The sequence below is a fragment of the Chamaea fasciata genome, unplaced genomic scaffold, assembly GCF_029207755.1.
Source record: "Chamaea fasciata isolate MVZ Bird 193981 ecotype frontalis unplaced genomic scaffold, bChaFas1.0.hap1 SCAF_1, whole genome shotgun sequence".
NCBI classification, from domain to species: Eukaryota; Metazoa; Chordata; class Aves; order Passeriformes; family Sylviidae; genus Chamaea; species Chamaea fasciata.
Window position 1 is genome coordinate 26,916,700 of NW_027094086.1, and position 123,773 is coordinate 27,040,472.

At 36.5% G+C, this 123,773-nt stretch overlaps 1 protein-coding gene across 1 annotated transcript; it reads left to right on the forward strand.

Moving 5' to 3' along the window:
• The first annotated feature begins 61,304 nt into the window (after positions 1-61,304).
• CNGB3 (cyclic nucleotide gated channel subunit beta 3) lies at positions 61,305-121,470 on the forward strand. The gene is made up of 18 exons (XM_066204802.1): positions 61,305-61,422; positions 64,572-64,647; positions 73,975-74,086; positions 88,739-88,893; positions 90,336-90,539; positions 91,095-91,303; positions 93,143-93,193; positions 95,152-95,238; positions 96,897-96,961; positions 100,131-100,253; positions 107,380-107,521; positions 109,433-109,592; positions 109,951-110,048; positions 111,065-111,148; positions 112,706-112,824; positions 117,285-117,431; positions 119,932-120,112; positions 121,237-121,470. Exons 1-18 carry the CDS (start codon positions 61,315-61,317, stop codon positions 121,468-121,470), a joined length of 2,355 nt encoding a protein of 784 aa, XP_066060899.1. The 5' UTR covers positions 61,305-61,314.
• The last annotated feature ends 2,303 nt before the right edge of the window (positions 121,471-123,773 follow it).

The window sequence follows — 123,773 nt, forward strand, 5'->3', positions numbered from 1 at the left end:
TATGCAAGAATCCCTCTGATACACGTAAGACAAATTCTTCCAAAGGAAAAAATGAGAATTTTTTCACAGGCTTGAATCCCAGTCTCTGTCAGCATTAACAAGAGTAAGGTAGAGAAAGAGACAGAGAAAGCATGTCACTAACCCTCTATAATTAAAATTATAAAATAAATAAAATAATAAAATAAAGTACATTTGAGAAAGCTAATACTGTGAGGATGAAAGTTGCAGTGCTTAATTTAACATATGCTAACACAGCTATTTCACACCTTGACATTTTGTAAGAGAATCACACTCAGCAAGATCTGTAGCTCTCCTTGGAAGGCTGTGAATCTGTAAATCAAGGTATAATTTGATCAATGGCCTAAAAATGTAGGGGTTTTCTTTCAACCCAAACTGTAGCTGTAAAATACCAACAGTCTTCTTTTCACTTGTGTTTTATAGAGTGCTGTTTCTGTGAGAAAACATGAAAGGACATAAATTAAAAGAAAAAAAAAAAAGTGAACAGAGCTTGAAATAATTCATCGTTACATTAAGATACCAAAGGCAATACTTCTATTAAATGTACTTTTTAATAAAAAAGATAAGGAATCAAGGTTATTTTTTAAGACAGAATAATCAATATCTATAAACAGTGATTCACCAGAGCAGTTTTTTTTTATACAGCAGTCTTGAGAGTAATTGAAATAAAAATTAAAAGGATATCTTCACATGAAGTTTTATACCATATTTTCTAAACAAAAGTGAAAATTTTGGCAAAAAATATTCTAGAGGTATCTTAGAGAAGGCAATTAGATACTTGCCTGAGGTTCAGTGACTCAAAAGCTTACTACATTTTTGATTAGCAACTAACAAATATTTATTAAAAGTAAATCTTAATTTTAAGTGTTTTCAGAATATTTTCAGAATTCATCTTCGACACATCTTTACAGCAGGCACATTTGCATACTAAGTGCTGAGGAAAACATAATCCTGAGGCTTCTTTTCTTCACTGATATTTTATTACCAATTTAAATGTCCTTTTTATGCCAAACTCACTACTGAATTTCAGAAATGCACTCCCAAGTATCAATGGGGGTTTTTTTTCTGTATATGAAGAGTACAAGAAGATTCACTTTTATCCCTTGGTTTAAAAATTAATAAAATTGTTTTTCTTTGAAAAATCTCAATTTAATTCAAGGGAAAAATACTAATCATTCTTATGTACAAGACAGTAGTGCACTGTGTAGGAAAGAAGGGGAAAAAATCAAACCAGAGGTAGAAGTTTGCACCACTTAGCAGACCACGTGCAAAGTAATGCTTGTCAAGGGTTACCACACAGGTGCGAAATACGATGTGACTAGAGTGATATGTGTGTACTTTCTCACCTGCTATATTCTTTCTGTACAGGTCACATGTTTGCAAACAAAATTCAATAAAAGCAGCCACACTTTAATCTTTCCCTGGAACACAGAAATTCCGCTTCATGCTGAGAAGTGGTCATGTATAGCCAAAAGTTTTTGAAAGTTTGGACAAAAGAACTTCTCAGCAATGAACAGATGTTTCTGCTCATGCAGAAAATGAATTTACCACTAGCTACTAATCTTTGTCTCCTCCAGCTGCTCCATTGTACTCAGTAGTAAAGCTTGACCTGATAATATCTTATGCTCTTCCTTTGCAACATCCCTCAAGAACATCAAGAAAAGACAGAAGAAGAACATTCCACTAAAAAGAAAAAAGAACAAAAACCAAAAGATCTAAAGGATTTTTATTGCCTTTAGAGATGTGCTTCAGTAATTCTTGGCAAGACTTTATTTTCTTGGTAGAACACTTTAGGATAAAGTTGAGTAAACTTTTGCTTAGCTCCTTGCACGTACTTTTTTAAAAACAGTTTGTTTCTCCAGAGGAAATAAAACTACTATCTTAAGACTAGAGTTCCCATAAGAACATTAAATTGCTGTCAAAAATCTTAAAAAAATAACCTTTACAGGGCACCGAAAAGCTCAGGACAAACAATATTCATCTTTCATTCAAGTGTGTACAGAAACTATCAGTCTCATCTGTGGACATCTATAAACCATGAAAAAATTGTGGTGTCCTGGTGTACACACACACAGAACACTGTCAGCTGTCAGCAGTACAATTCCACAGTTGTCCTATGCCATGCACTCTCAGCAGGTGTGCAGTGAAATAGCCTTGAGAAAGTAATGAAAAAAAAATTTGAAAACCAGTGATGGGTTGTGAAGGAATTGCTAGATGGCAGTTCTAAGCCTAAAAGGGAGGGAAGATTCTGCAATTATAGTTGGTTCTGAAAGAAATATTTGAGTTTCCCAGAAATATGTCTTTTTCCTCATTTCTCCAGTCAGTCTAATAAAAGACAGAGATATTTCCTCTGTTATGTTTCACAAATATCTTTTTTGTAATTCTCTCTCAGAAGAGATAGCAATTTACAGTAGAATAAACAGACAAGCACAACCTCTATACATTATTAAGATAATAAGTAAATTTATTTAACTACTAAAACAAACAAATAAATTATGTTCATAATAAAAGATTTCAAAACACAGTATCAGACTCTGTGAAAATCAATAAAGACTTCCCAATTAATTATTAAGATCAGTCTGGTATAATTATAGGACATTCACTCTTTCTTTACTTGTTAAGATGGTCTTTCAAACATATTAGATATAGAAATAGTCCACAAAATAATATATTTTATTAAAAGAGAAAAGAGAAATGAAAATCTATACCTTCCACTTCACAAAAAAGAGACCGAAAACAAAACCATAAAAAACAAACTAATAAAGAAACAAACAAAAATTTTCATAAACTTTCAACCAATTTCAAAAACATCTTAATATACCCATAGCTGAATTATTTCATCTAGATCCCATCTTGAATAAACTTATATTCGAATTAATTAAAAAAAAGTCCTAACATGTTCCAAATTAAAAGGTTATTTTCATAAATAAATTATACAGACACAGTTTAAAATTCATACTGTTTCCAATTTGATTTTGGATATGTGTGGTACTATATATTTTCTCAGTTTGTGTTTGAAAATCAGAGCCTGTGTGGTCAACAAGTGACACTTTTTTTTTTTTTTCACTTTATAAAATGAAAACTCATTCATTTTAAGTATCAATCTACTCTCCAATACAGTTACATTCTTAGGAATTCACACGAAAGTAGTCTTAAGGTACCAGGCACAGTTGTGGTTTTTGGTTTTCTTTGCTTTATAAATATTTGAAAACTACATTCTGCAATAAATATCATAAACACAACAAAAATTTATACCTTTTTTTTTATCTGAGAAGCATATTAATAAGGAAAATTCAAAATTTTGTAGTCAAGATCAGGCAATTGCCCTCATAAAAATCATCAATTTGATTTTTTCTCCTGGCAAACCATCAAATAGCCTTTTTTCTTCCAGAAAAAGTAGAAGCAGATAGGCAAGCTCTGCATGAAAGATGTGAATGTGAATTAGTTTATGAGCTAACTCAGTCTAGACTGCAGATTTCATAAATATACTCTACAATTCTCCTCAATCTGTCTGATTTTTATACAGACAGACCTATCACATCCTGTACAATTAACAGTAAATATCTGTAGTTGCTCTGGATGCCTAAATGAGGGACTCCTCAAATACAGTGAAAAGAACAAGTGTGGTGAACCAAAATAATGATATCTGTGTCATAAGAGGCATGCATTGAGGAGTAAAAAGAATTTTGTGCTTGCAGTTTCTGTTGGCAGGGTTTTTTTGATTGGTTTCTTAGTTGGTTTGGTGTGAGGCTTTTGTGGTTTTTAAATTTTTTTCCTTTTTTTTCTTTTTATTTAAGGAAAAGAAGACAACTAATCACCGTGCAAATGGTAAAAAAAAAAAAAACTGGCGAAGATGTACATCTGCTGTGTAGCTGTTTGTCGCTTCTCATCCCCCAGTTCCCCCCACTAATTATCTGAAAGACCATGGGACTACTTTATGAAAAGTAAGTTGTTTGGAGAGCTGTTGGCATGCCTCTAAACATGCCATTAATTAATGTATGGGGTGTTTTTATTTCCTCAGATGAACCAAAAAAAGTTATTTAGCATTCTAGAGATTTTTGCTAGCATCAGGCTAAATTGCAGAGCTACTTTCATACCATGTTTTGTGCCATGTACTCTGTGGTAATTGTAACCCTGGGTCACATTAGGCAGACTACATTCTGCATCTTCTAAACTGAAAAACAATGGATAAAAAGAAAGTCTCATAGATGGCTATATTGCAAATTTTCCAACAGTGTAAGTCCCACAAATTTTGGGCAGATCTGTCATGTTCACATTAAAATTAAAAAAAAAAAAAAATGTATTAAGCAGGAATGTCCCTGCAGCAGAGAGAATATTTGCTTTTCTGCTGAATGACATACTTGTATATTGCATATATATCTAAACATTCACAGCAGTTATGAGGCCATTTCCTAGTACAACTCACTTTCCCCATTCCCAGTCTTTTGTTACCTAGATTCCCTGCTGCCAGGAGGACTGACAGATTTTAGCAGAAAGAGAAAATCGCACATATTATATCTTCAGTATGAGGGTTCAAGGCAAACTCTAAACGACATGGTAGCAAGAATAACTGAAGCATGATCCAGAGGAAAGGTATGCATGTCATGCTGGAGTTGTGGTGTGGGTGACAGAGCTTCCTTGGAATCTGACATAGTGCATGGAAAGGATTTGTATTTTTATGGCATCCTGGTTGCAGTAAGGATATGGTTAGTTTTTTGCAGTAGCCAAGTGTGGATACAGGTAGGACCTGGAGGTAGTTCTGTGCCACGTCACACCATTTCCAGGAGCAGAAGGAAAGGATAATGTCTGCGGAGAAGGGGCTCCTTCCAGTTGAGTAAGGGTGGCGGAGGGAGAGGCTGGGTAACGCCAGTTCTGAGCAGTCACATTTGAACCCTTTGCCTCTCTTGTTCACTTTGTTATTGATATTGTAGCTGTTACTGTTCATTTTTTTATCTCATTGATGTTTCCAGTAAACTTTTCTTATATCAATCAGTGATTTTTGCATCTCCAATTCTCCTGTCCAGACCACCAGAGGGAAGGGAGAAGGAGACCAAGGGTCTCCACATGGTTCCATTGGTAATGCTAATTTGGGGAATAATATTCCTAAACCACAATATATGGACACCTAAAAAAGAAAATAAAGTCAGGAATAAAGTTACATTACTTAGTACAAGACATCCTTCAAAGCAAACTGCTCACACTTTTTTCTAAGTGTCCTAACAAATGACCAGAGAGAAGATTGATACTAGCAATCAGTTTCGCCTACATGTGCCTGGGCAGCTGTTCTAACATGTTTATAACCTATTTACACATAGGAAAATTCTCTAAGCTATGATAATCAAAATTAGTCTCATTTGCAAAGAATTTCCAGAGTGTGAACAGGATGAATGCATATGTGTATCTAATTCCCTTGTTGCTGCTGTTTTAATCTGCATTTTGCTATTTATGGGAGTCCAGGAGGAAGTTCATTTAATTCCTGAGACTCAGAAACTGACAATCCCTATTTGGTCTGGTGTTCTGACAGTATGTCAGATGGATGTTTGGATGTCTCATCTTCTATTAATTAAGAATCTTTATTCTTCCTGCTGATCATGACCTGCTTATAATGGAGCAATATGATTATGATACCTGTAGTATCCTAATCAGTCACAGCAATGTGCAACTTATTTCACACTTTTTGCATAATGCAATCTTTCTGCTTAATACACCTTAAATCCTATTTTTAATTAGAAAATCAAAATCTTCAACTTAAAATTCTTGGATTCCTTCATAATTTTAGGAAAAAAAAGTTATTTGCTTGATATTTGTCCCATCCAGAAATCAGAAAAGCAACTCATTACATGTGCAAATAATCGAGTTTTGCCATAAAAAATTAAATCACTGCATTAATGAACGGTATGCCTGAGATTCTTCATGTTTGCAAATCTTGACAATTTACGACTTCTGTTTTTCTTTCAAGGACAGAATTCTGTGTACTTGTGTTGTTTTATAAGATCATATAATGTTAAAGCATTTCATACAAAACTAATCTATGTGTGCGCAGGACTTAACTTTTTTAATACAGTCAGTTATATTTTTGTTAACACTAGATTCATTAGTAGCACAGATTTTATCATCCTGAGAGTTTATTTCTCAATAAAATATTGTCAAGTAATTGAATCTGTAAAAATATTTATTGATGTGACACACCCTGACTTGCACATTCTATTTTTATCATGGTTGCCATTCTAAGCAGTGTTAAACCTAGTGCAATGTGTATTGGAAGATATGATCTTCTCCTAAATAGCATTGAAGGCTTTTATGAGTGTTAGAGAAGTGAAGAAATATATTAGCCAGCTAGAATACATGTTAGTTTTGAAAAGCTGTCCTAGTTCTTTAGTGCTTCTCGTATAAATACTCCCAGCCTCAAAGTGAAAATTTTTGCACAGTAACACAGGTGGATTAAGAAACTGAAAGCAGAATTAATCCAAATACTTGTTCCACAATCAAGCAAATCTCCTGGAAGCTCAGGTGTGGGTTGATGTCCAGCCCTGAAATGGCACCTGCAAAGTATGTCCTGGTTTGGTGGCTTTGCATATCTGATTTCCCTGTGGCTTAGTTCGGAACAGACTACGCTGTAACCACACAGTCTCAACATGCTACTCTTGGTAAAGAAAAAGATCAAAAATTCCCATCTTTCTTGATCTCATCCCTGTTTCTGCCCATATGTTGCTTTCTGTGCATTTTTTCAGAAGGTTAACTTTTAGCTTAGATCAGTCTAGTGAATCAGTTTTTTACTGAAGACAGAAAAAACCTCCCAGCACAGCCAAGGAGATTGTCAAATCTTACAGAGAAGTGAGGAGAAGAAGAAGAGAAACCATTTCATAAATTACTTCATGGACGACCTTTGCTGTAAAATCCTGAAGTACTGTCCAGGTAGAGAACACAAGAGAAGCAAAACAGCAACTAAGGTAGAGCTATCCAGGTCATCAATCAACAGTATTGATAGTTCTGCTAAGGTATATTGCATGTGGCTGCAAAAAATAAGGAAAAACATTCTGGCATCCCAGGAGCTGAGTGAACAGACCAGGGACATAATAGCTTTCATTTACTTATGGCTGAAAGCTTTTCAAGGCTACAGCCAAACAACAAAATACAGGTTAAAAAAAAAAACCTGAAGCCAAAAGTTTTTATAGAACACAGCAGGAGTACCAGAGGTATTTAAATCCTTTGCAATTTAGGTAATACTATTACTCTTCACAGCCAGATAGCATAAAACTCTTCTCTTCATACCATTAGAACAGCTTTTCATGCACTGCTGAGCCCAAAGTGTGAGAGAGTGCAGCGAAAGGCTTTAAAAAAAAAGTTGGTTTTTTCTAAGCCCAAAAAGAGCTGCTTGTCTCCTTCCATCCAGTGCTGCTCACAGAGAATGGTACAGACCCCACTGGGATGTTCTCAATTCCAAAATGATAATGTGAAAAAGCTAATACCCCAAACTGCTACCACTTTTTATTTTGTATTTTTAGATAATGATAATTTCGCCTTGGTACACATTAAATCTTAATGGGAAGATAGAGTTGTCTACAAATTAATCAGCAATGACAGATGCCACAGTCTAATTATAGCACTGAAATGTGCAAAGAGCTGTAATGAAAACTGATTACTATCCACATAATTTCTACAATTTTAATTATAATAAATACTTCAAATTACTAATTATGTAAGTAAGTCACACTTGCCTACTCCATTTCTCATTATAAAATTTCTACAGCAATGGAGTTGCTATGCTATACATTTTGGTTCCATTAGTTTACTTATTCCATTCTGACCTATTTCAAATATCTTTTTCTGAATCAGAAAATTTAATTTGCGTGTTATTTCTGTATGAAGATGCTTGAAGAAGTAACACACAATATTTCATTAGCATTTAAGCCACAAATAATACAGAAAAAATGTATCTTTGACATAACACTGACTGGACAAGAGGAAATGGCTTCAAGTTGCAGATTTAAATAAGGTAGTAGGACAAATTTCTTCATCGAAGGATGGTCAGTCAATGACATAGGCTGTCCCGAAAAGTGGTCATGGTCTCTGGAAATGTTCAAAAAATGTAAAGACGTGGCACTTGGGGGCATGGTGCAGTCATGAACACAGTGGTGTTAAAATTTGGGCTTGATGATTTTAAAGGCCTTACTTAACCACATTCTATGATTCTATCTTCTCAGTTTACAGGTAGGAACAGTAATTATACTTAAGATAAACACCCTTCAAAACCTTCCCTTTTTTGAGAAGCCTAAGAATATCTAGCAAGTAGTGTTATATGTCTACCATGAAGGGCTGATTTCAGGCTATGTATGAGAAAATACAGGGAATTGCAGAACTGAGGAATTCTTCATGAAAAGAGGTGAGAAGGATCTTCTATGCTATCTTCAGTTAAAACAGGTAAGGATGATGATGGATAAAGGAAATGGGGCTAATAAGGCCTGGAAGAGCTCTGAAATGAGTGAAATGTGTACCAAACAGAAAAAAAAAAAATAAAATCCTCCAAAAGAACAGAATTTCCCTCCAAAAGAGGAATATTATTTCCTCCAAAGATAGAGTTGTAAGAACCATACTCACATGGGCACCGAAGTTCAAATTTGAGTCCAGAACTCCCATTGCCACCTTAAAGTACGGCACTTGAATAAACAAACCAATTTCTAGTGAAGACAGTGGTACATAAAAACTCTCTTCTGCATCTTAGGGTCTTAGTGTGCTCTCTTAAGAGTTAGAGTTTTATGGTAATTGTGGAGAAAACACTGGATAGAATCCCAAGAGGGCACTGAGTCCCTTATTAGATACCAAACCAGTTTTCACAATACAAATTTAAATATAAGAAGAACTCCTAATACACAAAGGGCAAGGCATGCAAGCAATACCTGTGCAAGCACAAACACACACACACAGACACACACACACATATAGAGCTCATTTTTGTAAAATTATATTTTCCCTCCATGCTTTTGGACATATCATATAGGAATATGAATCTCTTTCTGCAGCCCTCCTCCAAGTGCAGGTGCACCCTCACTCTGCATATACACACCCTCACATGCAAGAAATTTGTGTGCACATGCTAATTCAAGCCTAAATAAAAATAGCATTATAGTGGTATTGCCTCTAGCTTTCAGAGGCTGGCCCACAAATCTTTATTGCTTGAAAAAACATGCACTTCACCAAGACAGGCTTTGCACATAGTTGAATATGTGTCTCCTCTTAAAACAACCCTGCATATCCTCCAGTGTTCGAGTCACTTTTTCAAAATCCATTCACACTGAACAATCTTCTGCATATGCTAACACCTGTTCTGGGCCTGAAAGACAGAAGAGTGTTCTGATGAGACAGGGAGAAGGGTGGGGAGAGATGCAAAATATTTAAAGCAAAAGTTCTGAAAACATAAAAATCTAAATTGGCCCAGATGCTTAACTGCTTTGAGCATCCCCGGGCATCCAGCTTGTGCCTAATGAAGCAGCATTAGTTTAGCCTTTGGATGTAAGCAACACATTCAGTCGCCCCTGACGCATCACTGAAAATAATTGGACCACACTAAAGGATATCAGATGAGTGCCAGAGATATATGTCATTCAACATAAAAATGCCATCATTATTTCAACTAGGAGAAGAAATGCCCAAAATAAAACCTTTATAAAAGGCTAGAAAAATAAAGCGCATTTTCATTTTGAATATAAATGAATTTAAAAATAAAACTGTTTCTTTTCTTTTTTGATTTGCAGTGCCCCCTGTTTTTATCCATAATTTACTGTCATTCATTACTTAATTTACTTTAATTCTGGTAAATTAGTCTCATTTTCTAAGCCTTCTTAGCAAGTCAGATAAACAGACGAAAAACTATCAGTATTAGAAATATTCTTCACTGTTCGGGGATTTTCCTGTGTTTTCCAAACAAGAATGGATGGAATAATTGTCCTTTTTGTATGAGATGATGCTTGACCCAGAAAGGAGCAGTAGGCATTTGACAGCATTAAAAATGAAGTGTTGAGGTTTAAATCTCATCTCTCCTGTTGCTGGTGAACTGGATGCAAGTTTTGTCACAGACAGAAAGTCTTAATCTCATTATTTCAAAGTAACTATGGAACTTCAGCTCATAAAAATTCTGCTTCCTCAACACTCTTCACTGCTGTCAGGTCTACTCTGCCTGCTGCTCCATCTGCTCCATCTAAGGACAGCAAGGAGCCCACAACAGCCTTGAAACAAGCAGGTGCAGCACCTTAGCAGTAGTACTAGCTGTTGGTTATTCTAGGTGTAAACTTTCCAGATATAATCCTCCCAGCCAGTGAGATGCCTGTGCAAGCATTTTACTTCATTGGGGTGCATGGATGGAGCATGAGAGACGAAAGACATAACTTGAAACAAGGAGGTTCGGGCTAGAGATAAGCAGTGTCTTTTTCCCCCTGACACTGCTTGGAGTAGGAGGTTGGATAGACTAGAGAATTCTTGAGGTCCCTCCCAACCTGAATTGTGGTTCTACATATGCCAAAGAAATAGAAATATGGTTATTATTAGGACTTGCTTTGTGCATTTGAATTAATCGATACAGCTGTAGCTACTACTTCTCCATCTGAAACTAGTGACCACATCCCATTTTGCTAAATGTTTTGATAAAAGCTGATATTCTGGCACACATGGATTTTTAAAAAAATTTATAGAAATTTTTAGACTTTATAAAAACGAACATGCACCACACAGAGCAAAACACACGTAAACCTTGCGCAAACCTGAATTGCTACTATTTCTTCAATAGCCATAAAAGTATTTCAGGCTATTTGAAGGAATACTGCATCAGGGAAATCAGACCTTGAAATATCTTTGGTTTTAAAGGAAACTAATTAAATTAGAGTCAAATATCATTTTAGGTACTGTATATTGTTTCAGTCTCAACCCAAGACATTGTTAAGGTGGGGTTTTTGTGGTTTGGTTGGGTTTGGCTTGGCTTGGTTTTTATCCTAATGTAACAGTTCCTCTGTCTTTCCCACTTCTGTCTCAATGATTTAAACAACTATTGAGAAAAAATTAGCTATGGAGAGCCAGTGAATGTGCCACAAATGTATAATGAATTTGGAATAGATAAAAGATAATTGTATTCTTGCTCTCTTAAATATTATTTAAAAAAAAAAATCCATGCTGTTATTGTTTTGAAAAAACAAGGAACAGTAGAGGAAGGAATGTGATTTTAAAGTTAACAAATCACCCAAATTGTTTGACAGCATCACTACTTGTGTGCGGTTACAAATAATTTGATAAGAGACAGATAATTTCCTCAAAATGAACTGTTGACTCAGATTCCTAGAAGTATTTCTTTTGGAGCAGGTGTGAATCTTCAATCCTATCTAACATCTAGAAGACAGTTTGGCTAGGATACTAAATGCTTACTTTGAGCACATAGATTTTCAGCTTGTGTTAGAAAAGAATCATTCCAGTGTTTTATGGCGCAGTCCTCAACGCTGGACTGGGCTGTAAGAGGCCACAGCGTCAGTATTGGGGCCTTTATCTCATACCCATTGCTCAATGAGACAGCAGGGAGGGGAATGAGCAGGAAGAAGATCCAGACTCTGACCATAGCCTGAGATGTTAGAACGTGCAGAAAAAGCATACAACAGGTCATAGGATTTCAGTCCAGGGAAGTGCAGGGTGATGAAGTGTTGAAATGTAAATACATGTCTTTTGCTCGCCTAGAAGGCACTGGCTGTTTTGTTGCATAGTGACACAGTTCCAAAGAATAACATATACTCCAGGGTATTCTTCAAGTAAGGGCAGATACGGGTAGAAAATATAGCAAGTAGAAGCAAGTTTCAGACTGGGTCTGTCACATATAAATCAGATTTTAATGTCCTGGTGATTCATGATGACACTGCTGAATCACCAGAACTAAACCCTAGACAGTGTCATCAGAAGGTTGTGAGATGGGGTAGAACACTGCCTCCAAAGTAGACAAAAGCCTCAAAATAAAGATTTAGAGATTAAAGACTAAGAGTGGTATTGGGATGAAATACTTTTAAAAGGATGCATTATTAAGCTGAAAAAGAAATCCAAGCAGGCATTTTGCCGCAATACAAGATTTAAAATCTCCACGTGATGAACAGTTCATGAGTAAAAATAAACAAGTTGTGACATCCATTGCCTGTTTAAATCATCAAAAGGATCAAAGACCCCTTTGTCTTTTGCTTCATGTTCCTGGAATTGGTTTCAGACTTTGTCAGTTCAAATGAAGATGATGAATTTATTGCTTCCAATCCACATTAGTGATCAAAACATTTCTATTCTTGACAAAGACTTCTCAAGAAACAAGATTAAACCACTTATGTATTCTAGCAGAGGAAGACAGTCTAAGAGATGGCCAAGGTCTCAGCTGAGCATTCTGAGGACGGAGATGAATGAAAGCACATGCTTCCAATTACAAATGCAGAAACAAGCAAATGAAATCCTTGAAGTTTTATTAACTGGTGTTATTCTAAAGCATTTTCTTTTGACAGATTGAACATATCATGGTTACAAACTGGTAGCTAATGGGAATCAGTGTCTTGACATGCAGTTTCTGCTTTGGAACTGCAATAGGCAGGGCCCCCTGAGGTTCACCCTAAAACAACCGGAGTGGAGGGGAGGGATTGTTATTCAGAGCAACCTATTCCCAGTTTTACCATCTGCTATCTCATGTTTAATATTTACATAAAGCTTAGAGAAAAAAAGTAATTATGCATCCAGTAAGAAAACCATGCATAAACATTTCTCATAACATTATTTTACCAGTTTCTTCTCAGAAGTCAGTAACAGAAGAAGCCTGAAGCCAGGAATATGCTAATTGAAGTGCACAGATATTAATCAAGAGACTTAAGAAGAAGAAAGGAAAGGATTTGGTTTCCTGCACTGGAAGTTGATATCTTGGTGCTAATTCACAGGAAATTACAGGAAATAAACAAGAAAGAGAAATGCAGATAATACCATCTGGGACTGAAGAGGAAAAGACTTGCCCTAACCTTAACACAAATGACTTCAATAAATGCCTTCCAAAACAGAAGTCAGGCAACTGCTGTTTTGAGAGGTCCCAAAAATATACCAATCCATAAATTATTTTTTGGCCTGCTAGTAGGTTTGAAGGCTGGTGTACAGAAACTACTCGGGAGGGTCTTATTGTTAGATTCATTTAAAGAATTTATTTATAAACATTTTAATGAATTTCATTAATTTTTCTACGTTTAAATCTTTCCTTTCAAATCCTGTTACATGTAACATGACTGAATGAACAAGGCATTCCTTCATATTGAATAGACAGTTTTGGAAAACATCCTCTATCACCTTTTTTACCCACATACCAAGCTGTAACCAGATTTCCTATCTCCCAACTGCACAGTCAAGCTCTCTCCAACCACTTCAAGGCGTGAAGGAAAACTATTGTTTGTAACAAAGCATGACAGCGAAGATGGAGACTTCCTAGATTTCATTTTGCAAAAGTTTGAGGTCGAAAGTGGTACCTCTGGGAAAAACTGAGTTAAGAAGTATCTCTTTACTACCCCATAAAAGCACCTAATATATAAATACTCAAAAAATAAGAGTTTAACAATAAAAAGGCTGCAGATCTGCTGACCCTTGCTACAGACAGCTGTGGGAGTGGGGCAGGAACCATATTACAACTGACACTGAGCAGCACCAAGATTTCCAGTTTTGCCAGCAAAACTTCCTCAATTGCCTAAACTTCCAAGTGCAACTCAGCTAATAATATGCTTCTCTGGTCTTGTAATCTTTACACATCATTAATCCCTACTCACACAAGAGCCTTAGCTCTGATCTCTCGTTTCTGAACAACGAGTAGTTCTGGAAAAGTAAACAAATAGAGCAGAGAAGCTGAGATCATAGTTGGGCCAATTAATGTGAAGTTTTCATAATCTCCATCAAAGTGCCAATCACATGTTGCAAATGTCTTGAGCCTCATTCTCCTATTTGTATATTTCTCTTCCCTCTCTCCCATCTTAGTCTTTATTAGAACAATCCACAAAACTTCCCCAAAAAATTCTTAACCATAATGCATTTCTTAATTGGACTTCATCCTATAAAATTATAGGATATTAGTAATACAGTGTTAAATTGTTTGTGATAAAGCCAGATATTTTACTCAAATTGTAGCAGGATGGATTTAGGGTCTGAACATTTCACTTGAAAGGGCTTACAGAGTCTCATTGTTACCATGGAACACCTTCTCCCAGTCCACAGCCCAGAATCCTTCACTGGTCATCTCCTAGGATATCAGGAGCATAGAAGCTTTTACTTTTAAAGACTGAAGAAAATAGTTCTACTTTTTGGGCACAGGCTTAATAACAGTGTTTTTACACATAGACTTAGAAAAGTGTACCTTTTTTCATAGTATTTTCCAGGTAAAGGGTATAAATGACTAAACAAACATTGAAGAATGTACTTGAATTTTGCTAACACAACTAAAAAAAATCTTTTTTTTCAGCAGGAAGATGGAACTTTCATTTAGTCTTTTTATTTTAGCAATCCCTTATTTTCTTTGTTTTGTTATGGAATAAGAGGCACATATTTCTCATCCCATAACCTAAACTCACAAGAGATCTGAGTTTGAAAATCCTGACCAGGAAGAGCTGAAGATCAAACTTCTTTGTCCTGACTGCATGCTTTACTGTCTGATCTCCTATACATGAGGGGTGGCCTCCTTAGTGACATACCTCAAGATCTTGTCCAAATGATGCATTTCCACACACTGAAAACACATAATAGACCTTGGTCATGAAAGACACGTATCTAAGTCTTAGGAATGTAACCTCTGGACCTTAACCAGAGATTAAATGAAACTGAGGTTTATTGAAAAATAAGGTATTTGTGTGCATTTTCAGTCTTTATTAAATCTCAGTGCACATTGGAAGTTTCAGAATCTTAGTAAAAAAAATCAAAAAGAATTTTTCAGTCTTAACATTTTGAACTCAGATCTAAGCCACAGGAATTTCAGTTTATGGGAAGAATGGGACGTTGGTTGAGGAAAGGCATAATTAAAATCTAATTAGCTCCACAAAAGAGGCTGCTATGGCTGAAAAAAAGACACTCTTTGATGTCAGGGACAATAAAATACAGATTAGTTTGGAAATTTTAGGTATTTTCTTTGAATTACAAGATATCCTACATATGAAAGATAAACATTAATTTGTAGTAAACAGTTTCAGCAGAGAGTGAATAATAGTGCAATTACGGACCTGCAGAAATCTAAATTCTCTGTATCTATTGCCCTAGAAGGTATGCACTATAAAATTGTACCAGTTATGCTTAATAGAAGCCCAAAGCTATTGCTATCAGAGGGCAACTTAGTCTTTTCTAAAGCAGCCTACTATAAGTGAAATTAGTAGAAGAGTGGAAAAAAAAATAGGCTTGCTTTGTGGGGGAGGGGGTTATGGTCTGTGTGTGTCTTTTGGGGCTTTGGAGAGGAGTGTTGCATGAAGTCAGGATAATTAAATTGATCCAATAAAAAGTGAAGTTTTTGGACAGATTGTGATTCATTAGGAATGTCTTCATTCTGTATTTGGTTGTAAGTCTGACATTCACACTCATCAGAGTAGCCTCAAGCCAGAAATGTTCACTTTTTCATTTTCTATAGTATCTCGTGATCAGGAAGGCAGAGCTCCTGCATGGGTAAAGATGATAATGCTGGTGATATTATCCTGTGAAGCAGAAATATATAGGAGGTATATGCTTCTTAAAAAGAAGCTATAAATCTCATAAATTAATGCAGGAGGAATAGAGGAGAAATCTGGAGAAAATAGAATTAGGTACTGTCTTTTCAGCTCATGCAGCTTAAGGCTTCCAGCACCTTTTTCACTGTGTCAGCCACAAAAAAGTATTATCCTGGACATTTACTAACGTTTAAGAAGACTAAACTGAAGAATGACCACGAATTCCTTATCACTGAATCCCAAAACACTTTGGTATAATTTAAAAGCACCTTCTAAAATATATGAATATATATCAAAAATTTACCAATAGCTCTGTGACTCGTGTTGCATTTTGACACAATAAGTATTCTATGGACACTTTTAATAATAGTTATTAAAATTTTGAAAGCAAATGCACTTAAGTAAGCATGCTACTATGCTAATTATCTTAGTAAAGTACCTCAGTCAAAGATAGCCTACAGTTTCAAGGTAAGGTCACAAAGAAGACTATATTCAGAAGTCCATAAATAAATTTAGCCGATAATCAAGGTAAATGCTGAGTTTCATCCTACAAGACAAGGGATCCTGCATACTCCTTTGCCTTTTTAGTGTACACTTTTCCATCTACTCTGCCTCAGGGACAACCTTTTTACCTTTGGATTACTCAAGCAAATGTAAATGTTTGGAAAAAAAACCCAACCAAACAAGCAAAAACATAGCACCAGAAACCCAAAAAACCTGCTGCAAATCCAAATTTTCTTGTGGTGTAACATTTGTTCCACTGATTAATTATAAGTTTCATCTTTTGAAAAAAAAGTCAATTAAGCCACTATAGACTATGGAAGATTTAGAGACTAAAAAATTTGAAACATAGCTATGATATATTCTTAGAAAACACCTTCTCCATCTAGTTGACTTTAGCAATCAAGTCAGTAACACCAGTTTTATTTAAAAAAAAAAAAAAAACAAAAACCTTTAATGAATGCATTTTCTCTGCAAGTTTTGGGCATGTCTTTTAATATGTTTTCAGAATTTCCCAGTCTGATCTGGACTTCTGACTGGTAAATTAAGGGAAATAACAACAACAAATTCATTACTTCTCAGGGTGACATATGTTCTGAAAATAGAAGCTGCCTTTTATATTTTATCAAAGCAAAGTCTATACCAAAACAATTAAAGTTCTCCCAGGTTTAGTTCATATTGGATTCAAACCTCACAAGGGTATACGTTAGCACTAGAATGACATATGGAGTACTATCAGCAACTGGAAATGTTCAGAGAGAGAAAAACTGTGGAAAAGTGTCTCTTGGATAATAGAAAAGAGAGATGATATTCTCATTATAAGCAGAAACAAGCTGAACAGCTGCCCACCCCAGAGAACTAACTTTGACAGATAGAGAAAACCAGGACATGGTTTAAAGAACACGTATTTTGTAAGCCCAAAAAGTGATATGTCAGCAAAAGATAAATAGAAGAATTATTTATTTATTTATTTATTTGCTTCATCAGAAGCAAAATCACAACAAAAGAAAACCCTCAATACTGCAAAAAACACACAAGTTATGACTTTATGTATTTATCTCTTGTTTCTTTCAAGTGTTTGGTTTCAAGGTTTTCTTACAAGCCTTTTATTACCTCCTGAGAAGAATATATTTAAAATATGAAAATTGAGGGAGCTTAAAAAGTAGTTTTTTATTTGGCAAGACAAAAATTAAACCTCGGATGCAATTCTTTGTATGTCAGATGAAGATTTGTCCCATAACACAAAAGTTATTACAGATTTGCCTTCTTACTTTGCTTTCACCTTAATTAAATGGTCTAAATAACAATAATTTATCCTTCTTCTACTGGACAGACTTTTCATGAAAAACAGGTATCAGAATGGTTCCTTTAAGGAGCTTCCAAGAGAAGCTGTTGTTTTTACAATAATGAACTCTGAAAGTGTGCAAGCAAAAATCTAAGTTAGGGAAGATGTGATCCTATCCCTGTATATCCTACAGGGGTGGCTGGAAGACCATGGTGGATAAGAAAATTGAGACTTTTTTAAAAAATGGTTTACAAAACACATTATGCTAAACAACATGACATTTCCTGAGACACCTAAAAATGCTGGAAACTTGTCCCACTTTTTCTGCACTTGAAACGTTCTTTTGGAATATGTCATCTGTCAGAACCCGGAGATGCAACTAACTGAGAGATGGCAGACGCATTTGAAATTACATTCATGCTAACTAAGTTTGGAATATATAACATTTTTATACAGGCTAATTGTATTCACCCTCTAAAATCAGTTGAGAGAAATAGGTACCTACAAGCATGATTCACTGGACTCATCTAAGATGATGATCCCCAGGGTCAGCCTTTACATAGTGGTTTCTCATTGGTGCCCTTGCTTAGTGTCTTATAGCTTAAAGCTACTTCTCACCTGTGCCTTTCATGATACAAAAATGAGATCTTAGAGGCAATATTGGGATAGAAGCTGTTTTATACCTGTCCTGGGGTGACTTTATGATGCTTGTATCCCTAATTATCTGTTCTGTTTATGCTGGATATTAAGTTGTACACCTTTAAGACTGGTTCTGAGAGTGAAGGGGGGAAAGAAGAGGTGCACAGTTTGTTTTCAGAAACTGCCCTCACTCCTCCACGTTCTTCTCCTGGACTGTGTTGTCTATGGACAGACAGTGAGAGACAGCTCTCCTTTGATTTTTGGTTAGTTTTTACCTAGCGAAGGCAGAGAAGTTCCCTGGACTGGTTTTGTTTTTTTTTTTTCTTTTTCTTGGAACTGTTTAAACCTGTTCAGGACTGAAAAACCCAGAAAACACCCAGAGCACACACCTGCAGCTCACCAGCACCCAGGATGACATTTTCCAGTGCCAGAGGCACTGATAAGAGACTGAGCAAGCCAAGCTACACCCCGGGCAAGGACTTTTCTCAATTTTGCAATCTCTCTTCAGAATGGCGATAGGTTTTGTTGTTTAATATTATTCATTGTTTTCTCCCTTGTGGGCACTTTGCTTGTTGAATAAACAGGTTTTTCCACTTTTTCTCTAAGGAAATTTTTTCCTGAACCAGTTGGGGGAGGGGCCACTTGGGTTTGCTTTCTAGAGGGACCCCACTCAAAGGTTTCCTCCCAAATTTGCCCTAAACCAAGACAATACCCCCTTCCTGAAGATGGGGGACTAACCTAGAAGAGGAAATTGAGATTCACATGGTTAGATACAACTAGTAAGAGCCTGATATACTCTATAGGTCTAAAATCTATCTTAGACTCCAGTTCATACTTGCTTTTTGCTCTTTAACTGAAAAATACAAACTTAGCATGTAATGTCTTGTGATCTGTGTATTTCAGTCAGATACTTCAAAGTATAACCTTGTCTCTTTATGAGAAGAAAAAGTGTTATGTAGCAACAGATTTTTTTTATAGATCTTTTAGATTATCTGCAGGAATTAACAGAGAAGTTCACTGCAAAACATAATTATGCACATTTTGAACATCCTGATCAAACAAAACTGTCAAACTCCTATGCCGCTGTGAGGAAACAATTGCTTGTCCACTCTCCTGTGTATAAACACTGAATTTTTTTCATTAAAAGCAAAGAAACATAACTGGAATGAAGATGTGTCATGAGTTTTAGGCTAGAAATTAAGAAAAGGTTCCTCACCCAGAGGGTTGTTGGGCAGTAGAACAGGCTCCTTAGGGAAGTGGTCACAGCACCAGCCTGACAGAGTTGAACTGTTTGGGAAACACTCTCAGACATATGGTGAGATTCTTGAGGATGATGCTGTGCAGGGCCAGGAGCTGGACTTTGATGATCCCTCTGGGTCCCTTCCAACTCCAGATATTCTATGATTCTATGATGTTTAATCCATATCTGCCTTCACTTTAATTGTCTATGGACACAAAATGATTACTGCTTAAATACATTAAAATTTTGCTCATAATTATTTTTAAAGAGTAATTTCTTAGGATTTTATATTCCAGGTTTTTAATGCCAGTAGATAGAGAATTTTTATAGATGTGCTTAACTAGAAATAAACATGAATTTATAATTAAGGATCATTTTCCTGAATTTATTCTTCAAAGATAGCTGTGGGGTATAACACACTGGAATAGTTTTCAGTGAAGGGGTGAAGCTGTCTAAGCATCATTTTAAGAGCAAAATTGAAATGTTTCATGGAAAAGGACTTTAAATGTTTTATGCTCCCTTAGAAGCTTTTCCAACATTATAAAAACAATGCATGGATATTTTTCTATCAGAAAAATTACGAAGGCATAAAGTATCATTCAAAAGATTTCTGAGAGTACTACATTTAAAGTCTAATAGTTTAGCCTAAATAGGGAAGTATTTAAAAAACTAGGAAAAAAAAACTGAGTTACATTTCAGTCTTACTACTTTGTAATAGAATGAACAGTCAAATGCCATCATGTAGATGAAAGATACATCAAAAAAAATTTTTTTTCGTGAAAAAGTTCTTTAATGAATATCATGTTTTTATGCATATGGTAATTCTGTAATTTAAGCATAGTGACAAATACTTGGGGCACAAAAATTTATTTCACATTTAAAAGTTTTAGTTATTTCAAATTATAAATTATTAATCGTGAATATTTTACCACTTTGTTAAGCTGGTAAATTTGGAAAGAATATTTTTTTCTTTATAGAACTTTCTATCACATACTCAGCACCACCTTAAATAACTATATGTTAGATTCCATTATTTTTTAAGGCATGGCCAGACCTTGCCTCCGTGTGTCCAAACTGATAATGAAACTACTCTCCCATGCTTTTATGTTATTGTGATTTTTAAGTCAGAGTATTGAGTAATAATTTGGGAAAAATAATCAAAACATGTAGGGGCAAAAAAGGAAGAGAATTAAAATTGTGTAGAGGATGTAGTGAATGGACATAAGAAATAATGTATCCTTGCTTGCACTGCATTCTATGAAATGTTATTGTCCAGCCATGGCACTCTCAGAAAATCTTAGAAATATTCACAGGAGCTGATGCTATGTGAGTTATATTCCCATAAACCAGGGCCAGACTTCCATTAAAAGGTGGCTTTATTCATTATTTCTAACCTGATGAAGAGCTGTAGATGTGACAATTTTAAACACATACACACACTTCTTTTTGCTTTTCTCAGCTTTATAATATCTCAGTTATCAAATGCAAGGAGTCTTGACAACAAAAAATATCTCTATAAGAGGCTTATATCAAGCAGGGAAGCAGCATTAATTTTGAAATTTAAGGATACAGGATTTTGCTATATTCTTTACATTCAGATCCTATATCCAACGGGAAGTTCATTTCTATATTTCCAGGACAGATTTTTAAAAATAGTTTTGAAGCATAAGTAATTTCAGAAACACAATAAAAATGAAACAAATGTACTCTGAGTACCAAAGATCACTATTTGTCTATCTCTAACCTTGTGCATAGACAAATTTCCTTGAATATTGGAGCGACACAAAGAGAATTCAAACATCCATCAAAGGGCATTTGGGGTTAGATTGTCTGCTTTTACTAAATAATATACCCCTTTGCTTTATATGAGAACCTCCCATTAAATTTCAGTTGTTACCAGTCAAAAAAAAGAAAAAATAATGTGGGGCTTGTGCAATTACCTTGATTCAACAGATTTCTATATTTGGACATTTTTATGGTCTCAGAGAATTCCTGTTCACTTACTGGTTTCCATCAGAAGGAAAGAAATAACAATGAGGGCACTGTTGTGGGGGTTTTTTCTTCTTTTATGTGCAGCAAATACATTTCCACAAATAAATATCTCGAAAGCACCATTCACAATTGGTTTTCGGTATGAAATAGCACAACACACAAAACATGTTGGAACATTAGTCTGGTTTCATGCAGTTCTTTTCAAATGGTGAGATAAGAGGTCATTTCAAAACCAAAGACTGAATGATGGAAGCATATTGACTTGAAGGAAAGATCTGCCTTTTTTGTTATTCCATGTGTCATTACAAGCTTTAGACATTAGAAAAAGATTTATATAAATGATGCACTCTGAAAGAACTGCCTTTACTCTAAGAAAAATATCAGAAGTCAGAAGATAGCTAGGCAAAAAGCGTTCTCATTTAAAATCTGTCAAAAATAAAGATCTCTCATGGTGAGGTACTCTGTGACAAGGTCTTAAATATGCGGTTAGATCCAAACCCCAACTTTTGTATACAAGTAAGTAATACTGAATTGCTTTTATAGCCCCTTATTTACACCAGTATTGAATAATATCTACTAAAGAGCAAACTTTATCACTGTCTGTGGCTGAAGAAACAAGGGTTGCTGGGTTGTACAGAGACTTAACCAAGACAGTAACCAGGGCAATTCACCTTTAAAGGGTTAACCTGGCAAAGGCAGCAGAATATTGTAATAAAAGTCAATAGGATTACATCAGCAGTTAGGACTAGAGAGTTAGATTCTCTACTATGCTATATCCAGCAGATTTTTACATCTGCAGAATGTCTTCATGGGGAATTTTAAACAAGACCTGAGTGGTGGCATTTTATTTTGTGCTGTAACGCACAAGAAGCATATAACTTGTAGAAACGGTATTCCCTTTTTTACAGCCTTCCTGGATGATAAATCTGGTCTCCTGATTGAGCGTTATGCATCACAGAGTCCAGTTACCTGTTAACACAGGCACCTATCACTCTCTCGCTCATGTGTGTTGCACCATCTGCAAAGTAGCTCATCTTTTTGCTCCAGTGCTGTGATCAGAGACAATTCCAGAATGTCACTGCCATGGCAAATCCAAGCTTTTTCATGGCTTTTTCATGAAGTAAGATAGCACAAAAAAGCAAAGACCTTCATGATTACTATTATGCTTAACAAATATTTATTATAAATAAAAATCTTTTTAAAATAATCACACAGAAGTCCAGGTTTTATTCATTACGTAGCCTTCAAAACATTTGAGGTTCATTAATGGCTGTTATGAGTCCTTCTGCACTTTCATGTTGTATCTTATCAAGTGGATACCAGAGCCTAGAATCCTCCTCTTCTATTCTGCTCTAGAACAGAAGTACTTTCCCTGTGTCTTGGAGAAAGGCAATAATTTCAGTCATAGACTTGAGAACACATGCTGAATCAGCAGCAAAGATAAGGTGAGCTCTGCAGCGTTCCCAGCCAATCCTGTTTGACCGTAAGCTCTGGAAATCCCCACCAGAGTGCAAATTCCTCATAAACACTAACCTATGGGGATTACTAGGGTGCTGGAGAACATCTTGTTCTTCCAAGATCACCAGAATTCTCTCACAAAATGTAAGTGTATCCTTAATAATAAAACCTGTCCTACCTCAAATTTCTTATTCATCCTCAGATTTCTCATTTTCTGCTGAACTCAGAAACGGCATGAAAATTATTTGTATAGCTGCCCAGTTAGAACACTTGCCTGAGACCTTAGAATTATCCTTACACAAAGAGCAATCTCTCAAAGTATAACCCTATATTTTAAAACTGAACAAATTCTATAAGTACAGGATATTCAATCTTCTTCACTTGTGAAGACAGAAATCTTAATGGTTTTCCATGCTGATTTCTTTTTTGAGAAAGATGAAGTTTTATATATTAAATGAAAGTGATGATGAGATTCATGACAATTTAACTCATACACTTAGGCTGGTAGGCATTTAAAGTCACCTGACCTGTTTTAGGAGTTCAAATGGCCTATAAATATACTACTTTCTTTATTTTGATTTCCATCAGAAGGAGCAGATATAGTGATCTAAGACTTAGACATTCAGGTTTTAAATGTCTAGGCTCTAAGATGTGACTCGTGGTCAAGACGCTCTCGCTCAGAGGAAGAGCCTGCAATGATAGAATTCAGCTTATCCTTATCCATTTACCTTCTTCCCAGGTGCCCCTCAAAGGATAACAGTAACAGTGCCTCAAATGTTACACATTTGAAGCCAACTATCAGAAGGCACATCAGTGTATTGAAGGCTTGTGAAAACAAACACCAAATCCAGTATTAAACCAGATTTACTTCTTTCTTCAGTTGATTCTGTGCATTCTCCGGTTCGTCTGCAGACTTCTCAATTCTGCTGTCCCCAAGAATTTTCACGGGTCTGAGGATTTTAGTCCAGATGTTTCTCACAAGTTTCACCAGTATTCAAGTGATAAAAATCCATGTTAATCCTGGGCCTGAAATTCAAGTATCCACAGAATTCTGTGCTAAGTTTCGCAGCAATCCCACATGGTCATCACTGTCAGACTCTATTGTCTTCAATATTGTGATTCCATCCAGCATGGGTACTGTCATTCAGTTATTTCAAGACAGAATAAGTCATAAACCAGGATCATGGCACTAAAAAGTGGAGTCAAAGGAGACCACAGATCTTAAGTAAGACCTCCCTTTTTCCCGTTCTGGACAAGAATGTGTTATATCCTTGTATTTTCCTGACATCAATTACTGAATGTATACCAGCAGAGAAACAGAAAACAAGGAAGGAGAAATCTAATCCCTCTGTAATCAGACAACAACATTTTACTGTCTTTTTACCAAATTTCTAAGACAATCCAGATCTCAGCATCCAAATCCAAGAAATTCCATAGATGTTGAGAAGGATCAAGCAACATGCATAGCCATGTAATAGTCCCAGTGCACTTAGAATTAATTATAAACCCAGCAGGAACTCATAAAGCATTGCACAGAACAGCAACAACAATTATTCTTAACTGTAGGCCCAGCTGGCTCCCAATCTTAAACCAGCACGAGTTTTGCTAATAACCATGGCAATACGAGAAAAATAAATACCTTTGCTTAACACAATCATTATTTACTTGCATCCACCCCACTGATGTAATTTAACTTGGACTCTATTTTATCTGCTCTCCTCATGTCTCCCAACCAGGGTATCCAGGACATATGACACTAAAGTATATGCTGAACAACTGCATTGTTCCCACACTGCAGAAAATCCAGCAGCTAGAGCTGGGAGCACTGAATTGAAAACAAACATGGGAAAATCTGTATAGGTATGTCTTATTTAGTTAGTTTTCTTCATAGATTGAATACAAACTTGTGTATAATGTAAGGAATGTCAGTGATCACAGCATTGGGGACTATGATTTGTGTCAGGAAAGATGATCTTATAGCAGGTGTCTTTAATTTTTGTAAAATGAATAAAATATACAGTTCACCACTCATAACAGTAAAGTTTTCAAGGAATGGGAGAAAAAAAGAATACCAAAATCTGAGTGCAACTGAGTCAGAATATGAAATTTTCATGTCTGCAGGCTGTTATTTCAAGAGAAGGTGTAGACTGGCAATTGCTAGAAATCAAATGGAAAGTAAGCTGTGACATTCTGTCAAATTTCACCTGGAAGTGCAAAATACTGATAAAAATAAACCCAGTTCAACCCTTATGTTTCCACAATGCATGAAAAAATAGAAGAGAGGTTATTTTCTCAGTGAAATAAAAATGAATCTCTTTAATAGATTCAAACTGAAAAACATGTTTTGCAATTCTAACTAGAGTATTAATCACACTTCCTATATTCAGGAATGCAGTATAACATTTTCAAAGGAGTCCAAGATTTTTCACTGGCCAGACTTTAAGTTCTCTTTAAAAGCTTGGGTTTAGATCTAATGAAATGTGCAGAACGGCAGTTCCCAGCCATCACTGGTCCTTAAGAAACAATTCTGTAAATGCAGCATTTTTGTAGCAGCCCTGCATTGTTTCCATCCAACTGTGTTCAATTTTAAGCTTTCAGTTGTCTCTGAATGAGAGCAATATCACAGGATCATGCACAGCATTTCCCCTCAATGTACAAACTGGCTTCAAAACAACTACAACAGAAACAAATGAAGTGAGATATGTCAGCTTTACTAAAGGTATCTTAGAATATTAGAGCTTTAGTTTTTAGTGTGTGTATTCATCGTACAAACCCAGTCATCCAAGGTGAAGATGGGTTCTAATTCTTGCATGGAACCCCACCAATTTCTGTGAAGCTTTTTTCAAGCATCTAGTCATATGACTAACACAGACTTAAAATTCTTTGCACCTCATTCTTTCTGAAACAAAAACAGATAAGGAAGTACCATTTTTCTCTATTTTTTGTCTTTTATTGGCTTTAATATAACAACATTACACTTAAGATTCATTGTACTGTCTTCTGTTTGTTTACATGCAAAAAATATATGTAATATAATGGAATTCTTTAAGATAAACAACATGCTTCTCTTCATATAACACTTCTTTAACTCACTCTCGATCATCCTTTGTGCTTTTTTCTTTAAAGTTTTGCAATGACATATTTAAATTTATTCCTATAATTATTTGGCAGAATGCCATTGTAGTGACTTCTGCAATCTGTGCAAGATCAGGAAAACAGGACTTTTTGTGACCCAGAAGAGTGAAGATCTCTTGCTTTTTTAAAAGTAAGAAAGATTTTTTTTGAGGAAAACTATGATTAGACTTTGTTTCCCACTCAGACAAAGGGGGAGAGGGGCAAAGAGAAAAGAGATTTTTGAAGCTTTCATCAGATGGCATACACTTTCCAGACATTTCTGGTGAGATGCTGGTACACAAATCAATTCTTCTCAGATAAGCTGTGACTCTCCTCTCGCTACCTGAGATTTATGCTGCAGTCTTTCTGTTGTAAGTATAATGTTTTACTGGACAGAATATGGGCACATGTCATTGCATGTATCTCATATTTTATTATATGCTTAAAGTAGGAGAAGAGGAATTGAGATGAGGGAGTGAACTAGTTTACTTACTGGACCAACTTTAAATCAGTATAAATTCCTGGTGTAGGCAACACCTTACCTGGCTTCAGCAACCACACTGTAGTGTGTAAGAGCTTTTCACACAGAAGTAAGATCCAGGCTGCTCTAAACCCTTCCAAGCTCTGAGAAGGCATTGGGAAAACTGGGACTGAGAAAACACAACAATGAGCAACACCTGAGCTTTGTGAGCATCCTGCAATTCCTGAGTGCAGAACACCAGCTAGTGGAAGGAGACTACCCAGCTAAAATGCCTAGAAGGACTTTGGCTTTGTGTGTAAACGCATAAAATCTATTTTCATATATTTAAAAAATAATAAAATAAATACATTAAAGTGGCTTATATCCAAAACCAGAGAGATCTGCTTTTCCTTTACAACACAAGATCAGTGCTGCAGCTGACCTCTATTCCTAAAGGATGATTAGATCAAATGTCAAATTTAAGTGACCTAAATATCCATGGATGATGCAGACAGTCAATACTGCACCACTGAACAAGGAATATATCCTGATCATGCTAAATTGATGTGAAATTAGGCTGGCAAACATTCACTGCTGTTCCATTTCTTTCAGATAGTCCATTAAATTGCTTGTAAATAGCAAACCACCTACCATCAAAGGGGAAATTGAGAATTAAAAAATACATTAAAACGCTCTAAAATAAGGAAATGATAGAATTAAGATTGCCCATAAAACCTTGATAGGCTTCCCTGTGTATGGTGATAAGACCCCTTGGTCCTCAGGATATTTGTCTCATTCATTCCTTAAAGGAGACTACTAATTAATTGAAAAAGTATATATACCATGCCTTGTTTTGCCACAACTACATTTTTTTTCTAGTAATTTTTAATTCAGTAACTGTAAAGACTTAAAAATCACAGTTGCCTGTCTCATACACTGTTAAAACCACAGAAGAACTTTGCAGAATGGAGTAGCAGGGTGGCACTGGTTCCAGACAAGGGTTCCCTCTATGGCAAACTGGATGAAACAGCAGCTGCTTGTACTCAAATCACTGGTATCACCCCAGGTTATGGGACTAATGGCATCTGTGACCACCAAAGCCCCCACCCCACACACACTCACTCCTGCTCCCAAATATGCCTCCATGGATTCCTGGAACCTGGACTATAAATCAAGCCACTTGACAAGAACATGAGATAAGATAAAGGTGGTACTATTGACCAAATATGTTGTAGTTTAACCCTAGCCAGCAGCCAAGTCCCAGGCAGCAATTTTTGGGGAACTGTTGCCTGTGGGGTGGACTCACATTGGCGAACATCATGGAGAACCCACCCCATGGAAGGGACCCCCCACTGGAGTAGGGCAAAGACTCTTTTCCTGAGCAGCAGCAGAAAAACACGTGATGAACTGACCATAGCACCCATTCCCTGTGTTCCTGCACTGATGTTAGGGAGCAGGTAGAGTTGAGAAGGAAGAAGAAGTGAGGGAGACGTGGGGGTTTTAAGGTCTACTATTGACAAATAAAATGAGACTTTTCTAAGGTCTCATTTTATTTGTTATTATCCTGTTCTGGTTTTGTCAGTTAAAATCTCAGTTAATATCTCTAATTCTAGCCTGTCTTACCTGTGTGGGTATTTGGCGAGTGATCTCTCCCAGTCCTTATCTAAACTCATTTTCTCTCCAGCTGTGGAGGGCAGTGAGAGAGCAGCTTTGTTGGATGCCAGGCACCTAGCTAGGGTGAACTCACTACATGACTTTGGCATATGGTCCCTTTTGCACCCAAATTCAGGTAGAGGCACCTCTCAATAATTGGATCATAACACTAATCTTAAAACTGTTCTCCAAAGGGGATGATTAAATTCTATTCATCCCATGGTACCTTTTCTAACAGGTGTCTGAGAAGTGATACTTTTTTCCCTTAAACTTTCCCTGTCTTACAATGACCGACGATAATCACCATTTTACAAATAGAGAAGGCAATGAGATGTCCCAGCCAAACCTCACACTTGGTCTGAGGTCCTAAATACTTGATTCCTCTCCTAGGGGTTTCACTGAGCATGTCCCCAAACAATGCACAAGTCTCAGAGGGTGACAAGCATCTGCAAACTACAATTCAAGGCCTATGGTCAGGCCCCAGGAGACAAAATGCAAGACATTTAGGGATGAAAATAAGACTGGCATTAGTGGCTTGCCTACTAGCAAAAGGAGCTCTGTGAACCAGGCAGAATCAGCAGTCACTTCTTCAAGGTGAGTGTATATCATTTGGAAGAAGGTTTGGCTCGCAATGCCACCTTATTCCATACTTTGCTTATAACCGAGATGGGGAAACCACAAACTGCAGTTTGTGTCCTTCACAGACCCTACAAAGCCGGATCATGATTACACTGGTGTCCTAGGGTGACGTTGTGAGGTTTGTATCCCCAATTGTCTGTTGGGTCTCTGTTGGATATTGCCCTGTGTGCCTTTGGTGTTGGGTCTGGGAGCAGGGGGAAGGAAGAGGCAGGCGGTTTGTTTTCAGAAACTTTCCTCCACTGGCTGACCTTGAGAGTCGGATTCAGCAACACACGGCGAGTGATGGAGAGATTTTTTTCTTCTTCTTCTTCAGTAGTTAGTTAGCTAGTTAGGAAGTAGCTAGCAGAGGAGGAGAAGCTTCACTTTTTTTTCCTCTCCTCCTGGTTTTCTCCTCTTTTTTTTTGTCTTCCCTTGGAACTGTTAAAATCTCTCTGGACTGAAGACTCGGGGGAGCGCTGTGGGGGCTCACACCTGGAACTCACCAAGATCCATCCTACGCAGCGTTTCCCAGCGCCAGAGGGACTGAGACAGAGAAATCACCTCCAGGAAGGACTTCTTTTCTAATCCTGTCATCTCTCCAGAGCAGCACGAAGTTCTTGTCATCTGGTATTGTCGAATTTATTGTGCTGGGGAGTGCTTTATCTGTTTAATAAACAGGGTTCTTTCCACTTCTCTTGGAGGATGTTTTTTTTTCCTTCCCTGAACCGGTTGGGGGAGGGGAGGGAGGGCCCCCTTAGGAGATTTTCCTCCCAAAATCTGCCTTAAACCACTACAACACAACACTACATACTGAATAATTAAAAAGCAATCTTAATCCTAACCTATTCTGATTTACAACAGTATAGCATTATAATTTCCAAATATAAGAGCTAAAGTGTGAATAAAAAAAATAAAAAAAAAAATAATAATAAAAAGAACAGACAAATCTCTATATGTTATCACTGTATGACACCATGCATAGACTCATAGCCTTTTAGCAGTGTTTTGGAGAGGCATTAGAACTTTCACAAAGTTCTGCATTAAAATATTGCTTTTTTCCAATCAGCCTAGTATATCATTCAGGATCTATCACTGCATCCCAACTGCTTTTCTAAAATATATGTAGAGATGCTGCATACAAGTTTTTAATTGATATAGAATTGCCTAGTTGAGGAAATGTGAGCATTTTTATTTGCTCTAAGCAGGCTTGGATTTAAGACTTTAAGGGTTCATAGTCTAAAGAAACACATCTCCCAAACGTTTCTGGTCATTTCTGAGATCTATTTTAAGACTAGTCGCAGAGAGAATCACTTGAAACTGTCTCACCACAACCTCAAGTTACTCTCCTGAAATATCCCTCAAGTATTTTTTCCAAAGCTGGCCTGTAAGCCTCTGACCATAAGAATGCCTTTGAAGCTCCATAGCAGGATCTGTGGTGTCTCTTGCTGGTGTTACTCAGAAATCCAGTAATTTGAGGAGCAGATCTTGAAAACAACTCAGTAAAACTCCAGAGAACTGCTTTATTTTCTTCCAGCGCAGCTTTATCAAATTTGTTTATTGCTCATGGATTTTGCAGGTTCTGTCGTGGTTTTAGGATTAGACGAAAGACCTTGGGACACTTAATGATTTCAGGTGGTCCACAGAGATGCAGAAACACTTTCACACACAGTAGAGCAGTTGTCATTATAAACATTTCCCAGATCCCCTGCACAATACTGGATGACATATAAGTTCCACCCACACAGCTTCTGCCTAAATATGCCAACACACCATAGAGATGGTTAAACTTCTTTTCAGAATCTTCTTCATCAACCTTTCAAGATAAGATCTCCTGAAAGCAGCGGTAGAATGTTATATAGACATGCAGAAGAGCAGATACCTTGTCCAAGAGTCAAATCAATATGAGTCACTGAGTCAAGAGTAACTTCACACCAACAAATGGAATTCATTTGCTTTATGTGTTGGTACATGATGTTGAGCTGGTCCCATGCAGGATCATGTATATTGCAGAGTTTATAGATGTCTGTCCTGTTCATCATGGCATCCCTTTACAAAAAACATGTCCCACATCAGGCTGACAATTATTTGAAGATGTGGCAATAGAAAATGAATTGATAAAATGTTATTGCTGATTCTTTTTGAGGAATCAAATCTGCCTCAAATCATGTTAATGTAAATTACTGTGGCAAATGTGACGTCTCTGTCTGAGAGCATATTATTGTAATTTACTACAGTGAATATCACATCTCCATCTGCTAAAGCAATCTGTTTAAATTTACTAAGATTATTATCTTCAAGAGGAAAGGGTTTTTAATCTTTCAGGTTGATGTTTTTAAGTTTCTTCTGTTGGAAATATTATCTAACATGTGATGCTGGCCGACTGCATTTGATTAAATTAAAAATGGAGTACGTAAATTCTTAACTCTTACCAGATCATTGTAAAACAGGTGCTGGTATAGAGTTAAGGCCAGAATTTCAATGGCCAAAAAAAATTAATTTCAAACAGGATTTCTTCATGAGTGGTAGATAGACACCAGTGCAATGAGAGTAATATGATAAATTTTACATTTGTCTGAATTGCATCAACTTTTGACAAGTCTTTTCTTGATATCAGAGACCAGAAAAACTCCAGAGGAAAATGTTCTACCTCAATAGGCTGCACAACAAACAGACAAAAAAACAACAAACAAACAAACCAACAAACAAACAAATATTAGTGAAACAACATAATAGATATGAGGATGTGACTATTTCATTATTAGAGTTATGCAGTGTTTAAAACATAAGAATAAATCTTGTGGGCACTACCACTGTGGAAATCAGGAAAAAAAAGTCTGAAATATGTCAAGGAATCATATATCTTTCCAAAGAGCTACCCAATCTGTGCTCATTATGCCTAATCTATAATAATATGGAAAGAAATTTTTTTTTACTGCTAACTGAATAGATTACAAAGCTGAAACTAGGAGGACATAATGTAACTATACAAAATATTACATGATTCTATTTCACAAAGTCCTAAAATGGCTAAAAAAAATAAAAATAAAAAAAGAGAATGCTTACTTAAATGCTGAATTTTTTGTTGAAAACAGATTTCACTTCAGATTTTTTTTTTAATTTTAGCAACTAACAAGTATCACAGAAAACATCCAACAGTATGGATTAGAATAACATTTTTAGGAGAAAAATATATAGGGTGCAATAGCTGATCAACAGCTTTGATTAAAGTCCATTGCACTGATCAAAATAGCCAAGTATCCCACTTTTAGTTGCTTTTCCACTGTTTGGGTCTGTGTTTGGACAGAATGGATAGGGAGCACAGACTTGAGGACTGAAGTCAGAGACCACAAAGCTGTACAATTCTGGGGATGGAGGATAAAAATGCTAGGATCAGTAAGAAAAGAAACTAAGAGGTACCTACTGTGGGAATGGAGGGTTTGCTTAATATCCCTCTCCTCCTTCCCCTCAGAAGATGGCTTCCTTTCTGGTGGTGACAAAGCACTTCACAAAGTCAACTTTCAAAGTGAGACATCCAAAATACTTACACTCCCTGTTCCAGCCTCTTTCTAACTGAATCTGGCTGCTGGGCAGCTTCTTCACTTTGGGGTATTGACACCTGCTGGCCGACACAAAAATAGCAAACTGTTTTCTCAGGAACACAGTCCCAGTGCTGGATGCATATGGTTTCATGTTCTCTCTCTGCCATATGTTAGAAACTTTCTGATTCAAACCAGTTGCAAGTAAAACTCATAATTTTAAAACTATCTTTTCAAAATATCTGGCTTGGATTTTGTTTTACTACAAATGCCAAGACACCCTGAACAATGGAAACATTACCAAGTCTCTCTAAATTCTCCAGTGTGATATAAACAACAAAATTGTTCCTTAGTTTCTGATTTTCACAGATTCCAATAAATCCAAGGAACTACATACTCCATATTTTTCTGGAAGATAATCTGAAATTAAAGAAAAGGTCCATATACTGATTTTTATATTTCTGCTCTTCCTATGTTTATGAAAACCTTCAGCTCTTCAACCGTTTTATATTTATTTAGTTTTAGAGTCTGAATGAAGGACAGAATCCTTTAAAACACTTAAATAAGTTAAATGTTTTCAGTGAAAGACTGGGAAGATTCATGCGAGGAAAACCACCAAGGGTCAGTAATTGCACAGGAATTACGTTTGGCTAAATTTAAAAAGTTTAGAATCTGAGATATCATCCGAGGAAAAATCAATGTTATTTCTGCTATCACTCTTCATACAAGTTTTCCTGGGCATCCTCTTCTGGTTATTCTCAATGGGAAGATACTGGTTTAAATTACCTTTTGTTATGGTCCCATATGAACATTCTTAACTACTGGAAAATGTCTATTAATGAATACATGACAAATGCCATGACCAGCGTCCTACACCTTGCAAGTTTGGGCTTAAGGACAAATTAATTTGTATTCCTCTATAATCCCACTGAAATATGAAGCTCACAAGAATTTTCTCCTTAACTCTATGTCAAATAATCTCCCAGTAAGTGTTATTCCAAATTCTAAAAACAAAGATTTACGCTAGATATCCTACTATTGATAGTCACTTGCTTCTGTTTTACAGACTGAATGTTAAATATTCAAATATTACATCAAGAGAGTAAATTCTGTTCTCATCTTTAATGTATGTTAAATCCCTATACAAACATCTTCATTTAAGATATTGAAGAGCAAATTGTTTTAATTAAATGCAGAAAATCCTTAGAGCATTGACATTGCCTTCATGATTTTCATAAATTTTCTTCAAAATTTCTAAATGTTCCATGTTAAAAAAAAAAAACCCACCAGAAAGAAGGAAGTGTTACATATGTTTCTCTCAATTTTTATTTTGGATAAACTGTTGTATTCAGAGAGTATGGAAATTAATTAGTCATGTTGCTGAGGAAGACTGTGAGATGATTTTCATCATATTTTCACTGCATGCAAGAAGGAACTACTCATTTTCAACATTTCAGCTCACTTTATCTCACCCAAACATTCTGAGCTACTGCAAACTGAAATGTCATGATGCATGACTGAAGGGACATTCCAGTGCAGTACATTTTTAATGCCAGCTTTTTTAAATTTCAATTTATACAGAATTTTCTTCACCTTCTCTAGCATTAGCAGACCAGTTTTGTACTCTCTTTCATGAGAAAGAGGAGGAGGAAATAGAACCATTGCTAGACATTGAGAGGCAGGAATTGAAATATTAATCTGAGTGAGGTAAAAGAGGAAATGAAAATCAAAGAAAATTTCTTTGTAACCTTCCTAAGTGAGAACAAAACCTTTAAATAATCCAAAAACGTAAATTCAGACTATGAACAAATAGAAGTGACATGTTTCTTATTGCTGAAAACTCATAGTCTAAAACAGGACAGAAGAAGTAAAAATTAATAGTATCTATGGAGTATTAATGAGGTGAGGGACAGAAGAATCTTAAGAAGGAAGAGTAGAGTAGTCAGGAGTGGTACCCCGGCCATCAGCAATCTGAACAATCAAAACCACTGTGTATTTTGGCAGACTTTTGTAGATGGATCCTTTTAATCATCCACAGGGATTGAATAAGTTTCTTCATTATCATCAAGAAGATCTGCCCATAAAAATGCTCTTTAAAATAAATGAATAACTAGAACCCAGAAACTAACAGATTCCTTGCAATACAAAACACTGGTGAGCAGCTTAGCAAAGATACAAACAAGAAACTTTGAAAAATAAGCACAAACATGGCATGTGATAAAAATTACCGCAAACCACTGTGACTGGAAAGATAAGCTGTAACTGATATGAATGATTCTGATGTTCATGATGCTCTTATCACTTGTCTTACTTTAATTTGTAATTCCTTTACTCCATGGTTCAGAATATAGCACTGTTTCACCCTCATCAATGCTGTCAGGTTCCAGGTCTTGCTGAAACCGACCAAAATTGTCAGAAGGGAGCTAAGTGGAAGTAAACGCATAACCATGGCATCTGGGGAGTTAGCTGAATATTCAGTCTGGTGCTAGAAACCCTCTGAACAGCCAAATGCTCTTGAGTAACTTTCCCTGCTTCTTAGCTGAACTGTTCTTGCAATAAATGGAAAGGAATGTCATTTGGTTGTGTGTCATAGCTGGAACAAGCCCAGACGTTTAAATATTCATTGCTTAGAAGAAAGGAGTTCTGGTAACACTGTTGATTTGCTAATATTTTTATCATCCCTGTTACCCTACTGAGACAAAGAAGCAAGGAGTGAGAAGACATGAATTTAATAAACTCATCTTATTCAAACATGACATATCACTTGAAAGATGGTAGTTTTCCACCTCAGTTTGCAGCATGTATTTCCACAACACTCTTTCACGATTGGAGAATAGTATTCCTTACATTATTCTTCATATTCCTAAGGATGAAAGAAAGCAGCTGCATTGTTTGTAACTAAAAAATCCTCAACATATTAAGTATTGAGTGAAAATTCACTGGTATGGAAGCAACTACATGAAAAATAGAAACTATCAACATTATACCTTAGAAAAATCCTGAATACATCAAGTTTTGCTAATGTTTATGGTCCACACCTTTGATTTCCTATCTCCTGACACATATGCTCCCTCTTTCACATGCAGGCTTACTTGTTGTTCAAAAGCAAGGTGTCCCAGCCCTATAGAAATGCTAAGTTTCAGCTGTCCCCATTAAATACATGGATGTAAGAGAAAAAAAGTGCTGTCAACATGATATACTAGCCCAAAACTTTCCTCTAGAGAGCTGGACCCCTGAGCTTTACAAGATATCAGAGACTTGTCACCAGACAAGTAAGGCTAGGGGTACTCCCACTGGCCCCCAAAAAATGATGTGGTTACCAAACTCTGTTCGCAGGAGTACATGGGGACTTTGTTCCATAACTGCTTGGTTTAAAATGCATAAAAGATCCTTAGGAGCAAGGAATTTGGACTGGTTACAGCCCTTTCCCCATTAGGCATCCTAACATTAATGCAAAAGCATGCTCCCTCACGCATGTCTTCTTCTACTGCTCCTTGAATCTTGTGTTCCAAACTGCATAATGGTTCAGACTTTCCAAAAGATGGGAAAACTACCATTTCTGCCTACCCTCTCTACTGGAGCTCTTTCATAACACGGTAGATGTGCCTAGAACACACAGTACCAAGGAGTGCACAGACCTTTAAATGACTGTTTTGCTGGGTTCCAATGAATCTCTTACATGCCAAGAATAATATCAATTTAGCCTGCATTAAAGGAACCAGGGTGATAGAGACAGTCCTGCCCAAATGCATTTCCTCAGAAATAAAACTCAAGTAAGGCAGAATTTCAGCAAAGTCCTACTGTGTCACATAAGGTGTTGGCCAATTTAAGCACCTGGTTCCTGGCATGTGCTTGTGAGTCTCATTTCAGGTCCTGTGAAGGCATTTGCATCACAGCACTTAAATATGTTTTTGTATCCAGAACTTCTGAAACATTAACCAATATCTACTTATCTGTATCATCAAGCTGATTTTAAAATGTTAATTTTAACTGTTCTGTCCCATAATAGCCTCTGAAATATCTTGTTTCAGCAATTCACAATTTTACAACTTGGTTTTAATTACCCTTGGATTATGATTTTCATATCTCCTCTAATGTTAATAATTTGAAGAGACACAAGACTGCCAGAGGGGAGAAAAGAAAACAATGTATTTACAAATGCAGTGATAGGACAGCTATTACAAAGGGTTGATCCTGTGTTTAATTTGTATTTTGTGTTTAATTGCTTATGTGTCTTCATGCAGGCTTTGCTTTTTACCTTTCTGAATTTTCAGGAGGATTTTGTTAATGTACACACTGACCTTTGGTAAATAATGTAGGGAGAAAGGAGGAAACATTTGTTCAGTTCAATATAAGTTTCAATCACTTCAAAGGTTTCATGCAACCCACAAAATGCATATCTTAAAATGAAGGTTGCTGCTCTATATTGGTGATGTGAGGTGAAACACAACAGCCATTTATAAACCTAATTTGCAGTATGTGGGTTTATAAGCACTATTTCTTTTCCCTGATAAAGTATACCACTTTGTGAAAGAGAAGATTTTCCTATTCATTTGGAGTTTCTGCTTTTTGAAGCATTTTCCATGTAGTAAGGGAGTGAAGAGGAATCCGGAGTTTACTTCTAAGGTTTTGGTGGATTAAGACAACTAACCTATCTTGCAAAACAGTACGAAGAGATTCCTGATGGCCTTTGCCATGGGGTTCTTGGCTTTGAGAGTGTCACAGGAGGCAAAGCTCAGTATTCACAATATGGCTGCATGTACATCTAGATATAAGTCACTGAAAAAGTACACAAAATCTGTGTGTGAAGATTTGGGATAATTTTATTTTTTTCTATTATAAGGAAGTATTACTTAGAGTGAAACCTTATCTTTATTGTGTTCTGACACCACAAAAAAACCTTATATCTCTAGTATGATATTATAATGTTTTTGAAATCTGGTTAAATTAAGTGGTTTAACCGGTATATTTGGTCTTTCTTTGCAAATGAAGTAGGTCAGAATTATGATTATGTAAGTTTCTTGGATAAGTATTTCATACTTTTACACAGCTGGATCTAAATTCGTTCCTCCCTCTGAACTCCCTGGATAAACAACCTTTGGCTTCCTAGCAACCTCATTTGTCTTCAGTCATTCAGACAAATTACTGCACCTCAGTTTTTAAACAATTTGATTTGAAATTATAAAAAATACTTGTGTTGCAGATGTACAATTTCTGTTACTGCAAAATTCTTGCACTATGCAGTAGAAACAGGCAGGAAAAGATACTTTATGTACCCTTCTCTGCTAATTTCTCTCCTGCTCCTTACCTTCAGTAAAAGGAATTTGCAAGCATACCCAGGGAAAAAAAAAAAAAAAAAAAAAAAAAAAAAAAAAAAAAAAAAAAAAAAGAAAAAAGAAAAAGAAAAAGAAAAAACCTTCCCTTTCCCTTTGTTCATAACAGAAACTTTAGGAGGGATACAAATATGTGAAAGTGAAATGAGCTCAGCAGAGGCCAGACAGATGGACAGTGGGCTGAAGTTCATGGCATGCAGAGTGAAGCTGAGAGCCAGGTTTATTCAGTTTTCAGGAGAAGGCAAATGATGACCTAGCTGGAGATGCTGCCTAGCAAGGCAGTAGGACAATAGAGTCAGACAGTCGTTGGTGGTGCACAGCAAAAAGGTGATGAGTGCTAGACACAGGTATCAGGGAAAAATCACAATGTAGGTGATCAGCGACAAGAACAGCTTACCCGTCTCATTAATGTTCCTCCTTGAACGTATTCAAAACTTGACTAGACAAGGTCATGAGAAAATGCCTAAGACCATCCCAGATTTGAGTGGAGATTGGATGAGATAATCTAAAGAAGCTTCTTAGGTTATTCTGTAATTCCAGCTTTTGAACATGCTACTCTATCTGAAACAGCTGTTTTAACTATATGGATGAGCTGGACGGTGCCTACTGTACAGAGCAGGTTCCTCACCCTGAACATTAGTGTCAGTTTGGGGTTCTGCAAGTGACTTCAGCAGAAGCAGACCCTTGTTTCTGTTTCAAATATTTGCATTTATTCATTGACACAGGTTTACAACTTCTGATGATCATAAAGAAATGCTTGAAGTTGTTTACTAACTGTTCTACTTGATTTAAGGCATATGCAAGAGCAAAGTAAACCAAATTCAAGTGATTTGAAACTGCTGTTAATTTCTCTCCATTATGAAATAGTTTGTTTCATCTCAAAACTCATTTAATAGCTTTGCTTTTCTGTCCTGCATTTGCCTCCATCCCTACACTTCATTTTTACCATGGTTTTTCTCTATCACTTCAAAATGAAAAATAGAGCATGCAGTATAAATCAGAATAAGTTTTGCCATGGTACTATCAAATAAAAAACTAGTACAGAATTTCAAAGTTACTATGGCTGTTAATATCGTACTGAGGTCAAAACTTCAAGGGAACTCCTATAGAAACTTCAAGAAATAGTCAAACACAGAAGTCTGTGTACTTCTAACTCTGGGTTTGTAACATTTGTTATTGCAATACTTGGGTTATGTGTTGCCATTATTTTATGCAGACATGCCTCCAACCTCACTCAGACTTAAAATGACCTTTGGCAAGACGCACAGAATTTGGAATCTCAAGGTTTTATGTCATTCTTTTACATCTTTTAGCAGTCCTTCACTCCAATGAGCCATAAAATGAGCAAATAATTTAGATTGTAATGACACAGAAAGACCAGAATTTCTCCCAACAGATATACACCAGGCAGAGAAGGAGAAGAACAAAAATATGTGCAAAACCAGCACAGAAGGATTCCCCAGGCACATTGTCTGATGGTCAGAAACAGTGTCAGTTTAGATGAAGTCAGTTGTTGTTACAGCACCTGTAAGTCAATGAAAATATGATCGATTCCTTTAGGAAGAGGAAAAAGTGGCATGGTTACACTGTTGGCATTGCACTCCCATGTAAGGAGCATTCCAATTTGTTTCAATAGGTTTCCAAAGTGATGTGGACATAAAGGTCACCCATCCCTCTCCAGGGTAAGCTGCCACCCTGAGAGACTGAAGAAAATCTGAACTCTCCCTGTTTCTCAGTGTAAAATATGAACATATTAAGTCTGATAGAATTTATAAAATCAAGCAGTATTCCATGCATGTATTTGGACAGCATAATTCAAAGTCAGCTTTTGTTTCAGCCTAGTAGTATTTTCTATCTGAAGATGTTAGTAAAAAAGGCATTTCTGAATGTGTTAATGACATTTTTAAGTGGCAGCTAATTTGTTTCTTGTTCACTGAATAATATTTGTTTGAAATTTGCATTTCACAATTTCATATTAGTTCCCTAAAAATGATACTTTAAGAGTATCCTTGTAAACATTTTCTCACTACTGCTAAACGTTATAATTTCTTGTCATTTATATGCAAACATCACAGTGTAACCATGAGTAGATTTCTGGCTCTTAGGCAATTACTGTGCTGCTACCAAGGACAAGGATGAAGTGGAAACCAGAAGAATAGAGCTTTTTGACACAGGGTGAACAAGTGTGCCTTATGAGTGCACATCCAGAGGAACATTCAAGACAGAAGATTGCAGTTGTTTAGGCTTCCATGATTCCTGCAGCAAAACCTGCTAAATTTTACTGCTTTCAGTAACTTGCCTAGCCTGATTCCACCTCAGATATTCTGAAAATTTCTACATTACTGTGGACAGACACCAGCTAACTAGGTTTTCTGCAGCTACACCACATGCTACTGGGGCAGGAACTAGACAATTCAATTGTAAGGATGAAAGGTTTACTACTGTTTGTACTCACCCAAACCTATTCCTGCACTGCACAGAGCTTAGGCAGTAAAGAGAATCTGACAAAAAATAGAACATCAAATACTTTTTTAGTGATAACTGAAGTTTTAATGGTGACAAATCAGAAATATACAGATTTATTCAGATGAGGACGCAGAGCAATTACCCTATTCACATAACACAAGGAATATTAAGGAACCCATTTGAAACCCTGAATGCTAAGGTACACAGGTTAAATGCAAGACTACTACTCTTCTCACATTAAAAAAGGTGATAACCATCTTTCAAAGAGAGTTACTGGAGAGACCAAGGGAAAGCTTTCTCCAGTCTTAGCAGGACTGTGGTTTTTTTTCCTGATCTTACATTCTCTTTCTTTCACTAAAATAAGTGAGAAAACTTTTTATGTCTATTTGCCATCCTTTGAATCTCAGTGTGCAGGGCTGACCATCTCACCTTTAAATGCTCCAAACACTAGAAACTCAAACCACTAATAACTGCCTTTTGTAAGTGTCATTTTCAGAATGTGACCAAGGTATTAATTCTATTGACTGCACTCTTTGAAGTGCATAGAGAGATATCCTGCAGAGACTAAAGCAACTATATATACTTCCCATGGGTAAAACTGCTGTCATCTTTCTCGTATTGCCACTAACTGGCCTGATTACCCTCACAATGGAGCCAATTTTGCACTGGCACTATTCCATTATCTTAAAAAAGGTTGCCTTCATTTAAATTTATTCTGAGGAGTGTCAGGTTCCAAACATGATTTAATCCACAGAAAATCATAAGAAAGTTGAAGTGAGTCTTTTAAAATCTCAAGCTATTTGATTCCATCTCTTTTAAAAGAAAAAAAAAAGTCTTCTAGCACCCAAGAAGGAAAGTCAAGAGATTTACCCATCATAATCATTTGAGTTACATAAGCTGTTTTCTCTGTCCTATATTCCAGTGTTACTAAGTTCTTCCAGTTGTCTGCTTTTTTTACTCTACTTCAAGGGAAATTAAGTTAGCTCTGAACAAAATTTACATTTTTCAGGCTTGAGGTTTCAAACACAAACCATTTTGAACATTAAACAGAAATTCTCTAGAGTTATAACTGTATTACAGAAATTCATCAAGGTAGAACTAAAAAAAAACAATTAGCGAGGATCGCTCAAAATAAATTAATGAAACATGAATTATTGTACTGGAATGTACCTTATATTTGATGTATTTATTAGTCTTTCAGGCCTTCCTTTTCTCTTTCCAAAATGTAGATGTGTTTTTGTAAGTAGAATGGTTCTGAGCATTGACGACACAACATTTGCTTCAAAGCCCAAATTCCTACAAAAAGAAATTAGACACACAATGAAAGTCCTAAAGATAGTTCTAAATAGAAAAGTATGTTTTTTTCTTTCTTTTTCTTTTTTTTTTTTTTTTTTTTTTTTTTGTGGGTGGGGGGACGTGCTGTGGTTGGTAAAGAAGAGTATGGCCATGACTTTCATCCTGAGTTACTTTCTCAGGAGAAGCAGCAAACCTCAGTAACCACTGTGTGTAAAAAAGCACCTCTCCAAGGAATAAAAAAATCCTGCTTTCAAAAAAATTTTGCTTTCATCCTCTAAATTCTAAGCCTGTCCTGACTCCTGCTCTACCACTTTGAGAAAGCACAATCCACCATGCAATTGGTTGACTCAGAGCTATGAACATAATAATAACTATTCATAGATTTCTTCGGTGGCTGATTTCCATTTGATCAGCTCACACTCAACATCTACCTGCAGCATCAGCAGGAACACGAATTCAGACCTCTCTCTAATATCCTGAGAGGTTTATACCTTCAAGTTTTTGTCAAATTTGTCGACACAGGCCAACATTAAAAAATTGCTGTGGTGAACTAAAGACAGGCAACACGTCCATGTAAGCCTGATATTATTAAAAAGTTAGGCTAAAAGCATTATCACTTTGCTATTGCAATCACTGCTGTTCTGTTACAGTTTGTCTCATTTGTATTGGGTAGCTGCAAAATTACAGAAATTCTGAACAAGTATATCCTGTAAATCCCAACAAAACACTGTTATCATCTCCTTGAAGTACTTACCTCTTCTGATTCTGGGAAAACTTTTTGTGATGTTCTAACAGTTTAATGAAATGGTCCACGTAACTTAAGCCTTAAATTGAAGCAGAACAATGGAAATGCCATGTTTGCAGTATTATTTATTTGACCTGAGATTGCCTTGGGGTTTTATTGTAAGTTTGGAGGCTGCAGAGCTCTGAAAGAGGCTTTTAGCAATTAGCTAATTTACTGTCTTTGGACATATCCTGAATGGTAGAGATACACAATTCATTTTTATTTCTTAGCTCAGACTTGGACTCTTTTATGCTTACATTGGCAAACACAAAATCATTTACAAGCAGAATAAATAACAGCTTTCCAAGAAAGTAGTGACGCTCAGAAATGGAAGGACTACAACAGTTAGCTAGAAAAGTTTGCATGTAGGACTATTTTTACTTAATTTCACAGTGAGCAATACTTTCAGAAAAAAACCCCCAAAACTGTTGTTGTTCAGTGTTACAAAACAGAATTGCACACATCAAGAATTTTTGCACCTGTGGAGAAAGGAGCACCAAGAAAAAGCTACTCTTACATGAAATACTATCCGCCTTATACATGAGCATGTCGAATGGTCACCTGGCACACATTTCCTACAGAAATAGCTTCCATCATCTCTTAATCAAGTCAAGTTCTATGGTTGAAGCTACTTTTCTTAAAATTCCATATCATGAATCAAGGAGATTTGAAAGAAAATACAAAATTGATCCTGACATAACCTCTTTGCTATTCAGGTCTCGCTCATACTCTTTTTTTTTTTTTTTTTAATTAAAAAACTCATCCTTTGATTAAATAATATTTCCTGTCAGGTTCTGCCTGTGCTTTTTCAGGAAAAGTCCAGTTTTACTGAAGCAACACATTCTCATGTAAAAAGCCTTTCGTGTGGAAAATTCCACACTAACTCTAATCCAGTTCTCTTCCTTGAGGTCCCAACAAGATTTATTCCTGCTATGCTTTCACTATAATTTCAAACTGGCTATACTGCTGTCCTAGAAGTTCTGAGTCCCTTAAGTGGCTGCCCTAGAGATATTTTGCCCATCTAAAAGGCAGCTAAAGCTGAAGCTTTTGCCCTCCCTGTATTAAAATGCTTACTCTTGAAACTGATGTGAGAGGCAGCCAAATGGCAGAAGTTTTAAGGCACTCAGAATTCTCAGATGTTCTTTGTGCCCCTTCCTGCCCCGCAGCACACGTACAACTGAGTCTCCCAGCAGCTCCCCCTGCTCTCCCCTGCCCTGAGACTACAGAGCAGCACCAGTGGGGCTGATCAGACAAGGCACACCTTCTTGCCATCTGTCCTCAGTTCTGCTGCTTCTTCCAACCTAGCTCAGCCATCCTATGGGGTTGGGAGAAGTCACAGCGATGAGTTCCTCCTCACCACTACTTGCAAAGCAGGCATTCTTACAGCAGAAGCTGTTGCAAGGCAATTCTTTTAAAAGGCACAGGGGTTTTTTTCTTCAGAGCCTTTTTTCCCTCCTACACTGCTTCATTCCAGCTTAATTCTGGTTTTGTGCCATTGCAGGTTCCAACAGATTTGTACTGCCCATATAAACTAGGAAGTCTATTAGCCCCTAGAGGAGCACCGAAAATGGAAGATGTCTAGGCTTGTCTCTTTAAATTTGTGGCATAGTTATAAGGAAAAGTTCTACAAAATATTTGTTCAAATTAATATCTTTTCATTGCTTCTTATTGAAAAAAAAAATCAAAAAATTCTACTGTGAAACTGAATTGAAACATACCACCATCCAAGTTCAATCAAAAAGAAAGAAATTCAGCACTCAATGAGGAGCATTCTAACAATTTGCTTTGTTGGGAGATATAAATCACTGAAAATATAGTATTCAATATATATGGCATATGCAATACAATGCCATGTGAAAGTCTATTTATCTGACAGTGGCCTTAACGATAAATAAAATGGACTTGACAAGGACAGACTTCATGATGCTGCACTTCATTCTCCTGTCTCAGAACAATGGATAAGAATTCATCCATTCCTAAATGGGTCCTTCTACTAAGAGCTCCTATTAACCTCTTGTGAACCTTTTTTAAAATGAAGAGTATTGAAAATGTTCTAAACCAGCAAATGGTGAAAACGTGAAATAAATGTTGCAGAAACACAAATCCATTGGCATTTTTTCTTTGAAATGTTTCACTTTGCATGGATTTGAAGGCAAGGACTTTGTTCCCTTTACAATAGATAAAATTTGAGTGAGTGGTTGTGTGGTTGAAAATTGAATTTAGTACTTTTGAAATATGCTTTGTTCAAGACCCTAATACATTTGAGCCTACTTCTGTTCATAGCTCAGAAACTGCTCCACTATCTTGCTTTGAAAAATGCAGCAATTTTTTCCCTCTGCTTATTTTCAGTTTCTCTAGAAAACTGTGTACCTTGTTTAATGATTTTCTTCTCAGAATATCTTTCAAGTAATTTAAATCTTTTTCTCTTGAATAAAAAAATAGTAAATGAAGAAATGCTATAAAAATTCTTATCCCAAGGGATTGCAAGACTTATGTTCCTATCCAAATACAAATTCTCATCACAGACACAGTACAATCCTTGATTCACAAATCCTATGGGATTATTGGAAAGCATTAAAAATATATACACAGGTACTTACTGTGTATATATAATATATATTTCTAGTCAGTGAAAACACTGAGAGAAAAATTATATAGTCCAGAGAAAGGACACAACTCCTGAGTTTATGACTTCATAGAATGAAACATAATTCACAGAGAAATAAAGTGTTTTATTTGTTTAATTTGTTTTTATTCCCAGGAAGACATTTACTGAACAATTAAACAAACTCCAAGACAGTGTGAGAGCCCACTCACCATGGGTCTAAACCACAGCAGAAGTGGAGGGATGGCCTTTAAATTTAAGATGTATTCCAGGATTAAGATGCCACTGTAAGCAAGTGAAAAGATGGAGAACTTTATTCCTCTTTTACTCACCAGCAGACTTCATAGTATCTGGATCCATCATAGCTCTGACATCAAGTCACATTTTACCTATTTGTCCCAATGTGCAGCCATGTAAAATAATCATGTTCTCTGTAGAATTTTCTACAGAAAATTCTCCCTTCACAATACATAAAAGTCTCATTATTTTTACCTTCAAAATTCTGTGGAAATTGCTCTCTTGTCTTGGATATTTTTATACTGAACATCCAAATAGCCTCTTGGCTATTCCAGTCTCTGCAGTCTCATTTTCAATAGCTTATTTAATTGCTACTTCTTTTCTGCCTGTTCAACTCAGGCATGGAACATAACATATTCTCTTCAACTAAGTCTCTGCTAAATTCAAGTGAGAACACTTCATTAAATTGTCCACATATGTGCATATTTCTTGAATTTATAAAAATACCCTGTCTCTTTGACTACTTTTTATACCATTAACTCCTTTTAGCAGACACCCTGTTTAATTTTTCTATTCAGAAGCTGAATAAATATTTATACATCCTGTAAAATCACAATATGCTTTATATATGTTGGATCATAAACTGAGCTCTGCATTTTCAGGCATTTTTGAGTTTCCAGGACATATTTGGCACATTGGTGTTAGGAAGTGTTGGTCTGTTAAGAGTTATGGTGACTTTTGAGTAGCTGGTCAAATGAGAAGATAAGTGACATAACATTCACAGCCTGAATATTATAGGGATGTTTTTAGTTCATGTCACAGACGATCATATTTTGGGAGTCTAAGGCAGGCAGCCAACTGAGAGCCACATAACTAATCTAAGATGGAATGGCACTGTCAGTTACTCTTCCCACACTAAGCTGTCCTGACTCTGCACCTGAGGAAGAAATAAGGATGTTTGTCTGTTCCTAACAGGAGAAAGGAGATAGAATGCCCCAGAAATAACCTCAACCCTTCCACATGTCCACAATGCAAGACCAGCAAACTCAATCGTCTAATGTGCTCTCAGTCCTAACCCACAGCCTTGTCATGATAATATGGAATAGATCCACCTCCTTGAAGCACTCAAATTCAATTTCAGAAACTTTTCTGATAGATCATAATCCAACATTTCCCCCCCATTTGTATTGCACATATCCAGTAGCTGTGCCTGGTATCCAGAGAATAATTATTTAGAGAATAATTATTTAGATTAATCTAACATCCAAAGTTAGCAGCCATTTTTGGGTTTTTGTTCTGTCTACATTAGGAAAGGATGACCCAGAGAACTACAGGCTGGTCAGTCTCACCTCCATGCCCAGCAAGTTTATGGACCAGACTGCCCTTGAAACTGTGCAAGGGCAGATGGGAATAAGGAGGTGACTGGTAACAGCACTTCTAAGGGTAAATTGTTACTGACAAATTTAGGGCCATTCTATGATGGTGTTGTAGATTTGGTTGATAAGAGAAAAGCAATGGATGTCATCCACCTGGACTTGTGTAAAGAATTTGACACTGTCCCACAGTGTCCAATTTCCTTTTCTCTAAACTGGAAAAACATTAATTTACATTTGATGGATTGACCAACTGGTGGATAAGGAACTGACTGGATGGTCGCTTCCAAAGAGTTGTGACCAACAGCTCAGTGCCCAAGCAGAGATCAGTGATGAATGGTTGTGTGAGTTTACAAGCAGGGAGCTACAACAACCATAAAACCACAGCTGAAACGTAAAGAGTACATTTATTTCCTTAGCTCACTAACCAGAGGATCCTTAAGCAACACCCAGGCAGAGACACACAAGAGAGAATGCAAGCCCCAGCAGGCTTAGTCCATCCTAGCAAAAGGCAGGGCTTCTCTTTGCACCAGTTTATCAGGGGCCCATGCACATTTAATTTACCAACATGCTGTGACTCTCCCTGTGTTTTTTTATGATCTCTGAGCTTTGGTCATCTTTCTCCCAGAATAGGGAGCTCTTGCATGTATATGAGAGTACCTCCAAGTCTCCCAGAACACCTACATTATCTCTACACAGAAATTCTACTTCTCAAAACAGACAGAGGAGAAACAGCGATAGGCATAAAATATAGGCTTTGCCATACCCTTATTCTCCATGCCTTGGCATTCCCAGCTGCAAGGTCACTTAAGCAAATCTAGCATCCTCCTTGCCATTCTTCCACTTTTAACCCTTTCCTCCCAAAAGTGGCATTCCTCAAGGCCTGGTGTTGGGACCTACAACATCTTTGTTGGGAACACGGTCAGTGGGATTGAGTTCACCTTCAGCAAGTTTGCCAAAAACACCAAGGTGAGAGATGAGGTCAATACCCCGGAAGGAAGGGATGCATCCAGAGGACTTTGACAGGCTTGAGACATGGGTCTGTAAGAATCCAATGAAGTTCAACAAGGCCAAATGCAAGTTCTTGCTCCTGGGTTGGGACAATCCAATCACAAATGCAGGCTGAGTGAGGAATGGATTGAGATCAGACCTCAGCAAAAGGACTGGGAGATCCTGGTTGAATAGAAGCTTGGCATGCCTTGGCATCATATGCTTGAGCCCAAAAAGCCGACTGTACCTTGCACTCAAAGAAACATGACCAGCAGGCTGCGGCAAGTCCAGATAAAGGCCATGAAAATGGTCAGAGGGATGGAAACCTGGAACAAGTTGACCAGAGACGCTGTGGATGTCCCTTTCCTGGAAGTGTTTAAGAACAAGTTGGAGGGGCCTTTGAGAGCTCTGGCCTAGTAGAAGATGTCCCTGTCCATGACAAGGGATTGGAATTGTATGATCCTTACATTTCCTTCACACCCAGGCCATTTTGTGATTCTTTGATTAACAGTTCATCTTTTCCCAAATAAAAGTACAGGAAAAACACAGACACATGACCCCAACCACCCCTCCAAGTTATTCTTGGAACTTCGCAAAGATAGCAAAATATTGAAGAGCAACTGTGGTCTTCCATTTTACAGAAAAGAAAAAAACATAAAAAGATGGTGCAGGAGAATTCTACACTGCAAATTATGCTAAGAGCAGGACCTGGTGACTTAGTCCAGAGCACGGTAAAGCTGTGCATCTTCCAAGATGAGAAGGAAGTAGAGAAGGACACTCTCATCCCTGAGTGCAACTGCAGTGTCATACCTTCTGTGCTATGACATTATGGAGTTAACATGCATCACTGAACAAAAATTGTCCATCTGTTAGAGAAGAAATCTCTATATTTAAATTCTTGTGGCTTTGCTACAAGACCTCTTAGAGACCATGTCAGACACTCATCTGCATTGTCCTACTCGAGAATTCATTTGTCCTGATGCCTTTCATAATGTTGTGAGAAGAAAGGCGTAAACGAGCCTAATCTCCCTTCAGGAGGCCTACTGCTCCCCCTTCAGATAACTGGGATGAATCTCAGCCTCTGCACTGCTTTAAGGCAAAGGTAACACATGAAAATAAGCATGCTACATTTAGATGACCATTTAGAGGTTTTGAATACAGTGTTAATTGTCAAATAAAATTATTTTCCATTTTCTCATTTTTAAATTCATTGGACAAGTGTGTGACAAAGAGTAAATCAACATAAATAGAGCAAATAAAATATAAACTAGGATTCGGAAACAATTAATAAAAAGAGTTGCCAAGAAAGTGACAGATTATTTGGACCCTGATATTTAACAAAGGCAGAAGCGTAGAAGTTGGCTGAGGTTATCGTATTTTTTTATTAAGGAAGAACAGTTTCTTGTCAGATTCTGTAGGCAGTAAGCATCTCAAAGCCATTTTTAGCTTTTCCTGCAATTAGGCTGCTGAATTAAATGGGAATGCATTAACTCCCCTGTGTAGCTCATCTTGAGGACATATTTATCTGATGTTTTTGTGTTACATAGCAGTACAGCAAAACCTGCTTGGTCTTATTAAAAAAAACTTTAAGAAACATCTATATTGAAATGTTTGCATATTCTGTATGAAATACTCATTTCACTTAGAAATGGCAAAATATAATTTTCAATCTATGTTGAAAGAAACTGTAAAGACATTGCATTGTCTTAACAAAAAGTCTGCCTCTCCCGTGAGTCCAGGATCATACTTGCACACTTACAAAGTATTTGGGGTTTTTTTACCTCTTTTTGTCTATCAAAATACAGACAGCTGAGAGTAGATGAAAAAAGTACCTTCTTGTCCAGTGGACAGTGGTACAATTACCAGACAATTTTCCCATCATTTGTGCTTGAGGGCACCACTAAAGCAGAAGCAGTGCTGAAACCAGAGATTGGTTATTTGTAAAAAATAGCAGGACAAATCAGTAACTTAACTACAGGCTACACAGCTTTTCAGAAAATCCTTGAGATGGGAGAGTGTAAACCTAAACTTTTACTAATGCCTAACATGAAGTTTGATTAATTTCCAGAAGACTGCAATACATACCCACAAACTTTAATAAGGAAGCGATACCTTGGTGACACAAGAGGTCCCTTTTCATACAACATTATCTACTAGAATAAATTAACATCTGAAGGGTTTTAAGTAGTGGTATTCAGCAGGAGAGTAGAGGCTGCAGCAGGAAGCTCTAAATCTATAGCATTTGGTTGTAAATTCACCAGACCTAGCCCCTAAGTGTTCAGGATTACAATCACAAAAAGTATTTCTGTGTGCCTTATACTGTAACAGACATTCAGTATTTATTGACTTAAAAGGGAGGTAAGCCATGAAACCTCTTTGCAGATCTAACACTTAGCTCTTACTAAAGAATAGAGCACTCCAAATTACTGCCACGGAAAGGATTGCACTCAGTCTTTTCCTGGGGCTGCAGCACTATCTTCAAAACTGCTCAATGTCTGTATTGTTAAATAGCAGGACTTTTTAACTCATAGTCTACAAATCAGCTTTGCTCAATTATCAGAAAAAAACATATCTGTCCACAAGATCATTGTCATCCCTTGCATGGTCTAAATAAATTCCTTATCCAAGAAACCTAGCTCAAGAGCTGTGACTGTGATTTGCTTTGTGCATTAGTGGTGTGAGAAGCTCCACTTGCTATTAGAATGTGCTGCTGCTCTTGCTAATAGAGCACCAGTAGATATGCCAAAGAAGCACAACCAGCTTGTACATCAGCTTGTGCAGGCTGCCTTCCCTCCGACAGATTTGACAGACCAAAAGTAAAAAGATTATAGAAGATTAACAGAAAATAAATTTGAGTGAGGAAGTTGGTGAAGGAGACCTGCTGTAGCCTCTGGTGTGTTTTTTAAGCAGGACACAGCATTGTAGCTCTGACAGGAGGAGCAGTTCCAGTGGTCTCAGAACAAAGTGATCCTGGATCTCAGGATTCTCGGGCAGAGGCATAGTAGGAATCAACAGAAAATACCCAAGGAAGAATATAATGTTTAGTGATTTTAAGCAAGCTGAAGAGGGAAATCAGAAGATTCAGGGGACATTTTGCAAAATGGCATAAATAAAAAAAATTCAGGTCATTATGCAAGCAAAAATTAATAACTATATTATTGATAGCAAAACATGCATTCTCTGGGTTGACACTAAGTCGGGGGTGAAGAGGGGGTAAGCTTTGGTAATCTAGTGAAGAAACATTTCTCACAATACAAAGGGGTTGAGGATGCAAAAGACATGAGTAACTGAAGGTATGAGTAGATGCCATCCTCCATGTTCTTCTTATTCATGCACATAGAAGGAAGTAGAAGAATGGGATTACCCTGGAGCTCACAGTTTCTAGTCCCCCTCTATCAGTCAGGTGCCCTTAAAAATGCAAGGTCTTTGCTGAAGACCAAATAGTGATGTATAAACAAACAAGAAAGTTATAACTAAGAACTTTTCCAGGATTTCATCTGAAGAAAAACCAACTACTGGCCTGCTGCTTTATAACTGGAGAAACTATAATTTTTAAGAGAAATATAAATCTTCTCTCTCCCTGATAAAATTTACTGTTCTTCATAAACTGCTTAATCATGAACTTACTAGTGCTTTTGATTAATGGCTGGAGAGAGAAAAAAAAGTCATATTTTATTTGAATAAGAAATGGCAGTTTTGTAGCAGTGAGAGTCATAACGAAGCTAAATCTATAACAGAAAGGAAATGGCTTCTTTCCAGCTTGTACAGCACTGATTGAGCTTTTAAATACTAAATAAATCTATTTTCCTGAACTGCAAGAACTTTCATTTTTCCAAGAACAAGCTTAAACCTGATATCAAATATATTAGCAATGTCTAATGCAGGAGGGGGAAAAAAGAAGTTCTCTATTTTAACCATGCCTTAAAATTTTTCAGGTGGTTTTTAAAAGCTTTTTTCTTTCTGAAAAAGAAGTACTAGTGTTTTAGAAAAGCAAATATTTTGCTACATTTTACCACCAAACATGTTATATCACCTTTAGAATCTCTTTATCTAGGTTTCTATCCAGCACATACTACTGCAGCCCAAGAACATTCATGTATAACTCCTAACACTTAACACACAGTTTTTTCAGACTTATGGACAAAGCAAACTTTAAACAGAAGACTAATTACATCACTCTTTTTCTCATTTACAACTCCAGTGAAGGAATTCACCTTTTTTAAAGTTATCCATATGCACATATCCCAGGAAACCAGAATCAAAAAGCATGACAGATGATAGCAAGTAGAAAAATCACTAGCACAATTAACTTTCACAACTATTGCATGCCTACAAAAGAGCCATTCCAGTGGTACGTAGGGACACAGGAGACAAACTGATGTTTCACATGGCTGCAAGCTTATTTCAGCACATTGAGTTAAAGAGAGTTAAACTACTCTTCTCCTTAAATTAACTAACAGCTGTGTAGAGGTAACCTCAAAACTAATGAAAGACTCTTTTGTGGAGAGGTGGGAATATTGAGGTTAAGGAGATAATGAACTAAAATGAGGAGAAATCCGGTAAGTTTTAAAGTATTGTTGTGGTTAGCAGATGGTTAGCAGCAATAGATGTAAATTTTATCTTTGGGATGGAAATGTCACAATTTGATGAATTATTTTTCATTAAGAGAGAATGTGCAAGTAACAACTTATCAATTTAAATTTTGCAAACAATGAACACCTTTTCATTCTCATTGCCCCCAAAAAATATTAGTAAAATGGGAATAATAATTCTTCTTAGTATTACCTAAACATAAGTAAACCCCTTCCTGCAAACATAAAGTGAATAGAATAAGTCAACCAAGCCAATTAAGGACTTTTTCTTTTGCCATGCAATACCCTTCTTTTCAAATATGTCTCACAGTATAATGGGAGTGTCTCTAGCAATACTAGCCTCTACTGCTTCCCTTGGAGCTGATCACATTTTACCAGAAGTCTAATCAATGTCATAGTTGCGAAAGAGAGGTCCAGGAAATGGAGCTTGGCTTGCTTATAGAGTCACTTCTGCCTCTCATTACTGAATCAAATGAGTTGCTAAATCAATTCCATCATTAACACCAGACCCTCTTGAACTGCAGGCAAGTCAGGTTGTGACTACTCTAAAGTCAAGGCTTATTCAAAGAATTTTCCATTTGATTTTCACTCCTACAAGTTTTATGTATTTTATCCAGTAAGTGGAAATGAAATTATTTATATAAAATTTCTCAAATAGCCAAATGATGGAAGTGCAGGGCGAACACTTGCTCTGGCTCTCCTTCTGATTTTTGAGTGATAATAGGTACAGCTAAACTGATTCAACAGCAGATGTTGAGGATAGTTCTTTTCATCTTCAGTAAAGGTCAGACTTGTAATGCAGAAGAGTGGGAACTGTGAATATGAATCCCTTTTTGTCAGAGGTCAGAACCAAAGACGGGTCCTGGATTTAAGCTTATGACAGAATTCACTAGATAATTGCATTAAAATATTCTCACTGTTCATTTTTAAAAGAAGATGAAGAAAGAAAGCAGAAGCCAGTATAACACTTGGGACAGTTTAATTGTGTTAGACATTATTTTTCTGAGCCAAAGCTACTTACACAAAGAGTTAATATTTCCTAATGTGAATGGTTTCATCACATCTCATCAGAGGGAACTGGAGTGTTAATTACCATTAATAATGAATTAAAAATAATAAGAACTCCTATTCCTTCCACCAGAGGTTTCCCCATCCAAACAACTTATTTGTGAATCATGAAAACTCTAGAAGTTGCAAAAAAAGAGCGAGAATTTTAAAAAATTACATTGGTCTTTATCTCTGCATGACAGGAAAAGACTCCTCAGACAGTATTTACTTTTAAGGAGAGGAAAGTACACAAAGGAAAAATGCAAATGTTTGATGGACTGACGGAAACTGGGATAAGTCCCAGTTCAATGCTTTATCAATTTTATCAAGCTACCTCTATGTTTAAGGTCCTGGTTTTTTTCTCTGCTAAGGCACTGTTTAGCAGTACTCAGTTTGAAGCTTGTTGCCATGTTGTTGACTAGATGAGGTAGTTTGTGTTGGTGGCATGCTTTAAATATTTATGTTAGCAGAAACATAAGGCTTAGCACCACTGCAGTGGGAATAGGATGCTCTGAGGATTCCTAGAAAATATTATGTGTTTAAAGGAATACATTACACACTTCTGAGAGTTTTTCTTCTTTTGATAGCACAATGAATTTCAGCTTTCCAGAAGACATGCAATTCATAAACAAATTTTATAAGTAAAAAATATTTCCATTTCTCTGATAGAAGTGTTAACATAAACAAGTGTTAACATTGCTGGCATAAAGGACCCTGAATGGACAACCCTCTCTTCCTCTCCTCCCCACAGTGATCACTTGCTTGCAAGAGAGTGCAGTGGCCACAGATATTTTTCCTCCTCACTTATTTCTGCACTTCGCCACAGGTACCTGTCTTGTACCTCTGGATCCTTTTTCATCTAAATTAAGCCATGTCATCATCTCCACAGTCCCTCTTCAAGAAAGTATGTCAAGCTCTTATAACTAAAGTAATTGAGAAGTAGTCTCAAGCAAAAAAAATATAGGGGGATTTAATCACTTTAGTCATCATATTTGTTTCTGTTTCTTAAAATTATCATTTCTATTAGAAAGGGAATCTTCAAAAGCCCACAAATATTGAACATGAAATTTCAAGTCTATCCTGATCACCTTCAGATATTTTTTAGTGTAAGAAACTATTTCCTTCTCTCTTCCTCCCCACCCCCACTTTACTCTTATAAGAGAATATAATTGCAGAATGTTGTGATTATAGTGGACAGAAACCTGGCTCCAAGAATGAGATATATTGCAAATATTCTGAGCAAAAGACACTTATTTCATTGGTTTAATTTGTTTTTTTGTGTTTGGTTGGTTGGCTGTGGATATTTTGATTTTGTGATGTGATTTTTTTAAAGAAAAAATTACCCTTTTTTTGTATGGGGGTTCCTTTTCACCTCATATTAGGTGGTCTTGAACTCCAAAATGAAGGATTTAGACTTTAATCTTATCAAAATTTGAGATCCAGTTGTGGTTCAAGAATGTCTCTTCTTCTCATGTACAATGAAGTTTCCTTTTCCTGATGCGCTCACACATGTGAAAGACAAATTCACCCAATGTTTTCTTACAGTTTTATTTAAGGGAATGAAATTCTTTCCTACCACTCTACCATCCTTGTCATCCATGGTACTCCACATAAGAGTAGCAACGATCAGTGGTTAAATAAGTAAATGATAACCCGCTAGTCTGGTGTGAAATCACATAAATATAGTTACTGGAGAATAACCCTTGCATTTTTCTTTTGATATAAAGTTAAATGTAAACCAGTGGTTCTGAAACCAACATCACAATATCAAATTGTTTAACAACAAGAAGCATTCTAGATTAATGCAGTTTTATAAGGCTTGAAAACAAAGCAGCAGAACCACATTTTTTGGGAGTCTTGACATTTTACTGAAATTTTCAACAGTGTGTGCTTGCACGGTTCAGAGATCTTACAGCTCCTACTAGCATTTGAAGGAAAACAATTTTACGAAAGTGACTTAGTTTTCTAACTCTTGATGTAAATACCCTTCAGGCAGAAAAAAAACCTACTTGAACTGTGTTTTTCAGTAAAAGTTTTCATATTTGGTGCAAAGGTAGTCCATGCAGCTCCACACTGAAATGCAGGCTCCATTCCAGGAGCCAGACCTTTCAAAGAAAGAGGTTGTCTCCCCCCCCTATTTTCCTGCTGGGGCTTCCTACTGAAGACATTCAGAAAGGAACTCTTGTCAACTTTCCTTCTGTAAACAGGTGCAGTATGTATTCACCAAAAAAATTTAACCAGACAGAGTGATCTTTGAGCTCACCTCACATCGTCGTTGTTAGAAAGACAAGGATTTCTTGTACAACACTGTTTAATTCCATACCTGTAACATCATGGCATGGTTTCAGCAGAGGCCAGTCTTCATTTTTGCCTTTGGGAAAACCATACCAGGCACTGGCCTCAGGAAGCATTTTTGTTTGTTCAGAGGTAAATACCCTTTTGTGGGCAAAACACTCACTCTTTTGTACACTCTTTTATTCATATTGTGATTTGCAATTTTTTAGCAAATTGTGATTCTATCTTCTACTCACTCAAAATGTTACATCCATTGGAAGGGAGAAAAGGGAGGCAGCTTGAGTGGATCTAGTGTTCCCACTGCGTTTTAAACCAGCACAAGCATATTTTGAGAAACTCCAGCACTTTGAAGTTCATATTTTGAGCTACTTCAGTCTCCTTTGAAGTGCCCTACACAGAGAGGGTTTCCCCTGTGAAACATACAGCAGGACACATTCAGACAATTTCCCACCTAAATGTTGTGACAGATAATTTATTTCCTTTTATAACAATTCTTGTTCACAGAGATGAAAAATAAGAAAAGAAAGGGAATTATGACCTCAGCAGTATAAGGTTACTAAATGGCATGAGAGTACTGTTGGTTAGGTTTTGTTTGCTTCTGACACAAGAGTGACCTCTTACACATTCCCGACAAATACTGCTTACTCATGAAGGTACTTGAAGGGACCTTTACTTGCTGGTTTGAGATTATGTGGTCTCCCGAGAGGGGCTACAGGACACCTAATTCTTTCAGTGATGTAGCCTTGGCTGAGAATCCTCCAAGCAGGTTTTGTGGCTACCTTCTTGGAGGGTTTGTTCCTGTATGGCTCTAGGTCCAGAGACTAATTTTGAATACTCATTTAAGTGAAAGACACTTTTGAGCACTGCCTTAGCAGATAAAGCTTTCTCATGTGATGAGTCACATTTTAGGCAGTGACAATGATGTTACTAAAGAAATTCTTCCCATAAAGACTTGTAAGAAGTGCAGGCATAAATATCTATTGGTGATTTTTTTTTTCTTTTTTTTCTTTTTTTTTTTTTTTTCTCCTGTGGTGAAAAAAAGATTCCAAAAGTACAGGAAAAGAAATAAGAAGAAAAGCCAGACACACCAAGGGAAGCATACCTTCTGCTAGATGGCAAGAACCTTTCCTCAGCATTTATTATGCCTGCAGATGAATGCCATGCCTAAACATAAGGAGGTTTGCATCTTTCTTCTGCCTTAAAACCCACTCCTTTTAGTCACATGTCACTTTCATCAAAAGAGGTCACTAGCAAAAAGTGGCATCACCCATTATAATTTTGGCAGGCTGACAGTCCATTTTGTCACCTCCTACTGATGCCTTGAGAAGCTACCTAGAAAAGAGGCTAGACTGAGTTAAAGGAATAAAGTAGGTATTTGTGAAAAAGGCCGTCAAAGGATACACCCTGGGCAGTACAAGAGCCTGGCTGTGGCTCTACCCAAGATGGACAACAGATCACACGTTTTCACATTTTAATAAGTTTTGATCCATTTACATATTGGAGTTAATGGTTCAATTACAACTTCAGGTTATGAAGTTCCATCCTCCCAGACTGCTCTCCTCAATTCCCTGTTGTTTATACTTTTTTGGGCCTGAAGCTGCAACGGTGTCTTTTGTTTCTCGGACTGGAAAAGGATTGTTTTGTCTAACTAAGCTGTGATGAGAACTTGCTAACTCTTTATATGAAGTTCAGAGTTATATACTAATGCAGTGCAAAATCTGGATAATATGAAATCTGAAACTTAAGGCATCACTATAACCCACATATCACATTACAGCATGATTCTATGATCATATTCAAAGCTAGCCAGGATCTGGATCATACAGGCTCTAGAAAATGAGTCTAAGATATGGCTCCCAACTTAACTAAGCAATTTTATAGGGAGGAATGTGAAAAGGAATAGGAAATAACATTCTGTCTTTTTCCAGCATATCTCCAAAGAAGTGTTCCAATCTCTTTTTTGTTGTAGGCTAAATAAATCCTATGATTGGATTTTACAGATAAAACTGAATTTGAAAGGAATGTCTACATTCCTTGAAGGCAAAACCAATCAAGATTACTGTATATTTTCAGATTCCTCCAGACCATAAGACCTATTACTGCCTCAAACTAAAGATGCAGAGGATTTGTGCTTGCAGATAAACTGCAACATATGAAAAGCCGTATGAATCAGTGCAAAATTAGATATAGTAAAACGGTGAAGGAATCATCCTGTAAGTAATCTTTGTTATTTCTAGAGATACATCACTGAATGCTAAAGTTGTAAGGCATACATCTGGCCATGCCTGTGATAATATGCCTCAGGAGACATATTTCCATTGAAAGCATAAATTAATTTTCTTTATTAAGGTAGAGGTTGTTAGAAGATATTATCACCTCTGTTTAAAAAAGAAGACAATAAGTAGATAGGAACAGTCTGAGCTCCAAAAACAATTTTTGTCTGAGGAAATGAAGTGGTTTGAAAACAAAACAAGTAAGAGGCTCCAAGTCAGAAATACAATTTAATAGGAAGAAAGGGAAAAAAAAGGTAAAATAAAATAAATTAAATAATACAAAAGACCACTGACAGAGTCAGAATACAACTTGAACAGGGTGATGGAAGCAGTCCAGCTGAGGCAGTCTTCCTGAAGCAGTGATTCCGTAGAAAGGTTTGGTAGCTCTTGTCCTCTGGGAATCCAGTGGGTAAGGCTACTTGTACTGTCCCAAATCTCAGATTATATCCAGGTGGGAATGCTTGGTTTCTCCCTCTGGGTGGACCATCTCACAATGGGATGATGAGTCGTGCAATGGGTCTTTGATGGCCCATTGAACAGTGATAGCTCCCAGAGGGGGTTATCTATGAGTCATGCAGCAAGGCATTTGATGGGTCATTTGCAGAAGATAGTCCTGAGGGAGGGGGCCCGGGAAGAGCACTGCTCCAACAATTGGATTCAACAGTTCATGAAGATGGTTATAGAATACTTGGTGCACATCCCACACTACAACCCAGGACAGGAAAAAAGAAACAAAGTCTTTTAACAGAAAACCTCAGCATCGAGGAAGACAGATAAATTACCGTTATGATTTTTATTAATCCACAAAAATAGTGAAAACTGTCAAATTTTACACTCTGAAAAAGCAAAAGTTATAAAAAAGTGCTAGATTCAGATTTGTCTGACTACTATTAGAGCTCTAAAGATAGATATGCTACTCTTAGCTGTCAAGATCCTTGAATCACAAAGATAAAATGAAGAAAGATACCTGTGAAAAACAGCTGCACACTACATTTTGCGTCATGGGAATACCTAAATAACGGTGAAACCTTGGCATTGATCTTTTAAAAATATTACACATACAAAATAAAAATTCCAAGTGTTATCTATTGATCTGTACATTCAAACAAATGGAGCAAATGACACTGCTTTTGGAGAAATGAAAATCAATCCATAGAATTCACTCTTAGCCTATTAACTACACTAGCTGAGTTAAATCGTCTCTCATGCTTCTTTCAAACATTTTATTACAAGTTCCAGGCCAAAAAAAAGACCAACAAATACCAAACCACCTCAAAAAATAGTCCTGGAAAATGGAATCTCTTCTTATTAACAACAGTCCTAATTATTCAGAAAAAGAAGTCATGCTTCTCTTGTATTTCTTATGATCTAAGTACTGTACTCATTAAGGTTAAAATTAAAATCCTTTGAATAAAAATCTTATCAAAAGTTTGAAAAGCCAATGCATATGTCGCATTATTTACTGTAAGACAAATATTTCCTTGAAGAACAAAAAAGGAATAGGAGGTAAACCAATAATACATGTAGGATTTACACCCCCTGTAGCTAGAGAATATATGAGACAGGCTTGAAATCTTTGTACCCTCTGGGGCTTACCATAAATACAGCACCTAGAAAGCCCTGGCCAAAGCCAACATAGCTAAGAAGCTAACTGCACACAGTCTATCTTCTTTTCTGCTGCACTCTTAATCTTCTTACTTAACAGTGCTTCACGGTATTTGATTCCCTGAAGTACTTTTAGCATGTTCAAAGTGTGGTAAAAATACCTAAATAGCCATTGCACATAGAAGAAAATGGATATGTTGAAGCAGATTAGTCATTTTACTAGGGTCAGACATGAATTTGTACCCCTATTGGTATCAAAATAATAGTTTTATTGTAATCTCCTTATTATTTACAAAATCAGATCATATGAAGGGTTTTTGAACATTCATTTAATTAGTCACAGACTATGAAAATATGAAAATATAACATTCATTAACTGTGGATGTCCACAGTATGGACATATTCCCAATGACACTATCCTTTAAATATCTGCTACATTCCTTTTGCATATCCCTTATTTATAAATTATATACCAGCATAAACATTACATTTAAAAAAAGCATTTAAACATGTTGCTTTACTTTTTGAAAAGATGACTGGGCTACATATTTTCATTGCATCATGATTTTTTATGCAGAACTTTACCATTTTTAATAAACAAGGTACAAAACTGCCTGTTCTAAAAGGTTTTAGTAATTAAGATTTTTTTTCTATGAGAAAACAGTTGCTCTCAAAAAGGCTCAGTATTCAAATACGGTTTGTATGTGGCTATTGTTTAAAGTTTCCTGAACTCGTCAATTTAATCCACTAAAATTTCACACAGCAAAAGAAAAACTAACTTGTTTTCTAAGATTCTGCTGTTATGAGGTGTAAAAATTCACATCCAGATGAAAAGAAGCTACCTAATGTCCAGACCTGCATAAATAAGTGAAAATACTTTAGACATTAATTTAGAATTTGTTCATTCAAACACTAATTTAAAAGAAATGTGAAAGATTAGCAAGAATTGCAGTGATTTTAAAGTACATCAGTTTATAGGGGCTAAAAAAAAAGGGGGAGGTTCTAAGCTCTTGCTGTATCTAACAGCTATGAAATAATCATGCTCGGGGGGAAGGTTCCCAGTTACAAAACTGGAGTCTGGCCAACTATTATAATGTTTGCTTCATAAGTGTCATTGGTGGGAAAAAACTTCCAAACTAAGGAATGTTGTTGGTTCATTCTTACAGTTGCTACTATGGTAGAATAAGGATTAAAACCCATCCTTGCCAGATGATAAACCCCAAGGATGGACAGCCTTGATTATCAGCATAAATCAATCGTAAGCTGTTGGCTGAAATTCAAAGTTCAAAGTGAAGGCATAGACTATCAATACATAAAGTGAAATTAGGAATAAAAAGAGACAATATGTAAAGATCCTTGCTAACAAGGATCGAATCTACATGGCATGTCTAATCTACATGGCGTTAGAGAAACTTGAAACTGAATTTACCTATAAACTAAACCATACCTGATTTATGTAAGATGACCCAAAGTCTATAGAATGTCAATATCATGTCCCACTTATAAACTATATTTTTAGGATATTCACTTACCTAAAACTTATTCTTATCAAAATTCTAGCTAAGACAGCAAAAAATTGTATTGCTTGTAAATGCAGTGGAAAATGAAAGACAATTTTTTCCATGTTTTAAAACAAGAATGAGACAAGGTATAAAGTTGCTAAAACCCCAAAAGAGGACCTTTTATTGTCATTCTCTCAAAAATAAGTTCAGGACTGCAAAGGATTAAACTTTTTGAGACATCAGGTATTGTATTGTTGGTTATTTATTAGTTAAATATTTTCATTTTTCTGGTTAAGCTACTGATAAGCTATTTTTAAACCTTATCTCTAAACATAAATTAAATGTTTAATATCCAATATATAAAAGATTAGACACTGGTTTATTCTCAAAAGTAAAAGATCACTCCTTTGACATTTTGCATGAAAAGTGGAACTCTATATGTTGTAACTGTCAAGACTAAAAGTAACTTACAAATAACTTATTCTACAAGATAAAAAGAAAAGGTGCTAGTGATGACAAAAAAAAAAATGTCACTGAAATAGACTGTGCAAGAAATTTCTTTAAGGCACTAATCAGACCTAAACCTGATTAACTGTTTAATTGGCTTGATTACTGATGGCAAGAAAACATGCGTGACAAACCTGTTCGTGGTGAAAGAGTTGCAGAAGCTTCAGGACAGCTGAAGAAGCAAGATGTTTAGAAAACTAAGATCAGTATTTTCTAGACCAAAATTAGCACCTGAGACAACAGATTGCAAGAATGAAGGTGCCCCTCCACCACCAAATGCATCAACAGGCCAGGTATGGTTTTTCTTGTCTATTATATACTCATTAGTACTATCTTGTTGTTTAGAAGGTACTTATGTAAGCAAATGCCAAAGGTTAGAATTTCAAATAGACTTACTGAATATGGTATCAATCTTTATTTAGAAAAATTAAATAAATGTCTCTATTCTCCTCCACCCTACAATCCTTTCTTTGTGAAGAAAATATAATTTTCTCCTTTTGAAAGTTGCTTTCCGAACAGGCCTAACCTGAAATAGTACAGGTTTATGAGAGGTCCTGATCAACATTGCAAATGCAGAATTAGAGCTACAGTACTGGTGCTTTTCATATGATGATATTTTTTTATGCATCTTGTTTCCTTCTGGCAGGAAATGTCAGTGTGTCCTTTCTGAATATTAGAATGTCATGTAGGTATATATCAGCCTGCTTCCTGATAACCACTGGAAAGACAAAGTAATTTAGTAGCTTTTGAAAGAAGTCTTTTTTTTCAGCTTAGTTTTGATAACATAAATCCTCTTGAAAAGATAACGTAAATCATAATGTTCTACAGTCTATATTTTTATATAGGATCTCTTCACTATAAAGTTAATTCATTCTCTTCTATTTAATAAATGAAATATTTTAAATTGAAGCAAAAGGATAAGTACTCTTTCCCTCCTTGCCTTTGAATTTTTATCTTTTGCCAGTATTTTCCCGAAAAACATTTTTGTTTCTTTCAGCTTGACTTAATCAAAACTTTACAAGACAAAATGGCAACGATTTATGGTTTCACCAAATCATTAGGGAAGTGAAATAGGTTCTTTATTATCAGCCTTAGCTATTATTCATTCATACTTATTGAAATAATCAAAAGTCCTCCATTATAAAGTTAATTTTGAGTAAGTGGGCATATCCATACTGTCATCCACAAAAAATAGCAAAAATGACTATGTTCAATAATTTTTATATACTGCAGATCTACAGGCATCATTCCTGTTTCTTCAACAGTTCAGTATTCTTGTATCAATAAAATACTGTTTTAAAAGAAGAAAACTCCTGAATATTGACAGGTTAGTTCAGTACAGACTGATATCTGACTTGGCAAAGTGCCCTAGCAAAACAGATATATTTAGATTTCACTGGAGACAAGGATTACTCTTTTGGTAAGAATAATTTTGTACATCAGAGCAACATTCAGATTGTATCACCATCAGCCTACACTCTTCAAAACACTGCTAAAATGGAGACACGTGATTGGATTAGGGATTAAGACATTTCTTGCCTGCAAGGAGATACCATCTAAAGAGTAAAGAGGAAAGAGAAGAAAGTACATAATATCTGGTAACTGAAAACTATACTAATTAATGCACTAATCTATGTATTTATGCTATTAGGAGGGAGCCTGAAACAAAGGAAACAACCTTTTAAACGAAATATCATGCAAGAACCTTGAGTATGCATGGACTTTGATTGGAATTTCAATATACATATATAAATATATATGTATAAAATTTATAATTTATTTCTATATCCACATGTATATTAGAACTTCAGTGCGTGGTTCTCCAAATAAAAACAGACAGGAAAACACAAATATTTTCATAGGAAAAAACAAACCCCAATTTATTCTTAGAAACACAAATAAAAAAACCACTAACCTAGGAAAGGAAGAAAGAAAAAAGTGCATGAAGACCTGAAAGCTCCTAATGTCAAATAATTTTCTCCGTATGCTGATACAACCCAATATCCTTCTCTATTAATAAATAAGCATACTGCACACCAGGAAAGCTCATTCTATATGGGATAGCAAATGCTTATGGGCTTGATTAACACAATGCTATTATGTGGTATTGTGAACGCCGAGGACTCACCATGCACATATCCTTCCTCCTAAGGCCACCCTGTTAAAATTGAGATGAATCAAGGTACACGTACACAAGGATTTGGTTTATGGATCTAAGTCAGCAATTGTGGGAAAAAGTTAACTTTTGCAGTGAAAGTTGATACCATCTCTGTATTTTGTAGAAATGGTAATCTGTCCTTGTGGTAATGACAGTTCAAAATATACCAGGTGTTAGCCCAACAGAAGGTTTAGGCAGAATCATGATGTCTTGGTTTAGAAAGACAGGTGTCTGCCAGGGAAAGCTGGAGCTTCCCTAGGAATGGAGAATGTAATCCCTCTCCCTCTAAATTATTACAATTTTGCAATTAGGGGCTTTCAGGCAAAGATATGGGAATAGGAATAACAGTTCTTAACTAGGAATATTAAAAATAAAAATGAAGTAGTAAAAAAAAAAAAAAAAAAAAAAAAAAAAAAACACCACAAAAAACCAAAAATCCTAGAAACCCTGACAGAGTCAGAATACGACCTGACACCCTGTCGGTCAGGGTGTTGGAAGCAGTCCAAATAAATCCTCCTGGAGTAACAGATTCTGTTGGAGTGAGATGATCCTATAGAAGGGTCCAGTGGTGGCCAGATGGGTCCAGTCTTCCTCTGGGAAATCCAGTGGAAAAAAGAGGCTGTCCTGCACTTCTGAATCTCAGGTTTTATCCAGGTAGGAATACTTGGCTCCTCCCACTGGGTGGAGCATCTCACAATGGGATGATGTAATTTTATCAGTCATGTGGTGAGCTTTAATGACCCATTTACAGCAGATATCCCCCACAGAGGGAGGATGGACTGTGGAGGAGATAAGAACACTGCACCACCTGGTTTTAACAGCTGGCCCAGTAACAGAAGGCACCTGCCCACTCCCCCCTGGAGTTATGAGTTTTGGGTAATACAAGAGATAAACAAAAAACACCACCCCAGCCAGTTTCAACAGTTGAAAAATAGAATACACATATTTGGTTACATATTGCAAACCAAGACACATGACTAACCCAGAGATGCACACTGGCATGTGAGAGGCAGCACTGAACAAGTCAGCTCTGTGAACAGGCAGCAGAACTCTAAGCTAAGCAAATGGGTTTGCACCAAGGATGTGAAGATATCAGTTTCTGATTTCAACATCCATCACAAGTCATTTGGCAAATCCATCTGGAAACACACAGAACACCCAGGAACAATGGTCAGTGTGTAGCAACTTAATCAAATTCCTACAAAAACGTTGCAGACATCAAACCACCCTTATCATTCTCAACAATGACAATCTACAGTCTCTAATCTTGTGTATTTTTTCAAGGATGAAAATAAAACAACCAATGAACCACAGAAAGCAGAGGCCAACAATAAAGCAGAACCTGTAACAAAGCAACAAGGTCAGTAATAAGCTATTTATGAGTTTTCAAAGATTATCTGGACACAGTATATGTATACTCTATAGGATTGTGAATAAAACTGTTGTGCTTTCTGGTTCTCTGGCAGGAGCTCTTATTTTTTATATGTGGAAAAAATTAAGATCTCTGAATAGTCATTGACCCCAGGCCAATGATTTGTTGCAAGTATAAGAGCAGTATCTAACAATGACAAAAGGCAATAAGCTTTCAAGCGCATAGTCCCCCTCTGATCAGCTAGTTTAGGAAGCTCTGTTTCTTCTAACCGCTATTTGACTTCTTAGAAATCTTAAAATAAAAGTATTTAGTAGATTAATAAAAAAACCAAAACAAAACATATTTTTAATGTTTCTTTTAGTGATGCTTCTCATATGTACCAGTAAAGATAAGACAGACTTTAAACTATCTGACATTCAAATTTTTCCTTGAACAGCCATTCCAAACATAAAAAAAAAAAAAGTAACGCTATTAAAATAATGCTATTATTTTAATGCTTTTAAAAAAAAAAGTAAATAAATATTCACCATCCCTATTCAGAAGTTATTCAGGACTGGTACATGGGAACATAGAACTCAGGGCAGTAAAACAGGTTAATCTATTTTTTTGCCTAAGCAGCTGGTTTCTGGAAACAGAGGCTGCTGCTCGTGGCTGTCCTGCCCCCTTCTTCCCCCATCTCCAGTAGCCAAGCCTGTTTTGTGTATACCAGAGCCTAAAGGACTGCTTACACCTGCTATCAAAATAAAGGCTCAGGATGGTGAAGCAACAACTACTACTGGGCCTTCCTCCCTCCATCACTGCATGAGTGGGCCAGCCCTTTCCTTTTCCATCCTCCAGTTCTGGAGAAAAACACAGGGTTCAGTTTTCCTGTTATTTCATGCTTTTCCTTTAGGAGAGCAGTTCATGTTCATTACACTGAAGCATCAATGCAAAGACTGAGGAATCTCCAGTTTTGTGTGATAAAGAATAACTAAGAAAAGTGAGGCAACTGGAAAAAATTACAAGAAAACTTTCATAATCCTTACTTGTGTCTGTGTAATCATAGCAAGTGTCACAATTTCTTTCCTCATATAATGAAACTTTAAACAAAGTCCATTCAATGCAATTATCTTGTTATACAATGGCTGTAGCATAAAATCAAGGGAAAACAAAGTCTGACACAAATTAACTGTAGCAACAATAGAAAATCAAATTTGACATTAGACTTTTTAGCAAAACTAAGTCACAGACGCTATTCCATCACAGGATGGCATATCACAATAGAAATTCTTTTTGTTTCTATTAAAACTTAATCTAATTTTACAGATTAATATAACTCATTAAGATATATTTTGGGATATTAAACTACTTTTTTTTTTTCCTTTTAAAGTGGTGGTATAGTAGAAACTACACCATTAATTACTTCAGGAAGTTATAATATTACACTTAGGCTCCCCATTTTGGGGGTATTAGTTAATTAAATCCATGTTTTTTTGGAAGGCATTTCCTCATTTTCAAACACCTGCAAGACACTGAGGGCATTAATGACTTAGACAGACAATGGCTATAGAAGCTAGAACTTTTACACAGGAACCACACCTTAGGAAAAGCTTATGAATTTCACCACCCTGAATGTAAGTCCCTATCATTTGAGCCAAATAAGGAACTTCTTTATCTCTGGAGAGAAAATGGAGGTGGGTCTAAAGCAGTTCACAGGAGGGTCTAGATAAAACTTCTGCAAAATTTTGTGAACTTTTTCACAGACCTGAAATCATGTGGTTATTTTCTGGAAGAAGAAAATGGGAATTTGTGTAGGTATGCAGAGGATGAGAGACTAGAGAAAGCATTTTATGATGTATGTATAAATTATGAGAGAATTATTAAAGTACAGCCAGGGCTCAAACAACATTAGTTGAAGCAGATCAACTAAATGGAGAACTTCAAATGCGTTAGAGAAAAGTCTTTCCAAGGTCTCTCATTACTTTCTCAATCATAATCAAAATTAAATAGATCAGTAAAACCCTTAATCATAGTATCAGTTTGCAGCTCCATAGTGCTAAATACAAATCAACAGACTGAGTAGAGCTTATCTTAACCCCGCTTCTTTTCACATGACCAGAAACTGCCATTACCTTCTCCCTTTCTTGATGTACTTCACAAAGCAGCACAATGTTTCCAGCACACATGAGAATCCAGCAGGAGGTACCATTGGAGCCTGTTGGATTAAAACTTGGCCACTTAGGTCAGTCAGGAACACCTGGTATTTTGGCTTCTTTGTTGGCTACTCATTGCCCTATCTCCACCTCTTCAGTTGCCCTCCCTCTCATTTGCTTGCTTGGTGATGAATTCTCTGCATAATTAGTTCACTCTGCAATTAATTCTCTGTGCTTAGTCAGTTTGTTCCATAATGGATTAATTTTTGTAATTCATTCCCTGCATTTTTTTTTTGTGTGCCTAACAAAGTCTGATTCACCTAATTACAGGTTCTCTGTGCTATTGAATCCAATTGCTGTAATTTCTTTGTGTATTTATCACCTCCCATAATTGACTGGCTATACAAATGCTTCCCTTGTTTTACCCACTGTTGTTCAATAGCTCTGTTGGTGGTTATGCTCTTTAGGAGGACACATTCAGCTTCTACCTGCTAACTGGTGACTGCATTATCATTCTCTGTTTTGTAAGTTCTTTCAACCTCCTGACAGATAATTCCAGTTTGATTCTTTCCAACTACATTTTAGTATTTCTCTGAAGTCTGTCCTCATCTTTACATTTTTCCCCATTTTGCAATAATCGGGGTTTTGATCTTCTACTAAATCAACAAATGTCTCAAAGATGTTTTCCAGAAACACAGTCACATTTATTCAGCTTTTATGAAAGTGCATATTGACATTGCTTTGTTCTTGGTAGGACTTGAGTGAGAAAGCTAAAGTAAAACTATCCTAGGTATTTTTACACATGCTGCAATTGCACCTCTAGATCATAAAGTAGACAGAATCTCCCTTCTGGGAGGTTACCATGTTATGTTCACTGATATTTACTATCTTCAGAGCGCAGGTGCTTTGGAAAGTATCCCAAGTAAGCATGCAGCTCCACAGGGGAAGGGATGCTCAAAACGAACTTCAATCCACTCCTTACTCCCTCTTCTGTTCAGGTACTTGAGGAACAGTCACTTTTCCACTAAGAAAAAAAGTAAAAGCAGAAGCTGTTGGTAGCTACTCCCTCTCATGTATTAGCCTTCCTGTTATACCTTGTTATACTTTCATAATAAGAGAGTTCAAGCCCATATCTCTCACACTCCTGTAGAGTTGTTTAATTACCTGTATAAAAGCTAGACTAGAGAGGTCTGGGAGGAAGGTCCATGGCCTTTCCAGACTCTGGGAAATTGTGCAGAAAAGAATACAAAACCCAGTGGAATCCGAGAAGTTAGAATGCAACAAGGAGCATGTAACTGACCTAAGCATGGATCTAAACATGGACCATGGAATGGACCTAGAAGTTAATCAAAACAATTCCCATGCAGAAAGAATGAAGGACTTTTATTTCAGAATGTATTTATATTACAATTGTTCAATAATTTAAAAAGGGGAGGAAAAAATCCTCCCAACAGGTGCTTGACCCTATTGCAAATAAATAAGGCCCAGGCTCAAGACCTTCTCAGAGGAGAGTCTTGATCACTAGCTGTTATACAGAAGAGGGTTGCTCTCCCTGGACACAGAAATAAATGTATTACATAGATGTAACTATTGAGGGTACCAAAATCCCATGCTGTAAAACCTTGGCTAATTCTGGTTAATTAGGTACTAACTAACTCTGCATGGACTACAACTGAGTAAAACCTGTGAGAAGAGTGATTTGGTTTGAATTAAATTTGAAATTTTGCATCTAAAACCTCTATTTGGCCTGTTACAAATTTGACTCTTAAATTGTTCTTAAGCGGCTTTACAAAACCTGTCCCTTAGCACCTGGAAATCCAGAGTTAAATAAGAGTTTTTTATTTCAAAAAATACAAAGAAGTGTGTGATTTTGTAAGCTGCAGCCCAATGAACTAAACCTGCCAATCCAAAGAGACTTTGAAATAATCTTATTCCTTGTCCTAATCTTTTATGCTCATCACTGGTACTCAGAAAACAGACAACTGTTATTCCCATAAAAATTTTTTTTTAAAAGATTACCAAGGACTTAAATATGCTTAATCAGCTTGTTTCCACTCCTGCTGATGTGAAGTCTTTTAATTCCTCTCTGATCTTCATTTTTCACATGAGTGACAGGTCTGAATGCTAGGAAAACAAACTCAACTTCTTCACACAATCTTTCTTTCTTTATAGAAAATAAACTTAAATAATACTTCTGTTAGCCACTGAAGTTGAGGGTTGAGTTAAGATGAACTTACTAACAGATTGTTTTATTTCACCTCTGCTGATTTCTGAACCTTTTTTTCCCGCACATAGCATTTGTTCAAAAACTGTTGCTTGTAAATCACAAAGGTGTGCATTTCGTAATATCAGAGCTGAAGTATTTTCTCTCCTTCATCCATAGATTTCCTGTAGGTTTTGGTTTTGTTTCTTTTCCTTGAGACCTTTGTGACTCTATAAACATTTTTAGATATTTTGGATTGCTCAAGAACGTCTCTGTGAGGCAAGGACAATCAGGCAAATGACTATATCAGAAGTATCACAGGGAGCGTGTCGACTAGTTCTCTTATTCCCATTCCATTGCTCCAGACGTAGTCAGTCTTTACTCCAGCTATTCAAGAAAAATTGCTCTCTATGTTACTTTTCAGGCAATACCACTTAAAAGCCAATTTAAGTCTTCTAACATTTTTTGAAATGTTTAGCACTTTGCAAAAAGAGGAAATGTCCCCAGAAATCACTGATTTTAAGGCCTTTAAAATGATGTTTCTAAGGCATATACATCACTGCTAAAAAGATCAGATTACTCAAACATTGGTCACTCTTCCTCCTACTAGCAGGACTCTACCCATGTCTTTCTACAACATTTCCAGTTTCAAACAATGTTGTCTACCCTCAGGTGTTTCCATGTGACACCATGCACCATTAAAATTGTCACCATTAATTTATATATTAACTAAATTAATTTTATCATGTAAGCATGTTGTAGTTTAATGCCAGCCAGCAACCAAGCCCCACACAGCCTCTCACTAACTCCCCAGCCAGCAGAATCAGGGAGAGAATCAGAAGAGTAAAAGCTAGAAAATTTGTGGGTTGAGATATTTTATCAGGTTATTAGGGAAGGCAAAAGCTGTGCACACAAGCAAAGCAAAACAAGGAATTCATTCACTTTCCACTGACAGGTAGGTGTTCAGCCATGTCCAGGAAAGCAGGGTTCCAACCCTGTGCAACAGTTACTTGGGAAGATAGATTCCATTCACTCCAAACTTCCTTTCTACTTCTTTCCCCCAGTTTGTGGTCAGTATATTAAGTGTCATACGGCCTGAAATACCCCTTTGGTTAGTTAGGGTCAGCTATTCCAGCTATGTCTTTCCCAGCCTTCCATGCATCCCCAGTCTCCTCACCAGCATGGCAGTATAAAGGGCAGAAAAGGCCTTGGCTCTGTGTAAGCCCTGCTCAGCAACAACAAAAACATCTCAACATTATCAACCCTGTGCTCAGCACAAATCCAAACACAGCCCCATAACATCCACTGTGAAGAATATTAGCTCTACCCCAGCTGAAACCAGCACAGAGCATGAACATCAAGCTACACAAAATTTTCAAGCAACCATCAAATATATATTCAACAGAAGAAATAGAAAGTATTCCTTTATCTTTGTCTTTTTGTCTACCATGACTAGTTCTCTTCTGTGTTTCTGCCAAGTATTGGAAAACAGGTCATGATAGTTCAGGCTAATCAGATTAACAGGATTATTTTTCATTACTGAAGGAACAAAAAAGAACATTAAATGTTCTTTAAATCAACATTGCTTACCTTAATCCTGGTAATAAACATCAGAAATGAGTGGTAACATTTACAACTGTATTACATACATAGCAACTCAACTATAATTGGTAGTACTACAATATCATTGTGCAATCATATTGTCGTTTTTAAGCATCGATGTATTTTAAAATGACTACATTTTTGTAAAAGTCACTAAAAAGTTAGCACTAGAAGGAAGTATTTGACCATATATATTTAGTTAATATAAAATAGACATTATGTGTGGGTGTTCTTGTGGAAATACTGCTCCCACCAAAGGAAAATAAGATAAAAGTGAGTCAATCACTTCGTGAATCACCCTATAAAACAATATATTGTGGATTCAAAATTAAATCAGTTTATGTCAATTGATGATTAAGTTGAACTAAAATGTGCTTTTAAACTGACAAAAAAAAGAAGCCCAGGAAACTCTTTGCTTTTTCTACTAGTAACTGCTAGCCGTGACAAGTTCTGTTTTTACATATATCAAACCAGTAGAGATGGGAGGGGAAGCAGAGATGTGATACTGGTAATGGAAGTCTGTGAAGATAGCTGGGAATTCTAGGAAAGAAATTCTTACTTTCCTGAAATATACCAAAGCAAAAGCAGTTTTTCTGTTCTCTACTCAGATTGCAACTATCCAGATGCTGACATTTATTCCTATCTCAATATCTAAAAACTTATCTAAGAGAAGTAAACAAATATGTCTTATAAATTGCTTCTTGTTCCTTGCTCCTTGGGCTCCTAGTCAGATCATTGGTATGATAAGGTTTCAGTGGGCCCCTAAATTTAATCAGATTTATTTGGAGGGATTCCATTAAGCAGTGTATTTCCCCCAAAATAATACTTCAACAACTGTCACTTTCCCCTTCCATCTGAAAAGAGAACCAGCAACCCTTATCCCAACACAGTACTAAAATGCATTATCCTTATGGGAAGGCCAAATATCTAGAATTTCTAGACAGCGGTGAGCTGTGTTGCTCAACTTCCACTATTAATGCATTGGGAACTTCATCCACCTATATACCAGTACAATGAGAATGCAAATAATTCAGAAAAACTCAAAGCCCTTGTTTTGATGAGTAAGCATGGATCTGTATGTTTTGAAACCTGCATTCATTGTTGGTGCCTTGGCTTGGTTTTGCCTTTTTTCTCACTCATGATTTCACCACCATGACAGCTATGCAAAGCTGTCCTGAAAGCCTACCACCTACCTGCTGGTTCATTATTTCTTCTGGAAACCAACAGTTGTATTCTAAACTTTCCCTAAAATGACTACCACACTGTTCATAAGGGCATTCCTTTGGGCCTGGAATAATAAAAAAAATAAATAAATAACAATAAATTAAAAATTATAATAAAAAAAAATAAGTTACCAGACTACAAGCTAGATTCAAGCAGTGAAGAGCAACGGGTTTGTTTTGGGTTTGTTTTTGTTTTGGTGGGGTTTTTGTTTGTTTGTTTGTTTGTTTGTTTGTTTGGAGTTTTTTTTAAATTTGACTATGCAGACAACCTTCTCCGTTTCACACAGAAAGAAAAAAACTAAAATTTGACACACAGCCAGTAGTGGTGCTAGACCCTGATATCCTAATATTAATGCAAATAAACCCTGCTAGAAATTTATGAATCCTTGTATGTGAAAATTTGGAATATTCATGGGATTAAAAAGTTATCCTTCAGTCTGAATGCAATCAGCATTTAATGGTCAGTGTGGGTTCAGACATCAGACTGAACACCTTGGGAATATGCATGAAACTTAGAAGTTATTATCCACTGCACTGGAGTGTTTATTGCAAGCACCATAAATTTTTGACTTAGTGCTTTTTCCTTCTCATCCATGCTGTCATTTCACAGATGGATTGTCTTATTCAGCAGCCTGTTACACTTGAAAGTGTGACTACACTGGCATTTTGTTTCAATGAAGAATGCCCTTCTCACAAAACCCTCTTGGTTGTCCCTTGATTTTCTCTTTTTTTTCCCCACCAAAAAAAACCCAAAACCCTTTAGGAACTCATAACTGGGTTCCTTTAGGATAAAACCAAACCAGAAGAATAACTCTATGAGTCAAACTACTTTACTCAAGCTGCTGAATGTCACTAATTTCACTGGATCACAATACACTCAGAAATTTATCTGCCAGATCTGCCGGATATTTATAGCTGACAGATATAAATTCAATGCCTTGCTTTCAGCACCATTTCCCTAATCTAGTTGTTCATATAAGATTGTATCCTATGCTAGTTAGGAGTAACTACTATAACAAAGAAAATTCCCAAAGTGAGGTGATTACAGAAATGTTGAGATTATCTTTGCTGTCACTCTTGATTAAGTACTTGGCTTTTTGGGTTGTGCAGTCAAGGCAGGTAGAACTGGAGTACTACAAACCAGGAATTCAAAAGGAAGAAGAAACTGCAACAAGTGCTGGAATTTTTTTACTCCTTTTAAAGGATTAACTCTCTAAATATGGAGCTTAACTTTTAGAAAAGTAATTTTACAATATCCATCTAAAATATTCAAAGTCTGATTTTTTTGAGCTGTCTCAAACTTAAAATACAGCACATACAACAGGCTCCTGATTTATTTGCTGTCGTGTTTTTCTGCCAAGTTTTTTCCTCTATCATCATATTACTTAAAGTGTTTGTGAAGGCTGAGCTTGCAAAATGTCAGACTGATGAGAGCTATCAAATTATTTTTCAACGTGAAAGTTTAAAAAAAAAGATACAGGACTAATTATAAGAAAGCATCACTTAAGGCCACTTAAAAGGCAAGAGACCATGCCATTTGCTTCAAACTCTACAGACTTCCTACTTAGATGACTTTGAAAAAGTTGCTAGTAACAGAAATGAAGAAATAGACTAGAAAAAGTACAACATACATCCTTAATGATGTATTTCAATCATAACCCACTCAGCAATAAACAATACTGTCATGGCAGCTGAAGCAACATCTTTGATGCAGTACAAACACTGAAGTATAGGTAATTTTATTAGCATTTTTATTCATAGGAAAATTAGCTACTTTTCATTTTCCTTCCTGTATTTCACAAGGCATATCTGGACAGATCCAGATATTTTCCCTCTCCCTTGCTACATGACTTATTGTCCCTCAAAATAAAGAGGAGTTCTGAACTGACCATCTTGGATCTGGCTACTGATGAATCTAGTTAAAAACCACAAGTAAATTATGTATTCTAAAAGCTGTACTTATCTTAAACATGCTGTATATAGTTGGCACTGAAATAGATTTATGCAGGATATTGTTCAAAAGTTAGGTCCCACAAGTTGTGTGTTTAAGTGCTTATCTACCAAAGAAATAATGTCAGACAGACTGTGATTCCTTCTTAAGTATAATTATAATTCTTTAAAAATTCATTTTCAAAACTTAAAATCTTTTTCCTAGATAAAGAATCAGCAAAAGCACCCGAGCCTTCAAAACCTGAAAACTCAACTGAACCAGCTAAGGCAACTCAACAGGAAGAGCATGAACTCAAAGATGGGAAAGAAGATGCCAAGTGAGTAAATTCAATTAAAAAATGTGAAGATTCTACCTGGCATCCTGACTTAACATTTCTGTGTGCCATATATCAGTTCTTCAAAAGTCCCTCCTGTAAGGTTCTGAAAAACTTTATTTCAATTTCAAGGTAGCATATATATGAGGCATTCATTTATTATGTGCTTTTGATTGTTTGTTGTGTACATCATCCTAAATTGCAGGAATGAGGAAAAGGATTTGCTCAACTACAGTTGTATGCTAGTTTTAGCAGTGCTCCTGCTCAATTACTATATCTTAGCAAAGAAGAAAGTCTCAGAATGCTGCTCTGAACCTAGAATGTGTCACATCATTCTGACTTGAAACTTTTTACCCTGCACTTTTTTTTTTGTTATACCATTAAATCAGCATTAGCCTTCACAATAAGAGGATTAGTACTATCTCTGCCTGAGAAGTGACAAATAAATGAAACAGCAGTATTCCCTCGGGAAAATCTAAGGTCATTCAACCTTTGTAAAAAGCTGCAGTGACTATTTTGTGAAAGTAGAAATAAATATGATGTCTAGGAAAAAAAGTAAACTGGGAATAGTCAGCAGTCATTTCAGCAGCAGAGATGGGGAGATTCATGAAATGATAGAATTCTTTGGTTTGGAAGGAACCTTTAAAGGTCATCAAGTCCAACCCCTCTGCAACAAGCAGGGACATCTATAAGTGGATCAGGTTGCTCAAAGCTCAATCCCAGCTGACCTTGAATGTTTCCAGGGATGGGGCATCCACCACCTCTCTGTGTAACAGGTGCCAGTGTTCCACCACTCGCATTGTAAAAAATTTCTTCTTATATCTAATCTAAATTTGCCCTCTATAAGTTTAAAATGATTAAACCTTGTCATGTCACAACCCCTGCTAAAATGTTTGCCTACATCTTTCTTACAGGCCCCCTTTAAATACTATAACGTTATAAACAAGGTCTCCTTGAAGCCTTCTCTTCCCCAGGCTGAAAAACCTCAACTCTCTCAGCCTTTCCTCATAGGAGAGGTGCACCTGATTTCCGATCATATTTTTGCCTCTCCTTTAGGCCTGCAGATGACACCATCCAGCTTGGTATCATCTGCAAATTTGCTGAATGTGCACTTGATGCCACTGTCTCTGTCACTCTGGAAAATAAAGGTCTTCATAGAACAGCTCAGGTTGGAAAGCTCCTCCAAAAGGAATGAAGTCCAATCTCCTGCTGAAAATATTTAGAGGTCAGACCCAACTCCCAGCTTAGATCAAAGCACCCCAAAGTTTTTTCAGTGTAATTGTCAATCTATATCATCAAGAATGGACTTTCCAAAACTTCTCTGGGCAATCTGGTCCACCCTTTGACCACCCTTATGAAAATTAATTGAAATTAAATTTTCCTTTGCTTTAACTTGTTTCTTTTGCCTCTCATACTCTTGCTCTGTACCTCTGGTGCTCTTTCTAAATCAGTGTGTAATTAGCCTTCATTGCTGCAAGAACACACTGTGGATTCATGTTCAATTTGCTGTCCATCAGGACCCCCAGATCCTCTTATGTAAAGCTGTTATCTAGTCAGTCAGCACCATATGTTTACTCTCACCTGGCCTATTGCTATGCAAAATGAAGTTTCTGCCTTTTAAGATCACTTTAAGTGGAGTAAAACAGATACACTCAATGCAAAACAGGGTAGAAACTCCCCCTGCTTGACTTTGCCTCCTATTGTTTTAATTATCCTAATGGAACAAAGAAAAAGACTTTCCCTGACATGGAGTTAATTTATAGAGAAGATTACCTATTTCCTCCCCTTTAGTAAGACAAACTTCGTGTCTAGAATTAATCAAGCAAAATGCTACTGCACATGCCTCTATGAAATAATAGATGCAATTAAAAATAACTCTGACTAGAAAGAATGGAAAAGTTATAAATAGTCACTTCTATGTGAAACAGTAGGTCAAAAATGAAAACTTAGATAAGAATCTCCTTGTTTTGTCATCATACAATATGTTATTCAGTGCTTACAGTTCCACTGGTAAAACTTGTAACCATGGTAAACATAATTGCTATGTGCTTATGAAACAAAAGGGTATGTTGCTTATTAGCAGAAACAAAATCTGTCTGTTAAAAGGAAATTAAAAATATTTACATTAAACATTGCTTTCTCAGAAGTGTTCTGACTCAGTGCCACGTGTCTATCCAGATATACCTAGTCCGTCTGATTTGAGCAACAGCTTCCAAAAATACAGTATATATTTGGAAAATTCTATTGCCAAAACAGTCACCCACTAGATTCTGCAGTAGAGTCTGGAAGTCATGGCATTGGTGTCACTGCACTGGCATGAAACTAAACCAAGCAGATCTGTTGTATGACTATCAGAGCTGAAGGGAGAGGGATTTTCAAAAATGTGTATTTGAGGGAATTTAATTAATTGCTTCTTAAGGTTCATGGAAGTCTATTTAGACACCATTCCTGATCAAAGTTACTGCCTTCTTGAGTCTATGTGTTCAAATTTGCTTACTAGAATATTTTTGGGGAACTAAATTGCCTTTATCACCTTGAGAAAAGCTGAGAATTTGAGCCAAATGGATACTTGTGATCTACAAGAGTAGCAGAAAATGAAACATGCTCGAACCACTCTCTAGCACTGAAGCCAACCAGAACACAAAATGCCTCCTTGAAGAGTTAGGTCATTGCTAATTTATAGGTATTTTCATACCTGGGAGATATTTGGAAAAGTGCTAGTTTTATTACTCAAAGCCATATCAAGGACTATTAGGACAGTCAGGATAGTCATCTAAGAGTCCCATTGTCCAGGAGTTTTCTCTGTCACTGTTTAATCCATATTTGGATACTGCTCAAATAGAGATTAATAATGAATGCTCTTCCCTGTGCAACACCAAACTCTGTGGTACAGCCTACACACTGGAGGGAATGGATGCCATCCAGAGGGACCTTGACGGGTTTGAGAGGTGGGCCTACACATACCTCACGGAGTTCAAAAAGACAAAGTGCAATGTTCTCCACATGGGTCACGCTGGTCGCCAGCACCTGTACAGCCTGCATGTTGAACAAGTTGAGAGCAGACCTGCAGAGAAGGACTTGGAGATACATTGTCAACATGTCAAGGGAGGTGATTCACCCTCATCTACTCTACCCTGCTGAGATTCCACCAGAAATGCTGCATCCAGCTCTGGAGTCCTCAGTACAGGCCTCTCTAGACCATTGACCTGGTCTAGAGAGAAGAGGTAGAGCACCTCTCCTATGAGGAAAGGCTGAGAGAATTGTTCTTGCAATTCTGCAAGGGGTAATGATTTTAAAGAGGGCAGATTTAGACTAGATATGAAGATGAAATATTTTTGCGATGACAGTGGTGAGCATTTTTTTTCAGATAAGTTGTGGATGTTCCATTGTTGGAAGTTAGTCAAGGTCAGGTTGGACATGGCTCTGAGCAACTTGATCTAGTGGACAATGTCCCTGTCCAAAGCAGATGGGATAGACTAAATGATCTTTAAAAGTCTATTGGAAATCAAATAATTCCATGATTATATTGTCCATGATTATATTATATTGTTATATTGTTATGGAAATCAAGATTGGCGAAATCACTGGTAGAATTTTCTTAACTGGAATTTCAGATTTTGCCCAGATATATTTCAGGTTGTAGCAAGGGTTCACTGCGAAAAGAGGAACTGGGAGCCAAGACAACCCTGGCACAAGGAGTGTCCTTACCAGCCAGGTTCAGCCTCACAGAGTCTGAACACAGCAAGTAGAGCAAGATCCTAGCAGCAGGCTCCATCAACAAGGCAAAGTAGTGGACCAGGTTAGGGTCCATCCAGGGAGTCCAGCCAGAAGCAAAAAAGACAGGATCAGAGACAGGGCTGGAGGCAAGGCTACAAGACAGGTCCAAAGTCTGTCCAGGAGACAGGACCAGAGACAGAACCGGAGGTAGATATACCTAGATATAGCTCAGGCAGTGACCAAGGCCTGACCTGAAGGGGACAAGAAAGACCCATGGGCATAGAGTGTGGGTGGAAGTCCCACTGGGAGTCCCAGGGCAATCAATTTATGTAGACTATTTTCTTATGTTAAACATCTTTCAAGAGTCAAAGTTTAATCAAAAGTCATCCGATTTGCAAGAAATCATCAGTATGTCCATTTACTCTGAGTAATATACATAAAGAAATAAGGTTTGAGGATATATATTTTTTCACAAATCATATACATCCATAGCTCATCAACTTTCATGGAAATGATAATAGAAAAGTTTTCACCTTATCGGCTCTTACTGTGACATTTAATTTTTTAAAATACAGGCTCAGATACATACAATATGGAAGAGGGAAGGAAGGCAATTTTACTCTTTGGAACTGCACATTTTTTATTTTCCTCTAAAAAGAGCAATTTTTTCTTCTTGCTTGCTAATTGAATGACAATTTTGACAAATATTGCATTTGATCCTAAAAATTCCCATAGAAATTGTTTGTCCACAAAAACAAACAAACAAACAAAAAACAGAAACCAAACCAAACAAAAAAAAACCAAAAAAACAAAAACAAAAAAAAACAAACAAACAAACAAAAAAACACCCAAAAAACCCACTAAAACCTGCCTTTCTCTCTCAGCACATTCTCATTTTTTTAAATATTCCAATGCATGGTGATGGACACTAATAAAAAGTAGAGAGACACAACACTGGTGTCAGCCACTTGAACACTCTGTCTGAAAGAAGAAACCTACAAGAATGGATGATGTAGCAAGCACTGAATTACAGCCTAGTGACTGAAACATTTAATATCTGTTTCCTAATGGCTTGGATAGAATTGCACACAAATTGGCTTTGTCTGCCAATATATTTTTTCTTCCCTCTATCTTTATTGATAATGTACCAGAGCAACAGGTAATTTTCATTAATAGCTATTTGGTGAGCAATAATAACCTCTGGAAGTGTGGGCTAAGACTACCCTGTCTCTTCACGGCAAGAAATAAGGGAGCAGAAGAACAGTCAGCGCCTCATTTGCACCCTAATAGAAGACAGAGAGTCTTATTAACAAGAAACTAGCACAAAGCTTCAAGGTATGAGACAAAGAAATTGCATCAAGTCCTGGAAAAGACAGAGTATGGAAGAAGGTAAACACAGCATCTCAGAGTATAGATCTGAGAAAATGGAGGGACACAAAGAGCTATGATCTCTTCTCTCCTCTGTTTCTTTTAAAAGCCTTTAAGCCCCGTTGAATTTGTAAGAGTATTTCATCTTCCCAGATTACCAAAGAGATTACAGTGTACTATTTATACTAATGCAGTATGCTGAAACCTCAGTGAAGGATCATGAACCCTACTGTGCAAAATACTGCATAAAAATATAATCCATATTTAGAGGGTAAATATTTAAGACCACAGAAAGGAAAAATATTGCAATAGATAACTGGGACTTCCTATGCTTTTAGATTTCATCTCAAACTCTTACACATTCTCATTTATGTTTAGAGAGGAAAAAAATTACATCTGATATGCCACCTTCAGAATCTAGCTATTACAAATAAAATATAAAAATAAAATATAAAATGCGTTAGATAAATTTTAATAAAATATTACATTTATTTTTAAAAATAGTGTTTCCACCCAGAAAGCATACTCATCTGATTCTGCTTTTTCAAATGCAGAAACACAGCTTTTCACATTTTAAAAAAAGTGAACTTCAGAACTGCAAACTTCCATATTACCATGGTTGGTTCAGGCAAACTGAACTTCATGTTTGTGGTTTCCTTTTCTCATAGCCACACCCTATTACATAAGAGACTCTACCAGTCCTTCTATAAAGAAGATTTTTTTCCTCTTTAATTTGGTTAATAGCAAGAAAAGAAAACAAAACAAAGATTAAGAGGCAATTTGCTATGTGGTGCGTATCCAGGTTAATAAAGAGAATTCCTGCTGGGAGCATGTTCTTAGTGAGTAATGCACTTCATTTACCTCAATAACCTCAAACAAGAAAATTACTGTGCTTATTAGTGCTTGCCATCCACTAGTTACAACACATCAATTCAATGAGTAGGTGCACCTTAGAGAAACTATGTCCTATCACAAATACAAAATCTCAGCACATTAGTGAAACAGACCCAGTATCAACCCTCTGCAGAGCCACTGGAAATCCTTGATTAGTGTAGGAACATCAGGGATGTACGAAAACGACACTCACGGCAATAAACTCCAATCAAATTTAGATGAAGTAAAACAAGGCCAATGCTGGGCCTTACGAAAAATCCCAGTTTAAACTTAGTTACAAGTGCATTTTATGGAGCAACATTTCCTTAGTTGTTTCCGGCTAATCACTGCTGTACTTTAAATCGTAAACAGATGGAATGCATCTAATATATTTATTACGCCTGACTGAAAAGATATTAATGTGTTAAAAAGTAAAAGTACTTTTCTTAGCACTTATATTCCCTCTGCTTAGGCCTTATTTTTCAGAGCCTGTCACTTCTACTTCTTGGACTTGAGTTTCTGAAATGACTATATTGAGAACTGCAAATTAAATAGAAAGGTGATGGTGTGCTCTCTATATCAAAATGGATTAACCTTGCCATAATCTTTGCTGAGATGGATTTTCCCAGAGCCTTTAAATTCTATCCTATCTGCAGGATGTAGTTACTCTTGGTATTTAATTTCACTCACTCTGCATGGCAATCAAGTAGGTAGCCTGAAATTAAAAAGTAGTGGATTCAGAAGTTTTTCATTGAACAATAAATGAAGTGAGGAAAGGATAGGAATGTCATTATACAGACTGAAATGCTGGGTTTTTTTACCCTTGAATTATTTCAAATCATATATTCATAATATTTATATGTATTTATTGTTAACTGCATCAATGGAAGAAATTGGTTTGTTTGGTTTTTTTTTAAATATGTAACAAAGTAAGAGTATAGTTTGTCATATTTTGCCACTAACTGATTTCTTTGATTTAAACCAATTTCTGTGCATCTTGTGTAAATCATCCATTCACTTAATATTTTTCAAAGTAAGAAAAATCCTTTAGTAAAAAAAGAGGACTTATAATTTACTCAAAATATTATCTCTGCTATTATATGTTGAGTCATTTTTGGGAAAAAAAAAAGCAAAGCAATGAGCATTGTGACAGGCACTATGTGTAATATAAAACATTTATATTTAAATTGCACTTGTAATTAAATTACATTTCTACCAAACATTTCCAAATATATCAGGGCCTTTCTTGATAAATCTAAGAGGCATATAAACCTAAGACATAATGCTTATCATTTAGTAAAAGAAAACTGAATAATACTTCATGACAGGTGTAAGTATTCATGCCTATGTTTAATCTTGTCCAACATATTTTTTTAAAACATCCTGTCTCCAGTTACTTACTCTTTTTTCAAGTCTTAAACATTTAGGATGCAAATGTCCCATGTTGTACAGTCCAAGAGAGGAACAGAGGAAACAGTGACAGGTGGAGACATGAGGGTCAGATGAGAAGACAAACACATCCGGCAGCCCAGTTTTATTCAAGACCCTGGGTAGATGATACTCAGGAGAAGAAGTGGGGTGAGCAGTGTCTGCAGGGAACACACCTACTTTGTTGCTGCATTTGGAAATGTGCCAGGATCTTACAAGAAGTGGAAAGGATTGTCTTAAATACAAGTAATTGGAAGACATCTCAGAGGAATAGGTTCTTTCTCTCCAAGATTCTTTGTGATCCTGGGAAAGGTACATGTAGTGAGTTCTTACAGAGGTGGCTGTAAGCAGAGCACACAGAGTTTACCCTAATGAAGGTAGATTTGAAACAAAGATGGTCACACCAAGGTAATTTTATATAATTAGCATAGGCAACGATGGCCCATGGCATGAAGTTTGGGAGCACATACTGAAAATTATGGAATTAACTGACATTCTTAGTCATCGTACAATTATTACCCCTGTACCAAATCCTTTGCATTTGGGGGGAGGAAAAAAAGTGAGAAAATTAAAATGTGCAAATTGCCAAAAAGTGAGATAAAAGAGAAAGGATGATAAATTTTACCCCATGTTTAAAATGCATAGGGGAAATTGTACCAAGTGATTTATATTGGGGAAAAAAAAATTGTAAAATGAAGATAGTGAAGCACAGAAATAAATTCTTTAGGAAGATTATGGAATGGCCATGACTAGACATATTTAGGAAAAGTTTAGATAAGAATCTTTCAGGTGTACCTCATCCTGCTTTGAGCTGTGAGGACAGGATATCTCAAACATCTCTACAGCCTTATGGTTGTGTGATTATTTTAGGGACCCTATGAAAACAGATGACAAATGAAAGTATCTATTGGAAATTAGGTTTTTCAAATTTGAGACTTTTTCCAACTTTTGAAAACATTCACAATGGGAAATTATATGTCATTTTTATTTTAGTTTTTAATTCCCTCCATATTAGGAAAAACTGAAAGATTAAAAAAAAAGGTTTTGTGCTGTGGTCACGAACTCTGTACTGCACTGTATCATACTATGATTAAATTATTTTACATAGCCATAAATTAAAGGCTTGTGTAAATAAGATATGTGTTTGTATTTAAAGATTAAAATGTTAAAAATTCCCGATAAATGGCAGATTCTCCAGACAGATTTAATTACTTACAGATAAGAAAGCCCCAATGACTCAATAGCACCAGATAAGGAAATAAATGAGAATGACTTCCTTAGACTGTTATACCTTTGTTCTAAAACAATTAGTATTAGAAATTATTCTGTCCTTATTTTTCACATCATAGTAAATAGTGCCATTAAACAACTTTGTATCACCAGTTACCTTAAGGAAAAGTGATTTTTCCATAGCTAATTGATACTTTCAACATTCATACTACTTGCTTTCTACTACATTTATAGTTCCTACTGCAGAATTTTAATTAAAATAAAATCTTATTCACATTTTTATCGGGTACCTTACTGAGGGTTCCATGTGTTCAGCATTGAGACAGACTCCTCCTTGGAGAGCACTGTAAAGAAGATTAGAGGATTCACAGATTGTTGTGACTGAATAACTAGAAGAACTGTCAAAAAAGCTGCTCTGAAAAATAATTGAGCTAAAAGGCAGGAATCTCTGCAGCCTAGATTATTAGATTTCAGTCTGCATTGCATCAAGGTTCAATACCAGTAGTTAAGTCTGAGAGATAGTGCCTTCCTTGAATATTGTCACTTCCATATCTGTTTTGCTTTATGAACACAACATGAGATCTGGGAAATGGAGGATCTGTGCATTTATTTTTTTCAAGAACACTTGCTTAGGGCCCAAACAAGCACGATCTTTGTACAAAGATGCTGAACTATATGAAAGTCATGAATTTCAATGGAAAGATTTTTTCATATGTTGTCTGTATGAAGCTCATAAATGCTAATATGCTTATAAATGCTTCTTGCTCGTACATACATAAAACCAAAACCAACCCAAATATAATTAAATTAATGAAACAGGTAATGAAATATATAGTAAGACAAAGGAACATCAGTTTAAAATAAAATTGCATTGCGAAGAACAACTCAATCCTAAAATGAAATTAAATAAAAATGTGATTTTTTCTGTTTTATTGCAATGGAAAGTCAGTATAATGCCAGTATATCAAAAACACAGCAAATAGAAAAGGACATTTCCTTCTGTGTCAGTAAAGATGAGCCTTTAACAGAAAATTTCCGTTGCTAGGGGTGGTTTAGATTGGCTATTAGAAAAAAAAATATCACTAAAAGAATGGAAAGGCATTGGAATAAACTGCCCAGGAAAGCATTTAGATGTGCCTCTTGGTTCAGGGGTAATTATGGTGGTGCTGGGTTGACAGTTGTACTAGATGGTCTTGAAGTTCTCTTCCAACTTTGATGATTGTGTGTTTAAAGGAAAAGATGATGGGTCAGAGGAAGACACTTGTTTCAAGACTGTTAAGGAAAGTTTTTTAAAAGTCTGTGGAATCTAAAGTGTGAACAGCTTGTTCCAAGAATTTAAGATAATATATTTGTCTTAGAAACTTACTTTCTTGGCACTTGAGCTATTAAGATTTTTGGAAGAAAAAGTTGGTGGTTAATACACAGGTTAAAGCACTTATCCACTTCCCAAACTTTATGTATTTCAAGTTTGTTTGCTGAAGAGGATTTCCTGTCATGCTGCATACATTCTTTTGCTTTCTTGGGAATCACAGCCTACAACAGTCTTTATGATCTCAGCTCGTATAATCTTGAAGTCTATCACACTTGTGTCAACTGCTCCTCACTCATAGTAAAAGCTGCCTAGAATTCTGTTCATTAAAGGCTTGAAAACTTTCTTCAGACATTTAACTCATGATAATTCTGTGCCACTATTCACATTTATTCTGTTCACAATACTTTTTCTCAGCTCAAATATCTATTTTCCCAGGATTCTCCACCAAAATTTGACCTTATAGACAATGATCTTATTATGTCTCAGTCTGGTATTTTGTCCTTTTCAAAGTCATGTTCCCAGTAGCCTTGGCCATACTAAGAGACTTTCTGGAGTCTCCTACAGGAATGCACCTTTTCAGTATAGCTGGTCAGAATAATTCTTACATTGGCCTATATCCCGATATTAATGCTTATTTCCCTGGCAGCATGTCATATGCATTCTACAGTTACATTTGCACCAATGTTTTTCATGGCCAGTTTATGTGTGGCTTATAGACGACTTCCCTTTGACTAAACACTTGGACATTTATCCTTTTGTCACTTGCAACTGATGATCCCAGCATTTACTAAAGCAATTCTTACCCATTTCATTCAAAGGACATGTCTGCAGTATGGGGCATTAGATTTGTCCTTGTTTCTATTACTTAGACAAAATAATTCAAATTTTCCTGCATAGGAATCATTCCTACTTTTTAATCTTCCAAATCCAATGTCCTATTAAACATCATTAGTAAACTACTAAATTTTGTACCAAAATCATGAAGGAGAATATTAAAGCTGACTCCTAAAACCCCGTCAGCATCCTGTGCAGATAAAGGAGAAAAATGGTCTCTCTTCACAGGTAATTCAGAGCAGAAACCTATCTCAGTCATTCTGAACTTCTCCTCAGGGAAGCCTTCTTTGGACTATAAAGATAGTATAATTAAAATAGCAAAAGTTAGCTTTTTGAAACACCTCTCTTGCTGCACCAAGCATGTGACTAACATGTGGGATTTTTTCTCTTACTAGTTTTCCTAGTAATTTAGGATGACTGACCTTAGGCTTGGAACTCAGGGCTTCTAAGGTATTGCTCACACTGGGATTGTCAGCAAAAATTGAGGATGTGTTTTTGAATCAATACATTTCATGATGCCTGGAATTACGTTTTTCTTTCTCTCTGAAATCTTTCTTATCTGTGCCATCATGTTTTGTGTATTATCATATCCTTCTGAAAACTGATGTCTGCATTAGAGATTCTCAATAATTTATTCAGAAAAGACAAATTTTTTTTTAAGACACAGATTTTAAATACAATCATAAATCACAACATCAGAGCTCTATAAAAGCATTGAAAGCTCTATTGCAAGAACAAGAACTCTATTTCCATTAATTAGCAGAAATTTTCTTAAGTGCTGCAAAGAAAAAACAGGGTTATACTTGAAACCAGCAAAAAGTGTTTTGGATATTTCCAGGCAGTATACATTTATGAAATACATTTTCTCAGGGGTCACCTGGTAGATAAAACATGAAATTGAACTCAGGTATTTTGGTGTTCATGGCCAGAAACAGCGACTAATTAAAACTCTAGATTGCAACTTAGAAAAGGGCAAACCTTCTGAAATAACTATTGCATTTCTTATCACTGTTTGCTTTAACTCTTAACACAGAAAACTTTCAACCGACAAGTACATTACAGCTGTTGCATAGATTAGTATACTCAATACAGTATTTCCATAGCCAATTTCATAGTGATATTCTTTAACTATGCTATAGGTATCTAAATCTTCTCCTGTGGTTTGGGAAGAACAAAGGCACTGCAATTTTATCACTAAACAAACAAATTTAAATCTGCAAGTTACAAAAATAAAATCTACAAATTAAAAAAATCAGAAAATTGCATTATTGTACTTCTCATGTTACATATATTGCTATTGTAAAACAAAACACATTTGAGGTAGTAACAAGACTTTGTGCATAGTACATGAGTTACTGTCCTGATTTTCATTTCCTAGGCCACATGAAATTACTTGCACAGGGAATCAACATTTCCTCTCTGCAAAGGACTACATGAAAAGTAAATAATGTAGACCTAGGCCTATTGTAACATACTGCACAAAGGTCAAAGATAAATTGCTTAAAGAAAAAACATTCTGTTCTGAAAGAATAACAGCTTAGAACAAAATCCTAGCATGAGGTGATGCGAGAGAAGGAGTCAAGTTTAAATAAAAGTGATTTAGTGAAATTTAAATGGGCTTTATTAGCTTAGGCAATTTAAAACGCCCCCCACACAAAGTACATATACTAGAAACATCCTCAAATTAGCAGTGTTCAACGTGCAGCCTCTTCCATCTGTATTATCCAAAGAAAATTTAAAGTAAGCATTTTGTTACAAGAAAATAATGGAGTAGGAGGTAATACAAGCCAAATGAGAAGTAGTGCAGGGAAAATCAATTTCTCATCAACTGCAGGGCAAATAACTTTAAATTAAGTTACATAGATTCTAATCAGTACCAAATGGAAACATGGTTCCTCTGCACTACATTCCACCAAATTCATGATTGAGGAGACCTTAACTTTCATTGGAAAATCTATGAAATAACTGGAAAATCTTAGACAATTTGTAGGTAATTCCTAGAAAGAAGATAGAAGGGGCCTTTGGCATGACACTTGTGGTAAGTGATATCTAACTATGAGATAGCTAATGACCTGAGAAAATACAGCAACTGCAAAGACTAAGAACTATTTAAAATTCTTTGCATAGAAGCCAAAACCTAATTGTGAGATGTTAGCTCAAAACAAGAAAGGATGTCATTACATTGCAGATGGCCTGAGCAAAGGGACAATGTGACACAAAAGGAACTGTGACGAGATTACAAAATGTATTAGAACTGTTTTGGTTAATCTCCTGTCTGAGGAGTTTTAAGAAATACAGCATACAAGACTTTAATTAGGGTAATGAAAAGCATATACTTCCAAACTTTTGCTTCTGCTGCTGCTTCTAACAGCATATCTCCACTTTATCCAATGGTTTTATTGCTGAAGGATTTTCACATGCTTAAATTATACTTCCTTGTGCACTGTGATTTGTGTTGTGTCTCCAGAAAATTGCTTCTCAAAACGCTACACACATCCCACTCTGACACTTGCCTTTTTTAGCTACAGCTCCATCTGTTAGAAATTTCAAAGTAGGTTTAGGTCTTGAGGAGACATGGTATTTATTCAAAGATCACTTTGCAGTGGTGTTCATTTCTTCCCTATCCAAGGTACTGTCATACCATTTTCTCCCGTACTCACATTTGGGAAGATTTTCTCATTAATCCAGACATTTCAAGCATATGTCACTTTTGGTCTGCCGCTACTCTTACTGTAGCCACATCCCTATAGTACTTGGGACAGAGCTGAAAACCTGTTAAGAAAGAAAGAACAATTTCCTGCTCTAGCCCCTATATTGGGCATAGTTTTCAGGATTTCAGTACAGGGGTGACAATTGTGACTTGTTTGGAAGGAGATCTTGAGCTGCCCTGTGCCAGTCACAGGCATTTCCAGCCATCTCTGACACCTGTGCATCACATCAGCTGAGAAGGGTTGAGTCAAGGATACAGAAAAAAAATCCCATGTCCTGGTCTCTGCGTAGAGGAAGTCCACATGTGTGGCCCAGCTGCCAGCTGTGTTGCACTCCAAAACAACCCCAGTCTGCAAAATCAGACATTAGCAAGTAACCAAGGATGAAATACCAAGCAAGAATAAGCACAGAGGAGCTGATCAAGAACCACTTCACCTAGATTTTCTGTTTAACTGTCCAGCATGCATAAAACCTAATGAAGCATTCATTTCAGTGTAGAGTATGAGTTTGCAGGTGTTTGAAAATCAATAGAATCAATAGTTCTCAGGTTTGAAAAAAATGCTGTGAGTGCTGGCATATCAGCTTAGTGTTGCTATGACCCTGGGCAAACTCTTAGCAGAAAAAGAAGAAACCTTAGTGTTTAGTTTCCACTGATAAGAGATGCAATTGTTTTTTTACCTCATGTTAGCAATAACAAGCCATAAAAAACATAGATGAAATCAATTTTCCCAACATCAGAAAGTGTAAAGTAACCATAAGTCCCTTCTTCTTCATCTGCATTTCCTGTCATCATTAGGATATTGCCATGTAACAACGAGCACATTTTTATACATGTGAAGAGGATGCCTTGTAACTTAGTGAATACATCAGGTAAGCCCTAGGCCTTACATAGCCACAGTAGAACTTGGTGAAAAGCACCAGTGGGAAGCCAGTAGTGGAGCAGGCTAAAGAGGGTACCCTGACCTTCTCTGCTTGAAATAACACAGACTGCTCCTGACATGAGCAGGAGACAAGAGCAGGTGACTTAGGTTTCCACTTAGCATGAGTTAAGTGAATGAATAACCACTGTGCTCAGTAAAGATCCAAGGTTAATGCCTGACTTCAGCTAAGAAATAGAATTACCACTGTTTCCTTCCATTGATTTCCAGTACATTAAGCCTTTTTTTCTCTTTTGTTTCAATTAGCACACAGAAGCCAGCACATCCAGGTTTCCAAACAAACGAGTTTGCTGATGCCCAGCTTCAAGAGATTGTCAAAAAATTGCGTGAAAGGGCAAACGTGTATAAGGAAAAGCTGAATGACCCAGTGATATCTTCACCTGAAGCAAGTCCTCCAGTTTGTAAGTGCTTCTAGAAATAGCTGAGCATTTGTTCCGTTTAAAACTGAAAATAATCCTGTGGTAACAGAAAATACTGTGATAATTCTTTGGAAGTATGGTGTGTTTATCCACTGGAAAGGATCACTTTGTGCCCTATGTAGTCAACTTATCCCTATTTCTCTACACTAAGCCAGAATCCTTAAGTGCAACCTCCCTTTGAATGATATCACTGAAGAATTTGGGGAAAAACTTTACAGAGGCAGTATCTAGAATCACTCATGTCAAGAAGTCCCCTGTATTTTGGAATAGCTCCCAGAGATGTTTATTCCTGGAGATGAATCTTAAACATATGAAGAAACATATATATCTTATGAGTGAATGTTAGTCACTTTGATGAGAGATCATCTGTGTAAATAAAGCAAATAAAATTTTAGCCTTGACAGAAATCTGGACACACTGAAGACTTTAAGTCCATACTTTAAATAGAGCAAACTCATATGACATTAATAAATAATTGACTTTTGACAAAATATGAAACATAACTCAATTTTTCTCTGCTTGAGAGGAAAGTTTGACTTTCCTTTTCCTCTCCACAAAGAATTGAGTGTGGTGGTTTTATGTTCTGGCACTTTTTAGAAGCTGTTCACTAGGCATGCATTTTTTAAAAAGTTGTAAAAATGGTGCCTGAAGAATAGTATACTATACCAACTGATAAGCAATTTTTTTTTCAATTATTTCTTTGATGATCTACCGCTTTTGTTCCTGTAGAACTTTTGACCTTTATTTTCTAACTTATTATAGATCCAGTTTGTGAGCTGACTGCTAAGACTGTGTACTCTAATCAGAGGTAAAGCCACCGGAATTAATAGGACACCAGAATTATATAGAATATATAATATGTGCAAACAGCATTATCCATCTCAAAGATGGAAGAAGTGGTTTCAAAGGAGCGCTACAAGATTTTGATTAGCCTAGAAATGTACCAAACCATAGGCTTCCCACTAGTTTCACCAGCTGCATCTTGCATATCAGGTCTCAGGAAAGGGGAGACATCAGCCCACAGCACAGGTGTCTTCTTATCTCCATCCTCACTGCATTCATTCTTTGCAACAGTCATGTAAAGAGAAATGCTCAGTTGCATTAATGAATGCTAAATTATGAATTAACAATTTCCTTGTCAGTCTTATAAAAGGAATAACTTGTTGGCGTTGTCCAGGGATATTCAACAATACAGATACTGCACTCAGTAATGTAAGTGACCTGCTCATGATAGTGGATGCACATGTTTATACCAGCGGTGATTGTATTCTTCAAGTGTTTTTCTATGTATTTAATATAATGAATTTAGTCACTGCCCAGTGTTTTAGAAGTTATTTTAACATGAAGCTTTAGTCCATGTTAAAATAGGGTGTGTTAATTGAGCCATTATTTAAATGCAAATGTTTTTGGTAATCTGTGTCTAGCACCAAAGAAGGCTCCACCCCCACCAAAAGATGAAAAAAAAGATGAAAAGAAAGATGAAAAGAAAGATGAAAAGAAAGAGGAGGCAGAAGCAAAGCCAGAGGAGGATCATTACTGTGACATGCTGTGCTGTAAATTCAAAAAACCTCCACTGAAAAAATACATGGAGTATATGAAGCTACCAGAGACCATTGACTCATACACAGGTAAATTTAAAGCTTTGTAATAGAATGGGGTAAAGTCATATTGAAGTGACCTGGTATTGCATGACAGCTGTGAGCCACCATAAGATACATATTCCAGTTTGCAACTCCCAGAGACTCAGAGGTCCTGTCCTAAACATCATTTATACTAAGCAGGGAAAAGTGATATCAGTTTTAAATATGGTATGCACAAAGGTGTAACACAAACTGACCAGAATTAGAACCCAAGTCTTCTGTTTCTTGATCTGGAATTTGTACCATTCATTAGGTACATAATTCTGACATAATTCTTTTGTCAGTTATCATGAGCAGGATGCAAAATGACCATATAAGTTCCTTCAGATGCACTGAATTATATATGCTCTCATTTTTGCAAATTCCTTGTGTGACTCCTATTTCCAAACTATAGCACTTTATCAGCATTCCAGTTGCAAAAGGGAGAATGGTAGGTTGGTCTGGGCTGGAACATTCCCAGAGACTGCAGCAGAATGAATGCACCTAAAAGAATGACAACAGTCTCCAAGTTCAAGCCTATACACCCAATGCTTTTTGTTTCAGATCGCCGTTATGTGGCATGGCTCATGCTCGTGACAATCGCCTATAACTGGAACTGCTGGTTCATTCCCATGCGCTACGTGTTCCCATACCAAACCCCCAGCAACAAAATATATTGGTTTGCCATTGATGTGATCTGTGATATCTGCTACATCTGTGACTTAATAATTTTCCAGCCCCGAGTGCGGTTTGTCAAAGGGGGAGATATAATAGTAAGTATTGGAAGTGGGGCTTCCATGGGCAGTAGTTGTGTGTTAGAGTATTGAAATTCATCCAATCTGACACTTCTTTTTTAGCACTATATCAAATCTATGAAACTTTTTAATTTATCAAAGGATACATATATTTTTCATCACTGACCTTCCATTCTACACTGACGTTCCATTATCCTATGTAGGAAGAAACCCATCCATTATCTGAATTCTTAAAAATTGAAAAAAACAGATTTTAAAGTAACAGATGAGAGCAGCTGAAACAGGCATGCAGCTCTAAACAGATTCCTCACGGGAATCAGTGATCATGTGTACTCGTGCATATATATATGTATCAGTTGGTATGTTTGTGCGAAGCTTTCACCTATTTGCCTTGTACCAGAATCACAGTTGAAGACTGTTGAAGGCATATTCTGCTAGGGTTGGACAGGATATGTGTGCTTTGTAACAGATTGTGAGATGGTGGTTTTATTTTTTCCAAAATCAGAGCAAATCCCTGTATTTTTAGGATATTTTGAAAATAATTAGAGATAATCTCTTTTGGGGAAATAGGTATGTTCAATTTTGATTCTTGATACAATTTTTGTATTATCTTTTTATAGAAAAATGTAAAATAAAATTTTAAACAAGTTTCTGAAGGCTTGCCCTTAACCTACTTACGGATATCTAGAACATTAACTTTTCTTTAAAGTCTTCCCTGCTTTTAATTCTTTGACATCTTATAGAATAAAGGTGCCTAATTCAGAAAAAACCTCCAACTTTTGATAACTTCACCATTACATTACTGTGCCCAACAGACAGAAAATTCAAAATTATGTATCTTCAAATCTAATTTGGAACTAGCCTTGGTTAAGTGCTTTTACAAAAAAAATTATACATTGTACATACACGATATTACTGATACCTTTACAGACCAAGCTGTGCAAATATCATTTCAATAAGTATTAAATGCAGTGCAGTGGAATGTATTTTTCCACACCAAGACATTCAGTAACTGGATCTTGCCTAAATCCCACAAAACTCAATTTTTATGAACAAAATTAAAACTCTAACATATGAAGCTCAGCTTGTATTTCCCTTGAAGCTGTTTCTACAATTCACAGATTTTAGTGCACAGAACCCATGTCCTGCCTGATCTCCTGCATTTAGTTTAATGTTTAAACTGATAATAGTCAAAGTTGGAATGGAAATATGATTAAGAACTTAAAGCTATTTTTAAAGTTTCCCTGATAAAAATACAGAAAGTATAATAATAGATAAATTTCATTATATACTTGTGATTACCCTTTCTTATTATATTAGCATCAGTTCCCATGAAGAATTATTTAAAAAATAAAAAGCTAATCATTACTAATGAATGCAGTGTTGATTATTGTAATGTTAGTAATGCTAGCATGTTAATGTTAGCATTCAAAGAGCTAATTTTGTACAGCACCATTGGAAACACTCTAGGAATTTTTTCTTGGAATCACTGCAGATAAATGTATTTTTTGCCATGAAATTGAAATGGGTTGGGTTCAACATGAAGTGGTACAGATGTCTCAAGAGGGAAGGTTTGTGGAAAAAATGTAATGTACTTTTCTACACCAACATCGAGACTGGAAAAGAAAGACAAACCCCAACTCTCATTTTTTCAAGTAGTTCTAATAAAATCTGGTCTAATGTAAGCTAGACTAATAACGGTACTACTTCTCAGAAACATCTATAGATATTTCTTCATTCACATTTTTAGACCATCATTAAACTGTCATCACCCCTACTATACTGTGGAGTAGCAGAGGGTCATCCTTGACACTCTGATCTTGACTCTGCCTTTTTCTCCTTCCATTATCACTGTAGTCCGACAGAGCAGAAACGGAGAAGTTCTACCACAGCACTCTGAAATTTCGGGTAAGTAGACCCTGTGCTACTGATATCAATATGTAGTTCTGGCTGTATGATTTCACAGGATTTTTTTTTTTTTTTATTCACTGAAAATCACTGTTGGTTTAATAATATCAACAGGAAGCATTGGCTCAATGGTATATCAGTGCTCACCAGCTGAAGACTGCCATCTTCATAAACAGTCTTTAACTGGAAGAGAGAATACTTGTAAATGCAATTCTAAATATTATTTTGGAATTCTAATAAATTAATAAAATAGAATTTGATTAGGTTTTGTGAGGTCATCCCAGCACACACGCTAAAGACAAGAGCACCATTTTCCAGAGATTCATTTAAAAAAATTAAAACACCTGAAGAGAGATGTTAAGTCTATTCTGTAAACTCTTTTGAAGTACCTCATTGTATTGAATAGTTCCTCACTCACAGGAGCAGTCAAAAATTCAAACTAAGATTTTTGATGCTCATGGCACTTTGTAAAAACAAAGATGAATTTGATTTAGGAAAATTGTTGATGTTGCTTCTAAATGTTGGGGTTATTTTGCGAACAGAAGTGAGGGAGTTTATTGAATTCCTGATGAACATACAGCTCTGTGACACTAAGAACACATCTCAGACAATGCCCTCTCCTCTTCTCTACTTTTGCACCTGCCTTGTTCAGAGTTATTTTTTTCTCAGTGACTGTGGTGTCATAACTTAAATACTTGATATTAAGCTATCCAAAAGTGCAGGATATATACCATACAGTCAAATGGGTTCAACAGAGTGAAACTTACAGCAAGAGACCAAAGTGGATTTGTATGATTTTATTTTAAGTTCACACTCACTGTATGTTTAGAGCTCTTGATTTCTGGAGAAACTAATGGGTGTTGAGTGTTCTCAGTGTGGGAATATGTCGTATGATTAAGTACTAATTAGCAGTTACTGATATTAATGCACTTTTGACTACATTTTCCCTCCTCTTAGACATGTGTCTGAGAGCGGGAGAGAGAGAGGGGCCATAAGAGGCTGTTTCTCTCACTGAATTTTTTTGTTTGCTTTGCACACTGTTCAGGTAGTAATTGCTTCTTACTTGCATGGAGTGAAAGGTCAGTGCTGCAGGCTGGTTGCTGCCAAGACGATTTACACCCCTCAGTGCAAAGACATTTCTGATTACAGTGAGATAAAGCCCAGAGTTCCACATGCCTCTCTTACTGCCAAGCAATAACAGCAACAAAGCAAGGTTTCCAACTATCTTTAAAAAGGAAAAGATAAATTTGCCACAGCTTCCCTCTCTATCTTAGGAAAGAACAAAGCATGCAGATAAGAAAAGTAATCATATTGATAAGTTGGTGGACTGCAGGGAGACGTTGAAAATTATAGTAGTATGGGAAGAAGTAGCATACAAATATGATGGAAAAAAAAACTATTAAAAAAATCCAAACCAACCAACCAACTAACCAAACAAACAAAAAAACCCCAAGCCAAATTTATTGTCTTATGATGAATCTGTTGTTTGGAACACATGCCTTCCCTGTAAGTTGCAAGCAAGAAATCTAACTCATTGTGCTCCCTCAAATTGCTGTAGGAAGCCTTATTTCCAAAGGTGAAGTGCTTTTAAGAAGTGCTTGTGTAGTGTCCCCCCCCCACCTGCACTCACCAGCCACTCGCCAAACGTTTTAGTCTGGTCAGAGCTACAACTGAAAAAACAGACTATATTAATAATCAGATATATGAGATACTGTTAATAATCCACATGAAACAGATTAAAATCTTAGGCACAGGGGACTCAAAAGCAGGGCAGAGCCAAACAGCTGGTGTTTTCAAGGAGTTAATCTTACCTGCCAGTTCTTAGGAAGCTACATGCTTAGCATGCTGACTTTTCAAATATTATCATAGTCATGATTCAGTCTAAGAAGGTTTTTGACAGCAAATAAATACATTATGATTACTATGAAGTTTAAATTGACCTCTTTGCTCTTCAACAGCTTGATGTGCTATCAGTGTTTCCATTTGACATTTTATACTTCTTCTTTGGATTTAATCCAGCACTTCGAGCAAACAGGATGCTAAAGGTAAGATCTGTGTTAGTGATGGACGGCTAACCATGCCCAGATGTTTTTGCAATGCAACAGAAATTTTTTTATAATATTTAGGAATATGAAATTTAGAAACTGTAAAATATCTCCAGGCTAAGGTATAGCAACATAACTTAATAAAGTAACAAAAAATACAAGTCATAGCCTAGCCAAATTAGGCCCTTATTTTCTTATTTTTTTCTTCTGCCTTTATTATTTCCTACTTTCAAAAAGTATTTTTTGACTAAAGCTAGGTTTTTTCACAGTATTTAAATTAGATTAATCACAAATTACCTGCTTAATTTTCAAAGATTAAAAAATATATATCACTAATTAATGCCAATGTACTTTCCCCTTTTGTTGCCTATGTCAGGTGTTTAAAAGCAAGGGAGGTAATTTTAAGGACAAAAAAAACTATACTATAAAAAGAATATTATCAAGCACAAACTACTTTTGCTATCAAGGCCAAAGACACTTGGAGTTGTATAATAAGAGATGTGAGAAGGGATTAGTACCTTTGGCCAGTCTGTGGCTAAATGCATTTCTCTGCACAATCAACATGTTGACAAAGAATTTGTTTTCATTTAAAGTTGAGGGGGAACACAAGAACTCTGACAATAAAATTAAGATGTTCCTCACTTCAGTATTCAATAAAACTCCAGAATTCCTTAAATGAGAACGAAAATAATATGAAAGAATGAAAAGTTAAATAGTATCCTGTATGAGGCAACCAGCGGTGTATTGAACAGAAACAAAGAAAAAAGCTACATGTGATCACTAAAGATCAGCTGCAAATACTAAACAGGGAGAATCCTGTACACCTGCCGTTGACCACAGAGTATCCTCTAGTATGTGGCTGTTGATACATATGATCACTTACTGGAAGATTACTGGAATTTCAGCAAGAGAAAAAACGTATGTAATTCTTTGTGATCATTTTGCCCAGGCAATTATATATGTTTGAGGAAGTAGAAGCTGTTCACCTGCAGTACTCTGACCAAAACAACAAGGTTTTTCTATAATCAGATTAAGGGGATACTCAACACCAGTAAAACACTTGACTCAAATTTATCTTTGCTTTTCAGTTCACTTTTTTTTTTTTTTTTTTAACTGTTTGTGATGGTTTAGGAATAGTACTCTCCAATTTAGTACTCCCACTAAAACTGTATGCTGGTCTCTCTCTCCCTTCAACTGGAGGCACAAAAGGCAATAATCACAGATCGAGATAAGAACAATTTACTGGAAACAGCGAGACAAGAAAATGAACACTAGCAACAACATTGCTAATGACAGAGTGGATAAAAAAAGAAATGATTCACATGGAAAAACTCCCCAGTAATAAAAAATACCAGACAGCTCCCTCTGCTAGATTTTCTCAACAGGAAGGAACACCTTTCTTCCCTGGAGGAGCCAGTCCCTTTATCCCATTCCCAGCAATGACCTGAGGTGGTATAGAATAACATGGAATCCTAGCCATGCTCCTCCCAGCTACTGCAAAAATTAACCCGGTCGTGGCCAGAACCAATATTTATAAAAAGTATGATCACTGAAAAATTCATTTTCAAAATGTATATGTGAATTGATGCCAGTACTATTATAAAAAAATGTATACTGAAAAATAGTGATTGTACTATTTTCATTTGTTTTCCATTCAGCATAACACATTCTTTGAGTTTAATGATCGTTTGGAAGCTATTATGGAAAAAGCATACATCTACAGGTATGTGCTGATAAAACTCAAGTAGCATGCAAAGCTTGGCACAGAATGCATTTCAAATGATTTCATGAGCTGTCAGTTAAGCATTGAGTGGAATATGATACATCTTTACTTGTTCAGTTTGAAAGGTTTTTTTAAATATCTGTCTTTATGGTAGTCATTAAAATAGTATTTATATAAGGCTTCACTTACATATGAAACTAGCTCAGTTCAGCTGGCCTGGTTCAGGCAAAATGTTCACCAAACTGAGACTTCTGAAAAAATTTAATTGATCAGAAATTTCAGAAAATTTCTTTACTGAAAGAGCTAAAGAACTCTTTCTTTAGGTTGCTAATAGCAGTTCCAAATCCTCAGTAGCTGTTTATTTGTACTTAATAGGAGTTATGAGCCTGAGCCTGTGTCAACATTTTTCTTCAAACATGCTCTCCCCATGAACCTGGCATATAGAGAAACTTGATCCTTCACTGCACTGACTACAGTTGGAATGAGGATCAATTCAGCACCGTTCTCAAATAGTGATTATAACCGTAGTCTACCCAACTCTGTTCTCACTTGAAATTAATTCATTCAAATGAGATATTTTATGAGATTTAAAAACAAGATAAATTTCAAAAGGAGGTTCAAATATCATCTCTCTCATTTTTTTTCATGTACCTGTGAAATAAAACAAAATTTAAAAGTTTGAAAGTTCTACTAAACTGAGATGCTGACCTTCACAAAACCTATTCTTATATTGCCCTCTCTTTTCATTTACGGAAGGTTCCTTTGTGATTTAATTTGGGGTTTGTTTTGTTTTTTTTCTAATTCTTATGGTTCAAGAGAGGACTGAGTTTCTACAAGATGAAGAAATTTCTTGTCAGTTTTTCAATCTTTGTCTTTTCTAGTTTCTAATTTTATTTTTAGGAATGGGCCTTTATCTGTTTATGGTGTTTAACTTTTTCTAATATTGATAAACTTTAATTGTTTTAAAATTAATTATTTTCCTTATTATATCCTTTGCTTGTTGGAGTCATAATTCAATGATTTTTCTGTATCTCCTATAATACTTGCAGCGAGTATTGGGAGATACAGTATATATAATATAGATAGTATAAAATAATATAGACAATTCTGAATCAAGTAATTAGTTTATGTAACAATACTGTTGTGTGTATATGATTTCAAAGAAAATAGGAACAAATTTAAAACTCATTTTTACCCAAAATTAAGTTTTTCAAGGGATAGAGTTTCACACTATTATCAAAATATGGAATGGGAAATTAACGTTCAAAGGACAAGTTGTGAAGGGGATGCGTATATCTTCAAGTTAATCAAGCTTCGAAGGATGTGATGTTTATTTACGTGTCAAAAAACAGAGAAGGTGCTCATTTAGAAAGGCTAAGACACACAGAACAAGATCTCACTGGTCCTGTAAAATATATGCAGTAGCTGGAAAGACAGAGCCAGCTACTCTGCCCTGTCAGAGAGTTTTTTAGCATGATATTGATTAAGAACCACAACTGTGTGTTGCTGCTTGCATCTTTGCTTGAAAGGCCCACTCAGATTTCCAATATTAAATCACTTGCAGAATTTAAACTGCAGAATCTTAATATTACAAAGTGGATCTATTTTCTAATCCATACTTCCGAAAATACTGACTCCTGGTTTTGCTCATTGACAAATGGAGAACAGAGGTAGTTACACAGAAGAGTAAAAGCAGAAGCTAAAAAAATCTCAAAAACCCCAGCCTTCTTGTGTAAACTGCTGGATATTATTTTAATGTGGCAATCTTGCTTAGCTCTGAGATTTGTATAGCCACACTTTGAGCAATAAGGCACCAATTAACTAGGTAATATCAAACTAAGCTTCTACACAGCAATTGGATAATATACCTGGGGGATTCTCTTCTCCAACTAATTAGTTTGAGTTTGTAGGAACAGAGTTAGCATGAATTATTTGCATCTTCTCATTGTGATATAGTCAATATATGTCAGGAGAAATATATTATAGCAAAGGTTTCTGGAATCTTCACTCAGATCTCAGGAGTCCACTTTCATGGATTCAAACTTGAACAGAAGACCTAGCATGGGCAATATTGCAACTTTACTAGATAACAACAGCTCTCTGCTGTTCTCTATAGCTTGCAATCCTAAACAGATATGCTGGAAGCACACCAACTTTTAAACAGAGAAACAGCATTAAGTTGTGAGCATCATAAAAAAAGAAGAGAACACTTAGATAGATAATATAATGGCATGGAGAGGCCAAGGAGGGCATACAAAGGCAGCTGAAGAAGCAGCAAAGTAGCGCTCAATGAAGCAATCACAAAGATATTATCTCCCATTAGCTTTGTTTATAGACCCAACTTAGATCTTATTAAATTCTCATAAAACCACTTAGTTTTTCTGCACTACATACAGCATTGAATTCTAGCTGCAGCAGATAAACTCATTCACCACCAGCCTGTGTTTAGGCAAGTCCTGCACTTTTCCTGTTTATTTATCCCCTGCTTGTATGAATATTTCACTAGAGATCTAAATCCAGGAGATCTTTCTTTTGATCCTCATGCACTGAACAGAGGATATACAATGAGATCATTATTGTATTAAAAAGAAAGCTGCTTGGTGCTTAAGTAGTTCAACACTGGTGTTCTTCTAAGAACTGGCCATAAGCATAAGAACTGGGATTTGGAATAACTCCTGGTGTAGTGACTTAATCATACTATTTAGAGGATCTACTGCAGGTTTTATACTAGAGTCTTGTAAAGCAGTACATTTCTGACCTCAGACATTTCTTGGCTCTGGTTCACAAGTTTAGAGCCTGTCTTGGATAGAGTTTGGGAAACACATTATTTTTTACCCTGTACCCTCATTAATATAGCTTCAAAGTTCTGGAAATATTCATAGCCATTTAAAGAAGTGGACTATAAACTCCTCAGGGAACCATAATTTAAAAATTACAACATGTCAAATATTCTAGGGAAGATATTTATTTGACCTTGGACAGATGTGAGAGATGGGTAACTGCCAGCTATTTTTTTCATAGAATCAATACAGGTGGGGAACTACTTAGTGTATGCTTAATATTTACATTGTTAATCCAAAAATGTAATGGGTTCTATGTTTAAAAAAAAAAAAAAAAAAGAAAAAAGAAAAATTTAAGTTGTTTTACAGGAATCTGTTGACTTTTATAGGGTCATTCGAACAACTGGATACTTGTTGTTTATCTTGCACATTAATGCATGCCTATATTATTGGGCTTCAGACTATGAAGGAATTGGCAGCACTAGATGGGTGTATGACGGCGAAGGAAACATGTAAGTCCTTTTCTTTTGCAAGAGATTTTTTTGATTTTGTTCATTCCTGCCTCCCCATCCTTCTCCCATGACACTGCTTGCAGGGTATGCCCTTACTTTTTAAAGTGCTTGGATAGCAAACTTTTAGCATCATGACTGCTGATGAGCAGCTTTCAGTGCTAACACATATTTGGAGGGCAGGTGCAATGAATAATCCGTTTACCACTTTCAGCTTTTATAGGTTTATGAGTCAGTTCTAAGTGCTAACTTAATTAAAGATTTAGAAAGCAACAAGGGTCATAAATTAAACTTACTGACTGCATATGCACGTGGGAACTGTTAGAAGGATTGTATAGCAATCCCTCAAAGGAAACACAGGGATAGTTTGGGAGGTGTTTTTGCTGCCACACAGCACTGTGTCATTAAAGTGCAACATTTTAGTCCCTCTACACCATGGTGTTTGGTCTGAAAAACTTCCACCAGCTCTCTCTGATCTTTTGAGAAGGTCATGCTTAAGCATGTGGCAGAGTGTCTTCAGGGGAAATTACAGTATTTTGGCACAATTTTCCACAAACTACTTGTGACAGCACTGGTTGGGGGCCAAGTAAGAACCATTTATTAAGATGATGGAGAGGAAATAAGAGAAAAAAGCAAAGTCATAATATATTCTGTGTGTAGTTTTGTAAATATATATCTAGTAGGTTCAGTTGTATGAACATTAATTTCTTTCAAAGGCTATAATACAGCTAAAGCCACAGAAGCTCAATTTGTTCTTTGATTACATTCCTTGCAAAACCACATATGGTAACCTACTACTGTCACAAATTGACTTCCAAACAACTTTTCACCTCTCTCTTGGAGATGTGCTCCTCTGGCTTGTAGTTTTATCAGACTTCACAAGTTTGTTGTCAAGTCACTACCTTGAAGGATAAGAAAATTACCTTTGAGAGAAAAACACACATTGTTTAAGCCAGCACTGATTTTTTTTATAATTAGAGTTATCACAAAAAAAAAGAAAAAAAAAAAAGAGACGTCTGAAATTCCCATGCACCATTATAATACACGGCTTGAGTACTGCAGTCAGACATGTGCAAGCAGGGTCATGGAACTTAGTGGAACCACTTATGTAAGTGAAGTTATAGATGGGTTTTATTTGCAGGATTGAGGTTTCCAGAAATCTGACAAGAAAAATGCAGAAGCAATTTCCATTACAGCTATCTTTTGTTAATGTGATTCTTGGAAATGCTTGCCTCATGCCCAAGAAATAAAGTACCTAAGAATAAGAAACCTGAAAACTCTGAAAGTAGAGAGTTTACTTAGTCTTCAAGGTTTTTAATGCTTCTTCAGAACAGTCTAGAGAACAGGCAAGAAAGAATTAACTGCTTTTCACAGAGAAAAATATTTCACATTTTTCTCAGAAAACAATTGATAGAAATTATTTACTGTCTTTACCACAGTCAATGCAGTTGTGCCCTCACAGTGGCCACGTTTTTTAATATTTTGTGATACATTTTCCATGAGGAGACAAAAAAAAGTTCTCATACGAAATCACACTTCAATCATATTGAATTTAGAGTAGATTTGTTTTATAAACAGTGATAATATAATTATTATTCAAGTTCTGCATTAAACTGAGTTTATTAAATAAAACGCAAGTTTGAATATCCAAATAGCCAAATACAAGAAAAATACTGATCTGTTGGAATGAGTCCAGAGGAGGCCACTAAGTAAATCACAGGACTGGAGCACCTCTCCAATGAAGACAGGTTGGGAAAGTTGGGACTGACTTGAGAAGAGGAGGCACTGGGGAGAAGTTATTGTGCCTTCCAATACCTAAAGGGGAGCCTACAAGAAGGCAGCACAGGGAATTTTTACAAGGACATGCAGAGTAAGAACAACGGGAAATGGCTTTAAACTGAAAAAGGACACATTTAAATTAGATACTAGGAAGAAATTTCTTACTATAAGGGTGGTAAGGCACAGGAACAGGTTGCCCAGAGAGGCTGTGGACTCTCAATCCATGAAGGTGTTCAAGGTCAGGCTGGATGGGGTTCTGAGCAACCTGGTCTAGTGGAAGGTGTCCCTGCCCCATGGTAGGGGGGTTAGAACTGAATAATCTTTAAGGTCCCTTCCAACCCAAACCATTCAATGGTTCTATGATATATCCATTTAAACCTCATTAAGCCATTAATTCATTTCATCTTGACAAGTGTTTGGCGAGTGTATGACTTTATTCCTTTGCCTGTATCTAACTCATACTGGAACATGAACATGAACATCGAACCCCAAAGAGTATTCTACAGTGAGCTGCATTTCATAAAGTATAGCTCTGTATCCCACTAACAGTAAATGCTGACTGTGCGGAATAGTCATTGCCCTAGAGAATTAGGCATGACATAAAATCTAATCATCAAATGTTTGAGGATTTTTTCACACACAGATGCATCATGTGAACATTAGTTATAAGTGGAGATGGAAGTGAATTTAAACTTACCAGACAATATACTTCTAGGTATATTTATTACGAAAGCAGACAAAAGAACAATTTGTCAGGAAAAGTGACTAGTACCGCAGCATATAATATGGCACAGCACTGAAGTTATAATTTACTTTCACAGAGCATTCAGGGTTGACAGCATTTGAAGCAAAATATGCCAGTAGTCTCATAAAGAATGGGAACGTATTTAGAAAGAAGATTAGGGAAACATATCTACTTAGCTAATTTTAAAAAATGATGATAAGCAGTTTGATGAGTAAACCAATATTCTAGCTGTCTCAGACTACATTGACCCACAGAAAATGATCTAGCACTGACTTAAAGGCATTAATGCTTTATGTAGAATTCCTGCTGTGTCCATAAAGTATTGCTAGTTATGGCCAAAACCAGTTCTTAATTATGTTAACACTCCTAGGATTTTTTTTCTTTTCCAGCCTAAAAAGAATTAACAGACAGCAGTTTCCATTATTAGTTTGATTACATACATGTTCCTGGACAGGCACACTAGCTGGTGAACTAAATCTATAACTAACAGCTATACACATTACTTAAACCACAAGCAAAATTATCAAAGTACATCTTCTGCAAATTTATGCAGGTTCTATTCATTTTTGGTTCTTGTCCAGACTCTAAAGTGTTAGTGTCAGTCCAAGGTTGGAGCTCTTTTGCACAGCAGCCTTCAGTCAAAGCCTTTGACTTGAGATGTAAAAGGCAGTCAACTTGATCTCAATGCAACACACCCAAATCAGCCACCCATGGGGTTTCCAGCATTAAAAGTGCACTCATGAGCTTGAGTTAGGCAAGACCTCATCTCTCCTAATGCAGAAACACAGAATCATTAATGCAACACCAGAGTGTAGAGTCTACACAAGGACAGTGGCAGATATTTAAAAGGTCTCTTAAATAGAAAATTCCCACTATGTGTGTTTATTTGCAATCTAATTTAACCACCTAAGTAAAAGATCAATCTCCCTAATTCCTGAGGAAAATGGACAAATCTTTTTTCAGGGATTCAATGTAATGTCATTGCTCTGAATTGCTACAAAGAAGTACCTCTTTTTCATCACTGCTGATGGAGAAACTAAAACTAGGGAGCTGAAATTCTCATACAAACCCTCCAGGTCAGCAGTAAATTTAGGCAAAACAAATCATTTCACTTTGCTCATTGTATACTTCTGCTGTTTGCAAGTCATCCACAAGCCGTCTGCAAAATTCTTTGCCAAATTTAAGACATGCATTTGCATCCCAGTTCTGTTTCTCTGTAGTGTGCTGCCTTTCTGTTCTGGGCACAGACTTAGTGGATATCTGTAAGTTGCAGAAATGGTCACTCTATGTGCCTAGAACAAATCCACACCTTTGGTATGCATTGCCCAGTGCACAGTGAGACTGGCAAATCTTGAAGTTTGCCTCGTGGGTATCAGCTGTGCATTGCTCTTGCAATAGATCTGATGTGTCACAATCACTGTGCTTGCTAAGCAGACAGTTTTGTGCCTCCAGACAAGCTGTGAATGCATAGCCCAACTCATATGTCAGACTTTCAGACCTGTTACCCACAGCCATACTTTTTAAGTAAAAGCTTTATAGTTTGCTCTGCTGTGTCAGAGACTATCAGACCCACAGGACCTGATAAACACGTCACTCTAGAAGAGGTACCAATAAGGAACCTTTATACATTTATAAAGGCTGCTGCTTCACTCTGCTTAAACCCATCCTGGCTGTAATCTGAGGGGAGTCAAACATGATAGTCCTGAAACTGTGATTCCCTGGGCTGAAATGAGTATGTGAATACCACCTTAAAAGCTGAGAGACACATGCACAAAGACTTGATTTACCTGCACTAACCAAAACCATGAAAGAACTTTAATGTATTCTGAAATGGACTTTTCTGAAAAAGATATTTCTATTGACATAATATTACAAGATATCTTATTTGCAGTTTCTGAATGTTTTCATACCTAGGATTTTTTTAAGGAAAAATCTAGTAGTTTGATTGCCTGAAGGATAAACATACTCTCTATCATGTGCAGAGGTAAAAAAACCTTTCTTGTCTCATGACTGTTGTTTACTTCAACAGATATTTTATAGTAGGCTGGTAAGCTGTATAGTGAACAGTGATAGTTTCCAGACACATGCTTGTAGGAAGCAGAGCTGCTAATACTGCTGAAATAGGAGTTGTTTTTTCTGGCTTTCCTTAAACAAAATTTACAATCTCATTTCCCCCCTTACAGAAGAAAAAAGCTGCTCTGTATTTCAACTGTGCGACTCCATTTCAGACTAAAATAGAAACAAAAATGCATAAATGGAGAAAACCTGTTCCAAAGAGATAGAGAATATCATGTGCCTTGCCAACAGAAAGTTTCTTTTGAAGTAAAATCACAGAAGAATACAGTATACTAACTAAATCTTAAGAAAGGGTAGGAAGATATAAAAAATAAAAAAAATTCGTGTTTTGGACATACAACACTGCAGAGAAGAATGTGACCCCTAAATTCCTCTGAGGAGCTGCTTTCATTCTTTGTAGACGTTCCCAGAATAAAGATTGTATTGTCTATCATGGTGGAGTTTGCAAACTTGGCATACAGAGCCATTGAGGGTGAGAGAATTGCTTAATTATTTTTGTTTCCTAAAGTATCACAGAAGTAATGTTAATTTCTTTCCTTTTATATTACCCAATTTCACATGTTTCAAGCACCACAGCATTCTCTGTTATGCAAAATCAATATGATATTAATATGATATTTACATCATTCCCCTTAGCCAAGAAGCATCATTTCATGCTTAAACCTGTAACTCTTCCAAAATGGACCTGAGACTTTTTCTTATTATTTGTTTATGCTACAGAAGTCCAAGAAAAAGCTGATATTTATGCACACTTTTCTGGAAACATGCATATCTGATTGTTTTTTAACCCAAGTGAAAATATCATTGCAGTATAATCCAGCAGTTAATTTTGCATCCTAACAAGGAAAAATTATAAGATGGAAGATATGCAATGCATTTTTTATTTAAGGACTCTGCACGGTCAGTTCTGACTGTTAACATCTAAAATTAGAAAACTGTGATAAAAGTGACCTTTGTAACTGCATTTTATTAATCTACAACCTAGAAAAAAGGGACTTTGAAATGAAAAGCAGATATCAATTGCTTGGTCCAGCCTTACATTTTGGGTGAAAAATTTGAAAACACTTGCAAGAGATTTATGAAAAAACAAACTTCATTGGAATTGGTTTTTATTGTGAGTTTATTTTCTCATATTCGCACAAAACTGACCCAGCAGTTGTACTATTACATGAACCTCTTATTATAGTGGAATTTATATCTTAAAAAGAGAGGAGTCTGAAATACACCGGGTGGCCTCAGGTCCAGAGCAGGCATGGGAAGATGGACGCGAGACTTTCTATTTCAAAACAAACTTATCTCCAAAAGTATTTCTTCTGTGTCTTAGTGTTTGGGGGAGATTGTTTGGTTTTTTTAGTCATTATTTAAAATATAATAAAATTCAGCACACATAAGGAACCATTATTGCTTCAGAAGCAGTGGTCACAGCTGAAGTAATAGAAAATCCCACTTCACAAGTAAGGGAAATGAAGTTCCACTCCTAATCATCAGCAAAGGGGAAATCTGATTGTGCAGAAACTTGGAAAGTCACATTCTAATTAATAGCAGGCTTTCAAAAATGTACCTAAACCAATTACTTGTTTTCTCAGAAAAGAAGGAAAATATAGCATCCTCACAATGATTTGAACTAGTTATTCCCCACCACAATGCTGCATGACTTGTGACACCATGTTCTAGAATGAAATTTAAGCCAGAATTTTTAAGGATGCAAGGGCACTTTTAAAAAGAATTCTGTCCAGGTCCCTTGCTACTTTCAGAAACTTGTGTTATCATACTAGTAGAAATACATGTCTTGAAGGCAAAAGGCTCTGTAGTGAAAAAGAAAGAGTTTGTTAAGGTGACAGAAGGAGTTGTGGAGACCAGAGGCTAGGAGATGTTTATAGAGGAGTCAGCCTTTCAGCGCTGAATTAGTGAAGTGGTTTGGAGAAGCTGGATTAATACACAGCTTGTGGAAACGTGATATTTTTGACATAACCCAGGAGGTAGAGCAAATAAAGAGTGCTCAGAAGCAGAGTGAGAAGACCAGCATAGTAAAAGGAGTAAAAATGGACACGAGAAGAACAATACTGGATTTGTCATTCCCACCATCAGTTTTTGCACTGGTGTCATCAAATGAAAGCGATGAAGGGGATCCTCAAGTATTTGAGCATCTATTACGTTGCTACAGAGAGACTCTGGGAAGACTCTAACACTTTTCCACTGCTTTTGACCATCTTCACTCATAGCATTCTAACACTGTAATGTCCATCCTGGCAATTCTGTACACAAGTGTTCTTTAATGCTACCTAGAGTTACTAGAGAACAGTGAATTAGGGCTGCATTTCCCATATATTCTTATTTTGCTGTCAGTGAGAATGTTCAGCTCAACCTGACCTACGTAACTGTATCATTTATAAATTCATAACCCTTTATAAAATGCTGAAAGTCTTTTGGACTGAAAACCATCACTGAAAGGCCCAGCTCAGGTAGGCATATACTTAACTTCAAACATAAGTAGCTGCAGTCTAACAAGAATGCTGTTTGCATCCACAGGTACCTGCGGTGTTACTACTGGGCAGTTCGTAGTTTAATCACCATTGGTGGCCTTCCAGAACCACAAACGCTGTTTGAGATAGTTTTTCAACTGCTGAATTATTTCATGGGTGTCTTTGTCTTCTCCAGCTTAATTGGTCAGGTACATTAAAAAATCAATAACAATTTATATTCAAATTACTGTAATGCAGTGATAATATATTCAATTTAATGGAGTTTAGTTCTGGGAAAAAGTTTCATTTCCATCCTCTATTTTAATGTCAAACATACTTATTTTTCTGATAAATACACAGATTTAATCAGTTCCCTGCTTTGCAGTTCTTATGCACCAAGCTGATTAAAAGCCAAGACTCTGCAGGACACAGATGACCCTTGAAATTATGGATAATTTCTTTTTTTTCCTTAGTCACAGCCAATAGGACAAATCCTTGACATTTACTTTATACTGTTTAATCTGGAATAAAAATTGTAATTGTTGAATAAGTCATGCTCAGTATTACTATCAATAGGATTCTGTTAATGGAAATCCCATCATTTTTGTCAAACAAGAACTCTGACCTCTTCCACAAATTACAATATATTTGTCAATCTGAACGTTAACTGGTTTCTATTTCTCTTGGTTCCCATTTGGCAGGAGGGAAAAAAAAAACCTGACAGTACAGCAAGTCAGATATATTGCCAAATGAATATAATTGAAATATTCCTGGTCTGTAACTATTAAATTTGGGCTTTAGATCATAGGTTTTAAAACACATTTCCTACAGAAAAACAAATGCCGTGGCTCCTGAGTGAGGCTGTGCCCTACAATTTCCGTAGAAAACATTCCAGACTTTTTGATTTGTCCATGCCTGTTATAAAATTATTAATAAATAAATAAATAAACAAAATTAAAACTGAAATTTAATTCTTATTTTGAATACAACATTTGAAAAGTTCAATCATGCAGTTAGAGATTGCATATGCCTTTTGCTCTTTGGAAATGCAAGAAGGGGTAACTGTCATTAAAAAGACACTTCCTTATAGCATTTAAGATTCCTCCATGAACCAGAATTACAAAAAAAAACCCCCAAGACCTACTTACAAAATATTTATTCTGTAAAACTATTGAATTCAATTATATAGAATTAAATGTCAGAGTTTGCATATTTTTAATTTTTCCCTAAACTGTTTTAGCTATTAATGAAAACCTCATTTCCCCAAGAAGATTCTGCAGATTACTTTTTGTAACCAGAGTAGTCATTTGCAGTCTCAAATTTTAAACCTTAGCACACAAACCATTTCAATGCACTGTTTGTTATAATTTCTGTTTACAAAGAATCCTCAAAATTACTGAGTTATTCCTGCTTTAGCACACTTGCCTAAAAATTGTTATTCCCATTGCAATCAGTCTCTGTAATAAAGAGCAAATTTCAACCCACAGCACATTAATCCTTGGCAGCTGCCATATGAAGCCATTCCACTAAAATTACATCTGAATACTTATTCTTTTGAAAAAGGAATATCTACGAACATTAACTCATCCACTTTCTAAATGCAGAACCACATTTGAGTTGAAATGTTAAATGATGCTCCTGCACTAAAAACTTTAAGGTCACCTTTCAGCTCTCAGAGCTTAGGATTGATCTCTTAACTATTTAAACAGTGGCACAATCTTAGTTCTAGTGGTGTCAGATGATGTTATTACAGAAATTCAGCCCAGTTTGCTTTGCTTCTGACTTGCATTGCATGCCAAATGCAGAGTAGCTTTACTATGGATTTTTAAGAAAAGTATTATCTATAATTTTCATCTATGTCCAGAAATACAAGACAGAAGAATAAGCTAAAACCCAGAAACAATTTCTCTAAAATCTTACACTTCCCAAGACAATCAGATTAAATCTGTAATGTTTCTGAAAAAGTGGATGAAGCACCTATTTCAAAACATGCAACCAAATTCATAATTAGTCAATGTTTTTGCAAAAGGTTTTATATTATTTTGATATGTTGCTGACAAGATAATAAAATCAAAACTATTTTTTCTGAAATGTGTAGTAACAACTATTGATGTTTGCAGATGAGAGACGTAATTGGAGCAGCAACAGCAGGGCAGAACTACTTTCGTTCCTGTGTAGACAACACTGTCTCCTATATGAACACTTATTCTATTCCAAAACTGGTGCAAAATCGTGTTCGAACTTGGTATGAATACACATGGGACTCTCAAGGAATGCTGGGTGAGGACTTCCAATTCCAGTTACATAGCATATCTGAGTCAGAGAGGTTGCACAGATACAGATATAGGGTGAAATTCACATTTCTCCTTTTCTGAATTGCATGTGGGAAGTGAGAGGAGGCTTATTTACTTTGGAAAAGAAAGAAACTACAAAGCAATATTAATCTTACTACTTCACAAATTCTATTAATTAATACAGTGTTTGGTAATAATTTTAGACAAGATTTATTAAGCATCTTAGTAAAAGCATATTAGCTGCTTCCTAACTTGAAATCATAAGTGTTAGAATAACTCCATTAAGTAATTTTTGCTCATTTTTGTGGACATTCCTTAATTTGTCTTTTTTTTTTTTTTTCCAGATGAATCAGAATTACTGGAGCAAATGCCAACTAAAATGCAATTAGCTGTTGCAATTGATGTGAACTTTGCCATTGTAAACAAAGTGGACTTATTCAAAGCAAGTAGTTTTACAGGAGACTGCAGAAATATGTAGTATTCCATACAGAAACCTTGTTTTGTGCATCTTGCAACACTTAAATACATGTTTGTTAGTATGCAAGGATAAATGATTCAAAGAAATGTCTCAGTGAATGGAGACATCAGAACAAACCCAAGTGACTGCATCTGGATTTCTTTTGTGTCGAGGCAGTCATCTTTTAAGAAAACGAATGAGATTAAAAAAAAGTCCTGTTATGATGACATCCTATAGCGGATGGTATGGTCAAACTGTGAGTTCAGAGTAAAACCGCTCTCCAGAGTCAGACAGATAATAATCTAATTTTTGACACAGTCCACCTTGCTGTAGCCACCCAGGTCTGCCTGAGATCACTCATGCTATGCGTTCTGGCAATGTAACATTGGTGTAGAGAAAGCTGCATCAGTCAGTTTTTGTGCTAAGGAGCTTCCTCTTTACTTACCATGGTAGTTTTCCAGAGCTACAATTTAAATGTGTACTTAAAAATGGATTTCTGGGTCAAAAGCAAGGAGACCCTGAGTTTTTCGAAGTATACACAGAAAATTTTCTTGTTAGGATATTTGCAAGAAATCACATGATATACTTGTATAAAACTTACATGGCTGTACGTTTTTTTTCTACGTGTGCTGAAGACATGGAATACATAGATTCATATGAGCATTTGACAGGATCTGTTGTTTTCCCCTGGATCAGTTTAAAAAAAAAAAGTCATATAAAGCTCTTAACATAACACTGACTTAACATCCTCAGAAAATCTAGATGTACAGAAACTCACTTTATAAAAAAATGGAAATATGTTCAACCTATAGAGAACTTCCTAAGTCTTTGAAATAACAACTCTTTCAGTCCTTTCTCAGCTCTAATAGCTGACGTTTATGATGTTTTGAATTTGCATCCCACTTATGGAATCCCCAGGTCATTCCTGTATTGTTGGCTTTTGAGGAACTAATGTCACCTTTAATACTGAATTAGCAGAGTGATCAATTCTATTTTAACAGGGCTGTGATACCCAGATGATATATGACATGCTGCTAAGGTTGAAATCCATTGTATATTTACCTGGTGACTTTGTCTGCAAAAAGGTGAGCATTCTTGTCTTATTCAAATAAGAATTATATTATGCATTTTAGAAAAAGAGTTCAGATATCGGTCAACAATGTCTTTTAAATAAAATTAATCCTGATTGAATTAGAAAGCATAAAACTAATTAAGCTAGCCTGTGTAATAACAACAAATATGCTCTAAAATTTCAATCTAGAACAAGACAATATGGATTTTATTACATTACAAACCATGAAATTAAAGTAATATGGGAAAGTATTTAATGTAAATATGGCTTATCTAATGATATCTCATGAAATATTAATACTTTAAATAGATCAAACTTAATGTTTCTATACCTCTATACATACAAACCCAGACTACAGATCTCAGTCTATGGTGCTTTGTCTGTGCTTCATTTGTGGACTCAGACATGCTTAAGTAGAATCTAAGAACGTAGAAGATAACACTGCATCCCATAAATCTCCTTCCAGCAGGATCTGCTCTACCTTCACTCACAGCTCTGAGCCATCTCCAGGTTTCCTGCTGAATGCTGTCACACATCTCTTAGCAAATATATCTATCTTTGTCCCAGAATTTTGGCTTAAACCTGGCCAGAAAGGTAGTTCACAGGTAAATAGCTCAGCTTCTGATCAGTGAGCCCAAGTCTCTTTCTAGAGGGCGTGTAAACACACGGCAAAGTCAGATGCAATTAAAGCTTGGGGGATGAGTAGTAATCCATACTACTGTTGTTCTGGCAAGTGACCCACAGGTCTCACCACCTACACAAGTGACCATCAGAACCCCTTAACTAGTCTTTAGCAGTTCTGATCCAACATGTTCACCAGGGTCCTGCTCCCTCCAAGAGTTAGGCATGCAATCCCCCTCCAGAATGCTGGGCTAGCTACAGTGACTCCACTTTATTAGAAGTTAAACGTTTATGAGTACACTGAAGGACAAAGTGTGTCCCTTCAAAGACCAATCCCAGAACTGCTGTTGGCTAAGAAGGATGGAAGAGTAGTTTGGTGTGTTTGCTTATACAGTGCCCAGCATGAAAGGATCTTAGACTAGAGCTGGGGCTGACACAACAGAGAGAATAAAGGACAGCAACAGATTCAATGTCCTGATACTGCAGTCTGATTCAAATGGTTCTTAACAAAGACAGGTTATGAGAAATTGAAGTATCAACTTATTACAGCTTGATTCAGAGCTAAAAAGCCTCTCACTTGTATAAGCCTACTCTGTGACCAACAACCATAGCAATCTCATTAATGCTGCAATATGTAGTACGGAATGTTGGAACAACCTTTCCCTTGGATGCATGTTGGGTCTCACCCTATTTCACCAAGGAGATCCTGCATGCAAACTTGGAGGACCAAGTGAAGAGATAGAAAGTGCAAGTCCCTGCATTTTCAGTCCTGGCTCTATTGCTGCTGCTTTTTCACTTTTAAAACTAAATTGCTGCTTTGCCTCACAATAGTGGTACACCCTCTGCTCATGAGAGAGTAGAAAAGATATTTAAAGAAGAACCTGTCATATTATTCTAACAACAAAAAACACTGCTAAAACATTGGTTCTTTATGTGTTTGAATGCCCAGGGAGAGATTGGCAGAGAGATGTACATCATCAAACAGGGTGAAGTTCAAGTCCTTGGAGGCCCTGATGGTACCAAAGTCCTGGTTACACTAAGAGCAGGAGCTGTATTTGGGGAGATCAGGTAGGTCCATCACTGTGTTTAATACATTTTTTTAGAACTTGTCAAATAATCAGTGGTTCTTCAACTTCTCTGTGGGAAGTGTGACAGATATTATGCGGAGGCTAGAATGTGGGTAAGATCAATAAAGAGGACACTGAGTAAGGAGATGCATGTAAGTGACGGAAAATCCAAGTGAAGCATCGGTGATTAACAGGGTAACATCTGAGACCAGTGTTTTGATCAATGCACACAGGGATATAGCGACAAATTTCTTTTTTGGCATTTTAAAGATTTAACACTTCTCCCTGTTATGCGGTCTGCAATACAGGAGGACCAAATGCATTTCACTGTCTGTAAAAGACTAGGTGCCCTTAAACAGCAGATGGCAAAGATGAAAATTAATTTCCAACAAAACAGATACAAAAATCGAAAAGAGCAACTAAAAGTAGTTCATTTAGGATCTGATTAAATTGCTGAAAATCAGACAACCCAATCTGAAAAATATTGCTTTAAAAGCATTCCAGACAAGAAAAAGGTGGATAGACCAGATTTTTTTTTTTTTTGTCTGAATTTATCTGTATGAGAATTTTTTTCTGGTGGCTACAAATGGTTTTTATATTCTGTGTGTACTTTGTATGCAAAATCTACTAACTGTTAAGTGCTACATTCCCCAGTTAGCCAGTCAAGTGCTAGTTTTTAGGCACTGCACCCCTCTGCCGAGGTTGGCCCAAGGAAAAGTAATAAAAATAATGTGCTGCTGCATGTGATAAACTGGATCCTTGGTTTCTTCCAGCTGCCTTCCTGTTATTGTTAATGCTCTTGCTGGTAGCTTTAATCTGCCTTTTGAAAAGCAATAATCAGCTCTGCCAGGTTTACATTTGTCCTCTAGTTGTCTCTCCCATTGCAGGAGGGGAAACATTCCTGTTTACCCAGTGATGTGCCCACAGAACTTGCTTAGACCTCAAGTGGAAAACATCTGATATATCTCATAGTTACAGAACTTGTTCATTAAGTGGGGAAGTGAAATTACATCGGCCTTTTTGAGAAGGTTATTTGGAAGATATTTCTTTGGTTGACGATATAATTACCTGCGCAAAGCCTCCAAACAAAAGGCTGTATTGGAAGTTATGCAGAAAGACTGAGAATTAACTCATCAATAAGGGCTGAATAATGAAAAGACAGAAGAAAAAGCCAAAGCAGCCCCCATATGTAACACACATTTGGTTTTCAATTATTTATTAGTCTGGTATTTGATGTGAGAACTTCGTATTTTAAACTGAGAAATGATAACTGTGGGTTTCAAAACAAGGAAGGGATTTTTACACCTTTGATCTAACTCAGGTGAGCACTTGTTTCCATGTGAGAACCACACAACGACCTTTAAAGATGCATTTCCCAGTATGTGTTACTCTTTACATAATTGCCAGTGTGGCCAGTAAAACCCTCAGCAATTCTATAACACTACACTTCTAGTCTTGTTTTATTCATGACTGACCTACTGCAGCAGCAAACCCGTTCAGACGTGCAATTTGCATATAAAATGTCAGGCAGTGGATAAACTTGAGGAAAACCACAGCAACTGGCAGACATGATGCACTAAGTGTATCAATAGAGATATGATCTTCCTCGTGGCAAGGTGCTAGAAAATAATGAATTTGTATTGTGCATTTCTGTATAAATTTTGTCAAGGTCTTCTGAATAGAGAATACAGTTAAATGGAAAAAATATTCTTTAATGGATTACGTCCTATGTTTTTTTAGGACATCCAAGTTTTCCTCTCACTTCATAATGGTTATAACCTGATATCAGGCTGATTTCCTTTTGATTTCCAATTCAAGATTTGTTTGGAGAAATATGTCAGCTTCCTTCTGAGTAATTTAGGTACATGATTTATAAGATGCTTGCTATTTAATCTCACTCTCTTCAAAATGCATGTCGATGCTTAAAAAGTCTCCAGGAGCAAAGGAACTGAAGAAAATAAAAAGTGTTTATTTCCAAAAAATTCCGTGTATTATACTAGAAAACCAATGCAAGAGTAACAATCAAACATGTCCCTTGCCAATTTCATCCCTGAAAATTATTACAGAAAGGGATTAAGTAATAGGCATTCCAATTAACATTTTACCCTCATTGCAACTTTCCTGTATAGATAATATCAGTTTGGGGAAATAAAATAATTTCAGAATCAGAAGGAAACAGATTGTTGCCTTAATGAGAACCCATCAGCAAAGACAATTCAGAACAAGAAAATTCAGTTATAACAACATTTCACTACCCCAGAGAAAGTTACACTTGAAGCCAGATGTCCTCACTCATCCATTTACTAGTATTTCACTAGAGCTATCTCCTATCAGAAAATGTTAATTCTGGAAAAACTAAAACATTTCTCCATTTTATGAAAATTTTTGACAGGAAGATCACTAAATATTTCATCTCAGCTTCAGCTTTCAGCTGCTTTGTAATTTTAACCTTTATATAAAAAATCCAAACTACAGGGACTATTTAGTTTTGTGAAATATGAAATTTTCCAGCACTTTGGTCCAGGATTTCCCTCAAAATAGTAACTGCTGCTTTTTGATGGGCTCTGGCCTTTGGAGTTTGATATTCTACTCAGAAGCAAGATCCTGACCTACTTTCCTTCCCTGACTTACCAGTTCTCCTCATACGCACATAGGTGCCCAGCTGAGACACCACAACCCTGCATGTTCAGCTGATAACACCAGCCATTCCCCAATTTTTATTAACAGCAGCTTCCTACAGAGATCAGCTGTAAAAACAATAGATGAGTCATCACTTTGACAACATTATAGCTCAACATTTAATTTGCTAGCATAAGAATTCTAAGGTTACCAGCTATTAATATGACAGCATTTCAGGCTCACAACAGGAGTAAAAAATGTTAGGTAAAATGTTAGGTAAAAAAAGTAAATTTTGTGATTAATATAGAAATTACATTACCAAAAACCACCACAAGGCAAATGCATCTGTTTTAAAATAGTTGGGCATATAACTCTTCACACAATAACCAAACCAGATTGAATGCTGAAGTACATAACGTTGGCCTTAGTCAAAGATGATTCTGTTTGAGCAAAGACTCCCTTACTTGTAAAATTCACCACGCATCATCACCATAATGGAAAAGCTGATCTCTTTAGTCCTTGTCTACCTTGATAAAATGAGCTTTCCGTTAAGAAAGCCTAAAAATGATTGTTCAATGACTTTTTGAGAAGTGATTCATCCAAGCTCAAAAGGTGTTTGCAATTTTCTTTAGCAGCTTTTCCTATTGCGCAAAGGGCTTTATTCTATCTGAGGAATCATACAGAATTATTTAAAAAGAAGATGATAAACCGCATTTTCAGCTTCAGTTCATGTATTGATTGCTGCCTTGAGTTGCAGAAAAACACTCTATGAGCATGTAAAACTAGCCTTGCACACACAGTTGCAGAGGTCTCCTACTATCCTTTATAAATTAGATATATTTTCTATATGATTTATAAATTAGATATATTTTCTATATGATTCAATAGTTAGAAATATGTTTTATAAATATCTTTAATATTAAAACAAATATTTTATATCCTTGATTATTACTTCAGATGGGTATTAATTCCTGTTTATTTGGGTCCAGAATATCTTTTATTAATAAATTTAAAATTAGATAGTACTAAATGTTCTCTAAAAATATGAATTCACTGGGAAATCTTTAAAGGACAAATTTTGGGGTAGATCTTGAATACAGTGATAGAGCAATTTTAGTACTAAGAGCAAAATGCAAATTCTCTTACTTATCAGCAGAGCTGAGAAGTGAAGTCTATTCAATTGCTTAGTGCAAGATGAACAATTGTATTTGTACATCTAATTTTTTCTCCAGATATCCTCCCTCTGGTCAGCTGCTGCTAGCTAAACTTGTCTAATGTCTTACATTCAAAACAAAATAGCCTTCTTTTGCTGGCAGAAATATTTGTAACTGTCAGCCTGAAAGACCTTCCTAAACTGTATCATTCAACTTGCCAACATTTAAACATGAGATGTGATACGTGAGAAAATTGAAAACTAGAGCCCCACAGAAGTTATTCCCTCAGGAAAAAAATCCTTGGGGGAGAATCATTCATTCACTGTAAATAATGCTGCTCTACTACTGATGCAAATAATTTTCAGCAATAAAACTGATGAAATGCCAAGTTCACCTGAGAACTGAAACAAGTGCAGTCTGAGCTGTGGGTATCTCTTGGCAGAAATGTCTCTATGTAGCAAAACTTTTCACAGTCCTTAGCACCTGCATATGCCTGACCAAATGTGACAATTTGCCTTCCTGGGATGGAATTTCTAATCCCATCTGCACAGGGCATTTACAGAACACTCGACAGAACAGCCAGCTCCCTATGTGGGCTTTACAATGACTTTAATGGACAACCATCGGTAAAGAGATTCCTCACTAGGGCAAGTAACACTCTGACTGATGGCGTTTATTTTCATTCCAGCCTACTCGCTGCAGGTGGAGGAAATCGAAGGACTGCCAATGTGGTGGCTCATGGTTTTGCCAACCTTTTCATTCTGGACAAGAAAACACTCAATGAAATCTTGGTGCACTATCCTGACTCAGAAAAACTTCTCATGAAGAAAGCAAAGTATGTCCTAATTACAGTTTTTAAATCCTATCATTCAGCTGCTGGATGGACAGTTGCGACTTCTAGACAATTTGCACTCCTTTCCTTGAAAAGTAACAGTTGTAAATGCATTTGATGTTAGAGGTCAGATTTGCCTGGTAGTTTCTAGTTGAAAGCATGGTTTTGGAAGGAATCCCAAGGGTTGTGGAAATGTGGTAAGTAGAAAAAAATCCTGAATGTAGTTTCCTTCTGCATTATATTTTAGGTAACAAAAAAAAAGTAGGAGATGAGGATACATATCAGGACTTTCTACATCATCAAGAAGGAAATTGCAGGACAGACATCAGTTAAGGAATAGGTTTTGAAAGATGTGAGAAAACACTTGCAATTAATTCTACAGAGATATGCTTCAATGCATCCATAGAACTGCAGGCATTTCCAAAACCTTAAGCAGCAGTTAGAAATGGATTTTAAGTAAGGCCTGACAAGATGGAACTACACAGATTAGATACCTGTGCATTTCGTTCAAAAGCATTCCGAAATGGGATTTCAAACCAAGATTGTTTTTCACTCTCCTTTGGCTGTAGCTTGCTAGGATGGCCATTTTCACAGCTTTGAAAGGGCAAAGTATTGTCAGATTTTGTCATAAAATTATGACAAGTATCTTGCTACCTTGTAAAAGGTCCAAATATTTGAAATAGTTAGTCATTATTAGTACACTTCAGTACCCCTATTACTCTCAACTGTTGCCTTGAATTGCTATCAAAGGTTGGAAGGTTGATCCCAGATTTGAAATTCCCCCAGAGAAGACTAAACATAGCACAGGAGAGACATTTTGGTTTTTGGAAGTGCGAGCAAATGGCTGCATTCATCATGCTGTAACAGGCCTGGTAGTCAAACAACAGCATCTTGAGAATCATGATGCCCCTGATGAACAAGGAAACCAGACACAGAATGGGCAGAATGCTCAACTTTCAAAACCAGCATTAACAGGTAGAAAAGGGGAACAAATGAATGGACAAATGCTCCAGCATCAATCATGCCTGACTTTTCTCCAGCTTCTGTCTAAACAGTAGTATGACCTTGTTATTCCTGTCTCTCTGTCCCAGGCTGCCTCTTCTGCTTTCTTGCCCACCCTAGGCATATTCTGCCCATCCATTAAATTCTGCTTCCTTCAGACAGCCTTTCTCAACCGTGGAGCCTAATCATCCACCTTTTGTATCTGCACTCCCATTTGAGCTCAAAGACCTCTCTAGATATCAGACTAAAACCAGGATATCCTGTTTAATTTCAAAGATATGCAGTACCTGCCCTGTGCAGGAGTCCATGTTATTTGCTTACCAGTCTAGGCACCCACAAATTCTGCCAAAACTAGGCAGCAAGAGGAAATTTGTGCACCGTTTTCATAAAGATTGTGGTCATGTTCAGTTTTGGAATGAAGTCACCAGTTGCTCTCTCCTGGAAGATTTACATTAGAGTTCTCTGTGGTCATCTGACACCTTTAAAGGGCTCCTTGAAATAAACTGGAAGGATTTATTCAAGCAAGAAATTTGTTCTATTATCACCCACCCAATAACCCCTGTATGGTTTTTGCCTAATAAAGCCATGCAAGCTGCTAAAGTATACTTTTTTAATTTATGGCAATGAAATAATAATAATATTTAAAAAGAAGTAAACTCTTCATTTCTGAAATTCCCAAAGTACGAGATGCTGGAGAAAATTATAGTGTTATGTGATTTACTGTACTTCAGACTGCAAATATAGTCCTCACTCATAAAGAGCCTTAAGTCAGGGCTTTTGCCAGGATAGAAAAGTGGCCTTGAAAACTGTACAGCAATCTAACAGAAACTGAAAGCATGGGAACCCCCTTGCTTTTTACTGGTCCCATCTATCTCAGATCTTTCATCTAATCTTTAACCTCGTTATTCATTCTCAGTTCTTGTTTTACAGCTGCAACTCAGTACAGCTATGGAACAGTGTGAAAATCTAGTCTGCCACAAGACTGGCAGTAGAGTTTATATTGTCAGGGTGTCTTCTACTGAAGAGGACCAAAAAAAAGTACCCCCGTCTAACCAGATCTATGAGAGATGAGCCATGCTGGAAGTTAGTTAATTTCTTCCTCAAGTGCCAACTGGAGTCCCGGTGGAGCACTAAATGCTCTCTGAATTTGCATCCACAAAGCCAGATAAGAGACTGCCACCTCAGTTATGGGGCACCCATCCCCCTCCACACCTCTTTACTTATAAAACTCTTCCATCTCTTTTGTGACACTTTAATTTGAGCCAGCCCTTGTGTATATTCCAGGATATAGGTAAGCAACTCCAAATTTGAACAGTTGCCTCCATCCCTACCAGACCCTAGGGCAAAACCTTTATTGTTTCCAGTTTTGCTCTTGTCACTTGACCTGGGAACCAAGTAAGAGCGGCCTGATTTTCATGCATAAATGTGGTACTTCAGCTTTGTAGGAACTTTGCTCAGTTTCACAGCACTGCTATGTGTTCTTATCCCCTTCTTTCTCCAGGGTTCTGCTGAAGCAGAAGGGGAAACCTCCTCCAGGACCACCAGTGCAACAACCACGGGGCTTGGCCAGTCTCTTTGGGCAGAAACAGGAAACTCCGAAATTGTTTAAAGCAATGCTCGGAGGAAAAGGAAGAGATGGCCTTGTTAAGCTGCTGCAGCTGAAGAAACAACAAGAAACTCGGGTAAAGCCACAGGAAAAAGAGTAGAATCTACTGAGAGGGCTTGGGCAAACAGAGTAGATTAAAATTTAGCCTTATTGCAATCAACAGTAAAAATTCCCAGTAGCTGAGATATAACCACCTTTCCATATCTCTGTAAACACTAATTCTAAAATTTGGCTCAATCTCTCTGAACCTGGACTTTATGCAGACCAGAGAAAACAAAAGCAAGGAAAAAAGCAAGAAAACAATAAAACCTCTAAGACAGTAAGGATAAATGGATTTTAAAAAGGCCTCAAGGGCATCTGATCTTCTAATTTTATGTAAACAACAGTAAATACAGAAATACCCAAACAGAGTAATCTGATCCAGCTGACTCGGGCACATGGCAAACTTTCCAAATCAGTGTCAGATCTCTGGTTGTTAAAAACCCTGAAGACAAAATATAAAGCGTAGCCCACACAGCTAAAACTGATTAAACCTCTAATATCTTGCACTTGTGAGAAAAGTGCTGTTTTAACTGATGAAAAATAATTCCCACATTATACTCTGTTCAGAGAAACGTTAATGTTGACAAGAACCTGCTCATTCTATGTTAGCCCAAATGTGGCAGATTTTTTTCTTTATAGTTGAAATAGGTGTATTTATATTTAAGTTAAATAAAAAACTTCGCACTTTGCTCACACAAATGAGTACAACAGTATGATTGGAGCAGAAACACTGCTCATTCTGGGGTGTATTTGTGAACTTATTAGCAAATAAGCCTGGCCAAGGAATTGAGGCAGTGGGAAGTATGTCGAGATTTATGTAAGAGTCTTTCTTTCTCCACTAGTGTAAGTAGATAAAGGAAGGAAAGACCTAAGGAAGGGTTCTGTGCCCCAAAACGGGTCTGTTTCATCCCTCTGTAATAGTAAGAAGCAGATATTACAAATATCCACAAGCATTTCCCAGGTTTTATACTGATATTCTGATTCTGAAATTGCATTTTTCATTTAGAAACCAATTTTTAGCATCTGAATAGAAATTTACATGTGTTGCATACCACTAATACAGTTGTCATGCTGTGCCTTTCTATGGCATGTACAGAATAGAACTACCTCCTGAATTTCTTCTGCACTATTGGAAAACATTAAACTTCTTATTTCTAGGAAACTCCAGCTGAAACAGAGACCAAGCCTAAAGAAGAGGAGAAGAAACCTGAGAAGCCTGCAGCCCCCTCTGCACCCCCTGCTCCAAAGGAAAAGTCACAGGCAGATGCTAAGCCTGCAGTTATGCAGAGAACAACCAGTAAGGAGTCTCTGATCATTAGTATGACACCATCCCCCAGAGCAGGAGAAGGAGAGATCCTTAAAGTTGAAATTAAAGAGAAAGAAAAGAAATAGATGGTGCTTTGGGGTGTGGTCCCATCTATTCGTCTTGCTACATTCAGAGGGCTGGCTGGACTTGGCTGTTGGGTATAGAATATAAAAGTAGAGACTACGCATGAGAAAAATCTTTTCCAGCTCCTTGTCTTCTTGCCCTCCTCTCCAGGCACAACTGCACAAATTATTTATATTCTTAACCGTGACACTGAAGAGAGAACTTTTGGTGTATTAGAAACTACGGCTCAGATTGTATTTCACGACGACTTGTTTCTTGTTTTATCCATGCTCTCCCTTTTTTCTTACTCTGCCTTGTTCCTACTTCTCCTCTTCCCTCTCCTCTTTATCCTTGCTTTCTTACTGTTCCTGATGCTCAGTTTTCTCTTAACTTTTATAAGTATTCTTTTCTGTTTTCTCCTCTGCCTTCCCATAGTTATCCTTTCCCTTGCTAGTGCCCTACTGTTGCTAAGGTTCCTTATGTTTCTCTCTCCTCCCCTTATACTCCTAATCGGTGACCTGGACTTGTGACCAGTGTGGCTCAGAGCAGACAGCAGGTGCTATGTGTTGGGATGTGTTACCTTGGGACAGAGGGCAACATAACAAAACCATTGTCAAAAAGTAAATCCCAAAATCTGCAAGAGCGAAGCAGAATTGTTGCCAGCCCTCCAAAAGCACAAACATCTGCTCCAGCTGTCTTTGACTCTGGCAAATTAACATGGAAAAGATTTAGATAGTTCACCCTCCAGAGGTGACCTACAACTTTGGGCTGCTGACTTGCTTGGTCTTGTCAACGGGTTGGGCATGCTCTCTGAAAAGTAAGCACTTGATACAGCTGTCTGAAGAATCTTGGTATCTAAACCAGCTACTTCAAAAATAAAGGCTATTTTATAAAAACCAGGATTCACACTTTCTGGCTCTGCATTGCTAGGTTGCAACCAATGCTCCAATTGCTCATCTACATCGTAGACTTTGATAAATGGTGCACAGAGAAACCTGTGTCTTAGCTACATCACAAGTGTGATGTACACAAAGGATTTACAATCCTTTGTAAATCCTTTATGAGTGCCACAGCTGGGAGATACAGCCTCCCATGCAGGAACTCCCACACTGCCAACCTCCTGCATCAACTCATCAGTCACAGATACAGTATTACACAAAAGCTTGAAGCTGTGTTTTAAGCTTAACTCCCAACTACTTTCTTTTCTTCCATGGGTTTGCATCTCCTCTCTCTCCCAATCCCCTTTCATATACCATTGGATGAACAGCTTTGTACACTAAAAACATTATGCAGAGGCCAAGCCCAGAGGTGGCAAGGGCAGACTTCACAGTTGCCAACCAAGAAAGGCACCATGCCAAAATAAAACACTTGCTTTGCAGGTTATATATGACCCTGCAGACTATGCATTCTGTAGGCCTGTTCTTTAAAGCCTTTCACCTTCTGTAATCACAAGCAAAATTGGAAGCCTAACCAGAATCAGTGGGAAATTTGCCAAAGTAAAAACTGGATGACTGAATTCCATATGTTGCATATTCCACAACGCTCTGACATGACAAAAATAAGAATCTCTTTCAAAAGAAAGTTCTGCTGCATTGGCAGTCAGGTGAAGGTTCAACTGCTTTGTGGAGAGAACTACCTTTATATGTATGATACTTCCTATTTCATATGTAAAAAAAAAAAAAGGAACATCACAACAGACAGAGAAAAATTTAAATTGTTTCATAAAGAATTATTCATCTATTGCATGCCTAGGACTGTCTCAATGAAATCTCAAGATTAGAAATACTGCAGAACTGTTTCATGAATGAGACCTTCTATGAATAATAATGATCTATGAATTACAATATATAGTTTCACATCCTTTTTTTTCTGCGAGAGAGCTGTCAAAGCATTACAGAAGGCAGAAAAATATTCCCCATATTTTAACATTTTTACATGAAGAAGTAAAGCTCACTCTCATGGAAAAGAACTGATTCCCTTCTGCCTACACAGAATTACCCGCTACCAGGTAATTTCAAACGTTTTCTCTGTGAGCATATTTAAGTTCATCAATCACACACTGACATAAATTACAAAGTAAAGGTTGAGACTGCAGCACCAAGTGCTTCACTGCAGTGACAGAGCTTCCCACGAGTTGCTGCTTCGCTACAGCTTGTAACAGCGCAAGTTTGCAGAAGTTTGACAATTCTGTCTGCAAGATTACTGTTATACACAGCTCTCGAGTTCCTTAGACCCAAAACAAAATAGGTGAAGTATCAGTGCAGAAGCCAGTGGCCACACATAAATAACATCCATCTGGTTTTCTATGATGTCCTACTTTTCCACT

Coding starts and splice junctions, on each gene's coding strand:
- CNGB3 (XM_066204802.1), top strand. CDS start 61,315: ATGTTTAGAAAACTAAGATCAGTATTTTCTAGACCAAAATTAGCACCT. Junction 88,894..90,335: donor TGAAGCAAGTCCTCCAGTTT/GTAAGTGCTTCT, acceptor ATCTGTGTCTAG/CACCAAAGAAGGCTCCACCC. Junction 91,304..93,142: donor TCAAAGGGGGAGATATAATA/GTAAGTATTGGA, acceptor TTATCACTGTAG/TCCGACAGAGCAGAAACGGA.